Source organism: Giraffa tippelskirchi, chromosome 2 (genome assembly GCF_054371585.1).
Source record: "Giraffa tippelskirchi isolate mGirTip1 chromosome 2, T2T-mGirTip1v1.2.pri, whole genome shotgun sequence".
NCBI lineage: Eukaryota > Metazoa > Chordata > Mammalia > Artiodactyla > Giraffidae > Giraffa > Giraffa tippelskirchi.
Genome location: NC_137276.1, coordinates 99,731,298 through 99,875,476, shown reverse-complemented (window position 1 = coordinate 99,875,476; position 144,179 = coordinate 99,731,298). Strand labels below are relative to the sequence as shown.

Here is a 144,179-nt window from a genome sequence, read left to right as displayed (position 1 = left end):
TCTTCTAAATTTATTTGTAATAATGAAGTTTAACATCATTAATTAATTTATATTATTTACCAAGGAGTGTAAAAAGCAATTCCAAAATATAGAGCAAAAACAAGGGAAAAAATTTAAAATAATTTTTTAAGTGAAAAAAGGCAAGGAAAGGAAATTTAAGAAGTCCATCATGTTTTTTTCATTTGTAAATACATACTCTGTCCCCTTTCACTCTCTGCCTTTGTTATGATTAGCTCTGGGTGTGAGGGGCTTGTCTATTCTGCAGAGAGTTCAAAGTCAGGAAGGTTCTTGATTAGTTCTGTTCGGGGTTTCAGAGGGACAGTTCACCTCTTTGGGGAGAGAAGAGTTTAAAATAACCTTCCCTCCATAGCAAAGCCTCCGTTTCGCCCTTCTCTTCCTCCTAGAACCCCCATCTGAAGCCCCTTCTCTGAGGCAAGCACCTACATTTCATCTCTGAGCAAGGCTAGTGCCTGGACCTGAGGCTACGCGGGGGTGAGGACACAGAGATCCTCTCTCAGGGAGACATACTCTTAGATCCAGCTCAGGCTTTCATCACTAATATGACTGGTATGACCAGGCCTCAGTTTCCCCACATATAAAATGAGGGAGCAGGCATATATTAGCCTCCCCCAACTGTTATACTTTGACAGCAGGCCCATGAGATGCTCTGGGGAGAGCAGCACGTTGGATCATAAACTCTTGAGCCACTCCCGCCTCCAGGAGCCCCTGGGGAGGCCTGCAGCTGAAGGTCAGCTCTCACTGCAACCAGTCCGGCCACCCACCCACTCTGCTGGGACCAGAGCTCTTTCCTGCCAGGTGCCTGCAGGCTGCTTTCTGGGAAGAGCCGGCGGTGGGTTTCTAGAGGCCTTTCCCAGTCAGAGCACAAGGCTGTGAGACTCTGGGTCCCCTCCCTGACCTGTGGCCTGTGGTCACGTCCTGCCTCCCGGAGCTGCTTCGGCTGCAGTGGGCCTGATTCTTCGCAGGCTGGTGGTTAAGGGCAGGACCCACTGGGTGCACAGCCGCAGCCGTGAGCAAGTGGGGCTTCACTGCTGCAGCCCCAGACAGGCTGCCTAATCCTGCCCCTCCTCAAACCCTCCCCCAGCTTTTCCCAGATTCCCTGGGGCAAGTGAGACTCATGGTGATGCTCAGGATAAACCAGGGAAGGGCAGGTCAGCTTTGCCGGGTGGGGCCCACATCAGGGTCACCAGCAGGCTTCGAGAAGTGGAAGAGCGGCACGGCCGTCAGAGCAGCCGAGTTATTTTGGCTCCCTTCCCATTCTTCTTGGTTCCAGAAAGAGGTCACAAATGAACCATCCTTGGTGAAGGAGAGGAAAGGCAGTGCACAAAGACCCTGGGATTGAGGCCCAGGTGGCCAAGGTCAGGCAGGGGGAGCTGGTGACCTCAGTCTGTGTGGGGTTGACCAGGAGTCCAGCTGGCACGGCCGCAGGAGCCGTGGGAGGTCTGGCTGGAGTGTAGACTGAGTCATCCTGGGACGGCGGAATCCAGGGGAGTCACTCCTATGAGTGATGATCACCTTGAGGAAGGATGTCACAGATGTATGTGTCTGCAAGGTGAGTCAGGGACCCACAGAATAGAGATCTCAGCAATCCCAGGAATGGCCTCCTCTGTCGCCTTGTTCTGATGTGTTTTCTCTCCTGAGTGACTTCAAAGGAAAGAAAGCTTCACAAGTGACGTTTCTACAGCAAAATGAGCGGCTGTGCATCAGCGCTCAGAAATTGTGCAATTAGAGGTTGATAACGCTCCTCTCCTTCCCTCCCTCCCTCTTTGCTTCCATCATGTCTGTATCCATCTTTCAGATATTTACTAAACAACTACCACATGCAGGCATGTGACTGGGAACAGAGAGATGGTCGAGACACGAATGGTCCCTGCTCTCGTATCCCCTGTGCCTAGTGCAGGAGAAGGACACGAAACAATCCCAGATAATCACCAACAATCTGGACCTAGTCTGGGGGGCTCTGAATGCCTCTAACAGGGGACTTGGCAGACCTGGAGGGCCAGGGAGGACAACACATTGAGGATGAGACAGAAAGGGAGGAACATTCACAGGAAGTGTGCTCCAAGCAGAGGGGAAAGAGAAAGTGGAGGCTTTGAGAAACAGCATGGTCAGTGTACCTGAGAGAGGGAAGTGATGGCAGGGGCAGGAGTCAGGCCAGACAGGGTTTGGGGGCTGTGCAGAGGATGCTGAGATTTATCCTAAGAGTAATTCTCAGGTAGGGGAGGGCGGAGGATGGGTCCCCAGTGGCTCTGCAGGGTGGCTGTGAGATCCTGCTGGTGGACTCTTCTGACCCCACCATCAGTCACACCTGTGGAAGGGTGGGAGCTCACGATCAGGGAGAGGCTCAGGACTGGGTGTTCTGCTCCAGGAGGCTGGCTTCCAGGTGTCATCCTGCCCAGACCCACAGTGGGTGACTGTGGGCAGATGCTTCAGTCCGCCTTACTGTAAAGTGGCTTGGGTATGATTTGGATCAGTGTGTTGAATTTCTAAGGATAAATGATTGCAGGAGGCAGGGGGAAGCCTTGTGTTCTTTCAGTGGAGATTCTAGGCCCAGACAGAGGATACTGACAACCCTGCTCCAGCCAGCAAACTCGGGGGTCACAGAACATAGCTGTCTTTTCATCGTGAGGTGGTACCTTACTCCAGGAATTGGAGAAATCCCAAGGAAGAACCAAGTAGTTCCCAGATGCTTTGATATAGGAAGGAGTCCAAGCTTTGGAATCAGAAAGGACTTGGACTTGCTTTCTGGATCTGCCTTTAGCTGTGTGGCCTTGAGCAGATTACTTAATGTCTCTGAGCCACATGTCCTCATCTGTGACATGGGGACAGTTGCAACAAGTTGCAATGCTTACCAGTTGTTTAAAGACTTATAGATGGTGTTTGCAAGTAGTGGAGGCGGGGAATGTCCTGAGAGAGGGGGCTTCTCACCAGCTCTCCTAGGAAGGAGACGCTTCCTCTGTCATCAGAGCCCTGCAACAGTCCTTCATCCATCAGCCATCACTGCCAGGAAGTCAGGCCCTGTCTCTCTCTGCATGGCAGCTGGAGCCCATCTCCCTTGATGTGTCCTAAGTTGAGCCTGGCAGCATCTGGGCTCCATTCCCAGAGAGAGGCACCTAGACCGCCGGCTACCTACAGGACCCCTCTCCTCCTTGCCCCCTCGGAATTCATGGAGACAGGGAGCGCTGGTCCCACCAAATCCAGTGCAGGAAAGCTGCCTGGATCGAAGCCTGTCAACACAGGCACAGAAACTACCCCCTCATCCCTATCTTTGGGCCACATGCCAACACTTATGCCTGCAGCAAAAAGCCTTCCCAGGACCAGTGCAGGAGAGACCCACCCTGAGATGAGCAGGGGGGCAGGATGAGGATGTGGGGTTTCTGGGGCTGCAAACACACACAGACATATGCACCAACATGGACACACATAATTGTGTAACACATACAAAGATGTGTCAGGGGACCCAGAACCTAGAGACCCCTCCAAATAATTCAATCCATAAAAATGTTAACTAACTTTTCCAGATCTCAGGTCTCCTGTCTGTGAACAAGGACGGTAGTAAGAGGGTAATGTGGTTAAGGTTACACATAAGGTACATGGAATCTGGCAGGGCTCGGAGTGGATGCTCGTGTTCCTTAGCTGTGATTCATTACAGCTAGAAACCCTCCTAGGGCACAGACAGACATGGGAACACCAGGACACCAGGCCCACGGGATCAGATCACAGGTATACACATTTCCCAGGTCTGGCCACAGACACAGGTGCAGGGGCCCATCCTAGAGAAGCCCACTGGCCAGTGTGGTGGGGACCATCTGGTTTGGGCTCGGCCCAGTGAGGCCTGCTCTGTCTCAGCCAGACTGCAGGAAGAAAAAAGAATGAGAAAAGAATTTTCCTGGCAAATTCTAACGAGCAGAATTTTGAGACAGAGTGTGGAGGGAGACCAGGGAGAGAATGGTGTGAGGAGGGTCTGAGGGCTGGGCCTGAGACATCAAAGCTTCTTTCAAGAGGTCAGTTAGTCAGTTAGTTTGCCTTTAGCTCACAGCTGGGCCTGCTGTGTAGCCCCCACCCTACCCTCTGCCCCTTCAGTGGAAGGTGTATTGCCAGCAGCACCAGACATGACAGGTGTTTCTAGATGATCCAAGAGAGGGGGCTGTGTCCCAATCTGAGTTACTGCAGGGTAGGCCACTCTTCAAGGCTGAGATGAGGAAATTAGAGCCTGCTGACCAGTACAAAGGGAAGGGGCCTGAGGCCACTTGGAGATGGGGATTGGAGTCATTTCTATGGCTGGGGGACTATTCAGGTGACCAACTTCTGAATCATAAACACAGCAGAAATGTGAGCACATATGTCCAACTCTTGCAAAAACAATATCCCCAGCTGCTAAGGGTGGAGGGCGGTGGGTGTGGGGATTGTGAGGGTTTAGTAAGAGGAAGCTCTGTGAAAGGTGAGTATGGAACAGAGGGGACACTGCATTGAGGTGGGTTGACCTGAAAAAGGGTTAGACATGAAGGACTCCTCTGGGAACCTTCTCTCAGTTCACTATAAGATTTACCATGATCCCACACTGCTTACATTTAAAAGGAGTCTGTGATTGAGTAATTAGTCCCTATCGTTTTTTTCTTTCAAGGATGAAGTCCTCTCCCCCCACCCCCACCCCCATAATCTGTGATTAACATGCACTGACTCTGGATGTCAGGGGGGATTAAAGGAGGAGTAAGGCACTTTTGAACAAAAGGTGGCCATCTGGCTGGTGCAGGTGCAAGGGCTGGGCTGGAAGGTGGCAGATGGTTTGGTTCTCTGAAGACAAATTAGGGAATACGGAAGATGACAGATGGGCAGGTGTTGTGAAAGTTTTGCCCAGGTGAAATAAAGATTTTTTTCCATTTAAATTCGGGCCAAGCACAAGGATTTCATCACCCTTTATTAACTGCCTTTCAAACTTTGCCCACAAATGCAGGAGGAATCTCTCTATGGCAAATTAATTTGGGAAAGAAACAATAAAAAGAAGAGAAAGGAGAAACTAGGCAGGCCTAGCATCCCTTATCTGCAATTTCAAAATGTAAAACAGTTCTGAAAACTGTAAGTTTTTTAAAAACTCATTTGGCAGCACGACCTGACCTGAACTGATCTGCAGCTCTTCATTGTCTTTATCCTGTGTAGTGCAAGCGTTTGGTACTGAAATACTGATGCATTTGACCACTGAGTCCTGCTGAGGCTCCCCTGGGGTTTTACATAATACAAGTAAAGTATATTATGTTAACTTTCTAAAATTCCCAAAGTTCTGGATTCTGAAACACATTTGGACCCAGGGGTTTGTGGATGGGTCCCAGCCACTTCCAGGGACAGCTGAGAATGAGTACTGGGTGGTCTGCCTAGTGGTGGGTCTCAGCATGGGACAGTCGGGTGAAAGACAGTGGAGGAGAGGCTTCAAGAAAAGGCTGCGACTCTGTGTATGGGTGCACTTATGAGGGGGTGGGGGACACTTGGGGAGGGGATGGGGACACTTGATGAGGGGTTGGGGGACACTTATGAGGGGGTGGGGGACAGGGAGGTGTGGGGGACACTTGGGAAGGAGGTATGGGACACTTGGGGAAAGGGTGGGGACATGGGGAAGAGGTGGGGGACACTTGGGAGGGGGTGGGGGGACACTTGGGAAGGGGGAGCAGGGATATACTTGGGGTCGGAAATGAGCATACATTTGGGTTGGGGGAACTGGGGGTTGGTGCATGCCCAGGCTGGTTCTGCTGACTCAAGGATGTGACATTAAGAAAGGAGAGAAGCCCTTAGGAAAGCTGTCTTCCTGTATGAAGTGATAGTACTCTTTGAGATAGTACTAACAAAGTATTTTGATGGCAGTTTTCTTTTTAACAGACTCTTTAACAAATGTCTACCTGCCAAGCCATTCCCATTCCTTTTACAATACCTTTCAGCCATCTAGGGTATGGTTTTGCTGTTCCCTGACTTGCCTTTTTGTCTCCATCAGGTGGGTCCCAGTCCTGTGTCCTTGCAGTCTCCCTTCCAGGGCAGTGAGGAGGAAGGTGGAGGTGGGAGGGAGGGAGTGGAGCCAAGGGATCATAAATAGATTCCCCCTTTCCCATTCTTCTCACTGAGGCGTCCTGAGCTGCCCCAAACAATAGCAGAAGCTGCAACCACGGCCACAGAAGTGTTGTGTTACCCAGGACCCAGAATCAGGTAAGAGCGGGTGGCTGCAAAGGAGGGCAGAGTCAGAGGGGTCCTGCTGGCTGGAAGCTCCAGAGCAACTGATGAGAAAGGCTAAACAAGTAAACAAGTGAACACCCAGAGAGCTCTCATAATAAAGGAGAAAGCTTACCAATTTCTTGGACAACTTTTAAAACATAGAGTGTAACTCAAAAAGGAATATCCTGTGTGGTGTTTCTGCAGAGAACCCTGAGTGACTTGCATCTTTAAGAGCTGTTCTGCCATTGATACAAAGGTAAATTCTTAATGATTTCTTGTTGACATGATCAGCAATGGAGGACCTGAATGCGGCTCCAGACCAGTGATTCTTTCAGGGTCACTGTGAACATGCAGCATAAACATTCCTGTTACAAAGGATGCAGGGCAGCCTCTGGGAGGTCCCCTGCACAAGGCACAGGAAGAGATGCTCTTGGGAAGGGCTTATTGCCAGGAGAGGCTAAGGCTCTGGGTGGGAACCTGGAGTCCTCTTCACAGACTGAAGAACTTCCAAAAGGAGGAGGAATCAGGGAACCGGGACCAATGGAAGGAGTCTCCATGGTCACCTTCTGTCTGCTTCCATTGAAGGAAGAGTCCTTTGATGGGGTGGGCTCCGGGGAGAAGAGATGGGCTCCTCATCATCGGAGGTGGTGAAGCAGAGGTTGGCAACTCCTTGACAGATGGGCTGCAGAGGAGATTCACGTGTCAGGTCGGGGATTAAAATATACAAGTTACTGAAAGACAGAGGATTTCTGAATCCATGGGCATAAGGGGTTAGGATTTAAAGTTATCTTTGGCAGCCACTGATCTGCCCCTCCCCAAATCTCAGACTGTGAGTTTCTGAAGCCAGTGGGCAGGCATTGTGTCCCTCAAGCTGCTGGGGAGGAGAGGTTGAGGACCTCTGGGCTGCTGATCTCCCCTGAGGGACTTGAAGCAACAAGTACCTGGATAACTAAAGACAAATACTGAGTAAGAGCTTCCCAGGAGTATTTCAGTCCAGGAAGGGAAGCGCAACTCACATTTGACAACCAGCAGACTTTCTAGGGGGTGGCTTCTTACCCATGTAAGTAGGAACCCCCAAACCCCACTGCATCCGTTGGCCTGGCAAGGGGCTGCTTCTGGTTGTGGGTGACTGAATACAAAAGACGGGTATCTGCTAATACTTAAAAGCAGGGGAAATGTGGAGCTATCTAATTTATGTCTAGTACCCACTGCCTATTCCCACTCTAAGCACCATCCAACGGAACTCTTCACAATAGTGGAAATGTCCTCTGACCCAGTATGACAGCCACCACCACAGGAGGCCACTGAGCACTTGGAATGTGGCTAGTGTGAATGAGGAACTGAAATTTTAGTTTCCTTAATTTTCATTGATGTAACTTAAATGCTGCCTAAGTCATTTAGATGGTAAAGAATCTGCCTGCAATGCAGCAGACCCACGTTCAATCCCCGGGTCAGGAAGATCCCCTGGAGAAGGAAATGGCTACCCACTCCAGTACTCTTGCCTGGTGAATTCCATGGACAGAGGAGCCTGGCGGGCAACAGTCCATGGGGTTGCAAAGAGTTGGACACGACTGAGCAACTAATACTTTCACTTTCACTGTCTATTATACCAGACAGCATACTGCTAGACTATCTTATCTGCAGGTTCTGTGTCCATAGATTCAACCAATCTCAGATCAAAAATATTCAGGAAAAAAAAAATTCCAGGAAGTTCCCCAAAGCAAAACTTGAAATTGCAACTATTCATATAACATTTACATTGTGTTAGGCATTAAGATAATTTAAAGTATACAGGAGGCTGTGCATAGGTTACATGCAATTAGTATGCCATTTTTATAGGAGACTTGAGTATCTTTGGAATTTAGTATCCCAGGAGGTCCTGGAACCAATTCCGCATGGATATCAAGGGATAATTATATTTATTCTCTGAGAGCAGAATTTGTGTTTTAAAAAAATCTTCCTATCTCCAACTTCTTGGATAATACCAGTAAGTAAGTATTCGATAAACAGATAGTAAATGAAAATGAGGAACTTCTGGGAGTTTTCTGGGGAGGGCATGGTTAAAATTGGAAAGCCCAAGGACTGCTTTTAGTACATTAATGTAGAAAGCAAATCAATGGAGATTGTTGGCTGGTTTGTCTGCAGTTTTGTTCTCATCACTGGCTTTGGAAATTGCTGCCATTCAAACGTTCAGCATGCTTTGACAAATGTACACAAATGTATCAGTTCAGTTCAGTTGCTCAGTCGTGTCTGACTCCTTGCAACCCCATGGACTGCTGCACGCCAGGCCTCCCTGTCCATCACCAACTCCCGAAGTTTACTCAAACTCATGTCCATTGAGTTGGTGATGCCATTCAGTCATCTCATCTTTTGTTGTCCCTTTCTCCTCCTGCCTTCATTCTTTCCCAGCATCAGGGTCTTTTCAAATGAGTCAGTTCTTCACATCAGGTGGCCAAAGTATTGGAATTTCAGCTTCAGCATCAGTCCTTCCAATGAATGTTCAGGACTGATTTCCTTTAGGATGGACTGGTTGAATCTCCTTGCAGTCCAAGGGACTCGCAAGAGTCTTCTCCAACAACACAGTTCAAAAGCATCAATTCTTTTGTGCTCAGCTTTCTTTATGGTCCAACTCTCACATCCATACATGACTACTGGAAAAACCATAGCATTGACTAGATGGAACTTTGTTGGCAAGTAATGTCTCTGCTTTTTAGTATGCTGTCTAGGTTGGTCATAACTTTTCTTCCAAGGAGCAAGCGTCTTTTAATTTCATGGCTGTAGTCACCATCTGCAGTGATTTTGGAGCCCCCCAAAATAAAGTCTGTCACTGTTTCCATTGTTTCCCCATCTATTTGCCATGAAGTAATGGGTCCAGATGCCATGATCTTAGTTTTCTGAATGTTGAGTTTTAAGCCAACTTTTTCACTCTCCTCTTTCACTTTCATCAAGAGGCTCTTTAGTTCTTCCTCGCTTTCTGACATAAGGGTAGTGTCAGCTGCATTTCTGAAGTTATTGATATGTGTCCCAGCAAACTTGATTCCAGCTTGTGCTTCATCCAGCCCAGCATTTCTCATGTTGTACTCTGCATATAAGTTAAATAAGCAGGGTGACAATATACAGCCTTGACACACTCCTTTCCCAATTTGGAACCAGTTAGTTGTTCCACGTCCAGTCCTAACTGTTGCTTCCTGACATGCATACAGATTTCTCAAGAGGCAGGTCAGGTGGTCTGGTATTCCCATCTCTTGAAGAATTTTCCACAGTTTGTCGTGATCCACACAGTCAAAGGCTTTGGCATAGTCAACAAAGCAGAGAAAGATGTTTTTCTGAAACTCTCTTGCTTTTTTGATGATCCAACGTATGTTAGCAATTGGATCTCTTGCTCCTCTGCCTTTTCTAAATCTAGCCTGAGCGTCTGGAAGTTCATGGTTCACGTACTGTTGAAGCCTGACTTGGAGGATCTTAAGTGTTCCTTTGCTAGTGTGTGAGATGAGGGCAATTGTGCAGTAGTTTGAGCATTCTTTGGCATTGCTTTTCTTTGGGATTAGAATGAAAACTGACCTTTTCCAGTCCTGTGGCCACTGCTGAGTTTTCCAAATTTGCTGGCATACTGAGTACAGCACTTTCACAGCATCATCTTTTAGGATTTGAAATAGCTCAACTGGAATTCCATTACCTCCACCAGCTTTGTTCATAGTGATGCTTCCTAAGGCCCACTTGGCTTGGCATTCCAGGATGTCTAGCTCTAGGTGAGTGATCACACCATCGTGATTACCTGGGCCATGAAGATCTTTTTCGTACAGTTCTTCTGTGTATTCTTGCCACCTCTTCTTAATATCTTCTGCTTTTGTTAGGTCCATACCATTTCTGTCCTTTATTGTGCCCATCTTTGCATGAAATGTTCCCTTGGTATCTCTAATTTTCTTGAAGAGATCTCCAGTCTTTCCCATTCTATTATTTTCCTCCATTTCTTTGCACTGATCACTGAGGAAGGTTTTCTTATCTCTCCTTGGTATTCTTTGGAACTCTGCATTCAAATAGGTATATCTTTCCTTTTCTCCTTGGCCTTTCACTTCTCTTCTTTTCACAGCTATTTGTAAGGCCTCCTCAGACAACCATCTTGTACACAAATGTATAATCACCACCAAGTCACGATATAGAGCATTTCATCCCCACAAAAACCCTCTTGTACTCAGGGTTAGTTTCCTGGGTGTGTGACTTGTATCTTTATATGGGGGCTCATGTTCAAAAGGGCCACAAACTTGGTTTAATGTTCTGCTGCCCCTGCCTTGACATTCTTAATAATTTTTGAATAGGGGGCCCCATGTTTTCATTTTATACTGGGCCCCCACAGATTATGTAGCCAGTACTGTTAGTTCTTGAAGAGGTCTCTAGTCTTTCCCAATCTGTTGTTTTCCTCTATTTGTTTGCACTGATCGCTGAGGAAGGCTTTCTTATCTCTCCTTGCTATTCTTTGGAACTCTGCATTCAGATGAGAATATCTTTCCTTTTCTCCTTTGCTTTTCGCTTCTCTTCTCTTCCCAGCTATCTGTAAGGCCTCCTCAGACAGCCATTTTGCTTTTTTGCATTTCTTTTCCAGGTGGATTTTCTTGATCCCTGTCTCCTGTACAATGTCACGAACCTCTGTCCATAGTTCATCAGGCATTCTGTCTATCAGGTCTAGTCCCTTAAATCTATTTGTCACTTCCACTGTATACTCATAAGGGATTTGATCTAGGTCATACCTGAATGGTCTAGTGGTTTTCCCTACTTTCTTCAATTTAAGTCTGAATTTGGCAATAAGCAGTTCATGATCTGAGCCACAGTCTGCTCCTGGTCTTGTTTTTGCTGACTGTATAGAGCTTCTCCATCTTTGGCTGCAAAGAATATAATCGATCTGATTTCGGTGTTGACCATCTGGTGATGTCCACGTGTAGAGTCTTCTCTTGTGTTGTTGGAATAGGGTGTTTGCTATTACCAGTGCGTTCTCGTGGCAAAACTCTATTAGCATTTGCCCTGCTTCATTCTGTACTCCAAGGCCAAACCTGCCTGTTACGCCAGGTGTTTCTTGACTTCCTACTTTTGCATTCCAGTCCCCTATAATGAAAAGGACATCTTTTTTGGGTGTTAGTTCTAGAAGGTCTTGTAGGTCTTCATAGAACCGTTCAACTTCAGCTTCTTCGGCGTTACTGGTCAGGGCATAGACTTGGATTACCGTGATAAAGATGGGCTCGATAAAGGACAGAAATGGTATGGACCTAACAGAAGCAGAAGATATTAAGAAGAGGTGGCAAGAATACACAGAAGAACTGTACAAAAAAGATCTTCACGACACAGATAATCACGATGGTGTGATCACTCACCTAGAGCCAGACATCTTGGAATGTGAAGTCAAGTGGGCCTTAGAAAGCATCACTACGAACAAAGCTAGTGGAGGTGATGGAATTCCAGTTGAGCTATTTCAAATCCTCAAAGGTGATGCTGTGAAAGTGCTGCACTCGATATGCCAGCAAATTTGGAAAACTCAGCAGTGGCCACAGGACTGGAAGAGGTCAGTCTTCGTTCCAATCCCAAAGAAAGGCAATGCCAAAGAATGCTCAAACTACCGCACAATTGCACTCATCTCACATGCTAGTAAAGTAATGCTCAAAATTCTCCAAGCCAGGCTTCAGCAATACGTGAACCGTGAACTTCCAGATGTTCAAGCTGGTTTTAGAAAAGGCAGAGGAACCAGAGATCAAATTGCCAATATCTGCTAGATCATCGAAAAAGCAAGAGAGTTCCAGAAAAACATCTATTTCTGCTTTATTGACTATGCCAAAGCCTTTGACTGTGTGGATCACAATAAACTGTGGAAAATTCTGAAAGAGATGGGAATACCAGACCATCTGACCTGTCTCTTGAGAAACCTGTATGCAGGTCAGGAAGCAACAGTTAGAACTGGACATGGAACAACAGACTGGTTCCAAATAGGAAAAGGAGTCCGTCAAGGCTGTATATTGTCACCCTGCTTATTTAACTTATATGCAGAGTACATCATGAGAAACGCTGGGCTGGAAGAAACACAAGCTGGAATCAAGATTGCCGGGAGAAATATCAATAACCTCAGATATGCGGATGACACCACCCTTATGGCAGAAAGTGAAGAAGAACTAAAGAGCCTCTTGATGAAGGTGAAGGAGGAAAGTGAAAAAGTTGGCTTAAAGCTCAACGTTCAGAAAACTAAGATCATGGCATCTGGTCCCATCACTCCATGGGAAATAGATGGGGAAACAGTGGAAACAGTGTCAGACTTTACTTTTTTGGGCTCCAGAATCACTGCTGATGGTGACTGCAGCCATGAAATTAAAAGACGCTTACTCCTTGGAAGGAAGGTTATGGCCAACCTAGATAGCATGTTTAAAAGCAGAGACATTACTTTGCCAACAAAAGTCCGTCTAGTCAAGACTATGGTTTTTCCAGTGGTCATGTATGGATGTGAAATTTGGACGGTGAAGAAAGCTGAGCGCCGCAGAATTGATGCTTTTGAACTGTGGTGTTGGAGAAGACTCTTGAGAGTTTCTTGGACTGCAAGGAGATCCAATCAATCCATCCTAAAAGAGATCAATCCTGGGTGTTCATTGGAAGGTCTGATGTTGAAGCTGAAGCTCCAATACTTTGGCCACCTCATGCGAAGGGTTGACTCATTGGAAAAGACCCTAATGCTGGGTAGGATTGGGGGCGGGAGGAGAAGGGGACGACAGAGGATGAGATGGTTGGATGGCATCACCGACTCGATGAACATGGGTTTGGGTAGACTCTGGGAGTTGGTGATGGACAGAGAGGCCTGGCGTGCTGCAATTCATGGGGTCGCAGAGAGTCGGACATGACTGAGCGACTGAACTGACTGAACTGAACTGAACTGTTAGTTCCCCTTCAAAACTGATCTCCTTGAACCACTCCAGCCTCAGGATATCAGTGATCAGCTTTTGTTGCTCTGGGTCAAATTTGTCTTTTTTAGAGTTTTGCTACTGAACCAAATCTTGGGTTTGCTCATCTGGAGTGCAGCAAAGCCAATGTACTGATACCAGTTTGTGGTAAAGGAAAGTACAGTGTTTATTGTGGGATCAAGCAGGGAGAATGGGCAGTTCATGCTCAAAAGACCAGAACTCCCCAGTGACTTTTAGGGAAGGATTTTTAAAGACAGTGTGAGGGAGAGGGTCACAGGGTACATGATCAGCTCACACACAATTTTCTGATTGGTGGGTGGTGAGGTAATTGGGAAGGTCACAGAGGTCAGCGTTACCAGTTTTCAGGCTCCAACCAGATCATGGGGGTTCAGTTCAGTTCAGTTTAGTTCAGTTCGGTCGCTCAGTGGTGTCTGACTCTTTGCGACCCCATGGACTGCAGCACACCAGGCTTCCCTGTCCATCACCAAATCTGGAGCCTGCTCAAACTCATGTCCATAGAGTCGGTGATGCCATCCAACCATCTCATCCTCTGTCATCCCCTTCTCCTCCTGTCTTCAATCTTTCGCAGCATCAGGGTCTTTTCAAATGAGTCAGTTCTTCGCATCAGGTAGCCAAAGTGGGGGCTCATCTGGGGGTCATTATGCAGTTAGCTTCATCCACTTGGTGGGGGTTTTAGTATCTGCAGAACAACTCAAGGATATGGATCAGGATATTATCTACCCCTTGAGGAGGAACTAAATGTCCTTGATTTTGTTTTATGGCTATTGTTATTTTGTCTTACTCAAATGTTTTTCTTTTGTTTCTGCATTTTGTCACTTCGATTAAATTTGCTCTTTGGAACTTGGAGAAGGCCTAGGAAGCTAAACTAGCTTTTCTATAAACTAGAGCTGTGGGCCATGGAGTGTGTGTCTGGGAAGGCCTCACAGAATCCCATGCAGTTTCAGTTTTGTATAAATGGACTTATAAATTATGTACTTTGTGTCAGGCTTCTTTTACTCAAAGCTCTTGAGGTTTTTCCTTTTTTTGTGATTAGCAGTAGTTTGTTCCTTTTTTATTGTTGACTCTTGTGTCCTGTTTTATTGATATGTCATAATGAGCCTATCCTTTCATTTGTAGGTTGTTTACAGTTTGCATATTATGAATAAAGCCTTTGTGTGGACAGGTTTTAATTTCTCTTGAGCAAATACCTGGGCATGGGACTGCTGTTGTAGGATAAGTGTACCCCTCTATGGATCACAGCCTTGTCATGACGAAGGGGCTTAAGTAACTCAGTAAAGCTATAAGCCATTCTGTGCAGGGCCACCCAAGACAGATGGGTCATAGTGGAGAGTTCTGCCAAAATGTGGTTCACTGCAGGAGGGAATGGCAAACCTGATTCTGGGAAAGATTGAAGGCAAAAGGAGAAGAGGGCACAGCAGAGGATAAGATGGTTTGATAGCGTCACCAACTCAATTGATGTGAACTTGAGCAAACTCCAGGGGATAGAGGAGGTCAGGGAAGCCCAGCATGCTGCAGTCCACAGGGTTGCAAAGAGTCAGACACAACTTAGGGACTAAACGACAACAACAACAAGGATAAGTGTATGACTAACTTTTCAAAAAGTGCCAAGTTATTCTCCAAAGTGTTCGTACCATTTGGTAAGCTCACCAGAGATGTGTGAGAGTTCTGGTTGCTCCACATTTTTGCTGGTACTTTGTCCATCTTTTTTAATTTTAGCCATTCTAATGGGTAGGTTATACCTCTTATTATGGATTTACTTTGCATCTATTTGGCAATTAATGATGTTAAGCATCATTTCATGTGCTTTTGATAATTTGTATATCTCCTTTTGTGCTTTCTGTCCAAATCTTTTGTCCTTATTTGTTTTATTATTGAGTCCTTTATATATTTTAGATCTACATTTTTTGTCAAATGTGTATATTTATTAGACATATTTTCTGCCGTGTTGTGTATTACCTTGATGTATTCTTAATAGTGTCTTTTAAAAGTAGGAGTATTTTTAACTTTGATGGACTCCAATTTAATAATCTTATCTTTTATAGTTTGTGCTGTTTGGTATCCTAAGAAATTTTGCCTACCCCAAGATTACACAACTTTGCTCTAAGTTTTCTCTGAGAAATTTTATAGTTTATCTATATGTCAATGATGCATTTTGAGTAAGTTTTTGTGTATGGTATGAAATAAGACTAAAGGCTCTTTTCCTTCTTCTTCTTTTTTTAAAATATTCTATATTCAGTTGTTTCAGCACCATTTTCCCCAAAACTTCTCTTTCATCATTAAGTTACCTTTGCACTTGTGTCAAAAAGCAATGGCCACACATGGGTCCATTTCTGGATTCCCTGTTTTGTGCCACTAATTGATATGTATCCTTAATACGATATGTTAATACCATGTTGTCTTGATAATTATAGTATTTAGCAAGTGTTGAAATCAGGTAGGTAAATACTCCAAATTTGTTGTTCATAAAAATATTTTTAACTAGTCTGGATCCTTTGTACTTCCCTATAAATTTTAGATTCAACTCATGAACATCACATTGAATCTGTAGATCAGTTAGGGGAGATTTCATTTCTCAATCATAGTGAGTCTTCCAATTCATGTACTCTCTCTCCATTTATTTAGTTCTTTTTTAACTTGCTTTAGTGATGTTTTATAGTTTTGAATACATGTCTGCACATTTTTTGTTAAATTTATTCTTAAACATATCATGCTTTTTCATGGTATTTTATAAATGGAATTATAACATTTCTTTTCTAATTTGTATTGATACTATCTAGAAATACTTTTTATTGATTTTTGTATATTGACTTTGTATTCTGAGATCTAGAACTTATTAATTCTAGTAGCATTTTTGTAGACTCTTTAGATTTTTCTATGTATGCATCTATGCTCAGTCACTCAGTTGTGTCTGTCTCTTTTCAACCTGTAGCCAGGCTTCTCTGTCCATAGGATTTTCCATCAGTGATGCTATCTAGGACTGCAGTTCTCCTTATGGAAAGATATTTATTTACAAATTAATTTTTTAGTAAGCATATGGCTATTTAGACTTTTTATTTCTTTTTCTGTTTGGTAAATTGTATTTTTCAAATAATTTGCCTCTTTAAGTTGTCAGATTTATTGGCATAGGGTTGTTCTTAATATTTCCTTTCATCCTTTAATATCTATGGCATCTGTAATGATGTGTCCTCTTTCATTCCTGATATTAGCAATTTGTGTCTTCTCTCTTCTTGGTCAATCTAGCTTGTCAATTTTATTGATCTTTTTTTTTAAAAAAAAACTAGAGGTTAAAAATTGATGTTCTTATTGTTTGTCTATTTTCGTTGATTTTCACTCTTTTGACTTTGGGTTTAATTTGATCTTCATTTTTTAGCTTCTCAAAGTGGAAGCTTAGATAATTGATTTAAGACTTTTTCAAATATAAGCATATAAAGCTATTAATTTTTCTCCAACTACTGCTCCAGGTACATTGTGCTAATTTTGGCATGTTGTATATTATTTTCATTCACTCTAAAATATTTTCATGGCTTCTTCTTTGGCCCATAGTGTACTAAAAAGTTTACATTTTAATTTCCAAATATTTGGGGAATTTTTCTCCTAGATATATTTGTTACTGATTTCTAATTTAATTCTGAGTGGGCCGAGAATATATACTTCAATATATTTATATTTATCAAGACTTGTTTTGTGGCCCAGAATATGGTCTATTCTAGTGAACATTTCATGTGCACTTAAAAAGAATGTGTGTTCTGTTGTTTTGGGTGTGAATGTTCTACAAATGTTATTGCATCAAATTGGTTAATTACTGTTCAAATCTTCTAAATACTAGCTGGTTTTCTGTCTACTTGTTCTATAAATTAATAGAGAAATGTTGAAATGTCCAACTGTATTTATGGGTAAAGTCTATTCTCTTTTCAGTTTTGTTAGTTTTTGCTTCAAGGTGCTTGAAGTTTTATTTTTGGGTACATAAATATTTAGGGTTGTTATGTCTTCTTGGGAAGTTGATGCTTTTATCATTGTGAAATGTCCATTTTTGTCTTTGATAATATTCTTTGAACTAAAGCCTACTTCATTTAATATTAAAATAGTATTGTTAGCTTTCTTATAGTTAGTATTTGCATTTTATATCTTTTTCTATAAAATATCTTTTTACCTTTGACTTTTATGTGTCTTTATGATTAAGGTAGGGTTCTTATAGACAACATATAATTGGGGCTTTTTTTTTAATCCAGTTGATATTTCACTTTATCTCCACTTTTAGTTTTTAGCTATATGTCTTTGTTTTATTTTTAATGATTACAACAGGATTTACAATGTATTGCTATGTCTTTAACTTATCACAGTTTACATTTAAATAATATTAATTACTTTGGTATAAAATAGAACTTTACAACAATATATATATTTTAGCCCTTAATCCTTTGTACTGTTGTTATCATATATTTCAATTCTGTTACAATATATTATTCTCTCTTCGAACAGCCAACTACCTTTTAAATAAATTTTTTAATGTGGAAAAAGTATTTTATATTTACCCACTTATTTACTATTTTGGGAACCTTTCATTCATTTGTGTAGGTACAAGTTTCCATCAGAGTCATTTTCCTTCAGTCTAAAAAGGTTCTATTTATATTTATAAAAATTTTCTATTTCTATTTATAAAAATATTATTTTGCAAAGCAGGTCTGTGGACAATGAATTCTCTCAATTTTTGTTTGTCTGAAAATATCTTTATTTCACTTAAAATTTTTTAAAATTTATTTTGGTGACACTGTGTCTTTGTTGCTGTACACGGGCTTTCTTTAGTTGCAGAGAGCCGAGCTGCCCCTCAGTTTCAGTGCACAGGCTTCCACTGCAGCATCATCTTTTGTTGCAAAGCACAGGTTCTGGAGTACAGGCTCAGTAGCTGAAGCGCACAGGCTTAGTTGCTCTGTAGCATGTGGGATCTTTCCCAACCAGGGATCAAATCCATGCCCCCTGTATTGGCAGGTGGATTCTCAACCACTGAGTCACCAGGGAAGTCCTGCACTTTTAGCTTTGAAGTATATTTTCACATCTTTATAGAATTCTGGATTGATTTGTTTTTTAATTTCAGCAGTTAAAAAATGCCATTTCATTGTCTTCTGGTTCGCATTTTTCCTGAAGATAAATTTATGGGAATTCTCATTGTTTTTCTTTAATGTTGTATGTGATTTTTTCCCCCTCTGTCTGCCTTTAAGATTTACTCCTTATCCTTGGTATTAGCAATACGCCTTTGTGTTGTTTTATTTGTGTATGTCCTTCTTGGAGGTTAGTTGAGCTAATTAGATCTATGATTTGAAAAAAAATGTATCAAATTTGGAAATGTTCCAGATATTATTTCTATATATGAAGAAATATGTTCAACAACTTGACATGTTTTCATGGTTCACAGGCTCTGTTGATTTTTTTTCAGTTTTTTTTTCTTCTTAATGTGTTAGTTTTAGAATTTCTAGTCCATCTTCGAATTCACTTGCATTTTCTTCTGCAGTATTTTATCTGATGATAATTCCACCCACTAAACTTTTCATTTCAGATATTGTATTTTTTATTCCTAGAATTTCTATTTGTTCTTTTTCAAATCTTGTATCTTTTTCATGATGCCTATTTATTTTAACATTTATAATATCCATTTTAATGTAACTGTTTGCTTATTCCAAAATCTCTTTTCTAGAGATGCTTCTATTATTGATTTTTTTCTAGTTATGGGTCACACTTTCCTGCATCTTGTATGTCTAGTACATTTTTAGGGGATGCTAGACATTGTTATGGGCTTCCCTGGTGGCTCAGCTGGTAAAGAAACCATCTGCAATGTGGGAGACTTGGGTTCGATCCCTGGGTTTGGAAGATTCCCTTGGTGAAAGGAGTGGCTACCCACTCCAGTATTGTTATCGGGCTTCCCAGGTGGCGCTAGTGGTAAAGAACCTGCCTGTCAATGCAAGAGATACAAGAGATGCAGGTTTGAGTCCTGGGTTGGGAAGATTCCCTGGAGGAGGGCATGTCAACCCACTCCAGTATTCTTGCCTGGAGAATCCCGTGGATAGAGCAGCCTGGTGGGCTAAAATCCATAGGGTTGCAAAGTTGGACACTACTGAAGCAACTTAGCATAACACAGCACATAGGCATTGTCATAGTTGCCTTTTTGAGTGGATTTTTTTTGTTTGTTTTTCTCTTCAAAGAATATTGAATTTTGTTTCAGTATCCACGTGGGGAATTTAGGATCAACTCAATTTTTTGAAGGTTTGCTTTTAAATTTGTTGAGGCAGGTCTAGAGTAGTCTTTACTTTAGGTCTATTTTAGCTCTGCTACTAAGATATAACCCTTCTAGGGTCTCTACTAAAGTGCCCTGGGTGTCCAGTGAAATCAATTCCCTGCCTGGATCTATACTATCTTGTATCTCTGTGTGAGCTCTGGGACTGTTCAGCCCAGTACTTCTTTGTATAGCCTCTTGGTGTTTCACCTGAAGTATTCACTTGGTTTTCAGCAATAGACTCAAGGAGCCACTCTGTAAATCCAGGAGCTCCTTCTTCACATAGTTCTTTCCTCTCTCAGCCCCATAAATTCCAGCCATTACTGCCTCTCTGAACTCTGATCTCTGTCTGCTTGACTTGGCAAAACTGTAAAGCTATTCTGTACCACCATCTGGAAAAGTGGCTCCTGGCAGAAATCCCAGGCAATCATAAGGCTCACTGTGTTTCCTAGCCCTCCTCGACCATTGTCCTGCAATGCCCATTGTCTGGTACTTGGAAACAGCAGTTTCATATATTTTGTCCAATTTTATCATTCTTTTAATAGTGGGAAGACAAGCCTGGTACCAGTCACTCTGTCATGCCTAGAAAAGAAAGATGGAGTTTTTTTAAAAGATCACATCCACAGCAGTGGTGACTCTAAACATTTTTTTTTTGTAGAGTCACATACCAAGGGACTTTGGGAACTGGAAAGGACTTTGGAGAATCTGAGATATGGAGATTTGACAATCAGAGCAGAGGCCAGGATGCCAGGAGAAGATCTCAGCAGAAAACCTGACAGTTTAGGCTAGAACAATTATAATTCCTGCTGTGCAGGCTAAGGACATGATAGAAAAACGATCTGAGTATTTTTTTTTATCTGAATATTATTTGCTTCTTCTTGAAGCAGAGAACCCAATATGAGATGGACTGAGGCCTTTTCTTCTAAGAACTGGATCTCAACATTGAGTACATATTAGAATCATCAGGGGAGCATTTACAAATCCTGCTGCTCAGAAGCACTGAAAAAAATAATTCAGTCTCTAGGTGGGTCTAGTTATCTGCATTTTTTAAAGTTTCTTAGTTAACTCCAGTGTGTTGCCAAGGTTGAAGCAGCTGCCCTAAGATGCTCCACAGCCAGCAAAAGGGCTGTAGATCTTTCTCCTCAAGGAGCTGTGTCAAATGGTCTCCCTGTATCACTGTATCAGATGTGCATTTAACTACTTAACACCCCCTTCCTTTACCTTCCTGAACATCTTGTCCCTTTCCCTTCTCCTGCTCTCACACTTCCTTCCTCTGCTCCAGGCCCGAATGAGTTCAGGGCTGGGCAGCTCCATTGGCGATTGTCCAAGGTCTTCTGCCCACAGTCCTTGGCCACAGTTCTCCTTTTAGAGTGATGAAAGAGCCCTGGAAGTCCCTTCCTATTTACTGAAGAAGTGTGGGCTCATTTCCTGGGAACAGAGCCCACAGACTTCTATGATGAAAAGAGCCCTAGGTCAGAGCTCCTGCTATTGTTGACTCCACAGTGACCTGGCTCAGTCACTTCTCCTCCATGCCCCTGTTTCTCCACTTGTAAAATTTGGGGATCATGCTGCCTGTCTTCCATCTCTGACAGTTTGGACATGTGCAGGTGGCCTCTGCTCCATTGGGAAGGCTCCAGAACTTCTCCTGAGATGTGTGCTATCTGGTGGGTGTGGTTCTGACCTCCCCTCCTGAACATGCCCAGCTCTGAGAAACAGGTTGAAGTGGATATCTTTGGCAGCTGAGAAGCTGTCAGGTGGATTATTGGATGTGTAACAAAGTATGCAGTAGAACTGGATCAGAGTATGGTCTTTTCTGTTTTTTTTTTTTTAACTGAGAAAAATGATTACTTTGAAAGGGTCATAGTGGAGACAGACTAAATATTTATTTTTAAAGGAACCACGCAGTACTGCCACAGGGTTCAGGGAGAGACAGACCTGCTCTCTCGTGGCTGAGCATGTGCCATGGAGATGCCTGGGGATTAGGTAGGCAAGGGTGGAGGGCCATAAGGCAAATGCCACAAGAAGTCCTCAGAGGATGTCTGGGAGCTGGGAGAAGCCAGCCAGCCATACAAGGGACTGGCATTCTCTAAGGAGATGCATGGAGCCTCAGGGGAGGAGGGATTCCTGTTCATGGGCGAGTTGGGCCTCCAGGCTGGCCCTGCAGTAAGGCTCTGGTGGGGCTCAGCCCAGCCACCAGCAGAGACACATCTTCACTCGGACATTAGGCAGAAGAAGCAGCAATGCTGGGGCTGAGGACGAGTGGGGAGACTGGAAGCATGTCTCCAGAGTGCCCCCAGGATCAGATTTCAGACAGCCTGGATTCCCTGACTGGGAGGCGAGGGCTGACATAGAACAAGAAGTTGTCCTTCCTTTACAAGCCGGGGTGTGAGGGATGCTCCTCGTAACACTTATGCTAAATACCCAGAGATCCACTCAGAATAGGGCAAACAGCTGATTAGGACAGCAGAGAGTATAGGACCCAAGGACTTTAGGCGAGTTTACAGACCTGAGGCTGTGGTTGTCATCGCAAATGATCTGTCATGGGAATGTTTTCATGAACTGTGGCCCAATTCATGTGGACCTTTTTGTTGACTTCTGCTCGATAATCAGGGTACCACTGTCGAGGTCTGTTTTTCACATTTGCAGGGCCCAGGCTGAGAGTGTGAATGGAGGTTTATGTACTGAAATATTATAGATTCCACTGATGGCCAAATTTAATAGCAATGAGAATGATGTAATAAAATTGCAAAATGTTCTTTAGCTGCCATATATACACAACTGCTGTGAATGAGGCACTAATTAATGGAGAACATCTAGAAGCAAACACTGGAACAGGAAGAGAGCAGGAAATTAGGTGCTCAGTACAACTGAGAAATTATATTCTGTTATGCAAGGATCTATTGTGTTCATACTCTCAGGCGAAGGATCAGTTTAGTTCAATTCAGTCACTCAATCGTGTCCGACTCTTTGTGACCCTGTAGACTGCAGAACACCAGGCTTCCCTGTCCATCACCAACTCCTGGAGCTTGCTCAAACTCATGTCCATCGAGTCGGTGATGCCATCCAACCATCTCATCCTCTGTCATCCCCTTCTCCTCCTGCCTTCAGTCTTTCCCAGCATCAGGGTCTTTTCAAATGAGTCAGCCCTTCGCATCAGGTGGCCAAAGTATTGGCGCTTCAGCTTCAGCATCAGTCCTTCCAATGAACATTCAGGACTGATCTCCTTTAGGATTGACTGGTTTGAACTCCTTGCAGTCCAAGGGACTCTCAATAGTCTTCTCCAACACCACCATTCAAAAGCATCAATTCTTCGATGCTCAGCTTTCCTTATGGTCCAACTCTCATATCCATACATGACCACTGGAAAAACCATAGCTTTGACTATACAGACCTTTGTCGACAAAATAATGTCTCTACATTGTAATATGCTGTCTAGGTTGGTCACAGATTTTCTTCCAAGGAGCAAGTGTCTTTTAATTTCATGGCTGCAGTCACCATCTGCAATGATTTTGTAGCCTAAAAAAATAAAGTGTGTCACTGTTTCCATTGTTTCCCCATCTATTTGCCATGAAGAGATGGACTGGATGCCATGATCTTAGTTTGTGAATGTTGAGTTTTAAGCTGATTTTTTTCACTCTCCTCTTTCACTTTCATCAAGAGGCTCTTTAGTTCCTCTTTGCTTTCTGCCATAAGGGTGGTATCATCTTCATATCTGATGTTATTGATATTTTGATACATCTTGATTCCATCTTGTGCTTCATCTAGCCTGGCATTTCACATGATATATTCTGCAGGGTGTACATCTGCAGGGTGACATAATAATAATAAGCAGGTTGACAATATACAGCCTTGACATACTCCTTTCCCGATTTGGAACCAGTCTGTTGTTCCATGTCCGGTTCTAACTGTTGCTTCCTGACCTGCATACAGATTTCTCAGGGGGCAGGTAATGTGGTCAGGTATTTCCATCTCTTTAAGAACTTTCCATAGTTTGTTGTGATCCACACAGTCAAAGGCTTTAGCGTAGTCAATGAAGCAGAAGTAGATGTTTTTCAGGAATTCTCTTGCTTTTTCTATGATCCAATGGATGTTGGCAGTTTGATCTCTGGTTCCCCTGCCTTTTCTAAATCCAGTTGGAACATCTGGAAGTTCTCAGCTCATGTGCTGTTGAAGCCTAGCTAGGAGAATTTTCAGCGTTACTTTTCTAGCGTGTGAGATGAGTGCAATTGTGTGGTTTGAACATTCTTTCGCATTGCCTTTCTTTGGGATTGGAATGAAAACTGACCTTTTCCAGGGACGGATCAGGCAGGTTAATTTGTCTTTCTTGATCTGAGCACCCCATCTCCACTTAAGTACATTGCATCTCTCTGAGGCTGCACCTTCACAACGATCACTCACTTTGTTTTGAAGATTGAGGACAAAAGGTCTGGGGATAGGGTTTCTCGGGATCTTGGTGGTGTTGATCATAGGGTGGATGTTTAGGTTTTGTGTTTGTAATATGTGGAGTGCTCAGATTCATGGAGACCCTCTTGCTGGATCAACATGTTTTTATTTCATCTTATTTTCTCTTTGGAGCTTAGCCACAGATATTTTAGCCTGGTGTACTCCTTCTTTCACAATACAATATAATCCTTGGTGTGTCCAAGGGCCTCTTAATGTTGGATGTGATATTCAGGATGAGTTTTTTTCAGAGAATTATTAAATTAGACTAAATGTACTGCTAAGATATTCTGTTCTATTTTGAGAAATATGATTTAGAATTTGTTTAAAATAGATTTGGCTTAATTCTTGGATTTTTTAAATCAAAACAATTTTCAGGGGTTTTCTATGATATCAGTTACTAAGTTCCTGGAGCTTCCCAAGTGGTGCAGTGGTAAAGAATCTGCCTGCCAATGTAGGAGATGCAGGAGGCATGGGTTCTAACCCTGAGAAGGGAAGGCCTCCTGGAGAGGGGAATGGCAACCCACTCCAGTATTCTTGCCTAGAAAACTGCATGGGCAGGGAAGCCTGGCAGTCTACAGTCCATATGGTCCCAAAGAGTTGAACATGATTCAATGACTGAGCATGCATACACTAAGCTCCTGAAAAGTCACATGTGGTATTTCTCACACAGACTTCCTCACAAGTTTTATCAGTTCAGGTCCTCCAGGTAGCAGAAGCCAAGATAGAGTTAGGAGAGCGAGGGATTTCCTGGAAGAGATGACCGAGAAGAAGGCAGGGAGGAAGAAGCAGTGAGAATCAGAATCAGAGGGTGGACCCCATTGGGTGTAGATGGATGTTTATAGAGATGGATGTTTAGATTTGCCCTGAGGGGAATATAGGGAACCAAGGAAGAGGTGCTAAATTTGGGGGCTGGGCTGCCTGCCTGTGAGGATCATGTCCTGCATCCCCATTACTGGTTAGTCCACATGGTCACTCTTGGTGATAAGCCACTTCCTGTTGCCCTGGCTATCACTATCACTGGCTGGCTTTCCCACTCTTGTGACCGCCCACAGCTGTCATTCAGCCATTTCAGCTGGCACTGTTAGAGCCTTGGCAATACTTCTGGTGTCTCCTTAAATCCCAGGAACTGTGTCCTCCGTGCCCACCACCCCCATCTTACTGCTATTGGCTGCCCTGGAGGCCAAAGGCTCTGCCATGGAAAGTTTTCCTTGGTATCCATGACGGCAGTGAGACTGGAACTGTGGTGAGGCAGCTACAGGAGTGAGCCACGCTGCTCTCCCGTCAAGGGAGAACCTGTCCAGAGGAGCACGCAGGCTCCACTGCCATGCCTCCAGGATCCGTTGCTGTGTTAGAGCCGAGGCCACACTCTCCTGGGCAGCGACAGGAAATGACCACATACAGCAGGGGTGCCAGGTCCTGACAGGACCCCTCTCACAGGCAATCCTTGTTCCAGGGCTCTCACTTGGGCTGACCAAGATTTTCTGAGGGCTGTACTGCTGTGTACTGTACTGACAGGGAAGCCTGGCGTGTTTCAGTCCTTGGGGTCACAAAGAGTTGGACACGACTGAGCGACTGAACTGAGCTGTACTGCTCTGAGGCTCTTCCTACTTAATTCTATTTCCTTCCTTCTCTCCTTTCATGGGATTAGAACAGTATTGTAGTCTGAAGGCTCTCCCTGCCTCCCACTGCTTCTTCCTCCCCGCTTTCTTCTCAGTCATCTCTTCCAGGAAATCCTTCCCTCTCCTAACCCCATCTTGGTTTCTGCTACCTGGAGGACCTGAACAGATGCAACTTGTGAGGAAGTCTGTGTGAGAAATACCACATGTGACTTTTCAGCTGTTGGCAGAGAGGGGAAAATGGTTGAGGGCAGGGCAGATCAACAGTGCCCTGCCCAGAGCCACTTGACCCTGAGAGCATGGCTTGAGCAGCAAGTGAAGTGGGGAAAGCTGCAGGTCCTTGGTTTCTGTGCCTCCCGAGATCTCCCCTTTCCTGGGGTCCAGGGCTGCTGCTCACCGTGCCGCTGGCTGTTATTTGCTCCCATTCCACCCCCAACTCCTTGCAGTGTTTTGTTTTTTTTTTTAACAGTTGGAGTGTGACAAGGAAGAAACTGGCTGCAAGATTGTCTTTTCATCTGGCAAACTTACTTGCATATGAAGTCCTATCTGTATTAATTACTGTTGCAAATATCTCTTAAATGTCCATCTTCCCCTCTACCATGTCAGTACTATTAGCAAAGGGTCCCTGTCTGTCCTGTTCAGAACTGATTCCTTAGAACCAAAAGTGGTCTCTGAAGCCTAACAGCGACTCAATAATGTTGACTGATGGATATAAACGAGTGAATGCAGGATGGACAATGTTCTTGTACTTCCAGCAGCTACAAAAGTGAATCAAGAAATAAAAGGCTTCCCAATGGTTTAGTATTCTAGCCAAAAATAATGCACCCCATGGCCACCTTTCTAATGGGCATGGTCCCTGTGGTATGTCTAGTTTCCCTCTTACACCATCATGGAGCAATCCTTCCCTCTGAAATATCTGCACCTGCCCTAGAGATGCCATTCTTGTATTTCAGATATTGTTTTTTTAAAAAATTCCTTGTGGGAAGCCTGTTCCCCCAGCTCCTGTGCCCAGACTTTCCTAAGAGGCTAAAGTCAGCTCTGTGTTGGCCAACATGTTTAGAGTGCCCAGAAATTACTCCTAACTCAGGAAAGCCTGTGAGATGACATTCCAAAGAGTACTCCTCCCACCTTCTTTCATTTAAATAATTACCAGTCTCTTCCTCCCAAGGTCCTGAAAGAAGTTCCCTGTGGGGTAAAATCCTAGTAAGGTGATCCAAGTGGCTTTGTTGATGCGCACCCATACGTTACAAGCCATCCTCTGTCAACCGTCTCAGGCACTGGACATGCTAGCAAGCAATTATCTGTCTATACTGAGAGGAAAAACAATGGCCACACTTGAGAGTTGAGCTCAAGCCTCTGGGCTTTCACGGCAGAGGAGAGAAGGCTCTGTTCATGCTTTTCTTTAAGGAGGACCAGAGGAGCCCTGACGGGTTGAAAAGGCAGTACACATCCCTTGGGCTGGGCATTGCTGAGCCATAGCTCCTTTAACAAATAAGGCCAGCTTGCTTCTGCAGAGTACGTTAGATGTGCTCTTGCGTAGTATCTTAGATACGCTCACATCCAAATGCGCTCTGGATAAAGTCTACTGTTACCTTCCTCCTTGCTCACCTCAGGACTTGAAGCCAATTAAAGGGCAAGTTGCTGTACCAGGGACGAGTCCTTTCAACAAATGAATCTCTTTTTTCTGAGTCTCAGTCACTTCTCTGTCTTCCAGAAAACATTATATCATATAGAAGGAAATTTCTCCAAGATCAGAGTGGGAAAGAGTAGGTTCATTTAATCATTTACTCATTCAACAAATGTTCATGACATGGGTACCGTGTGCTGGGAATTGTTCTAAGAGCTGTGGATGTTGCAATGACCAAGCAGGGTTCCTGCTCCCACAGACCTTATGCTTTCACAGAGAGATAAGACTGAAACAGGCAGAAAATAAATGGGCAAGACAGTTTCCAGTAGTAATGAGTTCTTGGGAGACAATGAAATGGATGAGGTGAAGAAGAGAATGGTGCTCTTTGGGCACATGTTGAGGACTGTGTTGCTAATTCAAGTTGGTAGTCAAGAAAGAACTCACTAAGGAGGTGCTATTTGAGCGAACATATAAACATTCCCCAAAAGCCAGCCATTCAAAGACCTAGAGTAGGGCTGGGCACATGGAAGAGCATGGATGAAGGCTCTAAGATGGGATTGAGCCAGATGTACTTGAGGAATCAAAAGAAAGACCAAGTGACTCAGTGCAATGGACTTGAGGGAGAGGAAGAGGTCAGAGATGTGGATTATGGGGTGAAAATAGCCAACCTGCCATGCTAAGGAAACTATTAACCGTTCCACGCTCATCTCAATCTCCAGGTGCCAGTGGTATAGGGAGCTGACTTTTGTTCTACTACAGTCACATATATATGCAGGTGTATGTAGAATCCTTTGCTCCTACCAAGCTTCTGGCTGGTCTCTTCCATATTTTAGTCTCATTTTGATCAAGTCAACAGACGTGTCTTTGCAAACAAGCATTATAAACCAACTACAGCATTCCCATTTAAACAATTTGTGTTCTTTGAGAAGGAAGTGGTTAGTACTCTATGCTTTCTGATGATGCCTCTGACGTCCACCTTAACTCTCTTTACTATGAAGCATCAGGTTACAGACCAAAGCTAATTCAAAGAACTTACACCAAAGCTTCTCACTGATCATGCCTAGACTTTGCAGAGTTTTGAGCACCTTCCCTAGAGATTATATCTTCTACTTTATGTTGACTGCTAGGGTCAGAAGAATCCTTTAAAATTCACCTTTCCCACCCAGTGAAGCGATCTCAGTGCCAACATCTTTGTCAGGAGGCCATCTATCCTTGACTGGATTGTTCCTCTGATAAGGAGGTCACCTCCATCTGAGGAAGCTGGTTGGTTGCACAACTTTCATTATTAGAAAACTCACCTACCTGTTGAGTGGACACAGTAACATCCCTTGATATGGTATCTGAAGAGTTATTGTGTAGTCTTGGAATCTTCTCTTCTCTGGGTTACATCACCAGTCCTTCAGCTACTCTCCTTGGTGAAATTTCCAGATCCTTCTAAGTACTTGGATACGCTTATATCAGTTAGGACACAAGTTTGTTACCCTTTTGGTAACAAATGACTGAAAATCCAAATCCAATAGATTCAAACCCCAAAGGGAAATTATTGGCTCAAGTAACTGAAAAGTCTAGGAAATGCTCCAGGATTGTCAACGTCCAGGGCCTGGTTTCTCCCTGTCTAACTGACAGACAGCCTGCCTTTGTGTTTGGTTCATTATAGCACCCGACGTGACGGTCCTCAGAGCTCCAGACTCCAGAGTTTACCAGTGATACTCTGACTGGCTGGTCTTGATCACATTCTAGTGGGTAGAGAAGGTTAGGAATCCATGGCACTAGGAATAGATACGTTGACCATGAAGGAGAGGTGGTCCCCACAGAAAAGAAGTAAGGTACAGATACCTGGAGAAAAGAGTAAATAAATGATTTAGGGGCAAAACAAAAGCACTCCGATTAAACCACTGATTTAAAAGTAACCAGTATGTTCCACTTCATCTGCTTGGGATACAATTGAGATTGTCTCTCTTTGCAATATTCCAATTAAAGATCTCAAGATCCCAATCTGAACTTAACCTTTCCTCTCTTCCTGGGGTCTACCCTGCCAGATAAACCAAGAAGCATGCAAGTTGTTAACTTGTATTTACTTGTTTTATCCTGCCTCATGGTGGAGAAGAACTCATACCTATCCCAAAAACCAAGAATCAAGCATGACAGTGGATGTCTCTAGTATCCCTGGAGACCTCTGCTGCCATTGGGGTCCTCCTCATAGAAGGATGTCACACCACTGGTCACATGTGAAAATCAGTGGCCAGCTGGGACTGAGTCTTCTCTTCAGGGACAGCTTCAGCAGAGGGTCTGCAGGTTAGGATGGAGGCTGACTTCCCACCTTTCCCCCTTCCTACATCCTCATGCTGAGGCTCATACTTTGGGGTCCTCAATGAACAATGGCCCAAGCTTTAAGCATGCACATAAACAATTCTTGAGAGTTTTTGAGGATGGAGAAGGATTACTACTCCTGCACTTTGTTTAATGGTTCATTTGTTGATGTTTCAAGTTTAATCAAATGATAAGCATTCCATTAATTTTAAATGTTCCATATTTCTCTACATATTCACACAATACTTTACACAGTTGTAAATCAAAACTCATTGTCTTACAAGTTAAATTTTCCCAGTCATTTTCCCACTGATGGGAAAATTATTTAATTTTCTAAGCATTTATCATACTCTAAATCATATTCTAAAATTATAAATCCATTATATTAGACTTTCTTAATGCTTTGAATACCTTAATAAAAAAACTTCAAATATCACAGTCATTGTAAAACTGATTATTAGATTTCTATTAAAACCATTTACAAAAATGCTAGTAGCTGAATTTATTTATTATGCTAGTGTTTATCCTAATTCTTTATTCTAATATCTCACTGAAACTTTCTTCCTAGGATTTGCAATGATTGTAAAGGTTTTGTTGTTTTTTTAAATAAAAACCATCTGTGTTTCTAGCTTTCTCGATGTAGACTGCTTGTAACAAAGGATGCTTCTAGCAAATTCAGCTTCAAACTTGGTGAAGTCTCATTTACTTCACAGAATTGATATAGGTTATGTCTGGGGAGTGTCAGTGAGAAGAAAAAGAGGAGAAACTTTAAATTTTACTGTATATACTTATGTATTGTTGGAGTTTTTAATCAAGCGTTTACTACCTTTGTAGTAATAAATATAATTTTACCCATTGGAGTTTATTTGACAGAGAATTGGCTAAAAGGAGTGGACTATTGAGCTTTTTTTTCAATTAATAAATACAATTTTAAGTGCTCTGAATAGTAAAAACTAAAGCACCCATGGTAAACAATGTTAATTTTTTTTGTGGTTCCTTCTAGACTTTTATTTCTCTGAGGTATCTATTCCATTTTGCACAACTAGAACCATAATCCATATTTAATTCTTCTCATCCTACTTTTAATTTTAGCTTACCATCATGTCACAAGCACTTTCTCACTTTAAATATTCTTGGGAAACAAAGGGCTTGTAACAGCTGCACGATTCCCTAGCATGAAGACACACCATTATTCACTGAGTCATCCTCCTTTTGTTGGCAAAGAATTGATTCAAATCTGGGAAGTACAGGAAAGATCACCCCACCGAGTTTCTTGTTTTCCAGATGAGAAAACTGCATTCCCTGAAGCTAGTTAACTTGTCCAAGGATGGCCAGCTGGTCCAGGGCTCGGCTGGGATGCAGCACTCCCAGGCTCAGGCCTCTGCTCCTGCTGTCACCACACGCTGCCTTCCTGGGCCTCTGCAAGGCACTTTCTGCAACCTAACTGCTGGGCACTGCCTACATTCTTTCTAAATGACATTTTGTCATTTGGGGCCCATTATTCCTGCCTGTCAAGCTCATTTTTTATCTTCTGTCATATAAACCATTAGCTAATGAGGGACACTGTAGCCAACATCGGAAATTGTGGTTTTTCCCTCTATCGAGATGTGCTTCCCAAATCATCTCGGTGCCAACGAAGAGGAAATATTGTCATAAATTTTATCAGATAATTCCGACAGTCACCAGCAATTAGAGGGTAGGGTGCTAGTTACCATGTTTCTTGGGGGTCCCTTGGGTTATGACCTTCTGTGATCCACATGCAAGTGCTGGGCTCTGCCCAAGGGCCAGTGCTCACAGGATGGAAGAGGAGTAATAACTGGGTGAAGAGAGAAGGAAAAAGAAAGGGGGAGGGAACTAACGTCCATGCCCACGCCTGGCTCCAGGCACCAGGGTGTGAACGGACAGAGCATTACAGGAGGGTATCCTGGAGGATAGGATTGGTGGTTTGGGGGGAAAGCAGGTGGACCAGAGGTGGCTCCTTTTACTCAAACAGCCTCATCTTGAGGCTGTATTTGTTCAGTTCTATGGAGGAACTCAGCACGACAGAGGAGATTGTTCTGGGGTAGGGGGCGGGTTGGGGCTTATTCTTCTTGTTACTTCACATTTTATGAAATACACTTTATCCAAACTTTACAAATGAGTCTTTGACATCAGTGTCTGTCATCACTATAGTCACTTTTTGAGTCATCTAACATAGCTTTTTTCTGAATTCCATGTTTTCTCCCACCTAAGTTATTAGGGATACAGTCCCTTTAAAAATCTGTCTTTGGAAATGTTGTGGCTTGGATTTATCCTGCATTAACATTTTTTGTGTGTATTGCTTTTCAGAAAATGCTTAATTCATATGAATGTAATTGGCAGGCACCACAGAATGTGATGGTTTCTATTTATGGCTGATGTTAATCCATTGACCATATGGCAGTTTAAATTTCTGGTACAAATTCCTTTTCCATGATGTTGTAGCTCATTCCTGGACTGCTATAATTATGTAATTTATCAATGTGAAAAATGGACTTTGAAATGTAATAGTCCGGAGCTAATAGGGAGAGCAGCAAAGGAATTCAGTATGCTTTGAGAAGAGCTGTTTCCATGGAAACTAATTCCTTTGAGCAAGGTCCCTGGTTCCCCTGGCTGCCCTGTGATTTGTGCATCCAGGTGATAGGATCTGGATTCCCGGCTCAGCTCTGACATGAATCACCAAGTGATGGGTAAGTCCCTTAACCTCTTTGGGACTTAATGTGCTTATCTCTGACTTGAAGGAGTCAGACAAGTGCAGTGTTTACTAGACTTTGGAGTATTAGCGACTGGTAATATATATTTCTAAAGCTTTTATTTTGGAAGAATTCTAGATATTTCTAGATAGAGAAGTTGTAAAGCTAATAGAGATTCCACATACCTTTTACTCAGCTTGCCCTAATGTTAACGCATACCGCAGCACATTTGTGAAAACTAAGAAATTAACATAGGTGCAATATAATGGACTAAGCTACAGACTTTACTTGGATTTTCCTAGTTTCTTTCACTAATATCCTTTCTCTGGTCCAGGATCCAATCCAGGATTCCACTCTGTATTTAGTTTTCATGCTTCCTTAGTCTCCTGCAATCTGAGACCATTTCTCAGTCTTTGTTTATTATGCCTCTTCAGTTTTATTGAGTGCTGGCCAGCTATATGTAAGACACCCCAATGTTTTCAGGAAGCAAAACAAAATTGGAGGACCAGTCTAGGGCTGGAAAAGTTAGATAAATGAGGTCTCTGTGTTGCAAGTGACAGAAAACCAACCCCGAACCATCCTGTCAAACAAGGAATTTATTGGCTCAAGAAGCTAAAAGGCCAAGGGCATATGTGGCCTCAGAATGGCATTTGTATCCAGTTCTGCCTCTTGGCTTGATTCTTCTCTGAACAGTCAGATCATTCTCAGATATGCACTCACCACCATGATCTCTTATAAGACAGCTGCCAGCAGTGCATATGGCTATATCCATCCAGTGTATGTGTGTGATAACTCACCTCTGTTCCACCTTCCCAGCTATGCTCTTATTGGCTCTGATTCTGCCATCTGCCCATCCTTGAACCAGGGGGGAAATATAAATGGCTTTCTGCTTCTGAAGTGAGGATGTGTTGCCCAGAGTTGTGACCACTATCTTGTGACCATGACAGGTGAGGAAGACACAAGAGCCTTAAAAATGGATAGGAACTTGAGTTCTGGTGATGTCATTTGGCTGCGGAATTAACCAACTCTGGATCTGGCTTGGTTATACGAAATAATAAATCCCCTTGCTGTAGCTTCTGTTAGTTGAGTCTCACATCACTTGCAACCAAAAGCATCCTAATTGACACATACACAGTGCTGGATATAGGATATTACCTTGTTTGATACAGGCTAATTTCAGGGCTTACATTTGATAGCACGATACAAACTGGAGTTCAAAATATTCTGATTCATAGTTTTTTGTTTTTTTTTTAATCAAAGTTATTGTTGAAAAATCCAGTTTCACATTGATGTTTTGGCAAAAACAGAAGTGATGCTCCTCAACTTCACGCAACATAGAAAGAACATCTAAGTAATAGCTCTAATGTTCCTGGTTACTTCTTCCCATGAAGGCTAGGAGCACACATTGGTTATAGGCCAGGGGGAGGGGACAGGAAAGGGTCTGTAGGGTGTCCTCAGTTAGAGCACATCCACTACTTAGGCTTCTGCTCATCCAGCGGGTTCAGTCTGGAGTTGGTCAGAAAGGGACAACTTGCCTGGAGAACACGTTCTCATAATAAATAACTGAGCACCCTGGGCTGAGATGACCTTGTCTAAGGCCCTTTGAAATCTAGTGCTGCATGCTATATTGGTGTGGAGGCCACCATACTAACAGCAGTGGGGTCCTTTCAGTGTAAATATAACTGAGATAATGAAAAGTTGGGTGATAAAGATTTTTATGGAAGGATCAGAGGCTTTTTATAAAAGAATAAAAAAAAGTGATTGTTAAATCCTATTTAAACTCCCTTCTTAGAGTCACTGAGATTAAAAACAACAACAGTGCAATTATCACTGAGAAAATAAACACTAGTCCATGGTTTCCCATTAAAGAGTCATCTTTTCAAGCGCTAAAGGGATGATAATTTGGAAACGCATTGTCTTCTCCCATCTTTATGTCCTATACACTCACTTCTTTAATGATGTATATAAATAGTTTTTGCTTGCCCCTCTACCTTTTAAAAATTAAAACAGTTTCTACCCCTTCCCTCCCTCCCACACACACTTTCTCACGAGCAGACACATACTTACATGAATACACTCAGACCTCTTGTGGATCCACATATTTTGGGCATGTACATGAAGCCATTTATGGGGGTTTAATCCATGAATCATAAACAGAAGTTTCTCATTAAGAATGGGCAGTGGCCTCTTTAAGCTTGCATAGTGCTTACAGTATTATGTACTCTCAACACTTTGTGGGAAGCTCAGACATTCACAGCAGACACTGCACTTTAATATTAAAAACTCAGATATAGTGTGAAACCCAAGAGGCAATAATCTGATACCATAGCCCCACTTTATTCAGAGCCTGGCATAGAGTATGTTGTTAAAAATATTTGCTGAGGGACTTTCCTGGTGGTCCATTGGTTGGGACTTTGTCTTCCCCTTAAAGGGGTGTGGGTTCCATCCTTGGTGGGGGAACTAGGAGCCCACATGTCCTATGGACAAAAAACCAGACCATAAACAACAAAAGCAATATTGTAGCAAATTCAATGAAGACTTCAAAACTGGTCCACGTCAAAAAAAAAAAAAAAACTTCAAAAAAAGATTTGTTGAGAAAATGAATGACACTTTCCCCCATTTTTAACAAAAAAAGAAAGGAAATAGAGGTTTCAGGATTAAAAAGTATAGGGCAGAGCTTTCGGGAAAAACCAGTGACTTCAGGATAAATAGCAGCTATTCCTGAATTACGAACTAAAACAGTTTTTGTTTCTGTATAAATTTCAACATGGCTGTGGACAATCTCAGGCAGATTTGTTATTTTTCTGTGAATGAAATTTCACCGTTAGTGTAAAACTGGCTCTGCTCTTGAGCCCTTTTTTCGGGGATAGCTGATGCTCTCCACAGCCCACACAGACCTGTCATGGCCTGGGCACTCACACTGCTAAGCGGCCAACACTTTCCCTCTTGGGCTCAAATTAGTTTCACTGAAACCCTATCTTTATGTGGGTCAGGGCCTCCTTTTTCCTTAAAAACTTTTTCCCCACTTCGAAAACAAACAAAAGAAAACATCCTCTTATTTCCAAAAATTCCTTGCAATTCTTTATTTCCTGTTGGCTTCTTCAGGAGCATTTTTTACTAATGAAATTTCAAGATGATTTCTTGAAACTGTTATAAAGTTATGTAACTCTGGTGATTTAAAACTATCTTCTTTTCTAAAGAATTTAGCAAGGAATTGAGTCCCTGTTTTTTCACAACAGACACACCTTCTTAACTATCGATGGTCATAACAGTGAAATTAGGAAGGATTTTATATCATATTGATCTCAGTTGTGAAGAATGCAAAGCTAAGCATTTTCCCCCCTTCTCTGTAACCATCTTCTGCTCTATAATGGGGTTCTATGACCTCCTATTTTAACCCTGCTGATTCATCTGTTTCATCAAAACCCATTTTGGACTCCAAGGTCAACTATGGGCTTGTTTCCCGAGGTTCTGGGGACATGCTGTCCAGAAGAGAACCTTGTACCTGGAGTTAGGATGTGGGGCCCAGCCCAATTCTACGTTGGTTTCCCCAGGTGCAAAGCACCGAACCCACAGTGACTGTCTAAAATTAATGGTTCCTTCAGTCCTAGGCCTGTTTCTGTCCAGGTACTCTGCCAGGCATTCTATTTCTAAAGGTTTCAAGAGAAGAAAATCCTAGGGTCCATAGGTTTTTGTTTTTGTTTTTTTTGAGTATAGTTGATTCACAATGTTTCAGGTGTACAGCAAAATCATTCAAGTAAATATATATATATATATTTATATATACATCTTTTTCAGATTCTTTTCCATTGTAGGTTATTACAGGATACTGATTATAGTCCCTGTGCTATACAGTAGGACCTTATTGTTTATCTATTTCATGAGTTCTTTAATTTTTCTGCCTATTACCTCTAAAAATTTCTTCCTTCTATCACATAGATCTTTTCCCATTTAATCAAGACCCACAACTTTAGCCACAAGAATAGCTGGCATATGTACACTGATCCAAGCAGTTTAGCTTCTCTCCTTGAATGCTGACTACCATAATTATTCATTCATTTCAGAATAAAGACTACAGGTGGGATAGTCTGGTGCGAGGAGGATGGGCCTGGGTTGGGCAGATCGCCCTCGAATCTTGGCTTTCTGAATTTCCTTCGCCCACGTGTAAAGTGGGGACCTGGCCACCCTGGCCGTAGAGAGGGGCGTCCTCGGGATCTGTGATTTTCCTGCTGCTGGGCAAGGACAGGGATCCGACTGTGCACCGACACCCCTCAGGAGCGGCTTTGGACCTGGAGGAATGCTTGGTGGAATGCGGCGGGCTATAAATAAAGAAGAGAATAAGGTGAAAATGGAGAGTCTGGCTCCCTGTGATTCCGCTGCGGTGCCGGCAGGGAGCGTTTATTCGGAGCACTGCGGCTGCCTCCAGTGCTTCCCTCCCCGCCCCCTCCCCATCCTCGGATTAAAAACAAACAGAAAAACTTTCCCGAATTTTCCCATTCCTCTGTGGCCTGGCTGCGAACGCTGAAATTCCAGCCCGTGTTTGTTGTCACCCGCGGGCCCGTTTCCACGGTTACCCAGATTCCTGCGCTGGCCCCGGGCCCGCCACAATGCATCCCTCAAAGTCTCCTTGGCAGAGGAGAGACATTCCTCCTCTCTGCCGCACGCCAGGGCGAAGAGAGGCGCTCTCCTCCTCCCCTCAGCTCTGCCTCACCCCCATCGTGTGTGATGTGCATGTTCTAGGTGGTTCTGTTCAAAGTCAGTTTTGGGGGGTAAGCACGATGTAATAAGTTTCCCCCACTTCTCTTTTCCTCATTTAAGCTAGGATTTACTTTCTTAGACCAAACATTACACCCTTGGCAAGCACTCCAGATGGTTTTCATTAAAATTCCAATTCCTTTTTATTTTTGCAATTCCTTTACCCCCATTCTCCTCACCCTTCTATCCCCAAAATAAACACCAGGTGGAGGACAGATTAAGGGTCCTGTGGAAATGAAGGAGTCCCCAGGTTCTCTTCTTACCAGTGGCCACCTCTGCCCTTCCTGGGGTTGGCTGGCATAAATAGGCACTGGGGTGGGATATATTTCAAGTTAAATACAGGCTCTCTAGGGCTTCTCTGGTAGCTCAGCTGGTGAAGAATCTGCCTGCAATGCAAGAGACCCCAGTTGGATTCCTGGGTGGGGAAGATCCCCTGGAGAAGGGATAGGCTACTCACTCCAGTACTCTTGGGCTTCCTTGGTGGCTCAGACAGTAAAGAATCTGCCTACAATGCAGGAGACCTGGGTCCCATCCCTGGGTTGAGAAGATCCCCTGGAGGAGGACATGGCAACCCACTCCAATATTCTTGCCTGGAGAATCCCTATGGACAGAGGAACCTGGCAGGCTACAGTCTATGGGGTCACAGAGAGTCGCACACGACTGAAGTGACTAAGCATAACACCGCACGTGGATTCTGCCTCCCTAGGAAGAGGGGCAGAGACCCAGCTAGGTCTCTGCTCCCCAGTAGGGCCTGACCTGGATTCTGCCTGCAGGCATACTGGGGAGGGGGCTTCTGACCTCTCCATTAGTGCACACTGAGGTCTCTGCAGGCTACTCAGGACACAGGAGTGAGATGCACTGGCTCTAAGAAGCCAGAGGGAAGGATGGCCAATGCTTTTTGGCCCTACTTGCATCTGAGCGAGCCACAGGCTTTGCTCCCACATCTGGAAAAATTTGCTTGCACAGGAAAAGTGTGTGTGTGTTTTGGATGTGTTTTTATTTCCGACTTTATGAGACAAATTTTAAAATACAGAAAAGTTGAAAAAATAATACAATGAATACCCATATCCCTCCACCTAGGTTCAACAAATTTTGACATATTTGCTTTCTCTCTCCTTGTCCTTCTAGATAGATGGAGGGACGATAGATAGATCCATCTCTGTATCTAATGTCTAGGCATTTGGAAGTTGGGATCTTGCCCCTGTAGTATTTTATAAACTTTCTATTCATGTATTATAGAAGTGAAGTCACTCAGTTGTGTTCAACTCTTTGTGACCCCATGGACTGTAGCCTACAAGGCTCCTCTGTCCATGGAATTTTCCAGGCAAGAGTACTGGAGTGGGTTGCCATTTCCTTCTCCAGGGGATCTTCCTGACCCAGGGATTGAACACTGGTCTCCCGCATTGCAGGCAGACACTTTACCATCTGAGCCACCAGGGAAGCCCATAATAATATAATATATGAGTGCATTCTTATTGTCAAATATTCATATGTTCAAATAATACAGAAAGTTAGAGAGTGAAAGAAAAACTCTCCACTGGTCCCTCCTCAGCCTTCAGGGTAGTTTGATTTGTGTCCTTCTTGACCTTTGTCTAAAGGATATCAACCCTGACTATTCATTGGAAGGACTGATGCTGAAGCTGAAGCTCCAATACTTTGGCCACCTCATGCGAAGAGTTGACTCATTGGAAAAGACCCTGATGCTGGGAAAGATTGAAGGCAGGAGGAGGAGGGGACGACAAAGGATGAGATGGTTGGATGGCATCACCGACTCAATGGACATGAGTTTAAGCAAGATCTGGGAGTTGGTGATGGACAGGGAAGCCTAGCATGCTGTAGTCCAGCCTAGCATGCTGTAGGGAAGCCTAGCATGCTGTAGTCGCAAAGAGTCGGACATGACTGAGTGTCTGAACTGATCTTTGTCTGATTTTTTGCAGATATAGCATATTCAAATAGAAACTTACACTTCTGTTATATGTATTTTTAAACATAAATGAGGTTATACTACACATGCTCTTTTGCAATTTGTTCTTCATTTGAAAATATGTCTAAGACTTTCTATATCAGTACTTGGAGCTCTGTCTCATTCTTTAACTACTGTGGAGAAGTTCCAAAGGATAGTTGTACATTAATTTTCTTAACTATTTCCTCCTGATGGATGTTTCAGCTATTGTTATTTTTCCATTTCTCACAATGATACAATTAATATCCTTGGAAGATGTTTCCTTCAGGATAGGTGGTAGTATTTCTCTTTGACAGATGCTTAGAGGTGGAATGCTAGGTTGAATGTGATGCATATTTTACATTTGGATAAATACTGCCAAACTGCTTTTCAAAAGGCTGCTCCAACAGCCACCAAGAGAGCACCCATTTCCTCTCACCCTCACCAACGATGAATTTTACCAATGTTTTTAAGTTTTCACGGGCTTCCCTTGTGGCTCAGCTGGTAAAAATCTGCCTGTACTGTGGGAGACCAGGGTTTGATCCCTGGGTTGGGAAGATCCCCTGGAGAAGGGAAAGGCTACCCACTCCAGTATTCTGGCCTGGAGAATTCCATGGATTGAATATAGTCCTTGGGGCAAAAAGAGTCGGACACGACTGAGTGACTTTCACTTTCACTTTAAGTGTTCACATTCTGATGAATGAGAAATTATTTCATTTTTGGTGTAATTTGCATTTCTTTGATTATTTTGTAAGGTTGATCATTGTATCAAAGTTCAACTACAGATAACAGAAACTACTCTACCAGTTTATGTAGAAAGATAATGGGGTAGGGTAACTACTTGAATTAAAATAGGGAATTGGGTACTTACAGTTTGTCAGATTAGCTGGAAAAGCAGGTTCTAGTTTGGTCTTATAGGACTGACTCCTGGAACTCCAGCTCAAAACAGATCTAGCAAAGGAGTCTCTCCTTCTGCCGTGACCAGGAAACTTGGGGGTTGGGACAGCTGTATACAAACTGCTGACTTAGCAATTTGGAAACCAGGAAACCACAGCCTCACCTGGTCTCCAGGACTACACTGCCTCAGCTGCCTAATAAATGCCCTGCACCCTGTCCACAACACCCATGAAGCTGGAGATTGCATCTAAACACAGATCTCTACTGTGTTGATGAAGGAAAATAAAAATCAAACTAGTCACGAAAAACAAGAAACTCTATATATCCTTAACTCTGTTAAGGGAAGGGGAAAAAAAAAAAGAAATCCTTAACTCTGTGTACCAGCAGAGTCAGTAGATCTCCTGGAGGGTGCATCTGCCCAGGGAAAGCCAGGTCACATACAGAAACTCAGCTCTAAAGAAACTGGAGAATTGTCAGCATTAACTTTTCAAGCTCCAGCATGTGGCAAGGCAAGCTACAGAGTGGTAGGCACAGAGTTGAGTGAATCAATCTGAAGAGTTTGCTGTAATCATATTTTCATGTTTTGTACCTTTTTTTTCCTTTCTGTGAATAGCCTGACTAGACCTATTGCCTATTTTTCTATTTGGGTTATTTTTTCCTTTTAATTTATAGAAGTCTTATGGGTTATCTGGAAAATGATCTTTGTTATATACGTTAAAAACAACTTCCACTCTATCAGTGTTATATCTTTTGCATGTAGAAATCTTAAGCTCACCTATTTTTGTACTTTCTGGTTCCAGGGTTTTGTAGATTTAAGAAGGCCTCTCCTATCTTAAGTTTCCTAAAGTATTCTACTACATTTTCTCCCAACATCTTTAAAATATTTTATGCTGAATTCTTTAAACCATCTTGAATATGTGGTGTGAGGCAGGGATCTAACCTAGGTTTTGTTTTCCTTGTTGAATGAATTTACTTTATTATGCTTCAAATTTGCAGAAGTTTAAAAAATATAGGAAGACTGCTTAGCATTGGCTGATGCAGAACCAGGGTAAAGCTGAAAAAAATTAACTTATCACTTCATATTCTGGTTCTCTTTAAGACAGAGATTTGGCATTTCTTAAAAGTGGAGGTATGACAAGATCATTCCCCTAATCAAAGACCTTGATTGTGCCCCCTTTTCTTCAAGACCTAGGTTTAATCACTGTGGACTAGCCATCTGCCTGCTCAACACCCACCATGGTACTTTCCAATCTTATTTCCTTCTCCTTTGCCTGGAAGAAAGGTCACAACATTCGATTTGGCTGACAAAAGCAGAAAATGTGCATGTGTCTGTCAGCCCTTTCTTTATGACACTGTAAAAATCTGTTTATGATGCTTCTCTCATTAACTGGTATTTCTCACTGGTCACCATTAATATTTTAGAACAATTCTTTACTGTAGTATATTTAACAGCTCTGGACAACATACCACTAAATGCAGTAGTAACTTTTGACATCTCCTTTCCCCACCATCCCAGTTACTAACAACCAAAATAGCCTATGTTTCCAAACACACTAGCTCTGTCTCTTAATTGGAAGGAAGTGAGAAAGGGAAGGAAAAGCTGGGATTGAATCAGAAATGACAGGATATCATACTAAGGGACCTTCCCATCTTCCCAACTCCCCTTCTAATCTCTAGATGTCCAAATCTAGCCTGTGTTTCAAAAGCTATCTTTCCTACAAAGCTTTTCTAAATTCCCTCAACTCCAGATCTATTTCTCTTCTGATTTCCTTCTTTCATGGCATTATCTTCATCTATCCATCTATCCACTCATCCATCCATTTATCCACCCATCCATCCATCTCTGTGTCCATCTATCCAATAAGTATTTATTGAGCACTTACAGTACCCCAGGCACACTGACCACTTTATTCTTAGATTATGACTCTTTGCCTCGGTGTCTTATCTGATCTCACATGTTGTAATCTCAGCTAAAATCCCACATCTGATCTACTTTTGCATCCCCCAGACTGCTTCACACTGAGCTGGTGTTCTGCTGAACGTCAGTAGAGTGAGTTATCAAATCTCATGCAAGTTTTAATGTACTTTCCAAATCTTTATTCAAAGGCAGCAGGAACACTTTTTAAAAAGCAATGCCATTCTGAATTTCACAATATCTACATACTTATTTTCAAAAGTTACCCATAATCTCAGCAGTATTCTTTTCCAGAAGGAGCTAGAGTTAAGAGGTGACAATTTCTTTCTTGGCTGGTCTAATTTTGTCCTTAGAGGCAACAATTGCCAAGAATTTGCTGTCTTTCCTTCCAGATTTATAAAAGCATGTTTACCTACATACAAAATTTGTATATAGCTTTGCCTACATGTACATTTTTTTATGTTTAAATTAGCAAGTATGTTAAGAGCTATATGACATATGAATTTTAGAATAAATTTCAATTTATGAATTAAATAAATTATGATGTTTAACACAAGTGTATACAGTTCTTTATAACTACAAAACAGTTTTGAGTTTATTGTACTTATTTTATTCACTAAGTCTGTGATGTAGGCTCAGAGAGGTTCACAGGCAGGTTCCTGGTCACACAGCTGGTAAGTGGTGGTCTAGGATTTGAACCCAGATGTTTTGCCTTCTAATTCATTGCTGTTTCTACTATATAAAATAATCCCCAAGGATTATTTAGAAATGATTATTTATATAATAAAATGAATTACCCTTTGTTTGACTTCAGATGATCAGTGTAGAAAATTTTTGGAAATGCTTATTTTATTATACTGAAAACAAATAAGAGCTAATATTTATCAAGTACTTCCCACGTGCCAGAAACAGTTCTAAGTACTTCACTTGCACTGTCTCATTCAATCTTCCAGTAAGCCATCATGTAAGTAGTATTCCACAATTTTCAGTGTGGAAACTCAGGTTCAGAAAGGTAAATAACTTGTTTGGGGGTGGGCACCTGATGTGCTACACTGGCTTTTTTTTTCTGCCTCCAAGGTCTGTACTTTTAGCCGCTATACTTTGCAGCAGCCTATATATGTTTTGTGTGTGTGCATGCTAAATCACTTCAGTTGTGCCCGACTTTGCGACCCTATGGAATGTAGCCTGCCAGGCTCCTTTGTCCACGGGATTCTCCAGGTGAAAATAGTGGAGTGGGTTGCATATATTTTCAGTTCAGTTCAGTTCAGTCGCTCAGTTGTGTCCGACTCTTTGCGACCCCGTGAATCGCAGCACACCAGGCCTCCCTGTCCATCACCACCTCCCAGAGTTTACCCAAACCCACAGCCATCGAGTCGGTGATGCCATCCAACCATCTCATCCTGTGTCGTCCCCTTATACGTAATTTCACATAAGTAACTTTTATGTAAAATAAAACAAGATGTAAAGGTGATGTGAGTTCTATTAAAGGAATTTACAACATGAAAGAAGAAAGATAAGTCTAATGTATAGAGAAAGATATTTAGGTAAATAAGTGAAAGGGAGAAAAGCAAGAAACAGAAATAGGAACATAGTCAGAGAAAGACTGATTCCTTGATTGATTTTAGAGAAAGTAATGGTTGAAAGAGGCAGGAAGCAGTCAATAGGAGGAGGGGGACCAGAGGCACAACCCTTCCACTCCTGTCTTGAGTCCAGTCTACCTGGAATCCTCCAGCTTGGCCCAGGGCTCATTTCCCTTATACTCCTGAAGCCACTACTGCCTGTACTCCAGGGTGAAGAACTTGGACTTGTGAGCGCTGAATCTCCTAGAAGACAACCCTAGGTGAGAGGGAGCTGTGAGTGGAGCAGAAAGAGTATCTTTCAATGCCCACAGAGCCGTGAGAGTTGAGAGCCTGGGCTGGGAGGAGAGCAGCTGGAAAAGCAAAGCCAGGAAGACGGGCCAGTATACAATATGTATCTTTCTCTTTCTGACTTATATGGAATCAGAAAGATGGTACTGATGAAATTATTTGCAGGGCAGCAATGGAGACACAGACATAGAAAACAGAATTAAGGACGTGGGTAGCAGGGAGGAAGGAGAGGGTGAAATGTATGGAGAGAGAGTAACATGGAAACTTACATTGCCATATATAAAATAGATAGCCAATGGGAATTTGCTGTGTGACTCAGGGAACTCAAACACGGGCTTTGTGACAATCTGAAGGGGTGGGATGGGGCGGGAGATGGGAGGGAGTTTTAAAAGGGAGGGGACATATGTATACCTATGGTTGTTGATTCTTGTTGTTATCTTCAATTAGAAAAATAAAAAGATGGGCCAGGAGAGAAGGGCCTTACCAGGCAGGCCTGTTCCCATCTGTCTGGGCTGCGCCGAGGGAGGCTGTGGGGGGTCTTATTGGATGCCAGATACAAGGGTGTTCCCACTGGCGATCTCCCTCTTCCTCAAGAAGTCCCGACGGTTAGACTGCCTGCCAGTTAAAGTGAATACCAATCTGTAAACATAGCAAGGGGGCCAGGGGAGGGCTTGAGACTGAGCTGACAAAAGGAGGAGGCGGTACAGGGAGAGGTGCCTGGAGAGCGGCGGCAAGACCACAGCATGGGCGGAGGAAAACCCCCTTGTCCTTGGGTGGTGGCCACGATAAAGGGGAGCTGAGTCACAGGCTAGGCGTGGAATCACGGGGATGGGTTTACACATCAACCTCCCTCACTTCCTTTCCAGTCATTTGGCTGTTTTCAAATTCTCCACCCTTGGCCAGCTCCTTGCCTCTCCCATCAAGTCTGGTTTGTGTGCCTTGTGTGTGTATGTCTCTTTGGGTGTATTCATGCACAGTTGGCTCTAGGAAAGAATAATATTAGCTAAAAACAGAGGAAACTGTGACTATTTTGACCTATAAAAAATAGCTTTTTCATATGGCCCAACACAGAAGGTAAACTAAAGAAAAACCTAGGTAGAATCCGTCCTGAAGGAATGCATGGACTGAAGTTCCCAGCCCTGCAGTTGTGCCTCTCCTTTTAGTCAGAGGCCCTTTTCTGAGCCAGCTGAACTGCTGAACTCAGGGCCACAGGGTACACATCCATGTAGTAATTGGCTGATCTCCAGATGAAATTTGGGCAAAAACATACCTAGGATTGGGTGAACACCTCTCTTGAGGTTTGCTTAGCCGTCCACAAAACCACCTTGTTGCAATTCCAGCGTTTCTCTACATACCTCTCACCCCAGGGGCCGCTTTCAGGCAACAGGAATGACACAGGAGCTCAGGAAACACTTTCAGTAACTGCACTGTACGATTTTGTGAGGGACCAGAATAACTTTCAGGACTCCATAGGAAGCCTGAAAGTTGGCCTCAGGTTTTCTCTTGCCTTTCCTACCTGCTTTTCTATCACTCCAAAGGCCAACGCTCATGGTGTCTTAAATTGCCACTCCCAAGATGAGGGCACCATCCATCATGGAACCCCATAGATGGGTGCCAAGAACCAGCTACATAATTTGGGGAATCTAGAACAACACGAAAACGCTTGTTCAAAAATGATTCAAGTTTTCAAGACAGCCACAGTGCGGCCTCCTGCATGTGGAGCCTGTGTGTCTGCACAGGCTGTGTGCCCACGAAGCCAGTCCTGGTTGGTGCAGGTGCAGAGGTCAAGGCCAGGAAGGCCACAGATGGGTGTCTTCTCAAGTGACCGTGCAGTTGCCCTCCTTGCCAGTCCCTAACTGCCCACCCCCCGCCACTTTCCAGAGGAGCCCACAGATGGGGTGAAGCGTGGCAAGGGACTGGGGGATGAATTTAACTGTGGGTGAAGCAGGGTTAAATCAAGAAAGGAAACTTTGGGAAATAGTCTTTCTAGAGCCTAATGGTTCATTTCATGATGGTGAGTAACATCTCCAAATAACACAAAGAGCTGGAGAACAGCATAGTAAGGTGTCTCCAGGCCTGATTGTGAGTATGAGCTTGAGTCTCAGGTGGGCAAAATCCTGATTCTGGCTCTCTTTTACTGTAACCCAAGTTCTGAACTGCCCACAATTTCCATGTGCCTTCTTGGATCCTTACAAAACGGGAGTGAGGAGCCCACTAGGTGAGCTGCCCAGGCCGCGTGTGGCTGGCTGAAATTCCAGGGGTTCACAGAAACCCATACCCAGCACACTGGAACCCAGATATGCAGAATCATTCCCAAGCAAAACACATTTATTCAGGACCTTGAGTTTATAGTTTAAAGGTCCACCAGCAATTCAGACTTTCTTAAAGAAACTGAGTGCCCCCTGCTGGGTACCAGGTGGCATTGACATCAAGCTGTCAAAGCACCAAAATCTGAAAACACATCTTAGGGGTTTGAACCAGTGAACCAGTGAAGTTGCTCAGTTGTGTCTGACTCGTTGCAATCCCATGGACTGTAGTCCACCAGGCTCCTCCACCCATGGAATTTTCCAGGCAAGAGTACTGCAGTGGGTTGCCATTTCCTTCTCCAAGGGATTTGACCTTGTATACAAAATGGTGATGACAATATAACTCATAATGGTAAAATTAAGTTACATGAATTATATGTGGGTTTGGTAATAGGTTGTATTCGTAAATGCTTCATGACTCCTGTGCTTAGTCACTCACTTGTGTCCAACTCTTTGTAACCCCATAACCTGTAGCCCGCCCGGCTCCTCTGTCCATGGGGATTCTCCAGGCAAGAATATTGGAGTGGGTTGTCATGCCCTCCTCCAGGGGATTCACCCAACCCAGAGATTGAACCCAGGTCTCCCGCATTGCAGGTGGATTCTTAACCAGCTGAGCCACTAGGGAAGCCCATGCATACGGGAGTGGGTAGCCTAGCCCTTCTCCAGGGGATCTTCCCAACCCAGGGGTCAAACCAGGGACTCTTGCTTCATGACTTCTAGGATCTTAATAAAAATTATTTTTTCAGTTCTTTCTCTCAATTATAAAAGAAGGTAAACATTTGGAAGTTCTAAATGATTGGATAGGATTTTCTTCCCAGTTCAGAACAGAGTGGTCAAAAGTTTTTCAGAGGACATAACATGGTCCAGGGAGAGGATGTGGGTTTTAGGATCAGTAAACTTAGGTTGGAACCCATTTACTATTTAAGCGACTTTATCTTGGAAGAAGCTGTTCAATGTTAAGCCTCCATCTCTTGGTCATGTGTCTAGAACATGAATAAGTGCTCAGTTAACAGTATTATTTTTACTATATTATTAAGAATTGGGTTTAAGTTGGACTTCAAAGGATGGGTAACTCCTGGACTAGATCCTCCATTTCTAGAGGACAGAGGCTGCACCCAGAGCCCTGGGTCTGGCTCAGAGAATTGCCTCTTGACCACAGATAAGCACTCACACTGGACACCCAAGTCTCTTTTGAACCACACAGCCACCACCTAGGGTGCTCGCTGCCTGATACACACCTCTCACTCAGTATGTGAGGACAAGTCCCTCTTCTGCCACGCTCCATATCTTGCTGCTTCAAGCCATCACCATTCCTCACTTGAGCCAAGGCAAAATCTCTTCTTTCTGCTTCTGTTCTTACCAACTTAAAGCCAGAGTGATCTATATTAAAAATAAATAAATAAATAAAATCTGACCAGACCTTCCCCCACCTTCTCCTGCCTCTCTGCCCACCTTGCTTTTGATGCCAGTTTCACCTCTGGGCTTTATGCAACTTGCTCTCGGCCATCAACCCTCACCCTCCCAATTTTTCCCCTGGCTACTCCTACCCATCCGTCAGGTGTGGGCTCACAAACTCAAGGAGGGTACAAGAAATACCATGTTTTCTAATTTTTTCAGAGAAAATTAAATGTTTTTGGCTCCATTCTGCTGTGCTGCAGCAGAAATTAGATCCCTGGTCACTGAGGCATCCTTTCCTCTTTGAGGGTCTCAAGCATTTAGGATGTTTCGAAAGTGGGTGGGAACCTCCAGTCCATCTGCATCCCTGCTGCTATCTTCACCGCCAACTCTGAGAGGCCTTGAAGGAGGTGGTTCCAGTGCTTAGGGGTCTTTGCTCAGGCTGGGAGACTCAGGTTGACTTCAGATTTCCTTTGGGGGAACCCAAAACCTCAAGCCTCTGAAGATCACCATTTCACTGGGTGCCACCAGCCACTGGGGCACAGACTTCCACTGCTCCTAAGAGGCTCCTCCTCTCCATCCCTTCCCTGCTCCTCAAACAAAGATTAGGGTTGGTTTTGAGCATGTGCTCTCTGCTGTGAACAGGAAGCAGTAAGGACCTGACCACTTCACTGGAGAATGGGAAAAATTCAGAAACAAAATATGTGCTATAAAATCCACTTACCAAAAGGGTTTCACAGTGATCATCTAATCTAAATCAGGTCCCCAGTATACTCTCTACTTTCTATACCCTGCAATTGTCACTGTTGGGGCCCAGATCCCCTATGCCTGGTCTGTCTGGGCACCTACTACCTTGCTGTTGACTGCCAAGAGCTACACTATTCCTTGGAGAGTCCTGTCCCCTAGCAATGCCTGGTTATGCCCTCCTTGGTTAGTCCCTCAGTCATGTCCGACTCTTTGTGACCCCATGGACTGCAGCCTGACAGGTTCCTCTGTCCGTGGAATTCTCCAGGCAAGAATACTGGAGTGGGTTGCCATTCCTTTTTCTGGGGGATCTTCCCTTCCCAGGGATTGAACCTGGGTCTCCTGCATCGCAGGCAGATTCGTTACCATCTGAGCCACCAGGGAGGCCCAAGAGGGCAGAGCAGATGACTGAACACCAGATACTGGGGACAAAGGCCTAGGACCCTGCCTCAAGGTGGGGAGACTCTCGTGACATCACGCTCTGTAGCTCCTGGGAATGAGGCAGAGGCCAGACTCCAGCTGAAGCCCTTCTTTGCTCAGGTTCTTCCCCGACCCTACCCTGCTTCCCTCACAGGCTTCTCCAGGGAGCTTAATCTCAATATTAACTCCTTGCAGAAGAAACCGCTTCTGATTTTGCTTCTAGGAACCAAAGGGACATCCTTTTTCTTCCTAGTATGTGTCACAATTTAAAATCATAGATTCGTATGCTTATTGGTTTAATACTGTTCCCTCACTAAATGAAGGCAGAAGCCATACTTATTTGTTCACCGCCATTACCAGTACTTAGTGAGGTGCCTCCCACAGAGAGCAGTACACACACACTGAACTGGAAAGCCACAGTAGCCAAGGCACAGGAACCACAGGAAAGCGACACGGACACAGCCCTTCAGCCTCCCTCTGCAGACACCTTCCTCCTTGGGTATTTCAGCACCTGTAGTTACGGAGGCACCCTACATGGGCAGCCTAGCATCTCTTGTGCCCATCATCCAGCCAGGCGTAGGTGGGCAGATTCTAAAGCTGCAGTGGACAATTTGGCCCAGAATTGCTCACCTAATTCCTCATACAATGAGCTACTGTTCTGCCACCATATCACAGGTCACAAATGTGTTGTGGGAGCAGTTCTCAGTTGAGGGTCACAACCAAGCAGATAAACCAAGAACTGTCTATTTTACAAGTCTCATACTATGAGACTGGTCTACCAATACTCCTGGGAAACGCTGGGCCCACAAGCAAGGCTGGATTTCCAGATGTCAGTGTCTTGGGTATTATATACCACAAGTAAAATTGTAGTAAAGCCCTCAGTTAACTAGAATGTGGAAGAACTGTGGAATTTTAGGTAATTTTTTGAAAAACTTTGTTTTCTCTTGGTATGATTTTTCTGAACATCGTAATTTTCTTTTCTGCTGAGCTGTCTTTGGTTATTGAGGGACTGGTGAGTTGAGGCCTCTATTCTGAGATGACTTCTAGGCAAGTCACTGATACCCACGGACCCCATCAGCCTGGGTGTGTCTGGATGACAGGTGAGTTGTTACAACCATGTTTCTGATTGAAACCCTAAAATCAGCTCATTTGTTTTGTGGTATACTTCTTATTCTTAAAAGGTATGTAAATAAAATGATCCAGTTAAAAATGATGAGAAGAGAGATTTCAATTATTCAGTGTTTCCAGTTTTATGATGAGAAGTACAGATGTTAAAACCAGGGCCTCTCCCCACAGAGTTTACAATCTGGAGAGAGAACAAGAGTGATACCACATAACAGAGGCAAATAATTCTGGCAAATAAATGTCCATCAATGTGTTATTCAAAATGCAAGTTCTTACTCAAATGTGTAACAAAATACTGACTCCACAGTGCTTCCGTTATAACTTAAAGGGCTTTGAGAAAATAAAGAATCCTGTTACTGGATAAAACTAGTGGTCCATCTCACCTTCCCTGAGGCACCAGAGAAAGTTGTAGGGAGAGGAAAAGTTAATTGTCAAGATAGCTTTTAATTTGTAAATTTATCCGAAGTTTTGAAAATTTCATGGGGAATTTTAGGAATCCCAGTAGTCAGTGACCAGGCTATGTATCCACAACATCTACAGACTCCACACATACCCACTCAGATGATTCTCAGAATGGAGGGATATGAAAAGTTCATTCTGATGTCTGACTTCGTCTTTCTTCACCTTTCCCTCTCATATCCTCAATCACCTGTGTCATAGGACACATATAAGTAGTTGGGAAGTGATGAATTCTGACAGTAAAGCAAAATCAAAATTAAAGGCAAATGTTTAATGAATCATGTTCAAATGCAAGCTAGTCAATGAAGAATTTTAGGTTCAAAGGGCCAGATGTTCTACATCCCTAAGAAATTGCAATCAGCTTCTCAACCCGATTGAGTATTTTCCCATTGCATTTTGCTGCCACAAAATTAGTTGTACATTTTTGAGTGTTGATCTATCACTAAAAGATTTAAGTTAGGAGACAGAAAGAAAATGTTTTGTATCTGTATTTAAAAAAAAAATGTGTCGATGAATAAGGAGCCTGGTGTCAGTTTCCTATGGGGGGAACATTCTCATGGAGGTATTGTAAGGCCAAGTCGGTCCACTTCATCTCTTGTTCTTTAACAGATTCTGTGGTGCCTCCATTGTCCTGTTCAGGTTCAGGGAGCTCATTCTGAAAAGGTACAAAGGACATTCAGAAGGATGGCTTACTTTGCATTAACAAACCCCTTAAAACTCAAGAACACTTAGAATTAAAACCTGTGAGTTCCTGAAACAGGTAGTATAGAAATATATCCTACAGAAAGAGCTAGAATCAAAAAAAGTGAGGAAAAATCACAAGTCTTGATCAACCGTGCCCCATCCGCCTCCAGTCAGAACAACGTCATCATGACTCTGAGGCTTGTATGGGAGGCACTGTGGCAGAAGGCTAAACACACAGGATTCCTGGAGCCACTGGGATCCTAGCCCATGACTCCACCATCTCCTGGGTTACTCGGGCAAGGTATTCAGACCTTCGGAGGCTCTGATTCCTTTTCAGCAATGAGAGAAAAAAGTAGTCATCACCTCACACAACTTCTGTGAGGGCTAAATGAGGTAATGCAGGTCAGGTGCCCAGCAATGCATGGGATGTCCAGGGCATGGACTACTTGCCATCCTCACTAGTGGCTAGGAACAATGAAAACAGCCAGCACTAAATCTTTTGGAGGGGGTGGAGCGGGGAGGCTGCTTTATAGAATGCCACATCTGCTGGCATATTCCTTAAGCACGAGAAAGGTATTCAAAACAATCCTGTATCCAACGTGCCTGTGTTATATAATGGAGGTTAAGTGGGGAGCACGGAAACGTAACACAATAGAAGAGACTTCCCTCTAGTGGTGGAGCAGGGCAACAAAAAGCAACATAGCTTACCCACAATTGTCTGAAAATGGTAAGCCATGGGCCACACTTAGTGTAGAATCTGGGGTAGTGTCCTTATGTATTTCCAGGTTTACTGAGATTTAATTTACATATAACATTGTGTAAGTTTCAGGTGTACAACATGATGATTTGATACATGTATATATTGTGAAACGATTATTGCAATAAGGCTAGGTAACACGTCCATCATCTTGCATAGTTCACCAGTTTTTTGTGGTGTGGTTGAGAATTTTTTGATAGTTTCCTTGTATTTAAATTTATTACTATCAGAATTCTGCTTAGTACTAGAATTCTCTGATACCAATATATTTCTTTTCATTTATCTTAATTTAGCCTTTTTTTTTAAGGGGAGCAAACTGTTACTCAATATCCAGACAGGATTTTCCACTGGACTCCAACTTGCAGTATATGAATATAATAACTTTTTCCTTCAAAATGACATTCAATATGAATAAAATGATTTAATTGTAAGATGTACAAGTTTATCTGAATCACATACATCTTACTCTACAAAGGTAAAACTCAGATTCAAACATACTTGTACAAATTGAAAGGAACTATCATTTACTGTAAAGCAATAATGCACTCAAAGAGAAAATTTGGTTTCAATAACTACTTATAGCTGACAAAGCATAAATGAGTCCTTGGTTAATCAATTACTTAATTTCATCTCATTCTAAAATAATCATGTCTTTAATTTGGTCACTATTGTCTCTTGCAACAAATGCCAACATATAAAATTGCCTATGTACCAGGAAAACAAACACAAAGTATCAAAAAATGGCCACAATTCTTTGCAGCTACTCCTATGAAAAGTCAGAGATTATTTCCCCAACCCTCCATTGGGGTTGGTCATGTGACTTCTGTGTCTAGGCTCCAGGCCTTGCAGTTTCCTCTCACCTTGCTCTTAGAATCTGAAAATGACTATGTGAAGTCTGGGCTAATCTGCTGGATAATGAGACTGTGGCCTAGTTAGCTCTTCATTCCAGCTGACAGCCTAACAGTGAGACATGTCAAAGCCTCCAGAATTACTTAGCCACCAGCCAGCCTGCTGGCCCACTGCAAACCACCGCTAAGTCCAGCAGGGATCAACCATGCTGGCAAAGACAAGAAGACTCAGCTGAGTGACAAAATCATGACATAAACAGCTATTGTTTTAAGTCACTATATTTTGGGGATATCTGTTAGGCAGCAGCAAAAGCTAACTGACACATACATTGCCCCGGGGAAAACACATGGATTAGCAACAGGGCCAGGCTACAACTTGGAAGTCAGCATAGAAATTTCCCTCTCCCTCAACCCCATCCACACAAATGGTCCCCAAATCCTGCTGTTAGCACGTTCAGCATTCAGCAATCCCTCTGCACTTTCTTGCCTTTGTTTAGGCCCTCCTCCTTTGTCTAGACACTGCATTAGCTTCCTAACTGGCCTCTCTGCTCTGTCACTGGCTCCTTTCTCCTTGGCAGACATTCTCTAATAATGCTGCTGAACCGAGTTTCTAGTATTTTTGAACATGGCAGATCTCTACTTTTTGAGGATCCTCACTCCTCAGGATGAGGGGTAAACTTGGTATCAAATGCTCCTCTCAAAACAAGTTCCAAGACCAACTTTTCTTCTTACTTACGACAGATATATTCTCCATCCACACTGAATACCTTACCATCTCCCAAAGCCATTCAAAACTTTTGCACATCTGTTCCCACTGCTTGTCCACCCTCACTAACCCTCTGTTCCTCCCCTACAACCAGCTTAAATGTGATTTTCCTCCTGAAGCCCTTTCTAATGCCCACCAGGCAAGTAGTCACTTCTTAGACTACATAGCTGCTCATGACCTCCACTCAGAACACTTACTATTACAATTATTTTTTGATATATGTTGCCTTTCTAGACTCAGAGGGGCAGAAAACGTCCTTATGTTTACCTAATCTTAAGGCACACAATAGGGTTCAAAGAATTGCTTGTGGAATGAAAGAAACAACAAAAGTCCACAGGACAGGATCTGGAGCCTCACAGACCTCAGTGTGAAGTCCAGCTTATCAGCTACCAACCTTTGGGCAACATCCCCTCTTTGATGCTATTTTCCTCCTGTACAGTGGGGACAACATCATCACCCCCGAAGGTTCTTTTAAGGATATAGATAAAATACGTCAGGTTTCAACCTCAGTCCATGGCACAAAACAGGTATTCAATGAAAGTGGAGCTATAATTCTTAGTACGCTCTTTTGATTATTTTTCTAAACTTGAAGTAAGCTGTCACTTATTATCTGTTATGTGTATTACTCCTTGAACACATTACCTCTTATTCTTAAATAAAAACATATATGGAAGCAGCAGATCACCTGCTTGCAAGCTCTATTTAATCAACATCTCTTGGTAAAAACAGTCCTTGTTCTTCTTGTTAGGCCTCTATGACATAAACTGAATTTTTAGTAAGCATTTATTCAAGCAAAACGTTTAGATCTTATGACGTGAGGCTTAACAAACTCCTGGCAAGAGAATTTTCCAGAGATTAGGAAAGAAAAGAGCCTGATGATCTAAATGTAAAAGAAGAAAAGCCAGGTCTCTTCTGAATATTTTCCAGGGAACCTAGAATAGGTATGTGTTCCGAAACTGTGAGTTTCTAAAAATGACAGGCCACAGGTAGAGAAATTAAGTGCATATAGCACTGCTTCTTGTTCCTCCTGATGGTGTGCATTAAATTCTTTACTACCTTTGGTGCGGCGGACAGAACATGGCTCAGACGACTCAGTTCTAGTTCTCATATGACCTCTAATTGAGCTGGTCACCTCAGCAATCTGAACTACACTTCTCTTCAAATACAAAGTTGAGCTAAACGCTCTCCAGAGGTTTCTATAGTCAGAGGACTCCATAGTTTTGATTTCTTTGACTTTAATTAGTTTATTTGTCCATTGATAACCTACAGCTACTAGGGTCTACCAGATCAGACCTTTAACCCATCACCCTCAGCACACATTACAGCCTACCAGTGGTATTGCAACATCCTCATAAGGCAGCTTGTCTTCTCGCCAAGCATCGTCAATCAAATCCAAGATCCTTCCATCTCTCTGTACCTCACTGTCCATTCTCTTGCAGCTTTGATCTTGTCGGATGGGACCTGTAAACCAAAGAGAGAAACATGAAGAATGAAAAGATGATGTAATCCAGCACTAGGATTCTCTAGGCTTTCTAGTGTGGATGTTTTGACATAGGATCATCCAGGGAAAGACTCATCTCACCTGGATTAGATTACAGTTTCTTTATAACATCATAGTACCTCCCAGCTGATCTTCCTAGTCACACATAGATACCATATTTTGGTAAAGTTTTCTCGGATCACTCAGCGTCAGCATGCATTCTGCCCTTGAATGGTTCCTTGTTTTTATGATTCACTAGGCAAGTTAAGTTGGCTTTGTAACTGACCGTTCAAGCATTATTGTTTCCAATTGCTGTGCATAAATTTCTTATTAATGACGCAGCATGTTTTCCTCCAATTTGGCTTCAAATCGTTTTTCACCTGTTCTTCCTTAGAATACATCTAACCTGTCATACTTTCCAGCCTTTGCACCTAAAGGTCTCTTTGCCCCATCACGAACACCTACTTTTCCTTCCAAACTCAAAGCTGGGTGTCAGCTCATCGGGGCCAACATCTCATTTCCAGAGTTAGGCGCTCAGGTGCCTTCACTCTTCAGGGGCTGGAAGCGTGGAAAGCACAAGGCGGGCAATGACCAGGCCATAGCCACCGTCCCAGGCACTTGCCAGTCCCCATAATGAACCGTTACCACTTTCCTGAACAAAATTTTTCTTACACACGTGACTGTCCCAAAGCTTGGAATGTTCTGTCTTCTTCCTTTTTGCCTCAGCTAACCCCCAGTCACTCTAAACAACTTAGCTTCCAGGTCGCCTCCTGCAGGAAGCTTTCTCTAAGCCCCAAGAAGAACGCGGTACCCGCCCCTCCGCAGGTCCCATATTTCCCTGGGCGCAGTGAATGGTCCCCATCAGGAGCTTGTTCCATTGCCCGTTACAGGGTCTTCCCAGACAAGCGGTGCGTGCGTTTCTCCGGGACAGGGCGAGTTTTATTCACCTCTGTTTTAGAGCTCCGTAAACTTGTAGTTGAAAGAGCAAACCTGGAATGCCTTTTCCCTCGCTAAAAATGACCCTCTCGGGCCACCACCGTCCGTACAGGCGTGGGATCCCGACCCACTGCCTGGGCTTCCGGCCCGAGGCAGGCTATACCAAATGCGGAAGTGAGGAAAGCTCAGGGCCGCCGCGTAAGTCCCTTTCTACCCTCCCGACGTGCGGTAAGGGAGGCAGTTATGAGGATGAGGTGAGGACAACGACCTCGGCCGAAAGACTCGGCAAAAACCCGAACGCGCCCCTCTTCTACACTGCCTCGGCCGATAGGCTCGGCAAAAACCCGAACGCGCTCCTCTCCTACACTGCCTAAGCCAGGGCGCGGGAAACCTTTACCAGCGCTGGCCCAGCGCGGCCGCCGCCGGACCACGCCCCCAGAAGTCACGTGACCGATACGCCCTACTCTCCGATCCCCGGATGTTGGTGAGCCCATTTGGCGGGGCGGAGGGGGAGTCGAGGAGGACGTTGCTTCAATCAAAAGTGAGGGAGCAGTAGGCGGAACGAACGTTCCGACGACCGTGACTGGACGTCAGGTTGGCGGTGACGCGCGTGCGCGCCCCCGTCCAGAGGTAACGGCGGGAAGACTCGGGGGCGCGCTCGTGGCAGGCCTGTAACCGCATGTGTGAAAGTCCAACAGGCGACGGGTGCCCGTGTCCGGGACCGGAGGCAGCCCTGGCTGCAGTGGGGCCGCGGACTGAGCTGCAGAATGGCCGGGGGCCGACTTCCTCAGCCGCCCGCTGGCCTCCAGGCTCGCCTCCGCCGGCCCGGCTCCGCCCCGGCGCCCCGCCCCACCTCCTCGCCGCGAACGCTTCGCAGACCCGCGAAGCCAGATATGGCCTCCCACGGCGCGCAGTCCCGGCCAGCCAGGTGGTCAGCCTTTCCCCGGAGGCCGGCCGGCGGAGTGGGCGAGCTGCTCCTCTTCTCCCAGCGGAGTTAGCAGCGAGCCAGTCTGCCACTTCTGGGGCGGTACCCCCGGCCCAGCCGTCCCGCCTGGGCTGCCTCATCTGGTTAGCTTCCTAGCCTTGTTGCGACTTAGGTCACTGACGGCAGGTGATAGCGGTTCATTTATGGGTGGGAAATTCCGCAAGTTTTAAAAAATAATTGACTTAAAAACCTTAATGTTAATTCCAGAGGTACGGTAATGTGGCAGAAATCATGAAGGACTGAATTTGGGGAGCCCTGAACCTACTTCATAGAAATCAGGGATGCTCCATAGAAATCAGAAATAAGGTGAGGGTGGGACGTTCTGGGAGAATAGCATTGAAACATGTATATTATCATATGTGAAACAGAACACCGTTCCAGGTTCAATGCATGAGACATGCTCAGGGCTGGGGCAATGGGATGACCCAGAGGGATGGGATGGGGAGGGAGGTGGAGGGGGGTTCAGGATGGGGAACACATGTAAACTCATGGCTGATTCATGTCAATGTATGGCAAAAACCACTACAATATTGTAAAGTAATTAGCCCCCAACTAAAATAAATAAATTTATTAAAAAAAAATCAGGGATGCAAAATAAATAATAAAGTGAGAGAACAAAAGGGATGGGTCCATAGAACACTATAGTCATGAACATATTTGAAGGCAGTAAACCTAGGCTCATAATGCAGTTTTTAAGTCTCTTACAACATCAGAGAGTAAAAGTGAGCTTGCTGTCACCGACTCGTGTTCATTTACAGCGACTAGTTAAAGCACACGTATTGCGCAGAGTTGGAGAAGGCAATGGCAACCCACTCCAGTACTCTTACCTGGTAAATCCCATGGACAGAGGAGCCTGGTAGGCTGCAGTCCATGGGGTCGCTAAGTGTAGGACACGACTTCACTCTCACTTTCATGCATTGGAGAAGGACATGGCAACCCACTCCAGTGTTCTTGCCTGGAGAATCCCAGGGACAGGGAAGCCTGGTGGGCTGCCATCTATGGGGTCGCACAGAGTCGGACACGACTGAAGCGACTTAGCAGCAGCAGCAGCATGATCAATATAGAAATACTTGAAGGTAACGTGTAGTTAATGATCCTTATGGTTTCCCCTTCGTATCTAGAAAATAGTTAAATGCAAGCATGTGGGGAATGTATAACTACAGGGCACAAATCCTACAGTACTGTTTTATTAAAGGAAGAAAAAAAATGTTAAGACTGGTTTAAGGAACCGTTTGTAAGGCTTAAGGAAAACTACTCTGGTCAATGCTGCTGCTGCTGCTAAGTCGCTTCAGTCGTGTCCGACTCTGTGCGACCCCATAGACGGCAGCCCACCCGGCTCCCCTGTCCCTGGGATTCTCCAGGCAAGAACACTGGAGTGGGTTGTCATTTCCTTCTCCAATGCATGAAAGTGAAAAGTGAAAGAGCTGTAGCTTAATGATATAATAAAGGGTATGTATTTTCTTATTTGAAATGTAGTATCATTAGGTTTTTATCTTGAGCTTCTTGCCTTTGACTATATCATCAGTGATCAGTATAGTAAGAACGACTGAAATTAAAATGGGCTAGATATTTATAAACATTCAGTTACACTACTCTTTAAAATGGATGTAGATTCAGGTTTTAACAATTATTGTAGTTGTTGTATGTATTAATTGTATTGATGCCACTTGTCTCCCGTTAAAAGGTAGAACAACTTTGCTTGGCCCTTCCGGTTCTCAGTTAACATAGCAGTGATATTGGATGGTAACAGCATCAGTAGTCAGCTTTATTAGAGCTTCCTACTTTTAAATGTATGTCAGCTTGATTTAAAATTCAGCTAAAACCGACACTGACCTGGGTTTCAGGAATTGAATTTTTGGTTTCTGTGTTACTTTAATTTTTTTTCTTCAGGAACTCAGATTGTGTTTTTAGCTTTACAAAACCACAGTTTTGTCATCACATCTATGAAAATTAGTAAAAATCCTATATACCCTGATGCTGGGAAAGATTGAGGGCAGGAAGAGAAGTGGGCAATGGAAGAGGATGAGATGGTTGGATGGCATATGGTTGGATGGCATCACTGACTCATTGGATTTAAGTTTGAGCAAACTCCAGGAGATAGTGAAGGACAGGGAAGCCTAGCGTGTTGTAGTCCATGGGGTTGGAAAGAGTTGGACATGACTTAGTGACTGAACAACATTGTCAGTATTCAGTCTGGATTCAGATTTTCCCACCTGTCCCATACATGTGTTTTTAAAATCAGCTTGTTTGGATTAAAATTCCATAGAGATTTGTGTGTTGCATTGAGTTGATATACTTTTTCAGTATTTTCTGTTTTTTTGAAGAATTTTTTGCTTTGTTTTGATGTACAATATTACTTCTGTTTTATGTTTTGGTTTTTTGGCCGCTTGGCATGTGGGAGTTTAGCTCCCCGACCAGGGATGGGACCAACAACCCCCTGCACTAGAAGGCAGAGTCTTAACCACTGGACCGCCAGGGAAGTTCCTCAATCTTTTTTAACGTTACAATTTTGTTGCCTCCCTTTTTCCCCTTAATGTTCTAGATTTAGTTGATTGCATCCAGATGCCATCTTTTAACTTGTCCACTTTAAAGGGAATAAATTGGTAGTGAGATCTAGACTTGCACGGTCCATATGGTAGGTGTCAGCCACCTGTGGCTGTTTAAATGAATTAAAATTAAGTAAAACTAAAAACTTCAGTTTTCTAGTTGCATTGGCCACATTTCAAGTGTCTAATAGTCACACATGCCAAATAGCTACTCTTCGAATGCTGCATATATAAAGTGTCTTCGTAATTGCATAAAATTCTGTTGAACAGCACTGATCTAGAAGCTTGATCAGATTCAACCTTAACTTTTTTGGGGAAGGAGGCAGAGGAAGATTTCATTGTTGGTGCAAAATACTTCAGTGAGGCACGTTATTTCTGAGTTTCTCTTTCTTAATGTTAAGATTGAGCAGCGTGGGTTCAGGTATTGTCAGCCCAATCCATTCATCATGAAATTATCCATGAACCATTCACTTAATGGTGAGATACTTTCATGGATTTAAATTGCTTATATCCATTATTGCATTAGGGCCTGCAATACAGTGATTTTCTGATTCCATCATTCCTCAGTATTTATTAGCTGGAAACTTTTTATGAAGAACTTTTTAACTCACCAGCTGTTTGATTACCCCACCAGCTATTTGAAATACAGTTTGTACAGGAAAAGCAAGAAAAATGCTTAATTCTTTCCCTCTATTTTCAGAGCACAGTAATGAGTTGGTGGCCTAGCAACCTTCAAAGGTAACAATGAGGATTTTCTTTTTTTTTAATCATCATGAACTTATAGATTTGAATATATTTAAACTGTTCTAACCTATTGCAGTCTTTTTTTTTTTTTTTTTCATACTCAAGTTGTTGGCAAGTGGCAGCCTGTTTAAGTTGGCTCCTGTCCACTTTGATATGACCAGTGGTTGTCTTTGAGAGTCTCCTTATTTTATTCTAAAACAAGTTCCTGGCTCACTTATATATTTCTGGCCACCAAGAAGCCCTGGTTCCTTGAGGTGATTTGAGAGACAAGTCTGGGTGCTAGAGGTACTCTTGCTACTAGGTTGGTCATTGGTTTTAGGATTTACAGTAGCCAAAGTTAGGAAATAGGTACATTTTTAAAACAAGAAACATACAGAATTCACATTGATATTGCCAATTTAATTTCATAGCTTTTTAAAAACACTTGGTTTTATATTTTTTATATCTTTTTCTCTTTTGCTTATTAACATAGTTACTTTTTTCCTGTATGTAATTTTTGAAATCAAGGATACCAAATTTACTGTTAACTGTTTCCTGAATGGTGTTCAGGATTTCTTTGTAGTACTTTTTTGTCCTTAGTACCTACCCCACTTGAAATATGTACAATAAATTTGTTGTGTTTTCAAAGCATATGAAGCAATTTGTTACATGGTAAGGATGCCAACTTGGTATCTAGTTAATTGTTTATTTCATTTTGTTTCCAGTAATTCTCAATACTGCTTTTTTTTAACTTCATTTGGATTTGTTTCATTATAAGTAAAACATTGGCATCAGTTCAGTTGCTCAGTCATGTCCGACTCTTTGCGACCCCATGAACCGCAGCACGCCAGGCCTCCCTGTCCATCACCAACTCCCGGAGTACACCCAAACCCATGTCCATTGAGTCGGTAATGCCATCCAACCATCTCATCCTCTGTCGTCCCCTTCTTCTCCTGCCCTCAATCTTTCCCAGCATGAGGGTCTTTTCCAGTGAGTCAGCTCTTCGCATCAGGTGGCCAAAGTATTGGAGTTTCAGCTTCAACATCTGTCCTTCCAATGAACACCCAGGACTGATCTCCTTTAGGATGGACTGGTTGGATCTCCTTGCAGTCCAAGAGACTCTCAAGAGTCTTCTCCAACACCACAGTTCAAAAGCATCAAGTCTTCTGCACTCAGCTTTCTTTATAGTCCAACTCTTGCATCCATACATGACCACTGGAAAAACCATATCCTTGACTAGACGGACCTTTGTTGGCAAAATAGTGTCTCTGCTTTTTAATATGCTATCTAGGTTGGTCATAACTTTCCTTTCAAGGAGTAAGCGTCTTTTAATTTCATGGCTGCAAGCACCATCTGCCAGTGATTTTGGAGCCTAGAAAAATAAAGTCAGCCACTGTTTCCACTGTTTCCCCTTCTATTTGCCATGAAGTGATGGGACCGGATGCCATGATCTTAGTTTTCTGAATGTTGAGCTTTAAGCCAACTTTTTCACTCTCTTCTTTCACTTTCATCAAGAGGCTCTGTAGTTCTTTACTTTCTGCCATAAGGGTGGTGTCATCTGCATATCTGAGGTTATTGATATTTCTCCCGGCAATCTTGATTCCAGCTTGTGCTTCCTCCAGCCCAGTGTTTCTCATGATGTACTCTGCATATAAGTTAAATAAGCAGGGTGACAATATACACTCTTGACATACTCCTTTTCCTATTTGGAACCAGTCTGTTGTTCCATGTCCAGTTCTAACTGTTGCTTCCTGACCTGCATACAGGTTTCTCAAGAGGCAGGTCAGGTGGTCTGGTATTCCCATCTCTTTCAAAATTTTCCACAGTTTATTGTGATCCACCCAGTCAAAGGCTTTGGCATAGTCAATAAAGCAGAAATAGATGTTTTTCTGGAACTCTCTTGCTTTTTCAGTGATCCATTGGATGTTGGCAATTTGATCTCTGGTTCCTCTGCCTTTTCTAAAACCAGCTTGAACATCTGGAAGTTCACGGTTCACGTATTGCTGAAGCCTAGCTTGGAGAATTTTGAGCATTACTTTGCTAGCATGTGAGATGAGTGCAATTGTGCGGTAGTTTGAGCATTCTTTGGCATGGTGCCTATAAAACAAGTACCCGTTAAGGTCCATCCTGACAAGTTTAGCTTCCTGTTTTCTCCTCCCTGACTATTTCCCTTTCTTATAGGTATCATATTTACCAGTTTGGGGCTTATCCTTATGTAAGAACAAATGCTCTATATATTATATATCTATATATAATTTTACATGCTTAATGTATTTTGACAAGTATGCATAACATGTAGCTTATATTTCTCTTACTGTGAACAGGGTTGAGCATCTTTTCATATGTTTAAGGTCATTTGGATTTCTTTTTCTGTGAACTCTTTGTTCATATCTTCTGCTATTTTTCTATAGATTTCTTTTTTCCCTTCAGTTTTTAGAAGCTCTTTATGTGTTTGGATAATTAACCCTTTGTGATAAAACTTTTAAGTATTGCTGTCATTTATCGTTCAGCTTTTCTTACAGCATTTTTACCATGTAAAATTGTATTTTCATCTACTAAAGACTTCTTAGTCTTTGCCCTTATTCTTTCTGAATTTGGAGTCATAATTTAGACCGTGTTTTAAAATTTCACTTTTATTTTGGAAGGTTTCTTTGATCCTTTATCTGATAATTTTTTCCCTTAAGTTTAAGTAGGAACCCTTCGGGCATTTGTAAATGATACTGATTATTTATTGGAGCAGGTACAGTTTTTTAGTCATAGTATATCTGACACAGCCATAGATCTTTATAATCACAGTAACACTAAGGCAGTTAAGGGACAAAGTGTTGTAATCCTCCTTTAAAATGAGACTTGATAAATAGACATATTCTTTCTCTTAGGATTAATTCATAATTCCAACTAGATTTATTTTCTGTGTCCCATTTTGTGAATAATTTAATCTCAGGCACATACCTCTGGATATTTTCCTGATCTATAAAGTGAAGAAGCTAAATTGGAGGCCTTCTGGTCCTTTCTAGCTCTTAAATTCCAATATGTTAATAAATTTCAAAGATTTGCCCATTATTAGATACCCTCTTTGGATTCTTTTTCTCTAAGATTTAAAGTATGTTTTCCCAGCTTTCCAGACTTGATGAAAAAGCCTTTATTTCCTTTAACCACCTTATTCTAGATTTCTCTGATTTAAAACAGTCTTCATTCCAACGGAGATTTTTAATTATAACTTTTGTTTGTTGATGTCTTGGTCTAAATGCTGAAATGACTAAGCTTGTCCTGTACCAGTTATAGAGCTACAAAGTTTCCATTTAACTACTTTAACATTTTATGTTAATGGCAAGGAGTGACAGATTATCAAACTAATTATTAGGTTGGTGCAAACATAATTACAGTTTCAGACTGTGAATTTTAAATCATTATAACTAGGCTCAAGTGCATCTTTATTAATCAAAATAGCGTGTTAAGTTGCTCAGTCATGTTTGACTCTCTGCGACCCCATGGACTGTAGCCTGCCACGCTCCTCTGTCCTCAGGATTCTCCAGTCCACTGGAGTGGATTGCCATTCCCTTCTCCAGAGGATCTTCCCCACCCTAGGATTGAACCCATGTCTCTTCTGTCTCCTCCATTGGCCTGCAGTTTCTTTACCACTAGCGCCACCTGGGAAGCCCAATCAAAATAGGAACCATTACAGTCAACATTTTTTTGCCAACAACAAGTAAGTTTGTTTATCCCTGTAGCATAAAAATCCGTGCCTTGGGATTCCATGAACTCATGGAAAGCATTTTCTGCCACTGTGCTGATTGTGGAAGCATTTTCCCTGCAAAAAGTTGTCAAGATGCTTGAAGATGTGGTAGTCGGTGAGTCAGGTGAATATGGTGGATGAGGCAAAACTTTGTAGCCCAGTTAATTCAACTTTTGAAGTGTTGGTTGGGCGACATGTGGTCAGGAGTTGTCGTGGAGAAGAATTGGGCCCTTTCTGCCGACTAGTGCCAGCTGCAGGCATTGCAGTTTTTGATGCATCTCATCAGTTTGCTTAGCATACTTTATGGTTTCACTGGGATTAAGAAAGCTGTAGTGGATCAGACAGGCAGCAGACCACCAAACAGTGATCATGACCTGTTTCTGGTGCAAGTTTGGCTTTGGGAAGTGCTTTGGAGCTGCATTTCAGTCCAACCCCTGAGGTGGTGATCGCCAGTTGTCCTATAACATCCAGTTTTCATCGCATGTCACAGTCTGATAGAGAAATGGTTCATTGTTGTTGCGTACAATAAGGGAAGATGACACTTCAGAATGACGATTTTTTTTTTTTTTGAGTTGCAATCAGCTTATGAGGCCCCCACTTACCGAGCTTTTTCACCTTTCCAATTTGCTTCAAATGCCAAATGACTATAGAATGGTCGATGTTGAGTTCTTCAGCAACTTCTTCTGTAGTTGTAAGAGGATCAGCTTCAGTGATCCTTTCACTTGATTGTTGTCAACTTCTGATGGCTGGCCACTACGCTTCTCATTTTCAGGCCTCTCATCTGCTTTGCAAAAAAGTGGGAATTGAACAGTACATTCATTAGCAGTTCCTGGGCCAAATGCATTGTTGATGTTGTGAGTTGTCTCTGCTACTTTATGACCCACTTTGAACTCAAGGAAATTGTTCAAATTTACTTTTTGACTAACATCATTTCCCTAGTCTAAAATAAATATAAAATAAATAGCAAGTAATAAGTCATTAGCAAAAAAATATAAAGTTAGAAATTTGCATTAAAATGATGTATACCGTAACCACATTTATATAAAAAATGTATTCCAACATCAAACGGCAAAGTTCGACAATGCAAAACCATAATTACTTTTGCACCAACATAATACTTAAAATTTTATTTATTTTGGACAAAGAATAAACTTTACATAATTATTGCATGAAACAGGCCAAAAAGGAAAGTAAAGTAATGTACTGTATACAGCTGAATGAGGGTCAGATCCTTTAGGAAAGGAGTCTGTGATATAGCTGCGAGAAACTCAGAAAAGTCCATAGAAAATCTGAGTTCTTGCTATTTACCTGATCCTCAGGAAAGAGGCGGAGAAGGCAATGGCACCCCACTCCAGTACTCTTGCCTGGACAATCCTAGGGACGACGGAGCCTGGTGAGCTGCCATCCATGGGGTCGCACAGAGTCAGACACGACTGAAGCGACTTAGCAGCAGGAGCAGCAGCAGGAAAGAGGAGGGATGGTGTTTGTTAGCTGCTCAAGAAGATGGTGAAAGTATTTTTTAAAAAACATTATATATTAGATTATTTTCTATAGCAAATGTTGCTTATCTTCCCTACATCACCCCCACCTTTTGTTTAAAACAGATCTCATTGTCTTAGACTTAGACCATGATTTTAATTTCTGAAATGGGCTATTTTCACTATTGTGCTACTGCCCTCTGGTGTCCATGGTGGTGATGTCATAGTTCAGTTTGTATTTCTTCCTGTGTCCACACTTTTCAATTTGGTTTCATTTTGTTTATATCAGGAAGATATTAAATCAAAAGAAGATATGCTGATGTATTTTTAAGATCTGGAATACTGTAAAATATATAAAGATCACATATTGGCTGGAGCTTAGGAGTCACACTGCCTGGGGTTTGAGTCCTGGGACTGTGGTTTGTAGTTTACCATAGTCAAGTTAACCTTTCAAACCTTGGTTTCCTCAAAATGATAGTATGTATCTTTTATGATTGTTATGAAGATTGAATTAGACATTATAGACAAGGCAGAACAGTTGAGCATTCAGTGACTTTTAGTTTCTCACTGGACATGAATTTGAGTAACTCCTGAATCTAGTGGAGGACAGAGGAGCTTGGCGTGCTATAGTCCATGGTGTCAGATACGACTTAGCAACTGAACAACAACAAAATAAATATTGCTAATTACTAAATAATGTCATCCAGAAAATATGTTGTGTATTATGTTACTAAATCTAAATATCCATGTAGAGTTGTCAAGAGTATGGTACTTACAATATGTATGTGTTTGACCATTAGAATCCCTTTAAAACTGGAAGAAATTTTGGAGACCTTTATAAAGGTCATGCCCCTTTATAAAGAAAGAAACTGAAGTCGAAGGACACAAAGCTAGTTAGTTGCAGAGTAAGACTGTATCTGGATCTTCATCTACATAGTACTGTCTGAACTGTGTACTGCCATTCAGTTCCCTGCAGTGGAGCAAAGCAGAATCTTTGTCTTGTTGTAATTGACTGTATCATTGTTTGAAAGACAATGGACTAGAACATGAAAACCTTTAACTTTTTGTTTTGTCTAATGTTGGCATAATACAAATGATAAACCAACCAGAAAGAAATCCTCTCTGCCATATTTATGCATGAATAGTTATTTAATACTCCTGATAGTAACTTTAGAAATAGGTGCAGATAATGTGCAGTGGTTGTATTTTCCAGTCTTCTTATTTTCTTGTGTCTCCAGGACACCCTATGCATGCCTCTACCACTGTATTTATCACTTTGGGGGAACATTTTAGTTAATTTTTTTTCTTTCCCATACTGGATTATTAATTCCTTGAAAGGGGCTATTTCAATTTCAATATTGTATATCTAGTGGTTAGTATAACACTGATTTCTTTATTGAGTAGAGGAGTTCTCTTAGAGCAATATAATTTGAAGATGATTTAGAGTTGAGCCTCTGAATGTTGAAGGAAAAAAGCAGTTCTTCAGGAATGAGTAGTGGTTTGACACTGATGAACGTTCTGAAGATTTGTGATAAGTGAGAAACCTACAGCAGTTACTATTCATTGGCATATCCAAATTTAAGGGCGGTCAGGAAGCAACAGTTAGAACTGGACATGGGACAACAGACTGGTTCCAAATAGGAAAAGGAGTGCGTCAAGGCTGTATATTGTCACCCTGCTTATTTTAACTTATATGCAGAGTACATAATGAGAAACGCTGGGCTGGAGGAAGCACAAGCTGGAATCAAGATTGCCGGGAGAAATATCAATAACCTCAGATATGCAAATGACACCACCCTTATGGCAGAAAGTGAAGAACTAAAGAGCCTCTTGATGAAAGTGAAAGAAGAGAGTGAAAAAGTTGGCTTAAAGCTCAACATTCAGAAAACTAAGATCATGGCATCTGGTCCCATCCCTTCATGGCAAATAGATGGGGAAACAGTGGAAACAGTGTCAGACTATTTTTCTGGGCTCCGAAATCACTGCAGATGGTGCTTGCAGCCATGAAATTAAAAGACGCTTACTCCTTGAAAGGAAAGTTATGACCAACCTAGATAGCATATTAAAAAGCAGAGACATTACTTTGTCAACAAAGGTCCGTCTAGTCAAGGCTATGGTTTTTCCAGTGGTCATGTATGGATGTGAGAGTTGGATGGTGAAGAAAGCTGAGTGCCGAAGAACTGATGCTTTTAAACTGTGGTGTTGGAGAAGACTCTTGAGAGTCCCTTGGACTGCAAGAAGATCCAACCAGTCCATCCTAAAGGAGATCAGTCCTGCGTGTTCATTGGAAGGACTGATGTTGAAGCTGAAACTCTAATACTTTGGCCACCTGATGCGAAGAGCTGACTCATTGGAAAAGACCCTGATGCTGGGAAGGATTGGGGGCAGGAGGAGAAGGGGACGACAGAGGATGCGATGGTTGGATGGCATCACTGACTCGATGGGCATGGGTTGGGTAGACTCCAGGAGCTGGTGATGGACAGGAAGGCCTGGCGTGCTGCGATTCATGGGGTCGCACAGAGTCGGACACGACTGAGCGACTGAACTGAACTTCTCGTCTCATCTGCCTTTCTTTATGGTGTGTAGTTCTCTTTCTGTAATAGTCTGTTCTGTCTCCCTTTCCTTCTTTCTCTGCTAGATTCTTCTCTGCAGTTCTCCAGCTATAGACCAGTTTGTATAGGGAGCTAGGTAAAAGAGGGCGGGGAATTGAGATAAGCCAGCCAAAAGCATTCAGCACAGATCGGGTTGAAATGCCACACTAAGCCCTGGAGCTGCAGGTATAAATAAAACTGGTTTTCTACCCTTGAGGGTTGAATAGTAAGGGAAAAGGATGTGAAAAAAAGACATTTCCAGTGTGATGTCCAGTGAAATGACCTGTTAAGGACTAAGAACAACGAAGTGCAGAGGAAGGAGGTCAGTAGTCGCCTCTTAGGGGATGGAAGCTGTTCTAGGAGCTTCATGGGCCTGTCATCTAGAGTTGAATAGGAGCTCCCATGATGGACCAATAACTTCAAGCGCATAATATTTAATCTTTTAACCTTATCTCTTTAAAAAAGCTCACTTTCCCTCTGACCTCTTGTTTTGTTAGTGTCTGTGTCCCTCTGCTGCTAGCACCCCACTTCCACCCAGACCTACTCTTATGTGAGAAAGTAGGGAGGCCACAATAAGGTATTTGATTTTAGTCATGCAGGGAAGTGTCAATGGCAGTGCAGCTCATTTTAAGTTATTTTGAAGTGTGTTTGGTTCTACTATTCCTTAAAGAGATATTCCTTGACTCTTCTACAGTTATCCTATGGAGTGCTGCCTTTTCCCATTGTTATTTGTATGCTTTCATTCACATTCTTAAGTTTGTAAGTTGGAATGTTATGATGTAAAAAATGAGTTTTCTCCTGACTGACTTTTTTGCTTTCCCAGTTGCCAAAACAAAGGAGATTTGGCGATGGAGGCTTTGTTGGAAGGAATACAAAATCGGGGGCATGATGGGTAAGTTTGCTTTTGACCCTAAGTCTCTCACTGAGTTTAAAAAGCATGTCTGAGTTACGCCTCTGACCATTTTGTGCTTTGGGTACAGAAGCAGAAATGTGAACAAAATCTAGGCTGATCCATGTCATGTTTGTGGACAGCATCTCTCCTTGGGGTGTTTCCCTCATCTCAGCAGTATGAAGCTGGATACTTTCTGTCAGCCCACTTTAAATTTTCGACTTTTAAAAAACAAAAGAATTTTGTGACACTAAGAGCAAATGATTTTTTTTTTTTAAAGTATTTAAGCCTTAGTAGTTATCTCTCTGTGGCCATTCCTGGAAACCTCTTTGAATCCAATACATTTGTGTTCACTTGTGTTTTTACCTTTGTAATATCTGACATCTCCTGAAATATCGAAGGACATCAGTAAGTTTACAGGAAGATAGACTGTAGTAAGTTGCTAATAATAAGTCAGAAAGAAGTAGTTGAAATAAATTTGGCTCAAGGATGAATTTCTTAAGACAGTTCTTAAAGTTGTATTGTCATTTTCCTACTTGTTTCCAAAGCTTTTTATTTGCTTGGCTAGCAGAGAATATGACATATGCTTGCCTGGATTCTTCAGAAAGCTTACCTAAAATGTTAAAGGTGAGATAGTTGTTGGTTGTGGAAGTCTCACTCCCAAACCAGACTTCCAACATCATTCTGTGTTTGGCCATATGATGTAGGCTTTAGGTTGGCTGCTGGAGGAAGACTGTTCTGTGGAATAGGTGATCATCTTATGTGCCTTAAAGGGAAAAGCTCAGAGATCCTGTTTTTTACTTATGATTATTTGTTGACATTGTTCCACCTTAGGTAGGTTTACATTTGCTCTATTTTTACATGTGAAAGATGAAAAGCCACTTGGAGATATGTTCTGTGTTCTTAAGGGTCTGTTCTTAATTTATAGGGGATTTTTGACATCCTGTGAAGCAGAACTGCAGGAGCTCATGAAACAGATTGACATAATGGTAGCTCATAAAAAATCTGAATGGGAAGGACAGACACACGCTCTAGAAACTTGCTTGGACATCCGTGAACGGGAACTTAAGGCTCTCAGGAGTCAGTTGGATTTGAAACACAAAGAGGTAATGCAGACAATTTGCTGCTCTTATTGATATTTTCACTTTGCCTTTTATTAGGTTGGTGCAAACGTAGTTGTGGTTTCAGACCATGAATTTTAAATCATTATAACTAGGCTCAAACACATCTTTATTAATCAAAACGGGAACCATTATAATCAGCACATTTTTCCCAATAAGAAATAAGTTTATTCCTGTAGCATAAAAATCTGTGCCTTGGGATTTCATGCACTCTTGGAAAGCATTTTCTGCCTCCTGCTAGTTGTGAAAGCGTTTTCCCTGAAAAAAGCTGTTGAGATGCTTGAAAAAGTGGTAGTTGGCAAGAGGTCAGCTGAATATCGCAGATGAGACAAGCCTCATCAATTCATTCAACTTTTGAAGTGTTGGTTATGTGATGTGCGGTGGGGCATTGTCGTGGAGAAAAATTGGGGCCTTTCTGTTGACCAGTGTTGGCTGCAGATGTGGCACTTTTGGTGCATCTCATCAATTTGCAGAGCATACTTGTAGATGGAATGGTTTTGCCAGGATTCAGAAAGCTGTAGTGGATTAGATGGGCTGCAGACCAACAAACAGTGACCATGACCCTTTTTTTTGGTGTGTCTGGCTTTGGAAAGTGCTTTGGGACTTCTTTGTGGTCCAGTCAATCAGCTGGTTGTCTCTGGTTGTGTGAAATCCACCTTGTGTTGCACGTCACAATCAGATCAAGAAATAGTACATAGTTGTTGCGTTTTTTTTGATTTGTGGTCAGCTCACGAGGTGCCCACTTATCAAACTTTTTCACCTTTCCAATATGCTTCAAATGCCAGATGACTGTAGAATGGTCAACATTGAGTTCTTTGGCAGTTTCTCATCTAGTTGTAAGAGGATCAGCTCCGACGATCCTCTCAGTTGGTCATTGTCAGCTTCTTATTGCTGGTCACTGTGCTCCTCATTTTTAAAGTTCTTATCTTCTTTGCAAAACTTCTTGAACCGCCACTGCATTGTAAGTACATTAGCAATTACTGGACCAAATGTGTTGTTGATGTTGCAAATTGTCTCCACGGCTTTACAACCCATTTGGAACTCGAATAAGAAGATTGTTCAAATTTGTGTTTTGTCTAACATCATTTCCATAGACTAAAATAAATATAAAATAAACAGCAAGTAGTAAGTCATTAGCAAAGAAATATAAAGTGAGAAATGTGCATTAAAATGATGTATAAAAATCACATTTAAGAATGCCTTCCAATATCAAATGGCAAAGTTCAACAATGCAAAACCGCAGTTACTTTTGCACCAACCTAATAAATATGTTTCTTATGTATTTGTTGAAGAAAGCATTTAAATTTTTTTAAATCAATTTATTAAAACAAAACACCGATCACTCATTTCTTCCATCCTCTGATCTAAGCTTTGCCTCTTGTAGCCACCAATGTGTTTTGTTTATTATGAGCTTATTTTTTGTTTGTTTTTGTAGATTCTACATGTAAGGGAGATGAGACAGTATTTGAGTATCTGTCTTTCTTTGTCTGAATTACTTCATTTAGTGTAATGCCTTCAAGGTCTACCCGTGCTGTGGCAGGTGGCAACTTTTTTGTTTTTTATGGCTGAATAATATTCTTTGTATATACACACATATCCCATGTTAATTTATCCATTCATTCATCAGTAAATACTGAGGTTGTTTCCACATCTTTGTATTATAAATAATTCTACAGTGAACATGAGGATGCATGTATCTTTTTGAATTAGTGTTTTTTTTATTTTCTTCAGATAAATACCCAGAAGTGAAATTACTAGATTGTATGGTAGTTCTATTTTTAATTTTTTGAGGAATCTCTTGTATTATTTTCCATAATGGTTGCACTAACTTAAGTGTTTACAAACAGTGTACAAGGTTTCCCTTTTGTCTGCATCCTTGCCAACACTTGTTATTTGTTATCTTTTTGATACTAGCCGTTCTCCAAGGTTTGAGTTGCTCTTTCTTTGTGGTTTTGATTTTCATTTCCCTGATGATTAGTGATGTTGACCATCTTTTCATGTCTCTGTTAGTTATCTGTATGTCTCCTTTCGAAAAATGTCTATTTGGATCTTTTGCCCATTTTTTCATTGGATGATTTGTGTCTTTTTGATTTTGAATTGTGTAAGTTCATTCTATGTTTTGAGTATCAACCCTCTGTCAGTTACTAATGCACAAATATTTTCTCCCATTCAGTAGGTTGCCTTTTTCATGTTGTTGATGGTTTCCTTTGCTGTGCAGAAGCTTTTTAGTTTGATGCAGTCCCACTTTGTATTTTCCCTTTTGCTGCTTTTACTTTTTTTATTTTTGCTTTTGGTGCAGACTCAAAATCTTATCACCAAGACCTATATCAAGGAGCTTACTGCCTATGTTTTCTTCAAGGAGTTTTATGGTTTCAGGTCTTATGTTCAAGTCTTTAATCCATTTTGAGTTAACTTTGTGAATGGTGTAAGATAGTGGTGGTCGGACACGACTGAGCAACTGAACTGAACTGAACTGAAGATAGTGGTCTAGCTTCATTCTCTTGCATGTGACTGTCCAGTTTACCCAACATCATTTATTGAAGAAACTCTTTCCCCATTGTATATTCTTGGTTTGTTTGTCATAAATTAATTGACCATATATATGTGGGTTTATTTCTGGGCTCTTTGTTCTGTTCTATGGATCTAAGTCTGATTTTATGCCAATAAAACTTTACTGTTTGCATGTAATAATAGCCTTATAATATACTTGGAAGTTAGGGAGCATGGTGCCTCCAGCTTTGTTCTTTCTCAAGATTGCTTTGACTGTTCAGTTCCATACAAATTTTAGGATTTTTTTGTTTGTGTGTTTTATTTATGTTGAGAAATGCCATTAGAATTTTGATACCTACTGCATTGAATTTGTAGATTGCTTTGGATAGTATTGCCATTTTAACAATAGTGATTCTTTCAGGCTTTCATCTTTCCACTTATTTGTGTCCTTTTCAATTTCTTTTGCTAATGTCTTGTAGTTTTCAGTATACACGTATTTCACCTTGTTGGTTAAATTTACTCCTAGGTATTTTTCTATTTTTATGCAGTTGTAAATGGGATTATTTTCTTCAGTTTCTCTTTTTGATAGCTTGTTATTAAACACAATAGATTTTTTAATTGATTTTGTATCCTGTAGTATTACTGAAATCATTTATTAGTTCTATTAGTATGTGATGGAGTCTACAGTTTCCTAGCTATTTTCATGTCATCTGCAAACAGTGACAGTATTGCTTCTTCCTTTCCAATTTGAATGCCTTTTATTTCTTTTTCTTGCCTAACTATTCTGGCTGCAGCCTCCAATACTGTGTTGAATAAAAGTGGTGAAGTGAACATCCTTGTATTATACCTGATCTTAGAGGAAAAGCTTTGAGATTTTCAGCATTGAGTATGATGTTAGCTGTATGCTTGTCATGTGTGCCATTAACTATGTTAAGGTATGTTTCATCCATACCTGCTTTGTTAAGAGATTTGAGATTTTTTATCATAAATGAGTGTATTTGAGTTTTGTCAAATATTTTTTATGCATCTACTGAGATGATCATAGCATTTTTGTCTCCGTTTTGTTATATAGTGTATCCCATTGACTGATTTACAGATGTTGGACCATTCCTGCATCTCTGAAATAAATTTCACTTGATAATGGTATGTGATCCTTTTAATGTATTGCTGAATATTTTGTTGAGAATTTTTGCATCTGTGTTCATTAGGGATATTAGTCTGTAAAAAAAAAAATTTTTTTTTTGTAGTACTCTTGTCTGGTTTTGGTACAGGGTAATACTGCCCTCATAAGTTGTGTTTTGAAATGATCCCCCTCTTATATTTTTTGGAAGAGTTTGAAGAAGATTGATATTGATTCTTCTTTGAATGTTTCATAGAATTCACCAGCGAAGCCATTTGGTCCTGGACTTTTGTTTGTTGAGAGTTTTTGATTACTGATTCAATCTGCTTACTAGTGATTGGTCTGTTCAGACTTTCTATTTTATCGTCATTTAGTCTTTGAGCATATACATTTGTAGGAGTGTATCCATTTCTTCTGGTTTGTCTAATTTGTTGGCATATGATTGTTCATAGTAGTCTGTATGATCCTTTGTATTTCTGTGGTATCACTTGTAATATCTCCTCTTTCATTTCTGACTTATTTGAGTCCTTTCTCTTTTTTTTCTTAGTCTAGCTAAGGTTTTGTCAATTTTATTTGCCTTCTAAAAACTAGCTCTTAGTTTCACTGATCTTTGTTGTCTTTTTAGTCTCTATTTCATTTATTTCTGCTCTAAAGGACGACAGAGGGCGAGATGGTTGGATGGCATCACCGACTCAATGGACATGAGTTTGAGTAAACTCCTGGAGTTGGTGATGGACAGGGGGGCCTGGCGTGCTGCAGTCTATGGGGTTGCAAAGAGTCGGACACAACTGAGTGACTGAACTGAACTGAATCTTTATTTCCTCTCTTCTATTAACTTTGAGCTTTGTTTTTTCTTTTTCCAGTTCATTAAGGTGAAGTTAGAGTGTGTATGAGACTTTTCTTGCTTCTTGAAGTAGGTATTTATCACTGTAAACTTCCCTCACAGAACTGTTTTTACTGTATTTCATAAATTTTAGCATGTTAATGTTTATATTTTTGTTTTTCTTAAGGTATTTTTGATTTCTCTTTTGATTTCTTCTTTGGCCCATTGGTTATTCAGTAGCATGTTGTTTAATCTCCACATAGTTGTATATTTTCCATTTTTCATCATGTAATTTCTCATTTCATGCCATTGTGATTGGAAAAGATGCTTGATGCGATTTAAATATTCTTAAATTTATTAAGACTTGGTCTCTGGCCTAACATATGATTTATCTGTCTATTAAAGATGTTCAGTATATACTTGAGAAGAATGTATATTCTGTTGTTTTTGGATGGAATGTTCTATAAATATCTGTTAAGTCCATATAGTATAATATGTTGTTTAAGGCTGATATCTCCTTACTGATTTTCTGTCTGGATGATCTTTTCATTGATGTAAGTGGGATATGAACGTCTCCTATTATTATTGTATTGCTGCTTATGTCTCCATTTAGGTCTGTTAATAATTGTGAGACATATTTAGGTGCTCCTATTTTGGGTACATAAATATTTACAAATGTTATATCCTCTCATTGAATTGACCCCTTTATGTAATGCCCTTTGTTGTCTCTTATTAAAAAGTATGTTTTAAAGGTTTGTTTTTTGTTTGTTTTTAATATAAGTATAGCTAATCCATCTTTCTTTTTTGGTTTTCATTTGCGTGGAATTTCTTTTTCCACCCCTTTACTTTCAGTGTGTCCTTATATCTCAAGTGTGTCTCTTGTAGGCAGCGTATATAGGAGTGTGTTGCTTTTTATTTCTTCAGCCTTTTTATGGCTTTTGGTTGGATAATTTAGTCCATTTACAGATAAAGTAATTATTGATAAGTATGTGCTTGTTGCCATTGTGTTATTTGTCTTCTAGCAGCTTTTGTAGTTTTTCTCTGTTCCTTTCTTTTGCTCTCTGCCTTTGTGGTTTGATGACTTTCTTTAGTGGTATTTGTATATCTGTTTCTCTTTCTCTTTTGTTTATTTATTGTAGGTTTTTGCTTTGCGGTTACCATGAGACTTACATTTAACAACTTATATCTGTAACAGTCTGTTTTAAGTTGATAACATCTGAAGTTTGATCCCATTCTGAAACTCAACATTTGCTCTCATGTTGTATGTTTTAATGTCACATTTTATATATTTTTTTCTTGTGCATTTTTTAGCTAATTATTGTAATCATAGTTTTTTCGTTTAATCTTTAAATTAGCTTTATTAGTAATTAATCCACTACGTCACTATATATTTACTTTTCCAATGATAATTATCCTTTCATTTGTGTTCTTGTTACTAACTATAATTAGCATCCTTTCTTTCAGCTTAAAGGAGTCCCTTTAAAATTTCTCATAAGGCCAATTTAGTGGTGGTGAACTCCTTTCAGTTTTGCTTGTCTGAAAACTCTTTATCTCTCCTTTGATTCTGAATGAAAATTTTGTTGGGCAGAGTATTCTTGATTGGAAGTTTTCTTCTTCTGGTACTTTGAATGTATCATGCTTTCTGGCTTACAATGTTTGTGCTGAAAGATCAGCTGATAGCTTTATGAGAGTCCCCTTGTACAGAACTAGTTTTTCTCTCACAGCTTTTAAGATTATCTCCTTGTCTTTAACTTTTGATATTTTAGTAATAATGTGTCTTGGTGTGGGTCTCTTTGATAGCATCTTTTTAAATATAATTTTATTTATTTATCATTTATTTTTGGCTGTGCTGGGTCTTTGTTGCTGCGTGAGCTTTTCTCTGGTTGTGGCGAGCAGAGGCCACTCTCTAGTTGTGGTGTGCAGGTTTCTCATTACAGTGGGTTTTCTTGTTGCAGAGCACAGGCTCTAGGGCATGCAGGCTTCAGTAGTTGCAGCACCAGGGCTCAGTAGTTGTGGCTCCTGGGCTCTAGAGCACAGGCTAAATAGAATAGTTGTGGCCCATGGGCTTAGCTGCTTTGAGGCATGTGGGATCTTCCCAGATCGGGGATTGAACCCATGTTTCCTGCATTGGCAGGCAGGTTTTTTTTACCACTGAGCCACCAGGGAAACCCTGGTAGCATCTTGTTTGCAATTCTCAGGACTTCCTGGATCTGGATGCTTGTTTTCTTCCCCAAGTTAGGGAAGTTTTCAGCCATAATTTTTTCAAATAAGATTTCTACTCCTTTCTCTCTTCCACTTTTAGGAGCCCTATAAAGTGAAAGTTTGTTTGGTGTTGTCCCATAAGCTCCTGAAGCCTTAGGACAAAGGTCCAAGACAAGTAAAGGGGACTCGTTCACAGAAAGCCTGTGGAGTGTGCCTCATTCTACTTTCTGTACAGTGCCTTAAGGGTAGTAGCCTGCCAAGAACTATCCCTCTGATTGCCATAGTCCTGTGGGATCCAAGAATGCAATTCCTTCCAGTCACCTAGAGCTAGGTAATCAAAGGGAGGCCCCTGGGCACAAGCCATGTGTACAGCCATGCCATCTGTGCACTGGAGGCAGCAGAGTATGAAAGCAAAGGTAGTGCCCTCCAAGGTCTCTGGAAAGGATTGCAGTCAATGCCAAGATGCATGCCTAATCAGAAGCTTGTCCCTTAGCAGTCATGATGATCAGTTAATAGTCTCCCTTCACAGAAAGAGTACAACTCCAGAGTCTGTTGCCTTTTGCTGTGCCTTTGTGATAGTAGCTGTTTAAGAACTCTTTCTCCTTGGGTTGCAGTCCTGTAGGACCCATGAGTAGAAGCCCCACTGACCACCTTTGCTTAGTCGCTCAGTCGTGTCTGACTCTTTGTGACCCCATGGACTGTAGCCCACCAGGCTCCTCTGTCCATGGGGATTCTCCAGGCAAGGATACTGGAGTGGGTAGTCATGCCCTCCTCCAAGGGATCTTCCCAACCCAGGGATTGAACCTAGGTCTTCCCCGCATTGCAGGTGGATTCTTTACCTTCTGAACCACTAGGGAAGCCCAAGAATATTGGAGAGGGTAACCTATCCCTTCTCCAGGGGATCTTCCCAACCCAGGAATTGAACCAGGGTCTCCTGCATTGCAGGTGGATTCCTGCAAATCCACCAGGGAAGCCCCCACTTACCACCAGAGCCAGTTAACGTAGACGTGTTCTCTAGCAGTAGTCACAAAAGTCCGGGCACCTGACTGGGGCATGAGCTCCTTCCTGGGTGACACCGATTATTACAGTTCTTAGGACCCAGAACACGAAGCTCCCTTGGCCCCTAGAGCCAGGTAATCTAGAATCATATCCTGGGCAGGAGCTGTAAAAAATTAGGACATCAGGGAAAGTTTCTCTTCCAGGATATAGTGATGCTCTGGAGCATGACAAAGGTGGTACCTTCCAGTCTTTGTTTCCAGAGGGTTCCAGCAGGATCTTAGCTGTGTGTGTTGAATAAGAGCCCTGTCCCTTTAGCTGAGGTTTGAACATAAGCTGGTGGGGCTTACTCACTTTAAGTCTAGCCTCAATTGGCTGCCTCTGAGCTGGACTCTGGGGTGGTTGAGTCCAAGCACATGAGCCCTCCAAGAGGTGTTTCTCAGGTTGCTATCATTTTGTGGATCTTGGCACACAAGACCCATCGGTTTTTAAAAATTAGATGTTTGGAGGCTCACTTCTCAAGTGCATGTCTTAAAAGTTGAGGTGTCCAAGGTGAGGTTTGAACCCTTTGCTCCTCAAGGAGAAGCTCTGAGTTTTGAGTTCCCTTCTGGTTATGGTTGCTACACTAGGGGTGAGATTTATGGTGAGATTGTCTCCATCTCCCCTACAGGCTTTTGTATGGTTTTCTTTTCTTTTGTCCAACATGTAGTTGTCCCTCAACCAAGCTTTAAGTTTTTTTCCAAGAAGAAATTGTTCCATGTTTAGCTGTAGATCCAGTGAGTCTGAGGAGGGAGGTGAGTTCAGAATCTTCCTACATCAGTCTCTTGAATTGTTAATACTCTTTTTTATAATGCATAGAAGGCATTTGTATGTCAAATTCTGGTGTTTGTTTTTTTTTTTTTCAGAAGAAAAATTCATTGGTGAAAATGCATAAGAATGTTAATGTTTTTAATATTTCAAGGATCATGTTACCTTGGTCACATGTAGTACATATGTAACTTCTTTAAGAAAATGTAAAGAGAGTCACATGATCATTCTATTACATGCCCATGTCAATAATCACTGAGTTTAGTGAATGTTGCTTTTGGCCGCATTGTGTGATTAGTGTAAAAAGTTAAGTCCAAATTCAACAATTTGCTTCTTTTGGTTAGGTTTAAAATAAAATTCAGAAAACAAAAAAATGTACATTTACACTTGTTGAAAAGAAAAGGGGAAAAGAAAGAAAAGAAGAAAATAAATACTATTTATGATCTCACCACCCAGTGTTATTGATGATTTTTGGGAAAAGTTTAATAACATTTGCTAATTGATTTCTTAATTTAGCTGATACAATAAAAAGAACACTGAATATTGGAAGAGAAGCAGAAAGCATATATAAGTGCAAGAATGTCCTCTAAATTTCTGGCATGAATGCTAATCTCAGAAGGATTGGAAGGACTGTAGGTTAACACTGGTCCCAAGCCCCACTTGGATGGGCTTTCCTACCAGTAGGATCACCACTCATTAGTGCTGTTGTTCTGCTTCTTAAGGGCACTTCTGTGAGTGGTACACTGAGATTTTGATTCTGTTGATGGTACTGCACTTATCAAGAATATCTTAGAAATGTTTCATGTCACAAGGAAAGTGTTAGGCTTCATAAAGTGTTTTTTTCCTTGTCAAGACAATCTCTCAATGGTTGGCCTTTTGCAGTTTGGGTCATAGCAGTACAGTTGACTCTTGTACAATGTGGGGGTTAGATGCATTGACTCCAGTGCACTCAAAAAATCCACGTAGAACTTTATAGTCAGCCTTCTTTATCTGGTGGCTCAAACGATAATGAATCTGGCTGCAGTGCAGGAGATCTGGGTCCAATCCCTGGGTTGGGAAGATCCCCTGTAGAAGGGAAAGGCTACTGACTCCCGTATTATGGCCTGGAGAATTCCAGCCCATGGGGTCAGAAAGAGTCCCACACAACTGAGCTACTTTCACTTTCACTTTGTTTCTCTTTATCTGAGAGTCCACATTCATGAATTCATGTAGTACTGTAGTATTTATTGAAAAAAAAATCTCTATAGAAGTGGACCCATGAAGTTCAACCATGTTGTTTAAGGGTCAACTGTACATAGTTACATTGGCTATATTAGATTGTGTTCTGAGATGCCACTTGCTAAACTGAAATTTATTTTAAAATTTGGGTAGACTTTTGAGAATGTATTTTAAACTTATATCTCATGAAAAGATATTGAAGTTGTTGAAAAAGTGCATGGAATGATAATCATATATTTTTTTACTTGTAATTTAGGTAGAGTCAGTGCTCCTTGGTAAGTTACTTTAGTTACCACTTCTTTATTTCTCATGAGGCAAAACACAAGTAGTTCCATTTAGTAAGTTAAGATGATAGTGGTTTCCTAGTTAAACACTGTACCGTTGACCCTTGAACAACCTGGGAGTCAGGGGGCACCAATCCCCCATGCAGTTGAAAATCTATGTACAATTTTACAGTTGACTCTTGTATCTTGGGGCTTTCCTGGTGGCTCAGACGGTAAAGAATCTGCCTGCAATGCAGGAGATTCAAGTTTAGTCCCTGGGTCAGGATGATCTTCTGGAGAAGGGAATGGCAACCCAGTTTTCTTACATGGAAAATCCCATGGACACAGGAGCCTGGCAGGCTACAGTCCATGGGGTCACAAGCAGTCAGGCACAACTGAGTGACTAACATTGTCACTTGTATCTGTAGTTCTGAATCTGTGGATTCAACCAACTTTTTGGATAGTGCAGTACTATAACACATGTTTATTGAAAAAAATTCCTGTATAGGTGGATCTGTGCAGCTCAGACCTATGTTGTTCAAGGGTCATATCTGTATATGTAGATATCTAAGTTGTTTATCATGTTAGAAACTCCCATGTATGTTTCTGTGAATTAAAGAAATTCCCTAGTGTGTAATTCTGAGACTATTTTGTCACTCCAGGGCTGTTTAAATTTATTCCTGTAGCTTAATTTTGATGTCACAGGCACTACTGCACTACAGGCAGACTTCATTTTATTGTGCTTCACTTTATTGCACTTTACAGATACTGTATTTTTTACAAACTGAAGGTTTGTGGCCACCTTGAGTTGAACTCAAGTGTGTAAGCATCTTTTTTCTAATAGCATTTGCTCACTTCGTGTCTCTGTGTCTAATTTTGGTAATTCTTAATTTTTTAAACAAATTATTTACTTATTTTCAGCTGTGCTGGGTCTTTGTTGCTGCAGAGGCTTTCCTCTAGTTGCAGGGAGCAAGGGCTACTCTAGTTGCAGTGCATGGACTTCTCTTTGTGGTGACTTCTCTTGTTGCAGAGCATGGGCTCTAGAGCACATGGGCTTCAGGAGTTGTGGCTCCTGGTCTCTGGTTGTTGTTGTTGTTGTTGAGTTGCTCAGTCATGTCTGAGTCTTTGTGACACCATGGACTGCAGCACGCCAAGCTTCCCTGTCTTTCACTATCTCCCTGAGTTTGCTCAAACTCATGTCCATGGTGTCAGTGATGCCATCCAACCATCTCATCCCCTGTCGCCTCCTTCTCCTCCTGCCCTCAATCTTTCCTAGCATCAGAGTCTTTTCCAGTGAGTCAGTTGCATCAGGTGGCCAAAGTGTTGGCGCTTCAGCTTCAGCATCAGTCCTTCCAGTGAGTATTCATGGTTGATTTCCTGTAGGATTGACTGGTTTGATCTCCTTGCTCTCCAAGGGACCCTCAAGTGTCTTTTCCAGCACCACAGTACAAAAGCATCAATTCTTCAGTGCTCAGCCATCTTTATGGTCCAACTCTCACAACTATACGTGACTACTGGAAAAACCATAGCTTTGTTAGCAAAGTGATGTCTCTGCTTTTTATTTGTTGTCTGGGTTTGTCATAGCTTTTCTTCCAAGGAGGAAGCATCTTTTAATTTCATGGCTGCAGTTACCATCTGCAGTAATTTTTGAGCCCAAGAAAATGAAATCTAGTACTGTTTCCACTTTTTCTTCATCCATTTACCATGAAGTGATGGGACCAGGTGCCATGATCTGAGTTTTTTGAATGTTGAATTTTAAGCCAGCTTTTTCACTTTTTTCTTTCACTTTCATCAAGAGGCTTTTTAGTTCTTTGTTTTCTGCCATACGGGTGGTGTCATCTGTGTGAGGTTGTTGATATTTCTCCTGGCAATCTTGATTCCAGCTTGTGAGTCATCCAGTGCAGCATTTCTCATCTGCATATAAGTTGAATAAAGCAGGGTGACAATATACAGCCTTAACTTACTCCTTTCCCAATTTTGAACCCTCTGTTGTTCCATGTCCCGTTTTAACTGTTGCTTCTTGACCTGTACACAGGTTTCTTAGGGGACAGGTCAGGTGATCTGGTATTCCCATTTCTTTCAGAATTGTCCAGTTTGTTGTGATCCACACAGTCAAAGGCTTTAGCGTAGCCAATGAAGCAGTAGATGTTTTTTGAAATTCCATTGCTTTTTCTATAATCCAGCATATGTTGGCAATTTGATCTCTAGTTCTGCCTTTTCTAAATCCAGCTTGAACATCTGGAAGTTCTTGGTTCACATACTGCTGAAGTCTAACTTGAAGAATTTTGAGCATAATCTTGCTAGCTTGTGAAATAAGTGTAATTGTACAGCAATTTGAACATTCTTTGATATTGCCTTTCTTTGGGATTGGAATGAAAACTGACGTTTTCCAGTCCTGTGGCCACTGCTGAGTTTTCCAAATTTGCTGACATATTGAGTGCAGCACTTAACAGTATCATCTTTTAGGATTTGAAATAGCTTTGCTGGAATTCCATCACCTCCACTAACTTTGTTTGCAGTGATGCTTCCTAAGGCCCACTTGACTTAACACTCCAGGATGTCTGGCTCTAAGTGAGTGACCACACCATTGTGGTTATCTGGGTCATTAAGACCTTTTTTGGTACAATTCTTATGCATATTCTTAATAGTTGTGGCCCATGGGCTTAGTTGTACCGCGCATAGCATGTGGGATCTTCCCAGATCAGGGATTAAACTTGTGTTTCCCACATTGGCAGGAGGATTCTTTGCCACTGAGGCCCCAGGGAGGCTCGATTCTTGCAATATTTTTTAAAATTCTCTACCAGCATAAAGATTATGACTTATTGAAGGTTCTGATGATGGTTAGCATTTTTTTTTTTAGCAATACAATGTTTTTAAAATTAAGATAGATATATGCATTGCTTTTAGACATAATGTTCTTGCACATTTAGTTGACTATAGTACAGTGCAGACAACATTTATATGTGCTGGGAAACCGAATTCATATGACACATTTTATCACAAAATTTTCTTTATTGTGGTGATCTGGAAGGAACCTTCAGTATTTCTGAGGTATTCCCATACTTAATACTTAAAAAGAAATTGACGGGATTGAGCAGATGGGCTCCTTTGTAAGGATTTGAAGATTACAAGTTTGGACATCGAGACGTAAAAGATATTTAGAAATGTAGCTGTCAGTGATTTGCTGCTTCATTGGTTGGGTTGCTGGAAGTTGATTAAGTTTCAAGAGGTAAAGTGCGTTTACCAAATACTAATGATAAGAATCTGTTCCATAGAGTTGATCTGTGAAATTGTAATTTCACTGTTATTGGTAGTAATATATTTATTAATCTACTTGAACAGCATATGATAGAAGAATGTAGGCCTTTAAGTTTTTGTCATTTTTATTTGTTTGTAAGTTTCAGGCCTAGAAGCAGTTAGCCCCATGGTATAAACCAGTGCTACTCAAATGACAGGTTCAAGGTGAAGTAACGCTTGCACTGGGATGTAAATCAGTGCATTGCATCCTTCACATCACAGAAAGTTTTGCTGTATAAAAATGTCAGTTGCACCAAACAGTGTTTTTTGTAACATAATTGATTTACATTCTGCTTCAAGGTTCTTACCTCATGTTGGATTGCTGTTGTGACCAGGTCCAGCCCATCTGCAGTTCATACTTGGAGGAGTACTAGTATAAACAACTCATTTCATAAGTGAATGCTTTATATGTTTTCTGATTATACTGTTTGGATTGGATTGGTTTACCTTGCTGCTGTTGTTACCTTCTAATGCCCTACAGAGCAGGTAGACCTAATGCAACAAGTGAGGGATTTGGAGTCCTGGCTGTGCATTTTTTCACCTGAATGTCCTTGGACAAATAATTTAATGTCTCTGAACCTGTTTGATCCTGTGCAAAATGAGGATATAATTCTTATGTTCCCATGTTGTGAAGATTGAGTTACAGTTTCAGAAACCACTTTAAAAACTCTAAATTGCAGTTAAAATGATATCATCCATACTGACAGTTTTCAAAATTTGGCCTCCTTTTCTCTGCCTAATGTGTATCGCTGAGTGAGGGAATTGTTTGTACTAGTAATACATATACTTTCTTTAAGAAATTTAAATATTGTTGCTTGACCATTATGAACCAGACCCTGGTAAATAAATAAAATTTAACAATTGTTTCTTCATATTTTATACTAATGCTTGACTCTTATAATAAGTGAAAAGAAAAATAGTTCTGTAAGGCTCATAAGAAAAAACAGTGATCATCTGCCCTATTCCTCTGAACCTAGGATTCTTGCTTCTCTAAGACAGTTCTTTTGGTATCTTTAACTCCTTTTTTTTTATTTTGGCATTCTCCTCTTGTTTCTAAATAACATTTTATGGCGTATTCTTAATTTTTAGTCTTAGCCATTTATCTAATAGGACTTCCCAGGTGGCTCAGTGGTAAAGAATCCACCTGCTAATGCAGGAGATATGGCTTTAATACCTGAGTGGGGAAGATCCCCTGGATTAGGAAATGGCAACCCACTCCAGTATTCTTGCCTGGAGAATCCCACGCACAGAGGGGCTTGATGGGCTACAGTCCATAGAGTCGCAGAGAGTCAGACATGACTGAAGGACTTAGCACAACACTAAATTTGTGGGTAAATCTAAATGAATATTGACTGTATATAACAAGAGCTTTCAGCCTCCTGGTGTCTTTCTAATGTTAGTATTCTGTGCTTTGCTTTATAGAATTTATTCTTGAAGTCGCATAGATTTTTGTTCAGTATTTTTAGATTCCAAGATTCTTGTAACTTGTTAATTTTTTGTGAGGTTTTTTTTTTTTCCTAGTGAAAAGGGTTAGGAAGAATAAATGAGATAGAGCAAATTTTCATCTAAACCTAGAAATTCTAGAACAATTGCTTATTTTGTATTTTTTTGAAAGTGTTATGAATTATTAAATAATTAGGTATTTGACTTCCTGAGAAGTTGCACAGTTGAGAACATGTCTTTACAGATAAGTACAAAGGTTATTTTCTATTTTTATGTTTCTGGGTAATTGTTTCAATGCTAATGAAAAATACTACCACCTCTCTGCTTTTAGATTGGAATATTGCATCAGCAGGTAGAAAAACATGAAAAAGTCAAGCAAGAGATGGCCATGGAGTATAAGCAAGAGTTAAAGAAACTACATGAAGAAGTAAGATTTTAATTCTATTATATATTTATAATTCTGTCTCTTCAACCTTGAGAATTTTGTTAATGAGCTGGTTTCTACTTTATAAAGTGGATGTATGTATTCCATGGAAGATATTGGGGTAGAAATCTTTCTCTGTTCTTAAACCCAGAATCTTGCCTTTTATATGTTTGATATTACCTACAACAATGATTCTAAAATATGTTTCTTGGTTGAGTATCTGAAAGAAATAGAGTTATTTTTGTATAATACATGAAATGCTGATACCAAAAGCTTATGTTAAATGTTTTAGTTTTTGAGTCGAGTCAGTTACTAGATTTTAAATAATGGAAGATTCAGAGGTTTCAGAAGCATTTTGGGATAGATTAGAAAGATAAGAAAATTCTACCAGTTAACTGAATTGTATTCTTCAGATTGGGAAAAAAATACTTTTTATTTAATTCCGGAGCATTCCTCTCCTGCCTAGTGAATATCAGTGTTCCACTGGGGAATAGTTTTAAGAACCACAGGCCTGGAGAAAGGAAAAAGAGTGTTTATTTGCTGCTTTTACTGTGAGGATGGGTTGTGGGGCCCCTATGTGCAGGGCTACTGTATATTATAATAAAAAATTAAACCATTGTTTTCTTTATTAAACTTTTCTCTTTATTTTTTCTTTGACTTTTTTTTTTTTCTGGTGTTTACTTTTTGTTTGGAGTTTTGAGTTTGGTATTTTATCTAACATGTTCTCTATTTTCAGGGATGCTAGTTAGCTCTACTTGTGCTTTCATAATGCCAGTTAGTTTTATCAGCACTGTTTACACATCCTTAAATTTTAAGTCTAGAAATAACTGTGTCTACAGTTAGGCAGACTGAAGAGAAGCTATGAAAAGCTACAGAAAAAACATGTAAGAGACTTCAGAGGAAATGCCAAAAATCACAGGGAAGATCGGTCTGAAATTGAGAGGTTAACTGGAAAAATAAAGGTATGTTCATAGTACTGATTGGCTTGTAGTGATTGTCAGCCTTCATGTAGGAAAACTCTGTTTCTAATAGTGCTATTTCATGAAGCCAATTTTCTCTCACCTGCAGGACTACCACTGAGCTATTTCAAAGGTGGGAGGGTGTCCTGTCATCATCGGGTTCCCTGTGGTTACTAGCTATCAGTAGTTCTCAAGAGGGTGGTGCCATCCTTTGAGGGCATTGGAAATATTTGAGACATAGTTTTGGTTGTCAGAATGACTGGGAGTGAAGCTGGTGAGTAGGGCACAGGGACCAGGGACCCTAAACATGACTGGGCCTGTTCCACCCAGGAAAGACCTATTGTACTGCAAGTGCCAACACTAAGGAACATTGATACCAGTTCCTGGCTGTCCTCGTGGGTATTGTCCTTGTTTTATTTATCACCTAACAGAGTGGGGGCTTAGTAAGTGTTGAAGGTATGTGGCTTTTTTGTACACAGTACTTTGCATATCAGGTTATTTATTCTTAGTTCCCATTTAGGTATGATAAGTCACTTGCCTCCCTATTTGCTGACTCTGTTTGAGTAACTCCATGATTGTATATCTTCATTCCCTAGAGGAGTTAAGGAAGTTGAGACTTAACACCACCAAGAACAGCACGGGGCTGTCACTTTTTCCCCCTTGAATCCACCACTTCTCTCCTCTGTCTATGCTCTTGGTTCTCAAGTGTACCTAAGTGTTAACCAGGGTCCTTTTTAGTCTCCCAGAGATTCTGATCCAGTAGTATGGCATGTGAGCTAGGACTGCATTTTATCTAGCTCCCCCAGCTGATGTTAATTTGACAAACATTGTTCAACATCTTTGTATGACATCTTTGTATGATTGCTTACAATGTTTCTACTCAGAGTGACCTGTCACCCACTAATACTGTTTTATTACTACTACCTAGAATTTTAATTTCTGCTTTTAATATTTTTTTACATCTCAATATTTTTCTATATTTGAAGAGCTTAGAATCAGATTTTGCTTTCTCTCCAGGCTTCTTCACTGGTACCTGGGTTTTTGCACAAAACCCCTCATGTTCTTACTCCCCGTTACCACTTCCAGACCATTCTGTTTTCTTTGTACCTCAGAGTCTCCATCTTTGATTTTCATGTCATCAGCATATACCACCATCCCTGGTGGCTCAGTGGTAAAGAATCTGCCAGTCAACACAGGAGATTCAGGTTCCATCCCTGGGTTGAGAAGATCCCTTGGAAAAGGAATTGGCAACCCACTCCAATTTTCTTGCCTGGGAAATCCCGTGGACAGAGGAGACTGGCAGGCTGCAGTGCATGGGGTCTCAAGAGTCAGACACAATTTAGTGACTAAACAACAACAACAATGTACATACAGGCAAAATTAGTCATCTTCTGGTCCCTGATTACTCCCCTGGTCGATTGCCATTCTCTCCAACATTGCTCTTACCACAATTCTTGAGGATTTTGGTATCCACAAGAATGATCCTTATAATACTGTGGTCTTTGGTTCAGTGGTGTTCTTTCCTCCAGAGATATTTTGATCTCCTGTCTGTCTCTTTTCCCTTTTCCCATTGTATTTCCTTAGGTGTTGTCACTAGCAATACTTGCAGCCCTCCAAGAATCACATTTTTAAGCATCTCGTTCTTTCTGACTACCATCCCCGTCTTTTCAGCTTGCTCCCTTTTATTCCTAATGCTTGATAATCACCTGATTCCCCATTCCTTAAAGTGCTTGGATCCGGCCACTTGTCACTGCTCCATACCTACCTTGTGTCCGCACTTAACCACTCCTTACCCAGCTTCTATCCCATGGTTACACTCCTTGTATTCCCCTTCCATTCCTGTGCCCTCTCTTTTTTGTTGTTGTTGTTCTTCAGTGGCTCAGTTGTGTCTGACTCTTTGTGATCCCATGCACTGCAGGGCTTCCCTGTTCTTCACCATCTCCCGGAGTTTGCTCAAACTCATGTCCATTGAGTCAGTGATACCATCCAACCATCTCATCCTCTATTGCCCCCTTCTCCTCCTACCCTCAATCTTTCCCAGCATCAGGATCTTTTCCAGTGAATCGGTTCCATCAGGTGGCCAAAGTATTGGAGCTTCAGCTTCAGCATCAGCCCTTCCAATGAATATTCAGGGTTCATATCCTTTAGGATTGACTGGTTTGATCTCCTTGCTGTCCAAGGGACTCTCAAGAGTCTTCTCCAGCAACACAGTTCAAAAGCATCAATTTTTCAGCGCTCAAGCTTCTTTATGGTTCAGCTCTCACATCCGTACACGACTACTGTGGAAACTAGAGCTTTGACTATACGGACCTTTGTTGGCAAAGTAATGTCTCTGATTTTTAATACGCTGTCTAGGTTTGTCATAGCTTAGTTAGTCGCTTAACTTCAGTCATGTCTGACTCTTTGCGACCCCATTGACTATGATCCACCAGGCTCCTCCTTTGACTCTCATTAAATCCAGCTTTCTCCCCACTGTCTACCTGTCATTTGTGGCAGATCATGGCTGGAGAAAAATACGATCTTGCTGACTGGCCTCATTTTCAATTTGTGTTCACTCATCTCAGATGGGTCCTCATGCTGTCCAGAATCATATTTCTCCTCACTCTCCCCTTATTTTTCCATAATGACTGTTTCATACTTTCTGTTTTCTTGAATTTTTAACACTTTGCCCCGCATCCTCACTTCTGGGTGATGACCTTTGTATTTCATTGAGAAAACTGAAGCAATGAAAAGATAATTTACACAGCTTCCAACCTTTCTGCCTTCCTATTTGCAACTGTTTCCATATACTTTGCCTTTCTACTGAAGGATCTGTCCATGCTCTCCCTGTTCCCTTTCCACGACGCCGCTCCAGAAATTCTCCTCTATTCTGCATCCTCAGGTTTTTCCTCCCTACTGGATATTTTCCACCAACTTGCAAATTTCCCCGCTCTTAAATATCCTTTGTTAACCTCTATTTTTGTCCTTTGGATACTGTCTCATTTTTCTCCTTCATTTTATAAAAAATGAAGTCATTTAGCTAAAGTTGTTTAACTAGTCATTTAACTAAATGACTTTAGGTATCTATATTTGTCTCTAGTTCCTTTCCTTCCATTTTTCTTACACTCACTCGGTAAGCCTTTCTCTCCTCTGCAGAAGCTATTGGCATGGAGGTCACCAGTGAATTCGCATTACTGAAGCCTGTGTCCACCCTCATCTTCCATATCCTGTCTGCAGCATTGGACTCAGCTGGATTTGGCTCTCTGGATTTGGCTTGGAGAACAATTGTACTTTCCTGGGTTTTCTCCTACCTTGTTTGCCATTCCTTCTCAATTTTTTTTCTCCTTGGCCTTTTAGCATTGGAGCACCGTATAGCTGTGTTGTTGTGCCTCTTCTTTTTCCTGCCGAGGCCACTCCCTTGGTGATACTGTTCAGTCTCAGAGTTTTAAGCACTGTGTATATGTTGATAATTCCTATATTCCTATATCTAGTCTTGACTTTTGGCTACAGAATAATTTCCAACTTCCCATTTCACATCTCCATACGATATCTAAAGCTGTCTCAAACTTGACATGTCTAAAATAAAGTCCCTGACGTTTTTCTTCCTCGTCTTCCAGCACCGTTTCTGTTTTAATTAATGCAACTCTATTCCTCAGGTTTCTGAAGCCTAAAAACCTTGGAGTCACCCATGATTTCTCTCTTCTCAGCACAACAGTCAGAATGATTCTGTTTAGTTTAAGTTAAATCATGTTCTCTCCTGTACATAAATTTACAGTAGTTTCTCCTAAAAGACAAAGTTATCATAATGACTTACAGAGTCTCACTGCCTACTAACTCTGACCTTTCCCTTCCTTTTTTTCCCTTTTACTCACTACCCCCTAGCCATACTAACCTTCTTGCTCATCCTTGAACATGCCAAGATGCTTCCACGTCAAGGCCTTGTACTTCCCAGAATAGTATAACTTCATCTCCATCTCCCTGGTGTTTACTTTCATGTTACTCAATCTAACCACTCCTTTTGCAAACTGCAACCACCAACTCTGAGTACTCCATGCTTCATTTTCCCCAAAGTGAGTACAGTTGGCTCTCTGTATCTATGGATTCTGCAGCCATGGATTTAACCAACTGTGGATCTAAAATATTCTGAGAAAAGAAAATTCCAGAAAGTTCCAAAAAGCAGACCTTGAATTTGTTATGCACAAGCATTTACATTGTATTTATAGTTATTTACACAGCATTTACATTGTATTAGGCATTATAAGTAATCTAGAAATGATTTCAAGTCTGTGGGAGGATGCACATTAGTTACATGTGAATAACATACCATTTCTTATAAGGAACTTGATCATCTGTGAATTAAGTAACCACAGAGGTCTGGAACCAGTCCTCCACAGATACTGAGGGACAACTGTATTGCTGTCTAATTACTGTACAATAATGTGTTGCCTGCCTCCCTCCAATTGAGTGGGGCTAGAATTTTTGTTTGTTTTGTTAAATATTGTATCCCTAGCACTAGAACAGTACCTGGAATATATGTGGTAGAAACAATGAGTGAGTGAGTATCAGCTGCTGCTGCTGCTGCTGCTGCTGCTAAGTCGCTTCAGTCGTGTCCGACTCTGTGTGACCCCATAGACGGCAGCCCAACAGGCTCTCCCGTCCCTGGGATTCTCCAGGCAAGAACACTGGAGTGGGTTGCCATTTCCTTCTCCAACGCATGAAAGTGAAAAGTGAAGTCGCTCAGTCATGTCCGACTCTTAGCGACCCCATGGACTGCAGCCTACCAGGCTCTTCTGTCCATGGGATTTTCCAGGCAACAGTACTGGAGTGGGGTGCCATTGCCTTCTTCGAGTATCAGCTGGTGAACAGTAATTACCTCAAGCTAGCATGCTTCTGGGGTTGAGACTCTTGGAGGACAGTGATAGAAAGACTGAGTTTCCTTTCCCTTAGATTTGCCTCGTGTTCATGAATATTGGGCTCACTTTCTTGATCGTGCACCTTGAAGTTATTATTGGTCCATCATTAATTTTGAACTCTTTGGCTTTGGGTTATAGATATCTGTTAAAATTTAATACAGATTTTTTTTTATTCATGTCTTTATAGTTCTGTTGAGATAATAAAAATTTGGATATCAAAGGATACTGTGTTAACTGAATCTGTCTGGTTCCTGAGTTTTAGACTTTGATGAGAATTGGGCTCCCCAGGGATTTATCTGAACATTTGTTTTAATCTGTTCAGTTCCTGGGTTTGGATATCAAGAATTTGGGTAGTGAGGGATAACTATAATCATATTTTGAAATTTTCATTATCTTAACATCAGTTTTCTGAAAAATCACTAAAAAATTATAACAACCCTTAGGTGGCAGCAGATCTTTGAAAATCATCTTGAATCCAGTGTTTAATATCTGTGTGTCGTACTCTTCACCATTAATGTGTTAAATTTAGAAAGACAGATATCCAGAGGCACAGTATGTAAGGAATTTAGTATTACCCTACAGTTCTATCAGCTAAGTGAGTAATGGGGCTCCTGCTGTGGAGAAAGGTGCATGTGTACCCAGGGACCTGGGGAAAAATTAAAGTAAAAGTGAATCTGGAAGGTGGTGACAGCAAGGGGAAGCACTTAGAAGTTAAGTACCTTAATTGCCTCTTCAGGAATTTCGTCAGAAATCACTGGACTGGGAGAAGCAGCGCCTGATTTATCAGCAACAGGTGTCTTCTCTGGAGGCACAAAGAAAAGCTCTAGCTGAACAATCAGACATAATTCAGGTAAGTTTAAGACATTTTTGGAATAATGAGAGGCAGACAGGTTTCGATTAAATTTGAACCAGCTTTAAAAATGCAGTGCCGTGTGCTCACCATGCTCACCCCTATTCATGCCCACTGCTCCTGTGCTTGCTGCTTTCCTTCACTGGGTCCTTCCTCCCTCGCTCGGGCTCTTGTTCTCTCAGTCTGTCACTGACTTGCATTCTTCTGCTCACTCCACACTTTCATTTCACTCTCCCTTCCTTTCTCTTTCTACTTCTGCTCTCTGTCTCCTTTTCCATTTCTTTCTGGCTCTGACTGACTTATTCCGGCTGTTTCTGGCTCTTGCCTTGGCCCCACTTCTGTCTGTGTCTTGTTGCATCTCTGATAATTGGGGGTGCCTTAGCTGAAGTCCTCAGCCAGGGAGCTTCGGCCAGTCCACCTGTGTGAACACAAATGCTGAAAGATTCACACTAACAAAAAGCAGTATCTCTGTGGTAACAGCAACACTTTTTACAGCATTACTAGAAACTTTTAAGGAACAACTGATGGCTTAAGCAAAACAAAAAATTAGCTACCTAATTTAGAAATTTTCTTCTTGGAACAAATTCAGTTTGTTTGCTTTTTCAATTAAAAACCAAGAACAAAAGGGAAGTGAACATAGAGGGTAATGAATATGTATGACCATGGAGTTAGAGAGAGTCAGATATGACATAGTGACTGAACAACAACAGCAATGTGCTAGACAATGTCTCAATGCTTCTTCTAAATGTAGTTATCTAGAATATGTAATTATATGTTGTCTGTTTAATATCATGATAATTTGTCAAGGTTGGTAGAAATCTCAGTTTTATAGAAGAGGGAATTACCAGAGAAATTAAGAGCTAGAGGGACACCTTAAAAAAGGTAAAAAACAATCTGCATTATTTGCTGCTCTAAATCTTAGTAATATATTGGCTTTTAATCATCTACCCTGAAATATCAGTGGGCTAATAAACTACCATGAATGGCTCTGCTGTTAATGACTCCACTCAGAATGGCACAAGGGGCCCAGGGCAATCTAAAGGATCAAAATTATTTACTAGGCTGCAGCAAGCTATGCAGCCAGAGTGGGCCAATACAATCCTGGAAGTGTAGACCAGAGTTTTTTTATTTTTATCTGAATGCTAAAGCACTGTACAAACATAAATGGCTATAAGATATTATAGGCTTCAGATTGGCAAAAAAGAAAATTGAGCCCTAGTTTTTAAGTTCTCAATTATTCTTCTATGTAGTATGCTTATTGTTGATTGTAGATCCTTTTTTAAACTTGCTATTGTGATTACTCAACATAATTAAAGCTTCATTGTTAGAAAAAATGAGATTTTTATTTACCATAATTCAGCTAGAGATAGAATAAGAAGCCTTTAAAAAGCCAACATTTGTTTTCTGTATTTGAACTCCTGATGGTTTGTTTAAACTAAAACTGCTTTGATTAAGGAAAAACTGTTACTTTTATTTCTTTCTCCCTTAGCAGTACTCACTGGTCCTCATTTTAAAAAAAAGTTTTTAAAAGAAATTTCTATATACCCATTACCCAGCATTGATAGTTATCATTTTGCCAATCTTAAAAATTGGTGGTAAAAAATATTAAAATGTATAGTTTTAACCATTTTAAAGAGTGTAGTACAGTATTAACTATATGTCCATTTTTGTGTAACAGATCTCTCAAACTTTTTCAGCTTACAAGAGTAAGACTCTATGTTCATTAAACAGTAACTCATTTTGCCAATTTTATTTCATTCTTCTCTACTTTTTTTTGGCTGAAATACTGCAAAGCAAATCATAGATATTATCTTATTTCCCAGCAGGTTAGGACTTAAAAAAATTAAACATACCACTGTCATGTTAACAGACTAAAAAACTTCTTAAATAATTTAATATCTAATCTTTTCAAATTTCCCAAGTTGTGTGAAATAATGTTTTGAACTCCACTTAAGGTTGAAACATTGTATTTTGTTGGTAAGTGAATCTCATTGAACAATAAGGGTAGGAAGCTTTGTAGATTGGATAAATGGATATCAATAGCCAAATGCATGCTAAGTCGCTTTAGTCATGTCTGACTTGTTGCAACCCTATGGACTGTAGCCCACCAGGCTGCTCTGCCCATGGGATTCTCCAGGCAAGAATACTGGAGTGGATTGCCATGCCCTCCTCCAGGGGATCTTCCTGACCTAGGGATTGAACCCGTGTTTCTAACATCTCCTGTGTTGGCAGGCAGGTTCTTTACCACTAGCGCCACCTGGGAAGCCCTCAACAGCCACATTTACCCCAAAAAAAAAAAAAAAAATTGATAAAAATTTTTTTCTTTTATATTTTTTAACATCTAAAAGTGGAGTTCAGGGAATTCCCTGGCAGTCCAGTGGTTAGTACTCAGCGTTTTCACTGCTGTGGGCCTGGGTTCAACCCTGCTTGGATAACTAAGATTCCACAAGCTGCATGGTGTAAAAAAGAAAAAGAAAAGTGGAGTTCCGAATAACTTTTCACCTTTTGAGTCATATATTTGCTTGAGGTTTTTTCTTTTGGTCAGCTATTAAAATGACATAGAACATGTTCAATTTAGAAAACTGAGAAAATGAGAATTAAATAAAATCACTCATAATTCCATCCTTTAGAGATTTACCATGATTAACATTTGCATGTAAATTTCTTCTGACTTTCTGTGCTTGTATGCAATGTATATTGCATTCATGTACATTTGGTAGGAAAAACACTATATACATGTGTATGGGAATGGAAGAATAGTTGCGAACTTAAAAAATTACTAAAAATAGCAAAACGTTGATAATTGTTGAAGCTAGGTTATGAATATTTAAGGGTTCGTCATCTTATTTTTTCCATATTTATATACATTTGAAAATTTCCATGAAACATAATGTAAAAATGTAAATTATTTGCTTACAATGTGACAGGCAGTATGCTAAGCATTTTACAATACAATATTTTATTTAATTTTCACCAGTTGAAAATTTTCCTCTTTAAATAAGACATATCAGCAAATATGAGTCATAATGATTGTATAGAAGTTTAGTCTACCATTAAATGCCTTAATTCATATACCCAATATTTTGTTGTAGAATTTTTAGATTTTTATTTTTTTCACTCTTAAGTAGAGCTTGGGTGAACATCATTATATAAATATTTAGGCATTTATGTCCATTTATTTTCTTAGGAAATGGCCCTAGAAGTAAGATTACTGCATCAAAATAGTCATACATTCTTAAAGATCCTAATGCATATTGTCTAAATACTCTTCAGAGATGTACTGATGCACGCTTTCACCGGCAGTGTTTAAGAATGTGTGTTTCCTCACACTTTCTCATTATTGAGCACTATTATTTATTTAAATATTTCTTTTAATTTCTCCTACTTTTAGGCTTGTCTTTGTCAATCTGATAGGTGGAAAAAAATGGTATCTGATTATTTGTTTTAATTTGCATCTTTAATTATGGATGAGATTGAGCATTTTTTATCTACCTATGACCTTCCATTCTTTTGTAAATTATTTCTGTCCCTTGCTTATTTTTAAAAAATATTTATATTATACTATGAAAGAGCTCTTAATATATACATTCAATATATGAACTCTTTGCTGTTTTGTTGCAATTGTGTGTGTTTTCCCAGTTTACCCTAATTTTGCCTAGTAATTTTTATGGAAATACAGTTGTTTTACAGACAATTTTTAGAATGGCTTAATTCCATTAATTTTTTCTTTAAGGTTTTTATCTTTGCTGTCATACCATAAAGACTTACATAAGCCAAGGTTTCTTCTAATGTTTTATAACTTCTTGTTAATATATTTGATCTGAAAATTCTTTTGGTACAAGGAATTTGATAGGGATCTATGTTTTTTTCCAAATGGTTATCCACATAATTTGTTGTCTGTTACATTTTGAAAACTTTGCAGAATGATTCTAAAATTCATGTGGAAGGATAAATGAATGGTACTAGGCAACGTTTTGTGTAAGGGTGATGTTTGTTGTATCAAATATTAAAATATATTAAATTTAAAAGTACAGTTGTTAAACAGTTGTAAGTACTTATTAGATACAACAACAGAGTGATGGTTGTATAAGCCTAGGAAAACATCAGAATAGTCACTAAAACATAAGGTCATTTCAGTTTAGAGGGCAAATAATCACTTACTACTTTCCCTCCTGCCCAAATAATACAGTGAGTGAAAAGGAAACATTCAGGGAAGTCTTAGAGAACATTAAGAACATTTGAAAAAAAAATTAAAATTTTAAGCCAGCTCAGAATGTAAAATATTTACCTTATACATGGTATGTGAGAAAAGTAAAGCCTGCATTGTATGTTTTCCTTTTGAAGTATTTAGATGGGCTATATGATATTGTTCAGGTTTGAATATATATTATATTTTTAAAGGCACCATTTTCCTTATGAAAAAAAGATGATCCTAACACAAATGTTAATCTGTTGTCTTGGTAGAATTATTATATACTTAATTGAATTGGCTCAGATTTACTGTTTAAAAGTTTATGATGACAGAGACACAGTAGTGATAAGGTCTTACTGGGAGCTATACCACCGATGGGCTGTCTTTTCAAGATGTTTCTTTAGTGTAAATGCTGCAGAGCTGTTGTCTGCACTGACATGTTTGGAGTTCACTCTAATGGAGAGCGTGGTAAAAATTGATGCCTACAGTGGCATAACTTCATTTTGGTATTCTTTGGAAAATTAAAAAAAGAATACTTGTTGCTTTGTATCATATTCTTCTCAGTAATCTCACTATATGGAAAAGTTATTTTCTTGAAGCCCAAGGATTACATACCACAAAGCCAGAGGAGGATTTGAGTTCGATCCCCAATCCCCAGCCTTTTCCCTATTCTCACACATTAGCTGCCCACCCTTGGCTTTTACTTTTATCTCCATGACATAAATTACTTTCTTAATTATTTCTTTACTTTTAACCACCTCTGTTGTGATTTGTTTGTTGAAATAATTCCACCCACTCTACTAGAATGGTAAAGAATCTGCCTACAATGCAGAAGACCCAGATTTGATCTCTGGGTCGAGAAGATTCCCCTGGAGAAGGAAATGGCTACCCACTCCAGTATTCTTGCCTGGAGAATTCCATGAATAGAAGAGCCTGGTGGGCTACAGTCCATGGGGTTGCAAAGAGTCAGACACAACTGAGCAAATAATGCACGTACACATTCCACTAGAATAGTTAAAATAGTGTATGTTATATTAATAAGAGAAAGCTCTGGTTTCTGGTTCAAAAAAATTTGTGGCTAGTGGGGGAAAAAAAGGCTTAAAAATATATTGGCTTTAAGATACCTCTAACACTAGATATTTAAGAGAAGTAATCATTTTATAAACAGTTTATATTTTTCTTTCTGACTTTTCATATTGGAATAGGTAGTACTGAGATACTCTAGTGTAGCTCTGTCCAGTAGAAACATAATATGAATTACCTATGTATAAAATTTTCTGGCAGTCACATTAATAAAGTAAAAAGAAACAGATAAAATTAATACATTCTATTTATCTCTTTTTTGTTGTTCATTTGCTCAGTCATGCCTGACTCTTTGGCGGCCCAGTGGACTGTAGCCTACCAGGCTTCTCCGTCAATGGGATATTCCAGGCAGAGTACCGGAGTGGGTTGCCATTTCCTTCTCCAGGGGATCTTCCCAACCCAGGGATCAAACCCAGGTCTCCTGCATTGCAGGGAGACGCTTTATCCTCTGAGCCACCAGGGAAGCCCAACAAAGTAAAAAGAAACAGATAAAATTAATATATTCTACTTATCTCTTTTTTGTTGTTCATTTGCTCAGTCATGCCCGACTCTTTGAGGCCCCACAGACTGCAGCACATCAGGCTTCCCTGTCCTCCTACAGCTTCCCACTATCTCCCACAACTTGCTCAAACTCATGTCCATTGAGTTGATGATGCCATCCAACCAGCTCATCCTCTCTCGTCCCCTTCTCCTCCTGCCTTCAGTCTTTCCCAGGATCAGGGTCTTTTCTCAAGAGTCGGATCTTTGCATCAGGTGGCCAAAGGATTGGAGTTTCAGCTTCAGCATCAGTCCTTCCAGTGAATATTTAGGATTGATTTCCTTTAGGATTGACTGGTTTGATCTCCTTGGAGCCCAAGGGATTCTCAAGAGTCTTCTCCAACACTGCAGTTCAAAAGCATCAATTCTTCATCACTCAACCTTCTTTATGGTCCAGCTCTTACATCCATCATACATAACTACTGGAAAAACCATAGCTTTGACTATATGGATCTTTGTCAGCAAACTGATGTTTCTGCTTTTTAATATGCTGTCTAGGTTGGTCACAGCTTTTCTTCCAAGGAGCAAGTGTCTTTTAATTTTGTGGTTGCATTTACCATCTGTAGTGACTTTAGAGGGCAAGAAAGTAAAGTCTCTCACTGTTTCCATTGTTTCCCCATCTACTGAAGTTATCGGACTGGATGCCATGATCTTGGTTTTTTGAATGTTGAGTTTTAAGCCAGTTTTTTCACTCTCCTCTTTCACTTTTATCAAAAGGCTCTTTGGTTATTCTTTGCTTTCTGCCATAAGGGTGGTGTCATCTGCATATCTGAGGTTATTGATACTTCTCCTGGTAATCTTCATTCCAGCTTGTGCTTCATCCAGCCCAGTATTTTGCATGATGCACTCTGCATATCAGTTAAATAAGCAAGGTGACAGTATACAGCCTTTATGTACTCCTTTTCAGTTTTGAACCAGTCCATTTTTCCATGTCCGGTTCTAACTGTTGACCTGCAACAGTTAGACCTGCACACAGGTTCCGCAGGAGGCAGATAGGTGGTCTGGTATTCCCATCTCTTGAAGAATTTTTCACAGTTTGTTGTGATCCACACAGTCGAAGGCTTTAGTGTAGTCAATGAAACAGAAGTAGATGTTTTTCTGTAATTCTTTTGATTTTTCTGTGATCCAGTGGATGTTGGCAATTTTATCTCCAATTCCTTTGGCTTTTCTAAATCCAGCTTGAACATCTGGAAGTTCACGGTTCAGGTACTGTTGAAGGCTAGCTTGGAGAATTTTGAGCATTACTTTGCCAGCATGTGAGATGAGTGCAAGTGTGCGGTAGTTTGAACATTCTTTGGCATTGCCCTTCTTTGGGATTGGAATGAAAACTGACCTTTTCCAGTCCTGTGGCCACTGCTGTTTTCCAAATTTGCTGGCATATTGAGTGCAACACTTTAATAGCATCATCTTTTAGGATTTGAAATAGCTCACCTGGATTCCATCACCTCCACTAGCTTTGTTCATAGTGATGCTTCCTAAAGACCCACTTGACTTCAAACTCCAAGATGTCTGGCTCTAGGTGAGTGATCACACCATTGATTGTGGTTATCTGAATCATGAAGATCTTTTTTGTATAGTTCTTCTGTGTATTCTTGCCACGCCTTCTTAATATCTTCTGCTTCTGTTAGGTCCATACCGTTTCTGTCCTTTTTTGTGCCCATCTTTGCATGAAATGTCCCCTTGGTATCTCTGATTTTCTTGAAGAGATCTCTAGTCTTTCCCATTCTATTGTTTTCCTCTATTTCTTTGCACTGTTCACTTAGAAAGGCCTTCTTATCTCTTCTTGCTACTCTTTGGAACTCTGCAGTTGTTATGATGGGTATATTTTTCCTTTTCTCCTTTGCCTTTAGCTTCTCTTCTTTTCTCAGCTATTTGTAAGGCCACCTCAGACAACCATTTTGCCTTTTTGCATTTCTTTTTCTTGGGGATGGTTTTGATTACTGCCTCATTATTCACCTGTACAATGTTACAAACCTCTGTTCATAGTTCTTCAGGCACTGTTGATTAGATCTAATCCCTTGAATCTATTTGTCATTTCCACTGTATACTCATAAGGGATTTGATTTAGGTCATACCTGAATGGCCTTTTTTTGGTGGAATCCAACATTGTCCTGTCAATGGTTGTTCAGCAGCTAGTTGCAATTTTGGTGTTCTCGCAGGAGAAGATGAGCGTACATCCTTCTACTCTGCCATCTTGAGTGCATTATCTCACTTGATGAAAATATTATTATAACATTCACATTTTTGAAAAGTTTGACTCTTTGATCCAGTGTGTGTATTATGCTTTAAGTACATCTCATTTTGGACTAGCCATAATTCAGGTGCTCAGTGGCCCCATGTGGCTGTGACTGCTGTATTGGTCTAGTGTATTTATTCTGGTTTGGGCTTCCCTGGTGGCTCAGTTGGTAACAAATCTGCCAGCAATGTAGGAGACCTGGGTTCGATTCCTAGGTTAGGAAGATCCCCTGGAGAAGGGAGTAGTTCCCCACTTCAGTATTCTGGCCTGGAGAATTCCATGAACTACATATACATAGTCCATGGGGTCACAAAGAGTCGGACACAACTGAGTGACTTTGACAAGACTAATTAATTCTGGTTAATGAAAATTTAGAATATGTTCTTGCAGTGACTATGTGATTTTCACTATGCTTAAAAACTGTATTTGTATGTGATGGAAATACTGCATCAATTAAAGATAGGCTATGCTTGCCCTCAGCAGTCATAGCCAAGCTTTATAGCCAGCTGGCTTGGGGGCCAGTCCCACCTACCAATGTGCCTGCAGTAATCATGGCTCAATAAAAACAGGAGAGCACACATACCCACATGGGGGATACCCCTGGAGCACTTGGCTGGAGATGTAGCTAATATACCTCATACATAGAAACAAACAATGAGAGTTAAGCAAAATGAGGAGACAAAGAAATAGCTTCCAAATGAAAGCTAAGACCAAACCTCAGGAAAAAGAAAAAAATATATATATAAAGCAGAGATACTGCAATTTACCAGATAAAGAATTCAAAGTAATAGTCAGAGATTCTCCAAACTTGGCATAAGAAAGGATGAACTCAGAACTCGAAGTGATAAATATATATATTTATTTATACAATAACTGAAATGAAAAATGTGCTAGAGGGAATCAATAGCAGATTAGAGGATACAAAAGAATCGATCAGCAGTCTGGAAGACAGGGTAGTAGAAATTACCCCCAGCAAAACAGCAAAAAGAAAAAGAATTTTAAAAAGTGAGGATAGTTTAAGGGATTCCTTAGTGGGGGCTTCCCAGGTGGTTCAGTGGTAAATAATCCACCTGCCAATGCAGGAGATGCAGGTTTGATCCATGGGATCAAAGGTATGATCTCAAGGGAGAGCCCCTTGAGTAGGAAATGGCAACCCACTCCAGTATTCTTGCCAGGCCAATCCCATGGACAGGGAAGTCTGGCAAACAGTCCATTAGGTTGCAAAGAGTTGGACACAACTGAGCAACTGGGCCAGCATGCACAAGATAACATCAAGCATGCTATCACTGGCATTATAGGGTTCCTAGAAAGAGAAGAAAGAGGAAGGGACAGAAAACCTATTTGAAGAAATAATGGCTGAAAACTTCTGTAATCTGGCAAAGGAAATAGGCATGCAAGTCCAGGAAGCACAGAAAGAGTTCCAAACAAGATGAACCCAAAGAGATACACATATATGAACCCATAAAGACACAATATAATTAAATGTTAAAAGTTAGAAGAGAATCTTAAAAATACACACACATGCACACATGCATGCACACACACAGAGAAACTAGTTGCGTAAAAAGGAATTCCCATAAATCTCTCTGCAGGTTTATCAGCAGAAACTACAGGCCACTGGCATGATGTATTCAAAGTGCTAAAAGAAAAAAAAAACAAACTTAAAACCAAGAGTAGTCTAACTGGCAACGTTATCATTTAGAATTGAAGGAGGGGAAGAGAATTTTCTAGAGAGCAAAAGCTAAAGTTCACCACCCCTAAACTAGCCTTGAAAGAAAGTTAAAGGAACTCCTGTAAATGGAAAAGAAAAGCCAATTTCTAGAAACAAGAAAATTATGAAAGAAAAAAAAAATTACTGGTAAAGGCAAACATATAGTAAAGGTAGTAGATCATCCACCTATAAAACTAGTATAAAGGTTAAAAAATAAAAGTAGTAAAATTATATCTAAAATAATTAAGATGGAGAGATCAAGGTGGCAGAAATAGAAGGATATGGAGCTCACCTACTCCCATAAATACATCACAAATACATTTACGTGTGAAACAGTTCTTATAGAATACCTACTGAATGGTGACAGAGGATCTCATACAACCACAGTTGCAAGAATGATCACCGTGTACTTGAGTAGGATGGAAAAAACGGGGGGTGGGGGGCGGGGGGAAGTATCTGAAGTGCCCTTGGGAGGGAGCTGTGAAAGGGGAAAGATTCCCTCATCCTGGGAACTCCCATTCATCAGCTAGGAGATCAGCCAGGTCAGAAAGGGAGCTTCAAAGGCTGGGAGGAGAGTGGAGAAGATACCTTGCAGCAGGCAGAACAAAGACCAAAAACACAGATGATCTGGGCCACCTCACTGCACTCCCCAGCCTGTGATACATATCTGATGGTGCATGCAGGGGCTGGGTGCTAAAACTCAGGCTTCAGAGGCCAAACCATAGGATTGGAGTTGGCTGCATGGAGACAACCTGAAGGAGTTGGAATGTGGGCCAGAACTGGGAGTGTATGCAGGACAGAGCTGAGGTCCACATAGAAGCTGCATGGTTAAGCATGCAGAGGAGGAGGTGGTGCCTCACTATAGGAGCCTCATTTTTGGCATGCTTGCAGTGGGTATGGCTCTGCCTCCATGAGCTTTGGGAGCATGCGAAGACAGAAGGGTTGTCCAAAACAGAAGCAGGGCTGAAATCTGAGCAGATCCCCAGGGGCCACATGACTTTGGAAGCAGGGCTGAAATCTGAACTTTATCTGGTGGCTTTGCAACTTCAGCAGATTTACACCTGGAGCGCGTTTGTAAGCTCAGTGGTGGTGGGACATCTGAGCAGATTACTGGTACTCCTGTGGTTGAGGTGGGTCTGGAGGTAATAGTTGTGGGCATTGTGGTCAGGGACGTGTGGAGCCAGGGACAGGATGATACTGTATCTCCCATAGTGGGTCCAGGTGTGCAACTACTTATGACTGGTGGGTCCCAGTGCCTGACATAAGTAGATCTGTGTCAGTGGATTGCTGCTGATGACTTTGTGAGCACAGCGCCTGAGGGACATCCAGTTCCTACATTTTCACAGCTGAAAGCAGTGCCAGCAGCAGTGTAACAGCAGTGTACTTTGTGAGCATGCACAGTGGGTACAAGCTGACACCGAAGAGTGTCCTTTCTGGTGGATTGCTCCTGCGGAGGAATAATCAGTGACTCCTCTCCCAGTGGAAGTGCACCAGTTACACCTGCCCCACACTGTAGCTCATAAACAGATCTAGGGGCACCTGCTCCAACAACTGGGGAGCAGATCCTGCTCCTGACAGGGCTTTGACAGCCACAGAGCCAAGAGGAGGCCCTGCTCAACATGCAGAGCAGGCTCTGGTTACAACACCAATCACACCCTGTATCAAGGGGATAACAGCCAGCAAACTCGGTGGAAAGACATGGGAGGCTTCTATACTAAAAGCCCTTGCACCAAAAATATTAGACACATGCAGACCACACACAGATGCTCTTACACAAAAAACAGCCACAAGTAGGTAACTTTTTCTCCTAAATTTATAGTTAGAAATATAAGTATAAAGAAGCAGAAGAACCACTCCCAATTAAAAGAACAAGAGAAGTCTCCTGAAAGAATAAACAATGAAACAGACCTCTCCAGTCTACCACATCCTGAGTTCAAAAAGGAGGTAATAAAAATACTAAACACCATAAAACTCCTAGAAGAGAACAGAGGTAAAACATGGTGTGACATAAATTGTAGCAATGTTTTCTTAGGTCAGCCTCCCAAAGTAATAAAATTTTTAAAAAATCAAATGAGACCTAATCAAACTTAGATGCTTTTAAGGAAACCATAAACAAAGTGAAAAGACAACTACAAACAGGGAGAAAATATTAGCAAATAATGTGATTGACAAGGCCTTAATTTCTAAAATACAGAAATAGTATGTAGAACTCAATAACAAAAAAATAATATAATACAAAATGGGCACAAGTAGACATTTTTCCAAAGAAGACATACAGATGGCCAATAAGCACTTGAAAAGATGCTAAACACCACTGATTATTAGAGAAATGCAAATCAAAACAAGGTTGTACCTCACACTAGTCAGAATGGCCATCATTAAAAAATCTACAAATGGTAAATGTTGGAGAGGATGTGGAGAAATAGAGACCTTCCTACACTGTTGGCAGGTAATGTGAATTGGTGTAGCTACTATGGAAAGTAGTATGGAGGTTTCTTTAAAAACTAAAAAGAGAGTTACCATATGACTCAACTTTATCCTATTCCTGGGCATATATCAACAGATAGCTTTAATTCTAAAAGATAGATGCCCCCCAGTGTTCATAACAGCACTGATTACAATAGCCAAGACATGGAAGCAACGTAAATGTCCATTGGCAGATGAATGGATAAAGATGTGGCATATGTATATAAAGGAAACTATAAGCAAGGTGAAAAGACAACCCTCAGAATGGGAGAAAGTAATAGCAAATGAAACAACTGACAAAAGGATTAATTTCCAAAATATACAAGCAGCTCATACAACTAAATAACAGAAAAACAACAAAAGTGGGAAAAAGACCTAAACAGACATTTCTCCAGATACAACATACAGATGGCTAACAAACAGATGAAAAGATGCTCAACATCGCTCATTATTAGAGAAATGCAAATCAAAACTACAATGAGATATCACCTCACACTGGTCAGAATGGCCATCATCAAAAAGACTACAAGCAATAAATGCTGGAGAGGGTGTGGAGAAAAGGGAACCCTCTTGCACTGTTAGTAGGAATGTAAATTGATACAGCTTCTATGGAAGATGGTATGGAGATTCCTTAAAAAACTAGAAATAAAACCACCATATGACCCAGCAATCCCACTCCTAGGCATATACCCTGAGGAAACCAAAATTGAAAAAGACACATGTTCCCCAGTGTTCATTGAAGCATTATTTACAATAGCTAGAACATGGAAGCAACCTAGATGTCCATCAACAGATGAATGAATAAAAGTTGTGGTACATACAATGGAATATTACTCAGCCATAAAAAGGAACACATTTGAATCAGTTCTAATGAGGTGGATGACCCTCAGTTCAGTTCAGTTCAGTTGCTCAGTCGTGTCCGACTCTTTGTGACCCCGTGAATCAGCACGCCACGCCTTCCTGTGCATCACCAACTCCCAGAGTCCACCCAAACCCATGTCCATTGAGTCAATGGTGCCATCCAACCATCTCATCCTCTGTCATCCCCTTCTCCTGCCTTCAATCTTTCCCAGCATCAGGGTCTTTTCAAATGAGTCAGCTCTTCGTGTCAGGTGGCCAAAGTATTGGAGTTTCAGCTTCAACATCAGTCCTTCCAATGAATATTGAGGACTGATCTCCTTTATGATGGACTGGTTGGATCTCCTTGCAGTCCAAGGGACTCGCAACAGTCTTCTCCAACACCACAGTTCAAAAGCATCAATTCTTCGGCGCTCAGCTTTCTTTATAGTCCAACTCTCACATCCATACTTGACCACTGGGAAAACCACAGCCTTGACTAGACAGACCTTTGTTGACAAAGTAATATCTTTGCTTTTTAATATGCTATCTAGGTTGGTCATAACTTTCCTTCCAAGGAGTAAGCATCTTTTAATTTCATGGCTGCAGTCACCATCTGCAGTGATTTTGGAGCTCAGAAAAATAGTCAGCCACTGTTTTCACTGTTTCCCCATCTATTTGCCATGAAGTGATGGGACCAGATCTGAATGTTGAGCTTAAGCCAACTTTTTCACTCTCCTCTCTCACTTTCATCAAGAGGCTCTTTAGTTCTTCTTCACATTCTGCCATAAGGGTGGTGTCATCTGCATATCTGAGGTTATTGATATTTCTCCCGGCAATCTTGATTCCAGCTGTGCTTCCTCCAGCCCAGCGTTTCTCATGATGTACTCTGCATATAAGTTAAATAAGCAGGGTGACAATATACAGCCTTGATGTACTCCTTTTCCTATTTGGAACCAGTTTGTTGTTCCATGTTCAGTTCTAATTGTTGCTTCCTGACCTGCATACAGGTTTCTCAAGAGGCAGGTCAGATGGTCTGGTATTCCCTCCTCTTGAAGAATTTTCCACAGTTTGTTGTGATCCACACAGTCAAAGGCTTTGGCATAGTCAATAAAGCAGAAATACATGTTTTTCTGGAACTCGCTGATGGACTGGTTCAAAATTGGGGGAAAAGGTACGTCAAGACTGTATATTGTCACCCTGCTTATTTAACTTATATGCAGAGTACATCATGTGAAATGCCAGGCTGGATGAGTCACATCTGGAATCAAGATTGCCCAGAGAAACATAAGCAACCTCAAATATGCAGATGACACCATCTAATGGCAGAAAGTGAGGAGGAACTAAAAAACCTCATGACGAAGGTGGAAGAGGAGAGTGAAAAATCTGACTTAGAACTCAACGTTCAAAAAATTAAGATTATGGCATCCAGTCCCATCACTTCAGGGCAAATAAAAGGGGAAAAAGTGAAAGCAGTGATATTTTGTTTTCTTGGGCTCCAAAATCACTGCAGGTGGTGACTGCAGCCATGAAATTAAAAGACACTCCTTGGAAGAAAAGCTATGACAAACCTAGACAGCGTATTAAGAAGCACACACATCATTTTGCTGACAAAGGTTCAATATTTTGGCCACCTGATGCAAAGAGCTGACTCATTGGGAAAGATCCTGATGCTGGGGAAAATTGAGGGCAAGAGAGAAGGGGATGACGGAGGATGAGATGGTTGGATGGCATCACTGACTCAATGGACATGGGTTTGAAGAAACTCAGGGATATAGTAATGGACAGATAAACTTGGCATGCTGCAGCTCATAGGGTCGCAAAGAGTTGGACATGACTTAGCGACTGAACAGCAACAATATATGAGAAACCCACAGCTAGAATAATATTCACCTGTGAAAGACTGAAAGCTTTTCTACTAGGATTAGGAAACACATAAGAATGCCCATCCTCACCAGTTTTATTCAACATAGTATTAGGAATCCTAACCATTGCAGTTAGGCAAGAAAAAGATAAAAGGCACCCAGACTGGAAAGGAAGAAGTAGAACTGTTTGCAGGTGATATGTTACTACATACAGAAAACCCTAAAGCCTCCACAGTAATTTAAAAAAATGGCTGCAACTAATGAATTCAGTAAAGTTGATGTCTACAAAAATCAATATACAGAAATTTGTTGCTTTTTTGTACACTAATAATGTACTATCAGAGAAATTAAGATTTCAGGCCCATTTACAACTGCATCAAAAAGTTTAAAAGTTTAAAATACCAAAAATGTGAAACACATGTACTTTGAAAACTAAGATGTTGAGAGAAATTGCAGATGGAGATGACACAAATAAATTGAAAGATATACCATGCTCATGGATTAGAAGAATTAATACTGTTAAAATGTCCATACTACCTAAAGCAGTTTACACATTCAGTGCAGTCCCTATCAAAATTCCAATGACATTTTGCACAGAACTGGAACAGATAAATCTAAAGTTTATATAAAATCACACACACACAAAACTAAACCCCAAAAAGCTAAAGCGATCTTAAGAAAGAAGAAAGTTGGAATTATCATATTCCCTGATTTCAAACTATTGTACAAATCTATGTAATCAAAAGTATATGGTGCTGACACAGAAACAGACACAGATCAATGGACTAAATCGAGAGCCCATAAATTACATTTATATGGTCATTAATTTATGTGGTCATTAACTTATGACCATATAAGTTGGGAAAGGAGTACGTCAAGGCTATATATTGTCACCCTTATTTAACTTAGATGCAAAGTACATCATGTGAAATGATGGGCTTGATGAAGCACAAGCTGGAATCAAGGTTGACAGGAGAAAAATTAATAACCTCAGATATGCAGATGACCCTACCCTTATGGCAGAAAGTGAAGAGGAACTAAAGAGCCTCTTGATGAAAGTGAAAGAGGAGAGTGAAAAAGTTGGCTTAAATCTCAACATTCAGAAAACTAAGATCATGGCATCTGGTCCCATCACTTCATGGCAGATAGATGGGGAAACAATGGAAACAGTGACGGGCTTCATTTTCTTGGGCTCCAAAATCACTGCAGATGGTAACTGCAGCCATGAAATTAAAAGATGCTTGCTCCTTGGAAGAAAAGCTATGACCAACCTAGACAGCATAGTAAAAAGCAGAGACATTACTTTGCTGACAAAGGTCAGTCTAATCAGAGCTATAGTTTTTCCAGTAGTCATGTACGGATGTAAGAGTTGGATCATAAAGCTGATCACAGAAGAATTGATGCTTTTGAACTGTAGTGTTGGAGAAGACTCTTTGAGAGTCCCTTGAGCTGCAAGGAGATCCAACCAGTCCATCCTAAAAGAAATCAGTCCTGAATATTCATTGGAAGGACGATGCTGAAGCTCCAATACTTTGGCCACCTGATGCAAAGAACTGACTCATTAAAAAGACCCTGATGCTAGGAGAGATTGACCGCAGGAAGAGAAGGGAACGATGAGGATAAGATGGTTGGATGCATCACTAACTTGATGGACATGAGTTTGAGCAAGCTCCGAGAGTTGGTGATGGACAGGGAAGCTTGGTGTGCTGCAGTACATGGGTTGCAAAGAGTTGGACATGACTGAGCAGCTGAACTGAACTGAACTAATTTATGACAAGGAAGCCAAGAATATACAATGGGGGAAAAGACAGTCTCTTCAATAAATGGTGCTGGGAAAAAAGAATGAAACTGGAAACCTTTAATACCATGTATAAAAATAAACTCAAAATAGATGACAGGTAAATGTGAAACCTGAAAGCATAAAAACTCCTAGAAGAAAACATAGGCAATATATTCTTTGGTATTGTTCTTAGCAATATATACACACACACACACATATATATATATATATGTGTATATATATATATATATATATATATTTGTATCTGTGTATTCAGGCAAGGAAAACAAAGCAAAATAAACAAGTGGAACCATATCAAGCTAAAAGACCTTGCACAGGAACTGGTAGCAGAGGAACTATCAACACAATGAAAAGGTATACTGCTGAATCAGTTAAGTTCAGTCGCTCAGTCCTGTCCAACTCTGTGACTCCATGGACTGCAGCACACCAGGCTTCCCTGTCCATCACCAACTTCTGGAGCTTGCTCAGACTCATGTCCGTTGAGTCGGTGATGCCATCCAACCATCTCATCTTCTGTCATCCGTTTCTCCTCCTGCCTTCAATCTTTCCCAGCATCAGAAGAAGAGTCAGTTCTTTGCATCAGGTGGCTGAAGTATTGGAGTTTCAGCTTCAGCATCAGTCCCGTCCAATGAATATTTAGGGCTGATTTCCTCTACGATTGACTGGTTTGATTCCTTGCAGTCCAAGGGACTCTCAAGAGTCTTCTCCAACACCACAGCTCAAAAGAATCATTTCTTTGGCGCTCAGCTATCTTTATGGTCCAACTCTCACATCCATACATGACTACTGGAAAAACCATAACTTTGACTAGACGAACCTTTGTCAGCAAAATAATGTTTCTGCTTTTTAATATGCTATCTAGGTTTGTCATAGCTTTTCTTCCAAGGAGCAAGTGTCTTTTAATTTCATGGCTGCAGTCATCATCTGCAGTGATTTTGGAGTCCAAGAAAATTGAATTGGAGAACATATTTGCAAATGATTTATTTTATAAGGAGTTTAATATCTAAAATATACAAAGAACTTAAAGAGGTCAAGGTCAAAAAACAACCTGATTTTAAAAATGGGCAGAGGACCTGAATAGACATTTTTCCAAAGGAGACATAGAGACTTGAGAAAAGATACTCAGCATCGCTAATCATCAGGAAAATGCAATTCAAAACCGCAGTGAGATACCATCTCACACCTATCAGAATGGCTCTTATCCAAAGGTAACAAATAAGTGTTGAAGAAGATGAAGAGAGAGGGGAACCCTCATGCACTGTTGTGTGTGTACTCTGTCATGTCCAACTCTTGCAACCCCATGGATTGTAGCCCACCAGGCTCCTCTGTCCATGGAATTTTCCAGGCAACAGTACTGGAGTGAGTTACCATTTCCTACTCTGGTAGATCTTCCTGACCCAGGAATTGAACCCAAGTCTCTTGCGTCTCCTGCATTGGCAGGCGGATTCTTTATCATTGTGCCATCTGGGAAGCCCCCATGCAATGTTGGTGGGAATAGAAATTTGGAGCACAGCATAGAGATGCCTTAAAAATTAAAAAAAGAACTACCATATGATCTAACAATTACAATTCTGTCCATTTTTCCAAAAAAAGATTAATTCGAAAGGATATGTGCACCTGTATGTTCTTTGCATCATTATTCACAGTAATAAAGATACAGAGGCAACCCAAGTGTCCATTGATAGATGAATGGATAAAGAAAATGTGGTATATGAGTCATAAAAAAGAATGAAATTTTACCACTTGCAGCAATGTGGATGTCCCTAGAGGATATTATGCCAAGTGAAATAAGACAGAGAAAAACAAATTCCATATGACTTCACTTACATGTGGAATCTGAGATGAAACAAAACAGAAACAGACTCATAGATCCAGAGAACAAACTGGTAGCTGTCATGGAGGAGAGGATGAGGGGAGTTGGGCAAAATAGGAAGGAAATTAATTTAAATTTCCAGTTATAAAATAGTTAAGTTATGGGATGTGATGTGCAGCATAGGAAATATAGTTTATAATACTGTAATGGCTTTGTACAGTGAGAGATGGCTATTAGACTTGTCATGGTGATCAGTAATAATGTATACGTGTTGAATCACTATGTTTTACACCTGAAACTAACATACTGTATGTCATCTGTACTTCAATGTAAAAAAAAGGAAAAAAAGGCTGTATTTTTGATGCTGTAGAACTAAGGTATTGGTTAGTTTTTATGTATCAAATCTAGACTCGCTGGTTAAACTGTAGCTTAGTTAAATTATTAATTTCAACACCAGTTTACTTGAAGATCACAGATTTGAACTGAATGTTAAATAGCTATTACAGTGTTAAAAAGACAATGCTAATGTTTTGCATACACGTATTGTCTTTCATCCTGAGCATCCAGTTGATCAGTGGTTTTCTAGCTGTGTTCTGCCAAGCCCCGGGGTTGCTGTGCAATTTAAAGTAGGGTGGGAGGTTCAGTAAGCTGGGCTATTTCTCTTACCACCATGATCCAATATCTTCAGTGTTTTATTCTGTGCAGAATTCTGTGTAAGTTTTCCCCTTGTTGAGGTGGGTAGTTTATGTGGTATTTTAAAAGTTTGGAGGTAGTTGCATCCTGGCAGTTATTCCTGTGCATCTAAACCTGTTGATGTTCTTTTTTCACACTATTGTAGGAATCTGGTTATAAGTTTTTGATTCTTTATGCTAGACTCTTGGTCTGTAATTTATATAAACACTGTTTTTCTGCCTCTTTGCCTTTCTCCTCCCGCCCTCTCTCTGGCTTATGGGCATCATTGAGCATCTGCTTTACGTGACCATAGTAGGATTTTGGCCCTGTACTATATACAATAAAATCTTTAAATCCACAGCAGATAGATTTCCCAGAGACATTTCCACTTAAATTTCTAAAATAAAATTGTGTGCTTTACCTTTTAAAAATATTTAGAATAAGGAAAGTTTTACTTACACAAATGGTTTATGTCTGTCTTCAGTGTGAAGATGAAGTACCTTTCAGGATGTGGAATTAAACTTGTGAAAAATTAGAAAGTTGGGAGCTAAAAACCAGTGTAGCTGGGATACAAAACCTAAAAAATCATCCAAATCTACAGGAATTGTGTACTACATGTCCATGAGATAGTTGGTAAAGTGGCTTGTCTTCTCCTTCTCTTGATACTGTCTTTTACAGAGCAAAAGTTTTAATTTTAATGAATTTCAGCTTATCAGTTATTTCTTTCAGGGATCATATCTTTGGTGTTGTATTTATAAAGGTACCACTATACCCAAAGTTAGCTACATTTTCTCCTATATTATCTTCCAAGAGTTTTGTAAGTTTTGCATTTTACATTTAGGTCTATGATCCATTTTAATTAATTTTTGTGGAGAGTGTAAAGCCTTTGTCAGACATGTCTTTTTTTTTTTTTTTTTGCATACAGTTGTCCAGTTTTTTCAGCACCATTTGTTGAAGAGACTGTCTTTGCTCCATCTTATTACCTTTGTATCAAAGATCAGTTGACTATATTTATAAGGGTCAGTTTCTGGGCTCTGTATTCTGTTCCCTTAATCTATTTGTCTGTTCTCTTGCTGATACTACACTGTTGATTACTATAGCTTTATAGTAAATCTTGAAGTTAGGTAACATCAGTCAGCCAACTTTGTTCTTCTCTTTTGCTATTGTATTGACTATTCTGACTCTTTGCCTCTCCCTGTAAACTTTAGAATCAGTTTTGTTGATATTCACAAAATATTGATAACTTGCTGATATTTTGATTGGGATTGTATTGAATTCATAGATAATATTGGGTAGAACTGACATTTTGACAGTATTCTTCCTTTCCATGAACATGGAATATCTCTTCATTTATTCTTTGATATCGTTCATCAGAGTTCTGTAGTTCTTCTCTTGTACATCTTGTACATATTTTATTAGATTTATACTTAAGTAATTTCTTTAGGTGTTAATATAAATAGTGCTGTGTTTTTTTTGTTTTTTAATTTTTATTTTATTCATTTGGCTGCAATGGGCCTTAGTTGCAGCATCATACCGGCTTCTGTAGTTGTGGGGAGTGGGCTTAGTTGCTCCAAGGCATGTGGGATCTTAGCTGCCTGACCAGGGATTGAACCTGTGTCCTCTGCATTGCAAGGCAGATTCTTAACTACTGGACTACTGGGAAAGTCCTGAATTTTGTTTTTAATTTAAATTCCACATGTTTACTTTGGGCATATAGGAAAATGGTTGACTTTTATATATTAACCTTGTATCTTGCAACCTTGCTATAGTTGCTTATTAACTCAAGGGGATTTTTGTTTTTTTTGGTTGATTCTTTCAGATTTTCTACAAAGATGATCACATCATCTGTGGATAAAGGTAGTTTTATGACTTCTTTCCTGATCTGTATACCTTTTATTTTCTTTTCTTGCCTTACTGCATTAACTAGGACATCCCCTGTGATGTTGAGAAGGAGTGATGTGAGGATAGATCGTTGCCTTATATCTGATCTTTGTAGGAAAGTGTCAAGTTTCCCAACATTAAGTATAATGTTAGCTGTATGATTTCTGTAGAAAGTCTTTGTCAAGTTGAGAAAGTTCCTCTCTATTCCTAGTTTTTATCATGGAGGTTTTTTTTTTCCTATCATGAATATATTATATATACACATATATATGTATGTATATTATGTTTTTTAGTTGGAGAACAATTGCTTTACAATGTTGTGGTGGTCTCTGCAGTACATCAGTGTGAATCAGTCATGATTATATATATATCACCTCTCTCTTGAGCCTCCCTACCCACCTCATTCCACCCCTCTAAGCTGTCATAGAATGCTAGACTGGGCTCCCTGTGTTATACAGCAGCTTCCCACTAGGAAAGTTACCTATTTTACACATGATAGTGTATATATGTCAGTGCTACTTTCTCAGTTTGTCCTACCCTCTCCTTCCCACGCCATGTCTACCAGTTTGTTCCTTACATCTGCATTTCTGTTTCTCTATAAATAGGTTCATCAGTACTGTTTTTCTGGAGTCCATATATATGCATTAATATATGATATTTGTTTTCCTCTTTCTGGCTTACTTCACTCGATATAATAGGCTCTAGGTTCATCCACCTCACTAAAACTACTCAAATTCATTCCTTTTTATGGCTGAGTAATATTCCATTGTACATATGTACCACAACTACTTTATTTTTATTTCTAGCTTTATAAATTTTTTTTAATTGGTGAAAATTGATTTACATTGTTGTGTCAGTTTCTGCCATATAACAATGAGAATCAGTCATGCTGCTGCTGCTAAGTCGCTTCAGTCGTGTCCGACTCTGTGCGACCCCATAGATGGCAGCCCACCAGGCTCCACCGTCCCTGGGATTCTCCAGGCAAGAATACTGGAGTGGGTTGCCATCTCCTCTCCAGTGCATGAAAGGCAAAAGTGAAAGTGAAGTCGCTCAATTGTGTCCGACTCTTCGCGACCCCATGGACTATAGCCTACCAGGCTCCTCCATCTATCCGCTCCATGTTGAGCCTTCCTCCCCTCCCCTCATCCCACCCCTCTAGGTCATCACCAGAGCACCAGACTGGGCTCCCTGTGTTATATAGCAACTTTCCACTGACTATCTGTTTTATACATGATAGTGTATGTATGTCAGTGGTACTTGCTCAACTGATCTCACTCTCACCTTCCCCCGCTGTGTCAAGTCTGTTCTCTACTAGGTTCATCAGTACCATTTTTCTAGATTCCATATATATGTGTTAATATATAATACTTGTTTTTTTCTTTCTGACTTACTTCACTCTATATAAGAGGCTCTAGGTTCATCTACCTCACTACAGCTGACTCAAATTTATTCCTTTTTATGACTGAGTGTATTCCATTGTCGGGAGAAATATCAATAACCTCAGATATGTGGAGGACACCACCCTTATGGCAGAAAGTGAAGAAGAACTAAAGAGCCTCTTGATGAAAGTGAAAGAGGAGAGTGAAAAAGTTGGCTTAAAGCTCAACGTTCAGAAAACTAAGATCATGGCATCCGGTCCAATCACTTCATGGCAAATAGATGGGGAAACAGTGGAAACAGTGTCAGACTTTATTTTTTTGGGCTCCAAAATCACTGCTGATGGTGATTGCAGCCATGAAATTAAAAGACGTTTACTCCTTGGAAGGAAGGGTATGGCCAACCTAGATAGCATATTTAAAAGCAGAGACATTACTTTGCCAACAAAAGTCCGTCTAGTCAAGGCTATGGTTTTTCCAGTGGTCATGTATGGATGTGAGAGTTGGACGGTGAAGAAAGCTGAGTGCCGAAAAATTGATGCTTTTGAACTGTGGTGTTGGAGAAGACTCTTGAGAGTCCCTTAGACTGCAAGGAGATCCAATCAATCCATCCTAAAAGAGATCAATCCTGAGTGTTCATTGGAAGGTCTGATGTTGAAGCTGAAACTCCAATACTTTGGCCACCTCATGCGAAGAGTTGACTCATTGGAAAAGACCCTAATGCTGGGTAGGATTGGGGGTGGGAGGAGAAGGGGACGACAGAGGATGAGATGGTTGGATGGCATCACCGACTCGATGGACATGGGTTTGGGTAGACTCTGGGAGTTGGTGATGGACAGAGAGGCCTGGTGTGCTGCAGTTCATGGGGTCGCAAAGAGTCGGACACGACTGAGTGACTGAACTGAACTGAACTGATATTCCATTGTACCACAGCTTCTTTATCCATCAACTGTTGATGGACATCCAGGTTGCTTCCATGTCCTGGCTGTTGTAAACAGTGCTGTGATGAACATTGGGGTACATGTGTCATTTTGAATTGTGGCTTTCTCAGGGTATGTGCCCAGTGGTGGGATTGCTGGGTCATATGGTAGTTTGGGGGCTTCCCTAGTGGGTCAGTGATAAAGAATCTGCCTGCAATTCAGGAGACCACCTTCTACGCAAGGGATGTGGGTTCGATCCCTGGATTGGGAATATCGTCTGGAGAAGAAAATGGCAACCCACTCTAGTATTCTTGCCTGGGAAATCCCATGGACAAAGGAGCTTGGAGGGCTACAGTCCATGGGGTCACAAGAGCTAGACGCGACTTAGCGACTAAACCACCACATAGTGGTTTTATTCCTAGTTTGTTGTGAATCTCCATACTGTAGTGGCAATACCAGTTTACGTTCCCACCAACAGTGCAGTAGGGTTCTATTTTCTCTACATCCTCTCTAGCATCATTGTTTGTAGTTTTTTTGCTGGTGACCATTCTGATTGGTATGAGGTGATACCTCATTGTAGTTTTGATTTGTATTTCTCTAATGATGAGTGATGTGAGCACCTTTTCATGTGTTTATTGGAGATCTGTATGCCTTCTTTGGAGAAATGTCTGCTTAAATTTTTTGTTCATTTTTTGACTGGACTGGTGAATGCATTATAGATTTTTAATGATCTATTGCTGTATGTTTTTATGGAGGTAAAACTCAGTTTCATTTGAGTCTTCCTTGTTCATTGATTATACTTTTACTTTTACCAATTGGTAAATTTGTGTGTTTTTAGGCTCAGCTTGCCAATCGGAAACAAAAATTAGAGTCTGTGGAACTGTCCAGCCAGTCGGAAATTCAGCACCTGAGCAGTAAGCTGGAGCGGGCCAATGATACTATCTGTGCCAATGAGTTGGAAATAGAGCGCCTCACCATGAGAGTCAATGACTTGGTTGGAACCAATATGACTATTATGCAAGAGCAGCGGCAGAAAGAAGAAAAATTGAGGGAATCTGAAAAACTGCTAGAGGTATATTTTTAAATTGTTATATACTATAACTGAGGAAATGTGTGTATGTATGTTTTAAGAGAAACTAATTAACCTAGAGCTAGGTTCCAAAATCTGCAGTTTCTTACCTACTCTGTAGCCAGTGGATCAGATAATTGATATTAATAACAGGATCAGATATTAATAATGGGCCTATTAATATTGTATCTGTTATATAATTTACAGTTTGACTCCCTGGCTTCCTTTTCTCGTGAAATAGAAAAACTGTCATAACATCTTACTTTTTTTCTGAGTATTTTTACAGGTTCTGCAAGAAGAAAAGAGAGAATTGAAGGCAGCTCTTCAGACTCAAGAAAATTTTATCCATGATGCAAGAATACAAAAGGAGAAGCTACAAGCAAAATTAAAGGCAGTTGACACTCAACACACAGTAGAGACCATAAGGTATAACCTTAAATATTATTAGTCTTAGTCACAGGGTTGTTTGACATTAAGCATGGTTTTTAATATTGCTTATTCATAATTTTGTGCTTGGTCATATTATAGATTTTCTTAGTTTGAATTTCTGAGTTAAGTTTTTAGGGTATTAGATAATATTGTATGGTTATTTTTTTCTACCTTCAGTTTGGGTCCCCTAACCAAGAACCTCTGATGTTTAGAAAGTTAGAAACCCTTTTGTCAATCTGTATGGGCTTCCCAGGTGGTGCAGTGCTAAAGAATCCAACTACCAATGCAAGAGACATGGGTTCAATCCCCTGGGTTGGGAAGATCCTCTGGAGGAGGAAATGACAACCCACGCCATTATTCTTGCCAGGATGATCCCATGGACAGAGGAGCCTGGTAGGCTGCAGTCCATGGGGTTGCAAAGAGTCAGACATGACTTAGTGACTATTCTCTCTCTGTCTCTTGTTAATTTGTACCCTTGCTGAAACTACAAACGTGAAAGGAATTATAGTCTTATGTCTCCTGGGAGGCCTACCTTCTTTGGTAAAATAGATCATGATTAGTAGCTGGTAAGGACATGTGCTTATCTTCTGTGAGAACTCCAAAATTACAACTTACTGCTGAACAACCGTCAACAGAAGAATGTTGGCTCCCACCAAAAAGATATCCCACGTCCGAGGGCAAAAGAGAAGCCCTAGCAAGATGGTAGGAGGGGCACAGTCATGTTTAGAGTCAAACCGCATACCAGCCAGAGACGCTCAGAGGGCTCAAACAAACGTTGTGCCACTGGGACCCAGAGATTCCACAGAGACTGAGCCAGAACTGTGTTTGAGTGTCTCCTGCAGAGGTACATGTCAGCAGTGGCCTGCTGCAGAGGCAGGGGCTCTGGGTGCAATAGACCTGGGTATGTTATAACCCCTCTTGGAGGAGGTCACCATTAACCCCACCATAGAGCAGCCAGAAGTTACACAGTACTGGAGAAACAGACTCTCGGAGGGCACAAACAAAACCTTGTGCACACCAGGACCCAGGAGAAAGGAGCAGTGACCCCACAAGAGACTGACCCAGACTTGCCTGTGAGTGTCCAGGAGTCTCTGGTAGAGGTGTGGGTCGGTGGTGGCCTGCTGCAGGGTCAGAGGCACTGCGTGCCTGGATCCTTTTGAAGGAGGTCTCTATTATTTTCATTATCTCCACCATAGTTTGGCCTCAGGTCAAACCAAAGGGAGGAAACACAACCCCTGCCCCCATCAACAGAAAATTGGATTAAAGATTTACTGAACATGGCCCCACCCATCAGAACAAGACCCAGTTTCCCCCTCAGTCAGTTTCTCCCATCAGGAAGCTTCTATAAGCCTCTTATCCTTCTCCATCAGAGGGCAGACAGACTGAAAACCATAGTCACAGAAAACTAACCAAACTGATCACATGGACCACAACCTTGTCTAACTCAGTGAAACTATAAGCCATGCTGTGTAGGGCCACCCAAGATGGACAGGTCATGGTGGAGAGTTCTAACAAAACGTGTTCCACTGGAGAAGGGAATGGCAAACCACTTCAGTATTCTTGCCTTGAGAACCCCATGAACAGTATAAAAAGGCAAAAAGATAGGACACTGATAGAAGAACTCCCCAGGTCAGTAGGTGTCCAATATGCTACTGGAGATCAGTGGAGAAATAACTCCAGAAAGAATGAAGAGATGGAGCCAAAGCAAAAACAGCACCTAGTTGTGGATGTGGCTGGTAATGGAAGTAAAGTCTGATGCTGTAAAGAGCAATATTGCATAGGAACCTGGAATGTTAAGTCCGTGAATCAAGGCAAATTTGAAGCGATCAAACAGGAGATGGCAAGAGTGAACATCAACATTTTAGGAATCAGTGAACTAAAATAGACTGGAATGGGTGAATTTAACTCAGATGACCATTATATCTTGGAGAAGGCAATGGCACCCCACTCCAGTACTCTTGCCTGGAAAATCCCATGGATGGAGGAGCCTGGTGGGCTGCAGTCCATGGGGTCACTAAGAGTTGGACACGACTAAGCAACTTCACTTTCCCTTTCCCCTATGGGCAAGAATCCCTTAGAAGAAATGGAATAGCCATCATAGTCAACCAAAGAGTCTGAAATGCAGTACTTGGATGCAATCTCAAAAACAATAGAATGATCTCTGTTCGTTTCCAAGGCAAACCATTGAGTATCACAGTAATCCAAGTCTATGCCCCGACCAGTAATGCTGAAGAAGCTGAACGGTTCTGTGAAGACCTACAAGACCTTCTAGAAGTAACACCCGAAAAAGATGGCCTTTTCATTATAGGGGACTGGAATGCAAAAGTAGGATGTTAAGAGACACCTGGAGTAACAGGCAGATTTGGCCTTGGAGTACAGAATGAAGCAGGGCAAAGGCTAACAGAGTTTTGCCAAGAGAACGCACTGGTCATAGCAAACACCCTCTTCCAGCAACACAAGAGAAGACTCTACACATGGACATCACCAGATGGTCAATACCAAAATCAGATTGATTATATTCTTTGCAGCCAAAGATGGAGAAGCTCTATACAGTCAGATAACTTTTTGTTTTTTTTTTGGTAAACCAGCAAACAGACTAAAGAACTCTGAAGAGTTTCATTACTAAAAAGAGTTGGGAAAATATGAACTGCCTCTGTGTTGTTTTTGTTTGCAAAGATATAGGCCTTTAACAGTCCTCCTATGTCTTCCTGTAGACCACTGGAGGAACCTCTGGCAGAAAGGAGGTATGCCTCCAAAGAGCAGGGGGACTTACAGGATGTACTCAGCCAGCTGGATTTTACCCACACTAGTGAAGAGCTTCTTCAGGCAGAGGTGACGCGTCTGGAAGGCAGGTAGATAATTACATGCATTTCAGCAATGTTCAAATTGTTAGAAGCTATTTCAATCATTGTATTGATAAACTAAGCTAATATAACAAATGAAAACATGTTTTTTCCTCCAGCTTTCACAAATTGACCTAACTTCTGATTTCATTGAAATTAAAGGAGAACTTTGATCTCAATTAAAGGAGAACTTCCTGATCTTTTTACCACCAAACCTACCAGTCAGCCTGCACCTGTCTGTGCCCGTAATCTGTTAAGAGTGGATGAATCAGTGGATGACATGTCTGTGCTTCTAAGATTCCACTTATGTATAGTTTCTACAGTTTTTTCTTTTATTTTTTACATTGTCAATTCCTAATCTCTGCTGAGTCATTTCCCCTGGTATAAAATATGTTTTAATATTCCTCATCTTGGGAAAAATATGAAAACCCTCCTTTAATTCTACATCCCTGTCAAGTTACTTCCATATTTCTCTGCTCTTCTTCAAAACCCATTTCTTCAAGAGGTGTCTATATTGTCTCTCTGTATGTCTTCACATTTCTCCCATGCAGAAGGCCTTCAGTTAGACTGGCTTTCCCCTCTACCCACCACCTCACTGGAGCTTCTCTTGGGGAGGTCTCACTGGACATGTGGTACTCCTTCCTTCTGTTCTGAAATGCTGTTGCTATGTCCTTGTGTGTTGATTGAATCCTTATTTATGCTTGACTATGCCCAGCTCACTTGTATTACCATACAGTGAAATTTTTTTTTTTTGTCATACTGCAGAACTTTTTGATTGGGAGCAGTTTGATATTTTATTTTAAACGTAAATCACAGTCATTTGTACTGTAATGTTTTCTGCATGTAGAAGATAAAAATATATAAACTGTTAGCCTGCAGGGAAACAACCAACCAAAAAATTTCCATTTTGCCTTTTGTTACTAAACAAATTTGTTTAGTAACAAATTTTTGTCCCTACTCTAACTAATATATCTTTTATTTCTGTTTTTGGAAACCACTAAATATTTTCTTTGCATAGTAAATATACATGCATCCACAGAGTTTTTGCTTTATTTCTCGCCTTGAAATACTTAAGATATTCTTAGTTCTCATTACTGAAGTATATGTGCACACTGTAGATTGAATAAAATAAAGTTTAATATTCTTATTGATGGGCTTCCCTAGTGGCTCAGACGGTAAAGAATCCGCCTACAGTGTGGCAGACCTAGGTTCAATCCCTGGGTTGGGAAGATCCCCTGGAGGAGGGCTTGGCAACCCACTCAAGTATTCTTGCCTGGAGAATCCCCATGGACAGAGGAGCCTGGTGGGCTACAATCCATGGGGTCACAAAGAGTTGGACACAGCTAAGCACAGCACAGCACATTCTTATTGACATGGCTTCCTTCCCTGGTGGCTCAGCAGGTAAGGAATCCATTTGTACCAATGAAGGAGACGCAGGTTAAATCCTTGAGTTGGGACATTCCCCTGGAGAAGGTACGGCAACCCACTCCAGAATTCTTGCCTGGGAAATCCCATGGACAGAGGAACCTGGTGGGGATCCATAGGATCACAAAAGAGGTGGACACGACTTAGCGGCGAAACAACAATGACAAATTGTTATTGGTATTAGAGATAATATTTACATTTTTTTATCATAGATTTTCCATTGATTAACTTTTTAGTGATCTTTTACATGTTTTGCTATGCTTTTGGCAGACTCTGAAGACTTGTGTCTTGCTTCTGACACACTGCCAACCTGGAACACCTTATTCTCTTTAGGCCTCGATTTTCCCATCTTTATTTATTTATTTTTTTAATTTATTTATTTTAGTTGGGGGCTAATTACTTTACAATATTGTAATAGTTTTTGCCATACATTGACATGAATCAGCCATGGGTTTACATGTGTTCCCCTTCCTGGACCCCCTCCCACCTCCCTCCCCATCCCATCCCTCTGGGACATCCCATTGCCCCAGCCCTGAGCATTTGTCTCATGCATCGAACATGGAATGGTGTTCTGTTTCACATATGATAATATACATGTTTCAATGCTATTCTCCCAGAACGTCCCACCCTCCCCTTCTCCCTCAGAGTCCATAAGACTGTTCTATGCATCTGTGTCTCTTATTCTGTCTCGCATATAGGGTTATCGTTACCATCTTTCAAATTCCATATATATGCATTAGTATACTGTATTGGTGTTTTTCTTTCTGGCTTACTTCACTCTGAATAATGGGCTCCAGTTTCATCCATCTCAATAGAACCGATTCAAATGTATTTTTTTTTTAATGACTGAGTAATATTCCATTGTGTATATGTACCACAGCTTCCTTATCCATTCGTCTGCTGATGGACATCTAGGTTGCTTCCATGTCCTGGCTATTGTAAACAGTGCTGCGATGAACAGTGGGGTACACGCGTCTCTTTCAATTCTGGTTTCCTCAGTGTGTATGCCCAGCAGTGGGATTGCTGGGTCATATGGCAATTCTATTCCCAGTTTTTTAAGGAATCTCCACACTGTTCTCCATAGTGGCTGACCTAGTTTGCATTCCCACCAACAGTGTAAGAGGGTTCCCTTTTCTCCACACCCTTTCCAGCATTTATTGCTTGTAGACTTTTGGATAGCAGCCATTCTGACTGGTGTGAAATGGTACCTCATTGTGGTTTTGATTTGCATTTCTCTAATAATGAGTGATATTGAGCATCTTTTCATGTGTTTGTTAGCCATCTGTATTTCTTCTTTGGAGAAATGTCTGTTTAGTTCTTTGGCCCATTTTTTGATTGGGTTGTTTATTTTTCTGGAATTCAGCTGCAAGAGTTGCTTGTATATTTTTGATATTAATTGTTTTTCTGTTGCTTCATTTGCTATTATTTTCTTCCATTCTGAAGGCTGTCTTTTCACCTTGCTTATAGTTTTCTTTGTTGTGCAAAAGCTTTTAATTTTAATTAGGTCCCATTTGTTTATTTTTGCTTTTATTTCCAATATTCTGGGAGGTGGGTCATGGAGGATCCTGCTGTGGTTTATGTCGGAGAGTGTTTTGCCTATGTTTTCTTCTAGGAGTTTTATAGTTTCTGGTCTTACATTTAGATCTTTAATCCATTTTGAGTTTATTTTTGTGTATGGTGTTAGGAAGTGTTCTAGTTTCATTCTTTTACAAGTGGTTGACCAGTTTTCCCAGCACGACTTGTTAAAGAGATTGTCTTTTCTCCATTGTATATTCTTGCCTCCTTTGTCAAAGATAAGGTGTCCATATGTGCGTGGGTTTATCTCTGGGCTTTCTATTTTGTTCCATTGATCTATATTTCTATCTTTGTGCCAGTACCATACTGTCTTGATGACTGTGGCTTTGTAGTATAGCCTGAAGTCAGGCAGGTTGATTCCTCCAGTTCCATTCTTCTTTCTCAAGATTGCTTTGGCTATTCGAGGTTTCTTATATTTCCATACAAATTGTGAAATGATTTGTTCTAGTTCTGTGAAAAATACCATTGGTAGCTTGATAGGGATTGCATTGAATCTATAGATTGCTTTGGGTAGTATACTCATTTTCACTATATTAATTCTTCCAATCCGGGTAGTATACTCATATTTACTATATTAATTCTTCCAATCCATGAACACGGTATATTTCTCCATCTGTTTGTGTCCTCTTTGATTTCTTTCACCAGTGTTTTATAGTTTTCTATATATAAGTCTTTTGTTTCTTTAGGTAGGTATATTCCTAAGTATTTTATTCTTTTTGTTGCAATGGTGAATGGTATTGATTCCCTAATTTCTCTTTCTGTTTTCTCATTATTGATGTATAGGAATGCAAGGGATTTCTGTGTGTTAATTTTATATCCTGCAACTTTACTATATTCATTGATTAGCTCTGGTAATTTTCTGGTAGAATCTTTAGGGTTTTCTATGTAGAGGATCATGTCATCTGCAAACAGTGAGAGTTTTACTTCTTCTTTTCCTATCTGTATTCCTTTTTTTCTTTTTCAGCTCTGATTGCTGTGGCCAAAACTTCCAAAACTATGTTGAATAATAGTGGTGAAAGTGGGCATCCTTGTCTTGTTCCTGACTTTAGGGGAAACGCTTTCAATTTTTCACCATTGAGGATAATGTTTGCTGTGGGTTTGTCATATATAGCTTTTATTATGTTGAGATATGTTCCTTCTATTCCTGCTTTCTGGAGGGTTTTTATCATAAATGGATGTTGAATTTTGTCAAAGGCTTTTTCTGCATCTATTGAGATAATCATATGGTTTTTATCTTTCAATTTGTTAATGTGGTGTATTACATTGATTGATTTGCAGATGTTAAAGAAACCTTGCATTCCTGGGATAAAGCCCACTTGGTCATGATGTATGATCTTTTTAATATGGTGTTGGATTCTGTTTGCTAGAATTTTATTAAGGATTTTTGCATCTATGTTCATCAGTGATATTGGCCTGTAGTTTTCTTTTTTTGTGGCATCTTTGTCTGGTTTTGGAATTAGGGTGATGGTGGCCTCATAGAATGAGTTTGGACGTTTACCATCTTCTGCAATTTTCTGGAAGAGTTTGAGTAGGATAGGTGTTAGCTCTTCTCTAAATTTTTGGTAGAATTCCGCTGTGAAGCCGTCTGGTCCTGGGCTTTTGTTTGCCGGAAGATTTCTGATTACAGTTTCGATTTCCGTGCTTCTGATGGGTCTGTTAAGATCTTCTATTTCTTCCTGGTTCAGTTTTGGAAAGTTATACTTTTCTAAGAATTTGTCCATTTCTTCCAAGTTGTCCATTTTATTGGCATATAGCTGTTAGTAGTAGTCTCTTATGATCCTTTGTATTTCTGTGGAGTCTGTTGTGATCTCTCCATTTTCATTTCTAATTTTGTTGATCTGATTCTTCTCCCTTTGTTTCTTGATGAGTCTGGCTAATGGCTTGTCAATTTTGTTTATCTTCTCGAAAAACCAGCTTTTAGTTTTGTTGATTTTTGCTATGGTCTCTTTTGTTTCTTTTGCATTTATTTCTGCCCTAATTTTTAAGATTTCTTTCCTTCTACTGACCCTGGGGTTCTTCATTTCTTCCTTCTCTAATTGCTTTAGGTGTAGAGTTAGGTTATTTATTTGATTTTTTTCTTGTTTCTTGAGGTACGCCTGTATTGCTATGAACCTTCCCCTTAGCATTGCTTTTACAGTGTCCCATAGGTTTTGGGTTGTTGTGTTTTCATTTTCATTCGTTTCTATGCATAATTTGATTTCTTTTTTGATTTATTCTGTGATTTGTTGGTTATTCAGAAGTGTGTTGTTTAGCCTCCATATGTTGGAATTTTTAATAGTTTTTTTCCTGTAATTGAGGTCTAATCTTACTGCATTGTGGTCAGAGAAGATGGCTGGGATGATTTCAATTTTTTGGAATTTGCCAAGGCTAGATTTATAGCCCAGGATGTGATCTATCCTGGAGAAAGTTCCATGTGCACTTGAGAAAAAGGTGAAATTGATTGTTTTGGGGTGGAAAGTCCTGTAAATATCAATTAAATCTAATTTGTATATTGTATCATTTAAAGTTTGTGTTTCCTTGTTAATTTTCTGTTTAGTTGATCTATCCATATGTGTGAGTGGAGTATTAAAGTCTCCCACTATTATTGTGTTATTGTTAATTTCCCCTTTCATACTTGTTAGTATTTGCCTAATATATTGTGGTGCTCCTATGTTGGGTGCATATATATTTATAATTGTTACATCTTCTTCTTGGATTGATCCTTTGATCATTATGTAGTGTCCTTCTTTGTCCCTTTTCACGGCCTTTATTTTAAAGTCTATTTTATCTGAAATTAGTATTGCAACTCCTGCTTTCTTTTGGTCTCCTTTTGCATGAAATATGTTTCTCCATCCCTTCACTTTCAGTCTGTGTGTGTTCCTAGTTTTGAGGTGGGTCTCTTGTAGACAGCATATATAGGGGTCTTGTTTTTGTATCCATTCAGCCAGCCTTTGTCTTTTGGTTGGGGCATTCAACCCATTTACATTTTAGGTAATTATTGATAAGTATGATCCCGTTGCCATTTACTTTGTTGTTTTGAGTTCGTGTTGAAACATCCTTTCTGTGTTTCCTGTTTAGAGAAGATCCTTTAGCATTTGTTGGAGAGCTGGTTTGGTGGTGCTGAATTCCCTCAGCTCTTGCTTGTCTGTAAAGCTTTTGAATTCTCCTTCATATCTGAATGAGATCCTTGCCGGGTACAGTAATCTGGGTTGTAGATTATTCTCTTTCATTACTTTAAGTATGTCCTGCCATTCCATTCTAGCCTGAAGAGTTTCTATTGAAAGATCAGCTGTTATCCTTATGGGGATCCCCTTGTGTGTTATTTGTTGTTTTTCCCTTGCTGTTTTTAATATTTGTTCTTTGTGTTTGATCTTTGTTAATTTGATTAATATGTGTCTTGGGGTGTTTCGCCTTGGGTTTATCCTGTTTGGGACTCTCTGGGTTTCTTGGACTTCTGTGACTATTTCCTTCCTCATTTTAGGGAAATTTTCAACTATTATCTCCTCGAGTATTTTTTCATGGCCTTTCCTTTCATCTTCTTCTTCTGGGACTCCTATGATTCGAATGTTGGGGTGTTTCATATTGTCCCAGAGGCCCCTGAGGTTTTACTCATTTCTTTTGATTCTTTTTTCTTTTTTCCTCTCTGCTTTGTTTATTTCCATCATTCTATCTTCTACCTCACTTATCCTATCTTCTGCCTCCGTTATTCTACTGTTAGTTCCCTCCAGAGTGTCTTTTATCTCCTTTATTTCATTATTCATTATATATTGACTCCTTTTTATTTCTTCTAGGTCCTTGATAAACATTTCTTGCATCTTCTCAATCCTTGTCTCCAGGCTATTTATCTGTAACTCCATTTTGCTTTCAGGATTTTGGATCATTTTTATTATCATTATTCTAAATTCTTTTTCAGATGGATTCCCTATCTCCTCCTCTTTGGTTTGGTTTGGTGGGCATTTCTCATTTTCCTTTACTTGCTGAGTATTTCTCTGCCTTTTCATCTTGTTTAGATTGCTGTGTTAGGCGTGGCTTTTCCGTATTCTGGTAGTTTGAGGTTCCTCTTTATTGTGGAGGTTCCTCACTGTGGGTGGGATTGGATGGGTGGCTTGTCAAGGCTTCCTGGTTGGGGGAGCTTGTGTCGGTGTTCTGGTGGGTGGAGCTGGATTTCTTCTCTCTAGAGTGCAATGGAGTGTCCAGTATTGAGTTTTGAGATGTCTATGGATTTGGTGTGCCTCTGGGCAGCCTGTGTATTGATGCTCAGGTCTATGTTCCTGTGTTGCTGGAGAATTTGCGTGGTATGTCTTGCTTTGGAACTTATTGGCTCCTGGGTGGAGCTTGGTTTCAGTGTATATGTGGAGGCCATTGGATGATCTCTTATTAATTAATGTTTCCCCTGGCTTTCAGTCTTATTCTTGCAGTAGCCTCAAGACTTCTCCATCCATACAGCATCAATAATAAAACTTTTAGGTTAATGGTGAAAAGATTCTCCACAGTGAGGGATACCCAGAAAGGTTCACTGAGTTACATGGAGAGGTGAAGTTGGGGGGGGGTGTTGAGGTGACCAGGAGGGGAAGAGGGGGACTCAAACGTGGAGAGAGCAATCTAGCCAGTAAGCACTTCCCTCTGTGCTCTCCACAGTCTGGAACCCTCAGAGAGGTTCACAGAGATACATAGAGAGGGGGGAGGAAGGTAATAGAGGTGAGCATGAGTAGAAAGGGAGGAATCAGGAGGGGAGAGAGAGATCTGGGCAGTATTCTGTCCCTGAAGTGTTCTCCGGTACCCAGAACACCCTCAGAGATTCACAGAATTGGGTTGAGAAGAGAAGGAGGAGGGTGGGCTATAGAGGTTCCCTGGGGGAGAAGAAAGAGCATCAATAGGGAGAGAGAGTAATCAAGCCAGTAATCACACTCCTGAGTAAAAATGGGTCCTAAAGATTGGGTTTTTAAATGTACAAAATCGATATCAAATATGTAAAACAAAGATTAAAAATCTAGAGTAGAGGTTAGACTCTTATCAAACATACAATATAAAAAAAGAAAAAAGGAAACAGTGTAAAAAGAAAAAAAACAGTAAAACAGTAAAAAAAAGAAACAGTAAAAAAAAGTAAAACAGGAAAAAAAACAGTAAAAAAAAAACCACAAAAGGTATAAGATATATGTATGTAGTTTGCTTTAAAAAAAGGGTTTTTTTTTTTGCAAGTTAATAGTGGGTTATGAAAATGAAAGTTAAAGGTGTAATAGAGGACTTAAAGAAAAAAGAAAGAAAAAAATTTTAAAAAAATTAAATAAAAAAAAATGATAATAGTAAAAATATATATCCCGGACTTTCTCTGGAGCTGTTGTGAGCAGTGTGGGGCCTGCTCAGTTTCAGATAGATCCTTGTTCCTGCTTATACTTTTCGAGATATATAGGCCCCTTTCAATGCAGTCGGTGTTAACTACAGGGATTTTAATCTGTTGGCCTGTCACTTCCAACGCGCTTCCCTCTGTTTATTTGGCTTCTGTTTGGAGGTCTCTTCAGTGTCTAATTTCTGCCCTGCCACAAAGGGGCGGGGGTGGTCTCTTTAGGTTCGCTTGTTCAGTCGTGCTGTGGGGAGGGAGGAACACTGCAAACCTATATCACTGGCGTGTGTGTGGAGAGCTCGCAGTGTCTCGGCCGCACTGGGTTCGCCCCTGCTCACGGCGTGTGTGCTTTCCCCATCTACCCTGCTCAGGCTTCAGGTTACTCGGCCAGGGAGTGGGCCCTGAGATGCGTGCACTTCCCAGGTCTAAGCCGTTCAGGTTCAGGTTCCCAGGTACTCCACAAAGGCGCAGACTCGGTTGGGCCCGTGGTTTGTGCCGTTCCCGGTCGGAGCACCTCAGGCAGCCAGGAGTTTGGCGAGCGCACTCTCCCCTGTTGGGGACGTGCGGCTTATCACCTCCCTGGTCCCCGCCTCGGTTTACAGGCGCGCCCAGCTCCGGTGTGCTTTGTGTCGGTTCTGGGGAGCTGGTCTCTGGCTGCGACCCTCCCGGCGGCTGTCAACCCTCCGGGATCTCAGGCAGTCTTTGCTTAGAAACTGGGAGCCTGTTTGCAGTTTGTTGGGGGGTGCCCTCTCTGGGGCTGAGTTTGCCCCTTTCCGGCTCTGGCTGGCCCCGCCTGCCTGCTGTGTCCAGCGGGGGATGGGGCAGTCCGCAGCCGGCTAGCTCTCCTCTGGTATCGCTCAGTCCTTTGTTCTGTGAGCGGGCCGGCAGTGCCTTAGATTTGGGCTCTTCACGGGATAGTTCTCTCTCTCTCTGGCTGTCCCACAGTTTAGGTTACTATCTCATGTTAGCTCCCTCAGATTGCCCTCAGGGCATTTGGGCCCGGTCCTTACCCTAAGCAGTGCCACCCGCTCCTCTCCGTTCAGCCCCCACTTGCTGGTGGCGGATGCGAGCGTCTGGGGTTCTTTGCTGGGAGTTGCCTTTAGGCACGTAATCTGTGGGTTTTATTTATTTTTTCTCCCAGTTATGTTGCCCTCCGAGATTCAAAATCTTCCCCCAAACCCACTGGTGAGAGGGTTTCCTGGTGCTTGGAAATTTCTCCTCTTTTACGACTCCCTCCCCAGGACGGGTCTCCGTCCCTAACTCTTTTGTCTCTCTTTTTATCTTTTATAATTTCTCCTACCTCCTTTTGAAGATAATGCGCTGTCTTTGTGGATGCCTGACGTCCTCTGCCAGCGTTCAGAAGTAGTTTTGTGAAATTTGCTCAACGTTCAGATGTTCTTTTGATAAATTTGTGGAGGAGAGAGTGGTCTCCCCGTCCTATTCCTCCGCCATCTTAGTCCCGCTCCCAGTTTTCCCATCTTTAGATAGGACAAGATTATTTCTGATTTTTCTTCTGTCTCTACCTCAGTGTTTTATTTGACATATTATAGTCATACTAAGTACCACATAATAAGCATTCTAGGATTTTTAGAAGTAAAGTTGGAATAAATGGATACAAATACCCCTGTTCACTAATAAAACTGAATAACTTTAAAAATTATTTTTCTGTATCAAAAGACAAGTAGAAGAAGGAACCCTTTTAGACAGCTTATTTGTATTGTTCAGTTTGAACAGAATACTCCCTGAAATAGGAACTGGAGGAATGTACATGATTGTTTTGTGATGTTGTATTGCCAAGGTGATATTTTGAACAATAGCTTATCTGGTAAATTTGCTGTGTGGGGGAACAATCTAACAGTTATTAAGCCTTTATTGAACAGTCTGGAACCGAATGATGAAGGGCCCGAGGGTATGGTGGACAAGGTTAAGGGAGGTGAGAAGTAAAAGATATTATTTTAACTATAGAATTTGTAGTTTGAGAGCCACAATATGTACATTAAAAGACCTAAGAGCAATTTAAAGTGAAAGTTCTAGAAAGTGTCTGCCTGCAAACTCGAACAATTGAAAGTAGACTGTTTTTAAGATGATGTAGGGGAATGAGGGTCAGGGTGGCTCTATCCAGGTAAATGCTGATTCGATTCTTGAAACGGTGTTGACTGTCCATTGTCAGGTGGTAGGGGGAGGTGCTGTGTGGCCAAGGGGGTGGTAAGTGAAAAGAAAAGAAGTCAGGCTTAGCACATGGCACATGGCAGACTGTAAAGCCTAGCAATTTAGAAGCAAAAAGACTTTATAGTGGATATGAGCTGTGAGATAAGAGAGGTATGGTGTCCCTGAGGTTCTTATATCTGATGAGGGATAAGTAAGGGTGACAGGTTGGAAACTCATGATTATTTTGGCAGCTGTGTGTAGGATGGGATTGTAACTAAGCGTGGTGAAGACTGACATTATGATGGCAGCTCATGTACAACTAGAGAGAAAAAACTGCCTAATTGCTATAACATTTAGAGTTTTGTAACCAGTAATATTCTAAGCAGATAGAAGGTATATAGGTGAACACAGAAGTCAAAAGTATCTCCCCAGAAGTGTGGATTGGATTTCACTGACTCCACTGATATGGAAATTGGAAATGAGTTTTATTTTGGGGTAGAAAGTGATGTTTATTTCTTGGACATTAAGAATGTAGTTAGATAACTCAACTTGTGGGCTTTAGGGTTTGGTTTTGTTTTAAATATGTGACCTTATTTTTGTCATACAGCTTAGAATCTGTGAGTGCAACATGTAAACAGCTGAGCCAAGAGCTAATGGAAAAATATGGAGAGCTGAAGAAGATGGAAGTACACAACAGTGAGTACAGGGCTGAGATCAAAAAGGTGAGAGTTGCAAACCCCTCTGTGTTTGTAGACTGAGCGGTGGGTTGGGAGGTTATAGGAGTTAATTTTAATGAGAGAAAAATGTCATCCAGAGGCCATTTGATGCTCATGAGTAGAGTACCTGTAAGGTGCTTAGGAGAATATCTTTCTGTGTCATCCTCAGGGGTGCTGTTTAAGTATTTTCAAGACAATTGAAGGAAGCCTACACCCTTTGAACTCTACAACTTTATTTTAAATGTGTCTAGATGAAAAATTTTCTAAAAGATACACACCTTCTTGCTTGCATGAACACATGAACATATTAATTGAGATGGCATTTAGTATTTTCTTACTGACTGAAGGTGGTGATGGATGTGTATTCTCTTCTGTGCTGTGGGTAGTTATATGCTCATTGGCATTTGAAGTTTGTGGAATTTGTCTCTGTTAGTGGGCCCTGGCTGTCCTATTTGTTGAGTCATTTTTTTTTTTTAATTACTTCTTTGAGATTACTTCTAGCCCCTTTCTTCTTCTCTTTCTGTTATCTTCTGTGGACCAGGAAACCATATAAGCAAAATTTTTAGATTTGCAACTAAAAAAAGAGTGACAGTAACAAATGCTGTCCTGTAAATAATGTGTGCTTCAGCTTTGATGCTGGGTCTCAGCATCTGAGTTAGCCATCTCTCCCTGTTTTGAGATCTAATAAATAATTGTGGGTATAACCATCTGACCTTCAGTACAGATATGCAGCTTGGTAAATTGCTAATTTTTGCAGATTTAATCAGGGAAAAATTTATGACTTGAGGCAAGGTAAAAATTACTCTATTATTAATATTATATTTTTCTATCTAACATGTCTTCTCTTAATTTTTAATGCTTTCTATTTTTTTTGCAGTTGAAAGAACAGATTTTACAGGCTGAACAGAGTTACAGTTCTGTACTAGAAGGAATGAAAATGGAGATTTCCCAGCTAACTCGAGAGTTACATCAGCGAGATATCACTATTGCTTCCACCAAAAGTTCTTCTTCTGACATGGAAATTCGACTCAAAGCAGAGATACAAAAGGCAGAAGAAAAAGCAGTAGAGCATAAGGTGAAGCTTGAACAAAAGTTTTCTTTATTTGAAGTTTGTTTCTGAAGGTTCGATTTATTAAAAGTATAATTTCCATAGTGTTTAATTCAGTAAATTTTTATTAACCCTCTTATTTAGGCTGGTTAGCAAGTAGTCTAGTGAAGATTGGCAGGAGTTAAGAGTAGTTCAGACAAGTGAAAAGACTATTTCTTGGGTGAGTGGTGAAGGTTACCCTGTTCACTGTGTCAGGTGGGACAAGTGGTGAGGTCTGAGATGGGAAAACAGGGATTAGCTCCTGAAGGGTCTGCCCTCCCTGTGCAGGAGTTTTCATGTTATTTTGGGGTCTGTAGAGAGTGGGTTAAACAGGAGTAAAAAGTTTATGTGGTTGTGTGGAGAATAAGCAAGGAGGCAGAGAGACCACTCAGATGCTGTCTCAGCAGTGAGGTGGTGGCCTGAGCACTGTGCAGGGGAGACCCAGGGAAATGGATGCATTCTGGAGATACTTGCCGGGTAAGACTGACTAGGTTTTGTATTTGACTGGACAGGGAGAGTGAGTTAGACAGAGTTAGGGAAGGATGTCACTAGGATTCCGGCTTGGGCAACTGATTAGAGAGTGATGCTCTTTAATGAAATACAGAAAAGATAAGGAGCAGGTTTGGGGAGGATAATGAATTTGTATGAAAGGTACACAAAATGGGGAAGCTGGCAGACGGGACACTGGTTTGAGATAAAAGTTGGACTTTCATATGGAAATATCTAATAGTTCCACAGAAGGCCTGGAGTGCAAGATTAAAATCAAGGTAAGACATTTAGCCGTGGAAGTCTTTACATGAAGTTGGCATTTGAAACCCCAAGAGACTTAGTAAGGAGAAGGCATAGCGTATGAAGAGAGACCTGAACCCAACTTAGGAAACTGCTCATTTAGGGTAAAAAGGTGCCAGAATGATGCTAAAAAGGATAGAGACAATAAGGAAGAAAACCAGATAGTTTTCACAAAAGAAGCAGGAAGCCAAGGAAGGCAGGACTCTTCAAGTAGAAATAAGCTACTACTCTTGAAAGGAGTGCAGATTATGAGATGCTGGAGGCAGAGGCCAGGAAGAGGAGTGCCAGGGAGTCAGTCACCAGTGCCTGGATTGATCTGTTTAGAATAATACTCTTAACTGCATGCGTACAAATTCATGTTGAAACACCTCTTCAAAAGACTTTTTAGAAAGTATTTGTATATATGAATGAAGAATGTAACTTCACCTAATGAAAATTGTATGTGAAAAAATTAATTATTTATTTATTATTATTATTTTTTTTACTTTACAATATTGTATTGGTTTTGCCATACATTGACATGAATCCGCCATGGGTGTACATGTGTTCCCCTTCCAGAACCCACCTCCCACCTCCCTCCCCATCCCATCCCTCTGGGTCATCCCAGTGCACCAGCCCCGAGCACCCTGTATCATGCATCAAACCTGGACTGGCGATTCAAGATGCATTTGATTTATCCATTACATTTATTTCTTTTTTTTCTGCTTTTGTACTTTTCCCTTCTCAGGAGATGTTGGATCAACTGGAATCACTCAAGTTAGAAAATCGTCATCTTTCTGAAGTGGTGATGAAATTGGAATTGGGTTTACATGAGGTACATATATAGAAACTTGCTTTTCTACTGTCCAAGCCTTAAAAGAAATTACTTTATAAATACTGATATAGTAAAGAGAAAGCTAAGATCAAACTATGAAATGATCCTTCTGCAAAAACTTTCTCAAAAAGAAGTCAAGACAGTGATAGGAGTGAGCAAACTATGACTCTTCACTCCAGCAACTGGAAGATTTTAAAAAATACTATATGTGATAAAAATACATGCATAGTCTGTGTTCTTAATAGAGAGAATGTATATAAAGGGTTTAGCATAGTGTCTGGCATTTAGTAGGTATATAATAAATATTTAACGCTATTATTATTACTATGATTACTATTTTCACAATCTTTTCATTATAAAGAATGTCATCTTTTAAATATTTTTGTTTTAAATATATTTCTACAAGGTAAAAGTGTTAAGTGAAAGTGTTAGTTGCTCAGTTATATCTGACTCTGTGACCGCATGGACTATAGCCCTCCAGGCTCCTCTGTTCATGGGATTCTCCAGGCAAAAATACTGGAGTGGGTAGCCATTCCCTTCTTCAGGGGATCTTTCCAACTCAGAGATCAAACCCCTATCTCCTGCATTGCAGGCAGATTCTTTACCATCTGAGACACTAGAGAAAATACACTTCATTTAATCAAATATTCTAGAATCTTTTATGCTGAAAGTATTTAGTAGACAGTGTAATAGATACAAGGATGAATAAGATTCTTGTCTTTACAAGACTGAGGGTAATCCAGTAGGGAGGATAAGAAATGTAAACAAGCTTCTATGAAACCAGAGAACAGGATTAGCTAACAAGAGAGTAACAAACTGTGTGGGTGCTCTTTTAACTATTTTGTTATAAAATTGTTATTTTTGCAAAATGACCCATCTGTTTCTTACTCCTCTTTTCTTGATACAGGTCAAATGCCCAGAGATTTTACAGATTCTTTTTTTCTGTTTTTCTAGAGAGTATATGCCTCCAAAAATTTGTGGTTATACAATGCCCCTGTTGGCTACTAAGTAGTTTTAGTTTCACTCTCAAGGATTGTGGAGGCTGGGGTGGAAGAACATGCAAAACACTACACGAATACTTTATTTCAGCTAGAGGAAAATACAGGGAACCATAATCTTTTGAGAGGGCGAGACTCTCTTAGCATCTTGAAACCACAAAGAATTTTACAACATAAAGAATTCTACAACATAAAAATATAAAATTTCTGGATGACAAAAGGCCCCATTTAAAAAGACTAATAGACTAGAGGAAAACAACCTGTTAACAGACAAAAGGTTAATATAAAATATTAATATATAAGGCCTATAAAGATAATACAGTCATTGGGATCTAGTAGGAAAATAGGTTCAGTTCAGTACAGTTCATTCGCTCAGTCATGTCCGACTCTTTGAGACCCCATGGACTGCAGCAGACCAGGCTTCCTTGTCTATCACCAACTCCCAGAGCTTGCTCAAACTAATGTACATCGAGTCGGTGATGCCATCCAACGATCTCATCCTCTGTCGTCCCTGTCTCCTCCTGCCTTCAATCTTTCCCAGCATCAGGGTCTTTTCAAATGAGTCATTTCTTCACATCAGGTGGCCAAAGTATTGGAGCTTCAGCTTTAGCATCAGTCTTTCCAATGAATATTCAGGGCTGATTTCCTTTAGGGTTGACTGGTTGGATCTCCTTGCAGTCAAAGGAACTCTCAAGAGTCTTCTCCAACACCACAGTTCAAAAGCATCAATTCTTTGGTACTCAGCTTTCTTTATAGTCCAACTCTCACATCCATACACAACTACTGGAAAAACCATAGCTTTGAATACATGGACCTTTGTCAGCAAAGTAATGTCTCTGCTTTTTAATATGCTATCTAGGCTGGTCATAGCTTTTCTTCTAAGGAGCAAGCATATTTTAATTTCATGGCTGCAGTCATCATCTGCAGTGATTTTGGAGCCCAAGAAAATAAAGTCTCTCACTGTTTCCATTGTTTCCCCATCTATTTTCCATGAAGTGATAGGACCGGATGCCATGATCTTAGTTTTCTGAATGTTGAGTTTTAAACCAACTTTTTCACTCTCCTCTTTCACTTTCATCAAGAGGCTCGTTAGTTCTTCTTCACTTTCTGCCGTAAGGGTGGTGTCATCTGCATATCTGAGGTTATTGATAATTCTCCTGGCAATCTTGATTCCACTTTGTGCTTCCTCCAGCCCAACATTTCTCATGATGTACTCTGCATATAAGTTAAATAAGTAGGGTGACAATATACAGCCTTGACATACTCATTTCCCAATTTGGAACCAGTTTGTTGTTCCATGTCTGGTTCTAACTGTTGCTTCTTGACCTGCATACATATTTCTCAGGGAGCAGGTAAGGTGATCTGGTATTCCCATCTCTTGAAGAATTTTCTACAGTTTGTTGTGATCTACACAGTCCATAAATAGATAATCATAGAAGTAATGCAGAAATTCAGCAAGGAAGAAAAGCAATTACATCCCTTTAATAATCAAAAGAAATAAATATTCTTTTGTTTATTGGCTTGACAATGATTTTTTAAAAACTGATATAACCAGTGTTGGCAGGGATATAGAGCAACAGGGTCGTTAGTGCTCTGTTAATGAGAAAGTAAATTGACACAGCTATTCTGGAGGGCAGTTTAGCAATGTCCATTAAACCGAATGTAAATACATGCAGTCTATAAAGTCCTGAGTCATGTGCATTTCTGATTTTGGTTGTCATTGCTGAATTGTTCTCCTTTTGTCATCAGTTTGCATTCCCAAAGAACCCATCCTGGAGAAGCAAATGTATCAAAATGGTCATTTCAGTGTTGTTTGCAGTATCCAAAATTTTGAAAAAATGTAAATGTTAGTCTGTAGAGGGATGGTTTCATGATTTTCTTTACTAGGAAATGTTATGCCGTCATTTAAGGTGGCAGATGAACATATGCTCCCTTGCCAAATCCCTCTAAAACTAAAGTGAAAGGACTTTGTTTTTTAAAGCAAACCTACAAGGATGGAAAAAGTAGGAGAGGAGACAACAGCTAAATATTTTGTAAGGGGGAAGGTAGATGGAAGGAAGGAAAGAAGAAAGGAAGGATGCGTAGATGGAAGGAAGGAAAATGACTTTATACACCTTGATAAGCAATACTAAGCTAGTGGTGGAGAAAACCAAGAGCCTGATTTGCACCACAGAGTCTTCAAAAGGCTCGGGATTTCAGTTCAGTTCAGTCGTGGCTGACTCTATGCAACCCCATGGACTGCAGCACACCAGGCTTCCCTGTCCGTCACCAACTCCCGGAGCATGCTCAAAGTCATGTCCATCGAGTCAGTGATGCCATCCAACCATCTCATCCTCTGTCATCCCCTTCTCCTCCTGCCTTCAATCTTTCCCAGCATCAGGGTCTTTTCCAGTGAGTCAGTTCTTCACATCAGGTGGTCAAAGTATTGGAGCTTCAGCTTCAGCAACAGTCCTTCCAATGAATATTCAGGATGAATTTCCTTTACAATTGACTGGTTGGATCTCCTTAAAGTCCAGGGGACTCTCAAGAGTCTCCAACACCACAGTTCAAAAGCATCATTTCTTCGGTGCTCAGCTTTCTTTATGGTCCAACTCTCACATCTGTACATGACTTTAAACCATAGCTTTGACTAGGTGGACTTTTGTTGGCAAAGTAATGTTGGCTTTTTGATATGCTGTCTTGGTTGGTCATAGCTTTTCTTCCAAAGAGCAAGTGTCTTTTAATTTCATGGCTGCAGTCACCATCTGCAGTGATTTTGGAGCCCAAGAAAATAAAGTCTGTCACTGCTCAGGATTTGGAAATAGCTGATTGAGACTTTTATCTTATGCAGTGTGATTACCTGTTCATCTTTAAGAGTTGGGAACTCTCAGAGGGGCTTAACCCAGACTATGGCCAGAGATTCTGTTCAGCTTAATTTCTCCTGAAACCTCTAACAGTGGTAATGATGTCCTTTCTTTACACAGCCAGGTGTGTGCTTGCTATGCACTTTTTATATTACCTTTCACATTCATTTGTTTGTAATTGTTGTTAATAAAATAGTAAATTTGAGAAAAATTTAAATGATGCCTGCCTGGAAAAAGCAAACATTATCATTATAACTTCAAAATGAGAGGAAGTCTAAGATTATGTCTTCTTCTAAAAGATATCTTTAATGACATCAGATATCAAACTCTGGCTGTTGAGAACCATGTCAGCAGTGTAGACTTCCTCTGATTTTGAAGTTACAATGTAAACATGGTGTATGTATTAAGAACAATTATTAGAAAGTTCCATTTTGCGTTTACCATCCTAGGAAGGTGATATTATTTTTACAAATGAATAATTTTGGCTAAATAACTCTTAATAAAAGTATCTAATTAGCTTTGTAATGAAAGCAATAGCTCTGATAAATTATTTGCCACATAAAAATAAAAGTCTCCAGTAGTTTACAGTTTAACTCCTCTATGTCCTGCAGATTTTTTTTTTTTTTTGAGGTTTTATCTGTCAACAACTTGCTGAAAGATTTTATAACTGATTGTCACTACTAGTACAGATAGTTAAATGGTTGTATTTTAAGCTTTATTTTTTTGTTAGGCAAATTGTGTTTGTCAAACTACTTGAGCAGCTTATTTTCAAAAAAAATCTTTATAGAAAAGAGCAATCTAAACATCGTATTAAATTCCAAAGAAGATAACCATAATTTTTCAGAATGCTAATGAAAATATTTTGTCATTAGAAAAAAATGGTCCAGACTTCTGTTTTTTTAGGTACTATATTACTAGGAAACACCTAGAGTTGAAGAGCAATAGAATTTATAATCACAGAATTCAGGCCATATCAGAATAGTAATTCCTACTTTCTCCATGTTGAATATTGACTTATCATGTCTGAATCAATCTCACATACCAGAATAGGTGCAACATTATGTAAAAGTCTTTAAGACCAGAGAGTTATTTATTTAAAAGTTGTCCATGCCAGCCAGAATTCCTTTTCAGAACCTTATGTTCAGATTTCTTTCTTTGAAATAGGTCTCTTGATTTTCTTCCACAGATATTGTGGGGCTATTCAGCCTTCTGTCTCCCTCTTTTTTTTTTTTTTTAAGTGAAACTATATTTGTATAATTGCATAGTTACAATATTATATCAAAGTGTACAACATAGTTATTCAATATCTTTATAGATTATACTCTGTTTAAAGTTATTATAAAATAATGGCTATGTTGTCTGCTATAGTATAATATATCCTTGTACCTTATTTATTTTATACATAGTAGTTTGTGCCTCTTAGTCCCCTACCCCTACCTAGCCACTCCCCCTTCCCCTTCCCCATTGGTAACCATTCTCTGTGTGTGGGGGTCTGTTTCTGTTTTGTAATATCCATTTGTTTTATTTTTTGGTTTCCACATATAAGTGATAACATATAGTCTTTGTATTTCTCTGTCTGATTTATTTCACTAAGCTCAACTTTCTTAAAGAAGAATTCGTGGCTACTATTTTCTTTCTTTTTGTCTGTTTTTGATTCTCATTTGTAGCTTTCTTCCATCCTAGTTCCAGCCTTCCTCCAGCTCCTTGGATATTCCTTCACACATCAGGGAAGCCCATTGTGCTCCTACCCCATTAACTGTAAGAAACACACCCTTTTTCTTTTTTAAGGTTCCAAAACCACATCTACACTTTTTCCTAAGTAAAGCCATAGATTAACAAGTCACAGCTGAAAGTAATTTTCCACCAGCAGTATCACAGATCACAAGTATTCTTTTACAAATTAAGTGCCTCTGTTCTTTTTTATTAGGCAAAAGAGATTTCACTAGCAGACCTCCAGGAAAATTATATTGAGGCATTAAATAAATTAGTATCTGAAAATCAACAACTACAGAAAGATTTGATGGATACCAAAGGTCAGCTGGAGATTTCTACTCAGATATGCAAAAAAAACCGGGATAGGATCTTTAAACCAACACACAGCAGAGTACCTGAGTTCAAGAATACAGAGTTCAAGTAAATTTTCTTCATAGTTTATTTAAAATACGTGTCTTTATTATGTAATGCTCATTTCTTTGAGAATAATTTCTAGAAATTAAATCTTTATCAAAGGACCCTATGTTTAATTCTGAAGTACAGTGTGTACAACTAAAGCTGTTAGGTTAAAAAATGCAGGAGGTTATATATCACTTTCATGCAAACTTCTAGATGTAGGTGAGAATAACAGCCCAATTCCCCTGAGTTTCGTCATGCTGCTTCCCACCTCCCTAGCTTCCATAAGAAGTGGAAGTTAGCTTTTTATTAAAAGCTTCTTTTGTATTTTTGGTGAACTAACAATAGACGGTTACCTAAAACATCAGCATTCAATGAACTGGCTCCAGGCCTTACATGTTTTCCTACCAGGAGCCTTTGCTGACACCCTCTCTGCCACTCCCACCTCACCCCCAGGTAAAGATGAGGGACTTCTCTATGCACAGTGCTTCCCTCTGTCCTACCACCAACCTCATTAGGGCACCTGATAGCTTACTTGTCTTCCTTGCTGTTGTGTAAGTCTGTGGGAGCAGGGAAGGGGGCATGGGGGTTGGGTACTTGGGGCCAGGGTGAGGAAGAGAATGCCTGGTCTGAGCAGGCTGCTGATTATGTAAATTATAGCCTTCTCCTTAGTCTGGTTCTGTATTTTTATTGAACTTCCAACAGTAAGTCTGTTTTAAAGGAGGAAAATTGCTACAATGTTTATCTGCTTTATTTTCTAATCTGCTATCCAGGCCAGCCCATGGCCAGCACAGGCATGATGGGCTGAAGGCTGAGCCCTACAAAGCAGGTCTTCATTCTCCGCAAGGACGAGCATCGGATAGCATAGAGCCTGTGTCCCTGTCCCGGGGCTTCAGCCCCCCGAGCCATCAGATCAGCTCTTGCTGCTCCACTGTCTCTCTGCCATCTAACTTTCTGTGCAAAACTCACTCTCTGCCTTCAGTGCTAGATACAAATGAAACCAACTTTTCTGACACTATCTCTGAGAGTATAAATGACCCAGAAGACTTTATATCTTCGGTATGGAAACTTTCTGATCTTACTAGTTTATTAAGCGTGTTAAGTTTGATTTTATTTTTTTCGTTTTAAGGCGGAGAGTTTTTTTTTTCTTTTTTGTCTTCTTACTGGTTCTCTATCTCAAGTACCCTTTGTTATTCTCGTGTATTTCTGTCCTAAGATTTTGCTTGTGAAGACTTTAGCCACGAGTACTTTTCAAAATGTGTGTTATTAAATATAAGTTATAGGGATTCATTTATTTTTAGCCAAAATTGAAAATTCCCTTCCTGCCTTTTTCAGAGAGGGTCACCTTTGTATTGGAAATGATTGGTTCAAGGAATATCTCTGCCTGCCAAGATAGTCCTGGGGCGTAGACAGTGGGGAAGGAGAAAAGGAATGGCTGGAAAGGGAAAGGGTGGGTCGAGGCAGAGGAAGTGATGTCATCTGACGTGTCTGTTATAGACCGCAGACTGGGTGCTGCCCCGCGGGGCCCTGGTGGCAGACGGTGCCCTTCGATAGGGCTGGCCCCTTGTTCCTGCAGCAACTGTGAGGACTCCTCTCCACCCTCACTTTTGCCTTCTGTGCTGAAGCACTCACTTCTGGCCGTTTATTCCCATCACCTTGTGGTCCTGTACCTGTGAAAGTTCAATATTTTGACTTTTTAATGGGCCAACAAGTCCATAGGAGTTCTCTTTTAGTTGTTGAAATATACGTACTATATATGTAATTCTGAAATCCAGAAAAGACCTATGACTAACTTTCTTTCTAAGTTTGACACTAAGACCTGACCTGGCCTGAACTGATATGATGTGGTAAAATATTGATTGATCCCACTTAACATTTTATGTCAGAAATACCAATGTGTTTGATTATGGGATGTTACCTCAGACTCCTCATAGGTCATGTTTTCTATATTTGTGAATTCATCTACCTGCTAAACTATTTGTTACCTGTAAGCAGAACTCATAAGCACTTCCACAGTCACTCATGAACATGGCAGAGCTGGATAAGATGTGAGTCACTGGGCTTGCATGTTTCCAGCTAAGGTCAGTCAAGGTGGTACGTTACCCTCTTGTTTCAGCTCTTGCGCTGAGATTCCCAGAAGACAGAGCCACCCGGGGCAGTATAGTGCACGAAGCTCAGATGCTGAGCTTGAACAGGGTTTGAACCCCAACTTTGGCACCCATTAATGGGGTGGCCTCGGGCAAGTCACTAAACACTGTGAACCTTGTTTTTTGTGAAATAAAGCAAACAGAATCTACCTGGTGAGTTATTTTTAGGAGTTAGGATTATAATCTGTGTACAGTTTGTATGTATATGTTTATGTTTCCCCATAAGAGCAGTGTTTCAATATTCATTAATTCAGTGTTTGAGATGATGTTATAGAAAATAATTACTGCAGATAAGGATCAACTAAATATGATACATCTAAGTTCTGAAACCAGTGATTTCAGACAAGGGGCTGTAGACTCAAATTTTGGAGAATGGAAAATATTGATTTTTAACTGGTATCTAATTTATTATGGGTAGATTTTCTATGCTTTAAAAAGTAACATTCAGATTTTTATAAGTAAGTTTGAAATAAATAGGCATTAAGTATATCTCTCCTAGGGTATAAAAGGCTCTGAAAGTCTTCCAGTGAGTAACTAATATATGTATGTGACACTTCACACTTACATAACTGTGTCAGAAAGGAAGAGATCTGTGTTAATTTTTGTGGAACTTTTTTTTTTTTACTATTATTATCATTAGGATAAAAACAATATCTTGTCAGTGGAAAACATTCCCCTTTTGATATTGGTAGTTAGAAAATATCATGAATACTGTGTCTTAGAAATATACTGTTCAATTTACATATATCAAAATTTGTTTCTCTTCTAGTGTCCCTTGCCTCTGTCTCCTCTTGGTTCAATAGCCACAAGATTTTTGGAAGAGGAAGAGCTGAGGTCTCATCACATCCTAGAGCGCCTAGATGCCCATATTGAAGAACTGAAGCGAGAAAGTGAGAAGACAGTGAAACAATTCACAGTCCTAAAGTAGCCTCTTAAAAATCACAAACTTGGAAATAAAAATAAACACTGAAGAGTTACTGTCATCATGAAGTAGCAGCTCTTTGAAAGCCTGAACGTATGACCGTATAGAAGCCATAAAAATGGGATGTACTAAAGCTGCCATGGGGAATCTGAGAAGCTGATACTTAGCTCTAAGGCGTTTGCTCTGCACTGTCTTGTTTAAAGGACTTTTTCCAGCAATAACATGTAAATAAACCACTTTGCTAGACTTTTTTCTCACATTAATATTTATTATCGTAAAGTAATACTTTCTCTTGCTGACTTAAATGTAATTGCTGTAGACTAATTAAAGATTTTATGATACATGTTGGAAATAAAGTAACTGTAGGAACTTCCTTTGGGAGCAGTATATGTAGTGGAAGCATGGATCTCAGAGTCAGAGTGATCCAGATTTTGCTGGTTTTTGTACTGGTTTTGCTCCTCGTTAGCCAGTTGGGCTGGTAATGTGTGAGGCCAGGCAGAAGTATGTGAAGGGGCTGGAGAGCTTTGACAGGAAGCCCTCTCCTATTCAAAAGACAGATGTGGGAAAGGGAGCAGGGCCTGGGGCTGGGTTAGTGTGGGAGCCCGGGGACACTCGGTAGAAATCTTGGCATCTGCATTTCTGAGGAGAGGTTTGCAGGGGAGACAAAGATGTCAAGGTGCAGAGGCATTTGAAGCTGTGGAGATCTGGAGGAGGAGGGCAAGGAGAGAGAATAGCAGAACTTGGGGCCCAAAGGACACCAGCACATGAGCATCATGTGGTTAGATCCAGCAGAGGGGCTGGAATGTGCAACCAGAGACCAGAAGGCGAGGTGGAGGGCTCTTGTCACTCAAGATGGGGCTCCTCTGATCCAGCCCTCTCTGTGGATCTTTCCCATCAGCAAGCAAACATCCTGTTATTTCTCCTTTCTTTAAAGCAAAACAAAACCTCAGTTCCACATCCTCCCTACTGCTCCACACACTTGCTCCCCTTCACACAGATGTCTCTGGTGAGAATTGTCTGCAGTGACTGTTGCCACTGTCATTTTTTTTTTTAATTTATTTTTAATTGGAGGATAATGGCTTCAAAATGTTGTGTTGGTTTCTGTCATACAACAAAGTGAATCAGCCATAAGAATACATATGTCCCTTCCCTCTTGAACCTCTCTCCCATTCCCCATCTCATCCCACCCCTCTAGGTTGTCACAGAGTACAGAGTTGAGCTCCCTGTGTTATACAGCAACTTCCCATTAGCTACCTGTTTTATACATGGTAATGTATATGTTTCAGTGCTACTCTCTCAATTCATCCTACCCTCTCCTTCCCCAAACTGTGTCCACAAGTCTGTTCTCTTCATCTGTGTCTCTATTCTGTCCTGCAAAAGGATTCATCAGTACCATTTTTCTAGTTCCATATATGTGTGTTAATATACTGTATTTGTTTTTCTCTTTCTGACTTACTTCACTCTGTATAGCAGGCTATAGATTCATCTACCTCACTACAGTGACTCAAATGCATTCGTTTTTATGGCTGTGTAATATTCTGTTGTTTATATGTACCACAACTTCTTTATCCATTTATCTGTCAGTGGACATCTAGGTTGGTTCCTTATCCTACCTAGCTATTGTGAGTAGTGCTGCAATGAACACTGGGGTACATGTATCTTCTTCAGTTATGGTTTCCTCAGGGTATATGCCCAGTAGTGGGATTGCTGGGTCATATGGTAGTTTGGGCTTCCCAGGTGGTGCTAGTTGTAAAGAACCTGCCTGCCAATGCAGGAGATACAAGAGATGTGGGTTTGATCCCTGGGTCAGGAAGATCCCCTGGAGGAGACCATGGCAACCCACTCTGGTACTATTGCCTGGAGAATCCCATGGACAGAAGAGCCTGGCAGGCTACAGTCCATAGGGTTGCAAAGAGTTGGACACGACTGAAGTGACCTTGCACGCCTGCATGCATGGTAGTTTTATTCCTAGTTTTTTTAAGGAATCTCCATACTGTTCTCCATAGTGGCTGTATTGGTTTGCATTCCCACCAACAGTGCAAGAGTGTTCCTTTTTCTCCACACCCTCTCCAGCATTTATTGTTTGTAGGCTTTTTTGATGATGTTCATTCTGATCAGTGTGAGGTGATAACTTCATTGTAGTTTTGATTTGCGTTTCTCTAGTAATGAGTGATGTTGATCATCTTTTCATGTATTTGTTGGCCATCTGTATGTTTTCTGTGAAGAAATGTCTGTTTGGGTCTTCTGCCCATTTTTTCATTGGGTTGTTT

The 144,179-nt window shown here is 40.8% G+C and overlaps 2 protein-coding genes across 55 annotated transcripts; one reads left to right on the top strand and one right to left on the bottom strand.

The window, feature by feature from the left end:
• Window positions 1-49,611: 49,611 nt before the first annotated feature.
• On the bottom strand, window positions 49,612-55,869 carry ANAPC13 (anaphase promoting complex subunit 13). Of its 5 annotated transcripts, none has more exons than XM_081569757.1 (3): window positions 54,962-55,869; window positions 54,347-54,477; window positions 49,612-50,616 (listed from the first exon to the last, which is right to left on the bottom strand). In XM_081569757.1, the coding sequence occupies exons 2-3, from the start codon at window positions 54,443-54,445 to the stop codon at window positions 50,491-50,493; spliced, it is 225 nt and encodes a 74-aa protein (XP_081425883.1). In that variant the 5' UTR covers window positions 54,446-54,477; window positions 54,962-55,869; the 3' UTR covers window positions 49,612-50,490. The 5 variants fall into 5 exon arrangements, with proteins under 5 accessions (XP_081425883.1, XP_081425881.1, XP_081425880.1 ...); XM_081569755.1 differs by having other exon boundaries at window positions 55,444-55,869; XM_081569754.1 differs by having other exon boundaries at window positions 55,830-55,869.
• On the top strand, window positions 55,601-142,282 carry CEP63 (centrosomal protein 63). Of its 50 annotated transcripts, none has more exons than XM_081569709.1 (17): window positions 55,601-55,916; window positions 56,625-56,723; window positions 59,664-59,701; window positions 68,315-68,383; window positions 69,309-69,486; window positions 84,492-84,587; window positions 85,424-85,546; window positions 91,172-91,285; window positions 115,514-115,747; window positions 116,031-116,170; window positions 118,888-119,025; window positions 130,092-130,206; window positions 131,078-131,275; window positions 132,804-132,890; window positions 138,659-138,864; window positions 139,614-139,899; window positions 141,757-142,282. In XM_081569709.1, the coding sequence occupies exons 3-17, from the start codon at window positions 59,673-59,675 to the stop codon at window positions 141,913-141,915; spliced, it is 2,172 nt and encodes a 723-aa protein (XP_081425835.1). In that variant the 5' UTR covers window positions 55,601-55,916; window positions 56,625-56,723; window positions 59,664-59,672; the 3' UTR covers window positions 141,916-142,282. The 50 variants fall into 50 exon arrangements, with proteins under 50 accessions (XP_081425835.1, XP_081425839.1, XP_081425831.1 ...); XM_081569710.1 differs by lacking the exon at window positions 55,601-55,916 and adding an exon at window positions 56,089-56,360; XM_081569711.1 differs by lacking the exon at window positions 55,601-55,916 and adding an exon at window positions 56,089-56,500.
• Window positions 142,283-144,179: the final 1,897 nt, after the last annotated feature.

What these genes read in the sequence shown, in the direction of transcription:
- ANAPC13 (XM_081569757.1), bottom strand. Translation starts at nt 54,445, where the DNA reads ATGGACAGTGAGGTACAGAGAGATGGAAGGATCTTGGATTTGATTGAC. An exon ending in AGGATGTTGCAATACCACTG is followed by an intron (nt 50,617 to 54,346) that starts GTAGGCTGTAAT and finishes GTACCTTTTCAG; the next exon opens with AATGAGCTCCCTGAACCTGA.
- CEP63 (XM_081569702.1), top strand. Translation starts at nt 56,112, where the DNA reads ATGTGTGAAAGTCCAACAGGCGACGGGTGCCCGTGTCCGGGACCGGAG. An exon ending in AATCTGAAAAACTGCTAGAG is followed by an intron (nt 115,748 to 116,030) that starts GTATATTTTTAA and finishes GTATTTTTACAG; the next exon opens with GTTCTGCAAGAAGAAAAGAG. An exon ending in CACACAGTAGAGACCATAAG is followed by an intron (nt 116,171 to 118,887) that starts GTATAACCTTAA and finishes GTCTTCCTGTAG; the next exon opens with ACCACTGGAGGAACCTCTGG.